This window comes from Ranitomeya variabilis, chromosome 5, assembly GCF_051348905.1.
Source record: "Ranitomeya variabilis isolate aRanVar5 chromosome 5, aRanVar5.hap1, whole genome shotgun sequence".
Lineage (NCBI taxonomy): Eukaryota > Metazoa > Chordata > Amphibia > Anura > Dendrobatidae > Ranitomeya > Ranitomeya variabilis.
This window is the reverse complement of record NC_135236.1, coordinates 459,749,104-459,893,282: the sequence shown is the minus strand read 5'-3', so window position 1 is coordinate 459,893,282 and position 144,179 is coordinate 459,749,104.

Here is a 144,179-nt window from a genome sequence, read left to right as displayed (position 1 = left end):
TTAATTTGCAGCTTTCCAGGGCACTGAGACTGGTGGAGTGCGCCTTTGGGATTCTGGTGGCAAAAGCTCAGTGAGGCTACAGTCAATGGAGTCATAACAGCCTGTGTTATTTTGCACAATTTTACCCACATACATGATTGTTCCACAGCTGATATTGGTGAACACCTGTTGAGCAATGTGATTAGGCCAACACCACATGGCCCTCCTCCGCGCCATCCCCTTTCTGGTCTTAAAGTTAGGGATGTAGTCACAAACTATTTTGTATCTTCTCATGGTGCCACTCCCTGGCAAGATTATGCAGTTGTGCATGTATGATTATTTTCCTTTTAAAATATATTCTAAGTTTAACAAAACAAAAAACAATTTGAATCTAAACTCTGTGTGTTGTATTTACTTAATTCACATATGGTTTGGAACATAGCATGTGTGTGTGATGTAAGAATGATTGGACCACAAACCTAATTAGGCTTTAAACGATAAATTTTAATTACCGCCAAAGCCTTTTTTTTGTCTATTTTGGCAAGCTTTTTTTTTTGTTTTCCTGCCAATCCAAGTTTGCTTATTTTTTTTAGATAACTTGAACATCATAACAAAGTGCTATGCTATGCAAAGCAACAGAAACAAATCACAGATTTTGGTAAGTAGGTGGTGGAGATGGGGGTAGGTCTGGGTCCTGGTCAGGTGGCCTTTGTTGGCCCAATTGTCCTTCACCCTGTGTGGATGATGTGTGGGCCGGAGGAAAATTCAGCCTTGATTCATGTGAGCCAGTTGGGTAATGGCCATAAGGAATCTGACCAAATCCCTCAGGTTGTGTAAAATATGGCCTGGAATCATATCCAACCCCAATATGGCCATGTCGTGCAAACCCAGGTTGGGACCAGCCTCCAGCACTGGGTCTGGACAAGTGGCCATATTGGGAAGGTTGATGGTAGTCTGGCATATGGTACTGAGGTTGCCATGGTGGGTTTGGTGTGGGTAGGGGTTGAGGTGTAGGCTCACGTGGAGGGGGTGCTTCAAATCTCTGTTGAGCATGCACCTGTTGACATCTTTGCAGCCGCAGGAGATTACGTGATGACATCTGCCAACTCTCAATAGACTCCATAAGCTCATATGGGTCATTTGGGGGGGTGCATGCATCAATAAGAATTTGAATGCACCCTCTCACACGGAACCTCACCTCACGCTCTATGGGACGTAAGTACCGGGCCAGGCTCCTCATAAAGCCCTCCTCACCATCATCCTCAGTAACTCTTGCAAGGTAGTTCAACACCCCAGCATCAACATTTCTCCTACTTTGGAGGAGCTCTCTTCTGCGATGAGCACGCTGTAACATCACTGCAGCCTGTGGTGAGCACTCTAGGGCAACAGTAGGGCTGCTGCTGTTGGCAGGATCATCCTGGCTTGCTTCTGCTGCTGATGCTGATGTTGTTGGTGGGGCATCATCTTGGCCAGGTGCTGCTGGAGCTGGATGGGTTGTAGACGAGGATCCTGGAGGGACTTTGCATGACGCATCTGAGGATGGACGAGCCACCTCTTCTCCTTCCCCAACTGGGTCTATGACCACCTCAGAATCCGGCCCTGTCGCCCTCTCAGTGAGGTTAGTCTGTGTTCTGTTATGAAAGTATGTAGGAAAAAAAAAACATAAATGTCTGACCATTATAAACATATGTGTAAAATGTGTAGTGAGGTTTGTACTTACAGTCTGCGGTCCATACTGGGATTCAAAAAAGTCAAGCGATCATAATATATGTATTTTATTTTTTTAGGAGGTGCGCCTGACCCACTCCTGTCACGCTGCTGCCTCTCCCTGCTACAGTTAAGTCCATATATATTTGGACAGAGACATTTTTCTAATTTTGGTTATAGACATTACCACAATTAATTTTAAACAAATCAATTCAGTTTCAGTTGAAGTTCTGACTTTCAGCTTTCATTTGAGGGTATCCACATTAAAATTGGATGAAGGGTTTAGGAGTTTCAGCTCCTTAACATGTGCCACCCTGTTATTAAAGGGACCAAAATTAATTGGACAATTGACTCCAAGGCTATTTCATGGACAGGTGTGGGCAATCCCTTCATTATGTCATTCTCAAATAAGCAGATAAAAGGCCTGGAGTTGATTTGAGGTGTGGTGCTTGCATTTGGAAGGTTTTGCTGTGAAGTTAACATGCGGTCAAAGGAGCTCTCCATGCAAGTGAAACCAGCCATCCTTAAGCTGTGAAAACAGAAAAAATCCATCCGAGAAATTGCTACAATATTAGGAGTGGCAAAATCTACAGTTTGGTACATCCTGAGAAAGAAAGAAAGCACTGGTGAACTCATCAATGCAAAAAGACCTGGGCGCCCACGGAAAACAACAGTGGAGGATGATCGCAGAATAATCTCCATGGTGAAGAGAAACCCCTTCACAACAGCCAACCAAGTGAACAACACTCTCCAGGAGGTAGACGTATCAATATCCAAATTTACCATAAAGAGAAGACTACATGAAAGTAAATACAGAGGGTTCACTGCACGGTGCAAGCCACTCATAAGCATCAAGAAGAAAAAGGCTAGAGTGGACTTTGCTAAAAACATCTAAAAAAAGCCAGCACAGTTCTGGTAGAACATTCTTTGGACAGAAGAAACCAAGATCAACCTCTACCAGAATGATGGAAAGAGAAAAGTATGTTGAAGGCGTGGTACAACTCATGATCCAAAGCATACCACATCATCTGTAAAACACGGCGAAGGCAGTGTGATGGCTTGGGCATGCATGGCTGCCAGTGGCACTGGGTCACTAGTATTTATTGATGATGTTACACAGGACAGAAGCAGCCGAATGAATTCTGAGGTATTCAGAGCCATACTGTGTGCTCAGATCCAGCCAAATGCAGCCAAACTGATTGGTCGTCGTTTCATACTACAGATGGACAATGACCCAAAACATAAAGCCAAAGCAACCCAGGAGTTTATTAAAGCAAAGAAGTGGAATATTCTTGAATGGCCAAGTCAGTCACCTGATCTCAAACCAAATGAGCATGCATTTCACTTGTTAAAGACTAAACTTCAGACAGAAAGGCCCACAAACAAACAGCAACTGAAAACCACCGCAGTGAGGGCCTGGCAAAGCATCAAATAGGAGGAAACACAGCGTCTGGTGATGTCCATGAATTCAAGACTTCAGGCAGTCATTGCCAACAAAGGGTTTTCAACCAAGTACTAGAAATGAACATTTTATTTAAAATTATTTAATCTGTCCAATTACTTTTGGTCCCTTTAAAAACAGGGTGGCACATGTTAGGGAGCTGAAACTCCTAAACCCTTCATCCGATTTTAATGTGGATACCCTCACATGAAAGCTGAAAGTCTGAACTTCAACTGCATCTGAATTGTTTTGTTTAAAATTCATTGTAGTAATGTCTATAACCAAAATTAGAAAAATGTTGTCTCTGTCCAAATATATATGGACTTAACTGTATAGTGATCGCGGATGCTCCGCCATCTTGTCATCACATCATCCACTGCAACAAAATAGAGTAAAATAATTTATTACACCATTATGCACAGTGGTCACACAAGGTGTAATTGAATACACAGATTTTAGTGTAGCCTAGGAAGCTGCATTTGTTTAATATCTTTAGAATTAGAATGTAAGGCCACAAGGACAGAGTCCGCTACCCTCTATACCAGTATGTATTTTTTCTGTTGAACACTGTAAGGGACATCTGTAAGAACCCAGTATTTAACCCGTTTCTCATGTACAGCACCATGGACTTAATGGTGTAAGATAAATTAATATATGAAATAAATATGAATTTGAGGATAAATACTTCAAAGGAGTTAGGTACTGCTGTTTCACATTAAAAACAATTTACACACATGAGTGTACTTACTTATTTGTCTCTGTGCCTCACGTGGCTGCTGGTCATAATGTGGGAATAGGGACCCACATATACTCCTCCATGCTGCCTCTTTTTGGGCCCTGTTGGCATAGTTGGGATCTCTCTGGTCCCAAATGACTGGCCTTTCTTGCACCAAAATAATTAGCATGTCCACATTGATGATGGTAGCCATGCTGATTCTCACTCCGTGGGGGCGTGCAGCAGACTTCCGGGTTCACTGTCTGGCTTTTTCAGCTAATTAGCATGTCTCAGCTTCCTGATTGAGGGCTTGGGATATTTCCTGGCACCTGCCAGATTGTAGCTTATTTCTCGCAAGTCACACGCATGGTCCGTATGCATTCCGTATTTTGCGCGCTCCCATAGACTTTCATTGGCGTATTTTTTGCGCAATGCGCTGACAAACGCAGCATGCTGCAATTTTCTACGCCCATACAATACCGTATATTACAGATGCGTAATATACGACTGATAGGAGCAGCCCCATAGACATTCATTGGGCGGTGTGTAATGCGTATTTTACGTCGTATTTTCGGTGCTCATATGCCCATAAAACTCGCTAGTCTGACGCCGGCCTAAGAGATCAAAAAAATCTACTCCACACTATGGAAGAGTGTATGGCTGAGAAATATAGCTAAGGAAAATGTTTCAGCGATTTTTCTGTGTGTTATACAGCACAAAAAAGGATCTCAAAGCATATAATACTTGATGGATCAAAATATATTCAATTTTTTCTGCCCCCTCAAAAACATCTGCAAATCTGCAACTATACATTTACCAACAGACTGCACAAGCCTAATCCCTGTCTACAGACTGGATTCTGTCCCTCTCCCTGCTCATACAAGTCTCTCCCTCGGCTAAATGCAGATTGTATGTGATACGAACAGCAAGGCAAATGATTAGCCCTTAGAAGGGCTGTTAGTATGATGGCTTAACTTCATCACTAGTATCAACATTACAGGCCTATGATTTGTTATACCATGCACACAGGCCTAGACAAGCACTCTTTCTCTCCAATACAAAGTGTCACAGAGCTGTACAATGGGGTCAGTGTGCCAAGATGGATAGCGCTTGTCCTTTTATAATCCTTAATGATGTCAAATGGCCAGCCAATCACAGTAATGCCACAACCAAGATGGCTATGGCATTACAGTGACTCATAGGTAATCCCTGCATGCTTCTTGGCTACGTAACAAGCGCCAAAGATGTGGGGCGGTGATTTGAGTTTTGCATCTAGCACTGCCCATTACTCACCGAGTAACGAGCACTTCCGAGCACTGTGATACTCGAGTGATAACCAAGAATCACCGAGCATGTTCACTCATAACTAGTTTGCAACGATAAGCCTATAATAAGCTAAAAATCAACAGAGAAGGTAAGGAGTGGGATCTACTCCATGTGTTTCAAGCCACCACTTCCCTCTAAAACCACTATCTTTAGTGCAGTGACATTTCTGTTTCTAAATGTATTTTTTTCATATGGCTGTATGTAACATAAAGATAATAGTTTTGACTAAGGTAGAATATTTACTGATTAAAAGGAATCTGTCACTAGGTTTATTTCCAGCTGCTCTTAGACCAGCATGATGAAGAGAAAGATGCCTTGATTCCAGTTGCTAAGTGTAGTTTTGAAAAAATCCCTTTTTAATTAGCAGGAGATTATTAATAGAGCACTAGTAAACCTCCTGCCATGTAGTTCTTCATATTAATAAGCTGTATATAACCTCCCCCAACCACTGATTGACAGCTTTCTTTGTACAATGTACATGGGCAGAAAGTTGTCAACCAGTGTTGTGGACTGAGTTATACAGGGCTCAGCATTCAGAGAACTAGTGGATTTGCATTACTGGAAGCAGTGAACTTAGCAAAATGTCTGCACCCTTACATTATACTGCTTTGAGATGCGATCACAAAAACCTCATGACAGATTCCCTTTAAGATGCTCAGAGTTGTTGTTGCCCCATATTTTTTGTTTTTTTATGGGTTACATGGTATGCATTGTGTAACCATGTAATAAATATATTGAGTAATTGACCTTATAGATTTACAAGAATTCCACTATTTATTTATATTATACCTGTATAACTTCCCGATGCCCTTTATTGAGAACTAATATGACCTATTAAAAAAAGAGTACAAATTTCAAAAAAACTGACCGTCACATCCAAACATAGACAAGGTGTGAACAGGTGCTTACCTAGAGTCACCAACTCATATACAATCAAATAAATAAGGCAGCACTCTGTAACGTAATAGCTCGCAAACAAGAAATATGAAAATTGAATTGCAGTACACACTGAAATATGAAAAATTTAGAAAGCTTAGCACATAAATTGACCAATTCACGTGTACCTGGAAGCCACGTTAAGGAGTTTCTCTTTTCCAGGTTCTAACAATGCCAATCCTCTCTTAGAATAAAGTCTTCATCTGTATGGGAACTTGTGAATCCTCTCTTAGACTAAAATCTGTATCTGTGTCGAGGGGTAGGGTCCTGGTGTAATTAAAAACACCTGAGGCTAAAAGGCGCAGTGTTCAGTCAGAAGGCTAATGAATACAAATTTCAAAAAACTGACCATCACATCCAAACATAGACTAGGTGTGAACAGGTGCTGAACATAGAGTCACCAACTCATATACAATTTTCATATTTAATGGTCGCAAGCTATGGCGTTACAGAGTGCTGCCTTATTTATTTGACTATTAAAAAAGACCACTGCTCAGTTTGGAAAACATAGCTCAGCAGCTAGACTCAAAGTATTTACTTCACCATCATGGGAGTAGCCTAAACAAAGGCTATAGTCCTTGTTGGACAAGCTTAGAACTCTGTAGAAGATAGAACAGATCATTGGTTTTAATTAGGATTGATCAATCAGTGAAATGCTCAAGTGCTTGGTACTTGACATGCTCGACTCGAGTAGCGAGCATAATGGAAGCGAATGGCAAACTCATGCATTTTTCTGGAGGATGGATAACTCTCTCTCCCTTTTCCTCTCTCCTCCTTCTCATCTGCCCATTCCTTTTCTCTCTCCCCTTTCCTTGTCTCTCCCTCTACTTCTTCCTCTCCCTCTCTTTCTCCTTCTCCCACTCTCCCTCTTGGTGCCAGGCTCAGACAATTCACTTATGAAGATCCGAGCACTTGAGCACCCAGCGATACTTGGCACTGCTCGCTACTCGATTAAGCACCTCCATGCTTGATTGAGTATCGTGCAATGCCGAGCATGCTATTCCATCTTGTGTTTTAATGTGGAAGGCAGTTAAGAGATACAATGATATTAGGATCCTGCTAATCTTGTAACAGTCCAAATTTTCATGGTAATGTAGGTTTTATTTGTTTTTGTTCACTTATTACACTTACTTTTTTTACTGTATTATTATTTTGTACGTATCATATGTGATTTTCCAACATTCCACAGAAATTGGGTTGGTTGATCAATTATAAAGATGTTAACTGTAGATGCTTCCATATGCCACATTTTAGTCAAGAATATTATTACTTTTTACTTTAGAATTACAAATTACTATTTTTCCTCCCAACTATAAAACATTTTAGCACCAGATACTGCATAGCCTGAAGCAAAGAAACAACTTGTAATGAATGTTTGAACACTTGGTTTGAGTTGTCACAAAATAGTATTTACAGATGTGGCATTTGAGACAGATGCATTGAGGTTTATCCTATTCCTGTGTCCCGATAATTAGCAATCTGAAATTGCTGCTCAGAAATGAACTGACCTTTGTAATACAATTGGCTGGTATGACAGACATGCAAGTACAGAAATCTAAAGTCTGACACAAACACTGCAATCTACAGCCTGTCTGCCTTACCTTTCCGACATCATGCTTTAATGCCATGAATTAGAGCCCTATGAGTGTCCTAAATCTTAAAATGATATAGTTTTATTCAATAAAGATTTAAAGTCAGCTTACTATATGCAAAATTGATTTAATTTGTTGATTTACACAATTTTATATGAAACATCTCAGAATCCACTTTACTAATCTTTTCACTGATACATTTGTGCTGTGGCACATGGGCATAAACTGTTTGCATAAAACCATGAAAAATCCAATTAAAAAAAGATCTTGATATGCTCCATCTGATTCTTTTCTATAGATCATTGCTTATAAAGGGAACCTGTCTGCAGTTTTGGCCGATATAAGAGACGGCCATCATATTTCAAGACTGATAAGCAGAATTCTATAATGCTGTATATAAGCCCCCAATCCGACCAGTAAGAGAAGAAAAATAACTTTTATTATACTCACCTGCGGGGCTGGGCAGTCCGAGGGGTGTCGCTCTTCAATAAGATTTCAATAAAATTATTTTTTTAATATGTATGTGGTGGTATATAAAGCTTTTTTTTGGTGTTATATTTTTGTTAGAATAAAAACATTAAAGCCATCTCACCATATCACCACATCCAGGGGACCATACTCGAGATAGTACTAAGCTAACCTCTAGTATTAAATCCTTACCATATGTCAATGTGAATAACGGCTGAGAACAACTGAGACCTGGTTAATGAACATTCAGCTATGGTGGCCTATATGAATGTAGCTCAAGGAAAAGGGAGGCTAAACCCTTATTTGCAAAGAGTGCAAAAAAATGTGAACAAAAACCTAAAGAGATGAACTGGAATATAAGTTCATGTGCATGCAGTGTGTAAACACATGCTCACACTGGACACTAAACAGACCAAACCCAAGACAAAAGGAAATAAGCAAACATCCTGCAGTAAACAAATAAACAGCAATACTGCATGCAAATAATAAAGGGTGCTTAGTTAAGGTAATTTTGATAAAAAAGTAAAAGCCATCCCACCACGTCAAGGTGACCCTATTAGGGACGGTCCCAACCTCTAGTATTAAAACCTTATCATATGTAATACTACTATACAGTACATAGTAAAACAGAATATATTTCTATTGATTATTTCATTGTTAACAATAACTGGTGCATTGGGAGATCACTAAGGGATATTTTAAAGAACAATGTAGGAGCTTTTTCACATTTGTTACCCCATAGATATGTGCACATATTCAGTATTTGCAACAACAAAAAATCTGCTGAAAAGACTACTGTTGGCAGGAAAAACGCAGCATAAAAACATGCCTTTTTGATGCATTTTTTACATGTTTTTGCAGCACATTACAGAGGGTAGGGATAGAGGTAGGCTCAGCTGTAGTGTGATAGTAAAACAAGTAGATTGTAATATAGTGCAGGGAGAAGTTTAGTATTTTACCGGAAAGTGCTATATTGGACATTCAATATAATTATACGCTATTTTAGTAATTCAGCATATATGATTGGATTTACTTTTAATTTTAACACTGTATGTTAAAACCCCATTCCTACAAAACAGTTTATTGTGTAAACCTTTGTAAATGTGTATGTAGTGTATATAAAGGACACCTCACTGCCCTTTCTTACCGAGTCAGTGCGTGTGTCCTGATTTGAGCAGATGGTGCCCAGAGAGTCCAGAGACGGCCACGGTGGAGAAGTGTGCTTCAGGTAAGAGGACCTGAAGCACGTCACCGTAAGGGGAGTGTATGGGGTGGAGACAAGCTCCAGACTCCGGAGACCGGAGCTCAGGCTAGAGAAGATCAGAGGGAGACCAGACAGGTGCGGGTAAACCAAGAGACGACGCAGTACAGACAGAAACAGAGACTGAAGTGGTCAATAACAATCCAGGGTCAGAAAGCTGGAGATAGCAGCGTGGTATCAGAAGGGAAAACACAAAGCGGAAGGTCAGGGACAAGCAGAGGTCAAAACCGAGAGACTTAGCAAGTACTGAATCGGGTAGCAAATTCAGAAACAGGAACGGATCGGGTCATGCACAAGCAATCACACACAGGCAGACAGTATCCACAGATACACGGGGATCAGGAATTCAGCCGAGGTCAAAAGTATCACTGACAATGGACAGAGCCCAAAAGAGGCTATTTAAAGCCCTCCCACCACCAGAGAGAGGCCAACAGCATTAACCCCTGAAGCACTAGACAAGAACTTCCATACAGACCATGACAGTGTAGAGTCAGTGCTGTAATATACTTAGTGATTACCATTTCCCCCAGTTTCCAGTGCCCTCTGGTCCTCTTATGGGTCACATGATTTTTACTCCAACTGCTGGATCACACTGGGGTCTATGATTGAGCTGGAGGTCACTTTTAATTTCGACTCACATATACCCCAGTGTGATCAGCGAGCCAGAATAGAAATCACACAACTCAGAAAAATAACCGGGAAAAGGGGAAGACAGCAATGACTAAGTATATGACAACACTACCACAACCCTATAGAGACGGTTACACAGGTTTACACATTAAAAAGTTTTGCGAGAGTGCTTCTTTACATGTGCTTTCAAGTTACCAAGGATAGGTGGCTCAGTGGTTAGCAGCATTGCTTTGCAGCACTGTGTTCAAATTCCACTAAAGACAACATCTAAAATTAATGAAGAGAATGTCTGGTAAAGACTTATGAATGCTTGCAAGCATAATTAATGAATAATATAACAGAAAAAAAAGTTATTTGAATATTAAATCTTCAGGGATAGCTAACATAACGGAATACAAAAACCGACCTTGCGGATACAGTTATTGGTAAAACAATCCCTTCTACAAAGAGTGCCCATTGCACTCCAACGGGGAGGGGGAGGGGCACAACTCCCACATACATATACACCTATAAACAACCAAGAGCATAATGCCCAAAAAAACTCATAGCTTGAACAGTTTCATATGAAACGTGTAAATTTTATTAACATAGTACAAAAACAAAAAGTAAAAAATCAAATAATGCCAGTACTGAGGATAAGGTAAATGACTAAAAGACACACCAACATGGAGAAACACATATTACACATTATAAAGGTGCCAACACAGACAATATATAAAGTAAATAATCTATTAAATACAGCACCAGCAGTGCATAGGTATATAGGGATTGGGGGGAAAAGATATAGTATATAATGGTTTTAGGCTATATAGCCAGTCACTCAAAAATATAGCTCTGCCATGTCCCTCCTACATCCACCCATATTGCAACATGCCCGTAAGGTGCTACATTAACTAACTGAGTAACTGAGTAACATATCATGTGTTGCGCTTACCCATGTGTGTAATCTCCCATTGACAGTGTCAGACAGAGAGCCCCGACGCGCGTTTGGCGTTCTGAGCTTCCTCAGGGGGCGTTGTGGATACTGATAAAAGAGGGTTTTATATATCAATAATACAGCTGCTGATGATTACCGCTCAAGTCATGCGGCGCATGAGGGCAGATCATCCCGCCGACGCCGCACTCCTTCCGGCCATCACAGCGATGTATAGCTAACATAATGGCAGCCATTGCAGTGAGGGAAACTATCATCCATCCCTATGAATGGTGGAAACCTGATCAGGGGGACTTCTTCTTTTACAGACACAGGCAGGCTAAAGGAAATTTATGACTTTCTAATCAACAGCAGAAAAGAAAAACTTTGTTTTGTGTCCCATAATAAGAGGCGTTATGGCAATAAAGAGGTTTTCTGGACTGATTTATTTTCTGCCCTTAGGCTTTCACAAGGGAAAAATGATAAAGTCAGACTACCCAGCCTCCTCAGGTCCATTATTGCCTCTGCCCCTGGTATTTGATGACAGGCTGAATCTCTGATATAAGGCTGCCTCACACCGCATATTTATCAGTGGACTCTGCTGTTCCTGCCATCTACATCACTATCACCATTGATCCAAGTGATTGGCTGCAGCAACCACTGGCATTGTAACCATGATATCACTCCTGCAACAATGACATGCAGTTATGTCATATGTCAATCTCTTACAGCAGAATTTAACAAAAGCCAGCAGGCTCCCCACTGGAGAATCATATTGCCAGATCAGTTTCACCATATAGTGAATGTGCTTGCACTTGGAATTGCACTCTTTTGCAATTTCAACACACTTGTTTCTTTTTTTCCCGCTTTCCAGTGCATCCCATGATAAAATGAACGGTACTGTTAAAAAGAACAACTCATCCTGCAAAAAAAACAAGCCCTCATACAGTAGAAAAAAAAATAAAAAAAAAATTATATATATATATATATATATATATATATATATATATATATATATATATATATATATATATATACAGTGCCTAAAAGTAGTATTCAACCCCCTGGAGATTTAGCAGGTTTAATAAGATGCAAATAAGTTAGAGCCTTCAAACTTCAAACAAGAGCAGGATTTATTAACAGATGCATAAATCTTACAAACCAAAAAGTTTTGTTGCTCAGTTAAATTTTTATAAATTTTAAACATAAAAGTATGGGTCAATTATTATTCAACCCCTAGGTTTAATATTTTGTGGAATCAGGCCTGATCAGGCCGGCACAGGTCTCTGGAGTTATCTTGGCCCACTCCTCCATGCAGATCTTCTCCAAGTTATCTAGGTTCTTTGGGTGTCTCATGTGGACTTTAATCTTGAGCTCCTTCCACAAGTTTTCAATTGGGTTAAGGTAAGGAGACTGATTAGGCCACTGCAACACCTTGATTTTTTGCCTCTTGAACCAGGCCTTGGTTTTCTTGGCTGTGTGCTTCGGGTCGTTGTCTTGTTGGAAGATGAAATGACGACCTATCTTAAGATCCTTGATGGAGGAGCGGAGGTTCTTGGCCAAAATCTCCAGGTAGGCCATGCTATCCATCTTCCCATGGATGCGGACCAGATGGCCAGGCCCCTTGGCTGAGAAACAGCCCCACAGCATGATGCTGCCACCACCATGCTTGACTGTAGTGATGGTATTCTTGGGGTCGTATGTAGTGCCATCCAGTCTCCAAACGTCACGTGTGTGGTTGGCACCAAAGATCTCGATCTTGGTCTCATCAGACCAGAGAACCTTGAACCAGTCAGTCTCAGAGTCCTCCAAGTGATCATGAGCAAACTGTAGACGAGCCTTGACATGACGCTTTGAAAGTAAAGGTACCTTACGGGCTCGTCTGGAACAGAGACCATTGCGGTGGAGTACGTTACTTATGGTATTGACTGAAACCAATGTCCCCACTGCCATGAGATCTTCCCGGAGCTCCTTCCTTGTTGTCCTTGACTCTTCGGACAAGCCTGGCCTCGGCACGGGAGGAAACTTTCAAAGGCTGTCCAGGCCGTGGAAGGCTAACAGTAGTTCCATAAGCCTTCCACTTCCGGATGATGCTCCCAACAGTGGAGACAGGTAGGCCCAACTCCTTGGAAAGGGTTTTGTACCCCTTGCCAGCCTTGTGACCCTCCACGATCTTGTCTCTGATGGCCTTGGAATGCTCCTTTGTCTTTCCCATGTTGACCATGTATGAGTGCTGTTCACAAGTTTGGGGAGGGTCTTAAATTGTCAGAAAAGGCTGGAAAAAGAGATAATTAATCCAAACATGTGAAGCTCATTGTTCTTTGTGCCTGAACTACTTCTTAATACTTTAGGGGAACCAAACAGAATTCTGGGGGATTGAGGGGTTGAATAATAAATGACCCTCTGAAAAAACTTTTCACAATTTAAAAAAAAAATAAACAAAGAAATAACATTCTTTTTTGCTGCAGTGCATTTCACACTTCCAGGCTGATCTACAGTCCAAATGTCACAATGCCATGTTAATTCCAAATGTGTAAACCTGCTAAATCTGCAGGGGGTTGAATACTACTTGTAGGCACTGTATATATATACTAGACTGTGGCCCGATTCTAACGCATCGGGTATTCTAGAATATGCATGTCCCCGTAGTATATGGACAATGATGATTCCAGAATTCGCGGCAGACTGTGCCGTCACTGATTGGTCAAGGCAACCTTTATGACATCATCGTCGCCATGGCAACAATTATGACATCTACGTCGATACTGTGCCTGTCGCTGATTGGTCGAGGCGAATTCGCGGCAGACTGTGCCCGTCGCTGATTGGTCGAGGCAACCTTTATGACATCATCGTCGCCATTCTGTGCCCGTCGCTGATTGGTCGAGGCCTGGTGGCCTCGACCAATCAGAGACGCGGGATTTCCAGGACAGACAGACAGACAGAAAAACCCTTAGACAATTATATATATAGATACCTTGGAAGAGGGGAAGGAAAAAACAAAAACAAAAAAAAAACCAGCGGAAAATCGCCTGGTCATGAAGGGGTTAACAGTGACAATGGTAGAGACCTCATTCTCACTTTTGTAATGGTAATCTTTCTCTTTATATGTCTTTAAACATAGCATTAGCTCAAGTATGTAAAGAGTACAGTATCTTTTATGATGCAGGTTACCATTTGTGTACACATCCCCATTGGAGTGTATCAATTGAAAGTAATTATTGTTTCTAAAATAAACCAAAATATAATACCTGAAATCTATGAAAACTTTTTTGACCTGTGTTAATCTTAGTAGATACAATTGTTAATACAAATTCCCGCAATACGCCATGAAGCATTACACTGTGTGATTCACACTTGTTCATCAACGAATAATTGCAAATAAATGATTGTGGGAGCTTCAGTGCTTAAAATGTCCCCAAGCAGCACAAATGAATGATTTTTCTTTCTATGAACAATACAATGGGATATGCAGGCATCTGATTAATTTCCATTTTACAGTAAAGCATTGATAGCAGATGACATGAATCACAGAACAAAAGTAATATCACCTACTAATACGGAGGAGTTTTGTGTGGAATTTAAATGTAGGCTTGTTCTTTTAGTAGACCACACATTTCTTTTATGTCCTTGAAATGAAAGACTGCATGCACTGTATCCACCGTATACATCATTAGAGCCTATGTCAGCTGGCTCTTATTAAAAGGGAATTTGTCAGCATAATATGTATATGCACTAGTGTTGAGCATTCCGATACTGCGAATATCGGGTATCGGCCGATATGTGCTGCATCGGAATTCCGATACCGAATTCCGATATTTTTGTGATATCGGAATCAGAAGTGTGCGGTTCGTATGGTTCCCAGGGTCTGGAGGAGAGGAGACTCTCCTTCAGGCCCTGGGATCCATATTCATGTAAAAAAAATAATAAAAATACAAAATATTGATATACTCACCCCTCCGGCGGACACTGGCTCTTAGCAGTGCCTCCGTTCCTAAGAATGCAGGGAGTGAAGGACCTTCGATGACGTCGCGGCTTGTAATTGGTCGCGTGAGCGGTCACATGAGCGGTCACGCGACCAATCACAAGCCGCGACGTCATCGAAGGTCCCTCACTCTGCATTCTTAGGAACGGAGGCAGACGCTTGGACCTGTGAGAGCCGGGGCCGTCGGAGGGGTGAGTAATCAATATTTTTTATTTTTATTCTTTATTTTATACATGAATATGGATCCCAGGGCCTGAAGGAGAGTTTCCTCTCCTTCAGACCCTGGGAACCATTCCGATATTTTGTGTCCCATTGATATGCATTGGTATCGGGTATCGGTATCGGCGATATCCGATATTTTTTGGATATCGGCCGATCCAATCCGATACCGATACCTTTGCATATCGGAAGGTATCGCTCAACACTAATATGCACATAAAGCTCTGTTTAAGACAAGTCCAGCAATACCATTACATGGCCAGTGCTTTCCTCCATTTCTGAGTAATTATTGTTTGAGTTGATATGTAAATGAATGAGGCTTTAGATATGAACCTCTGTGACTCCAGCTCTATTCCCTGCCCAATATCACCAACAAAGGCAAAGGAGCCTTCAGTCAAACAGGAGGAGGCAGTGCTGAGTGGACAATAGAGCTGGAGTGACAAAGGCTTCAGATCTATCATAGCCATTTGCATATAAATTCAAATGCTGATGTCATCATTCCTGAACTGACCTTTTTAATTAAGAGAAGAGTGGTTAGGCTCAGGCATGTAACTTTTCAAAATAACACTTGTTAGCTGCAGTGGCCAGAATGATCTCTAGTGCCCCCCAAATGAAGCGACTTTCTAGCAAAAGTCAGATCCGACCTCTGAAGTGTGTGGAATATGAGCAAGCAGGATCCTCTGTTGCCGGCGGCATGAGTTCATGGTCATGTGAGTGCAAGTATGTGATTTGCGTACTTCTGGCCACATTCCAACTAGACGTATCCAGCCTCACTCAATTTGCTTGTATTGAGTGAGGCCACGCATGTCTAGTTGGCACATGACTGCATGTATGCAAATCGTATACTTGCATTTGCATGCTCTCACCGCCGGCACAAGAGGATCCTGACAGCATGCAATACATTCACTGTAAGAGGTCAGAAGTCTGCAGTCACTTAGAGTGACTACTGACCTTCATCACAACCTTGGACAACCCCTTTAATGCTCCTAACATAAATAAAACCCCTTAACTTATCATACAGCACAATACTTTATTAACATAGCCATGTATCATGTAATCTTATAAGTTGTGGATTGTTAAATGTGTACAGGATCACAACTAGTGATGAGCGAGTATACTCGTTGCTCGGATTTTTCCAAGCATGCTTGGGTGATCTCCTAGTATTTGTTAGTGTTCGGAGATTAAGTTTTCATCGAGGCAGCTAATAGCTGTAAATCATTCAGCTGCCGTGATGAAAACTTAATCTCCGAACACTAACAAATACTTGGAGATCACGCGAGCAACGAGTATACTTGCTCATTACTAATCACAACCAATAACAGTGCATCACCAGAACCACCATCAGTACATGAATACATCACCAAGCTTAGTACAGCAATCAATGGCAATGTCAGTCAGGTCAACCCCATATACAATTGTATCACATGAACCTACAACAAGGTGGAACAGAGAGTTATTACTCACAGCTATCAGACTTTGGACCATATAGGAACCACAATACTGATGAGATGTAGACAGTATCACAAATAAACATTTACATCCTGGTTCCTTATAGATGACGTTGTCTTTGATAGGAGTCATTTTCTTTCTTTTCTTCTTAATCTTGTCCAGACACCATGATGATTACATTGGCAGCTTGGTCCCAGGAGCAGAATTAACGGCGCAGTCAAAAGGACAATGGGGAGGAAGTTCTTGGCACCCCTGCTCCTAGAAAACATCGCCAAAGTCAGACAGGTATTTAGGCAGAGACTGGGTGTCCACTCCTGCAAGCCCTGTGCCCAAACAGTGTTCTTGACAATACTCCCTCACTTTACCACCTCTAAAGTCTGCCAATCTACCAAAGGGTTGTGCAGAGTGAGACAAGGAAGTCCAAGAACTACAGGAGAGGGCAGATCCTGTAGCACACAACAGTCAATACCTTCTGAGTGCATGGCCTCTACCTGCAGATCTAACCCTCGGATGGGTTGAGTAAAATATACTCTTATCTCAAGGGTATGGAGTCGATGGCGATTATGGGTATAGGTCTGGATAGTGTATATGGTTTGAGGCCCTAGACCTGGAAGAACCTAGCGTTGATCAAGTTAAACCCCACCCCACTGTCCAGAATGGGAGAAACAACCACCTTATTTTGGTTCAGATGGATTTCAGCTGTGTACTACCCATGGAGGAGATATGTACACCCGGGTTGCTAACCTCCCCGAAACCCAGGCTCCTTAGTTTTCCGGCAGCTGTTCACAGTGAGATAGGTAAGATGTTGTCCTTTGTGGGATTAGAACCCAGGACTCCAGCGCTGCAAGGCTGCTGTGCTAGCCACTGCACCACTGTGCTGCCTAGTTTATATACTAGATGGGAGTGGCTAAATGTGCACAGCTGAGAACCTTAATGATCAAGGAGAACTCAACTGAGCAGATTAACCCCTGCACTGCTAAAATAAATTTACACCATTTAATAAGGAGGTGAAGTGCTTCTAATCAGTGCAGGAGTCACAGAAATCAGACACTGTGGTCTTCTGGCTCCTCTCTGTCACGGTAAACCCAGACCTGATGTTAGCGTCAGGCAGACCAGGCAGCTGCCTAGGGCCCCCGCTTCCCCATGGGCCCACCAGCCAGTGGCGTGCCACTAATAGCTGCACACCACACAGCCGCTATTGGGCCCATGGATCAGGGGGGCCCGCCTGCTGCCAGCACCGATTCCCCCACCGCTGCCGCATTGAACACAGTTCATAACAATGATGGAGGAGAAAGCGTCAGCTGATGCTCCCTCTCCCATCATTCTCCTCTGCCTCTGACACTGTGGGTGCACGATGACATCACTTCATCGCGCACCCGCTGTGTGCTGGGCCCAGGCAGTGCAGCATCTTCACATGTGATGGTGGCCGCCTGTGGCGGCTGCTGGCACCGGGAACAGGCAGCTCCAGAGCTGGCAGGTGGTGCATGGACCGAGTCACCCAGGAGGGGGATGAACATGGAGGTGTATGGACCGGCGGCAGTGAGGTGTGTCTGCTGCCTGTGTGTCACCATCGTCGGCCACCAGCATCATGGCCTCCTGTGACACCAGCCCTGTTTCCTCCATGCTCTCCCCTTGCTCCCTGCTCTCCCCTGCTCCATGTCCTCGTAGGTCCCCAGGTTCAGGTCATTGTGCTCCTCCGGGCCACCATACGTGCCTTGTCCCTCCTCCCCGGTTCCCCAATGCTCCCCATCTCCCATGCCCTTAGTCATCCTGCACTCCCATGCTTTTCCTGCCCCTTGTCCCCGTGTGACCCATCTGCCCTGCTCTCAAATCTCTCCTGCATCCCCTTGTCCCCCCGTCTCTCTTGTCCCCTTTCTCACCATGTGTCCCCATCTACCCTGTCCTCGTAATCCTTGTGCCCCCTTCTTCCCTGCTCCTATGTCTCCCTCCATCTTCCCCTGTCCCCTTGCAGCCCCGTCTCCCCATGGGTCCCTATCTACTCTGCCCTCGGAGTCCCCTTGTGTCCTCTTGTGCCTGTCTCCCTTGCCCCCTAGCCCCATTGTGCTCCTCACCCCTTCCTGCTAGTCCCCTTGTGCTTGTGTCATTTGTCCCCGTGTGTCCCCTTGTGTCAGTCTCCCTTACCCACTAGTCCCTATGTGTCCCCTTGTGTCAGTCTCCCTTGTGTCAGTCTCCCTTGTGCCTGTCTCCTTTGTCCCTTTGTGCCTGTGTCCCTTGTCCCCGTGTCCCCTTGTGTCAGTCTCCCTTGCCCACTAGTCCCCGTGTGTCCCCTTGTGTCAGTCTGCCTTGCCCACTAGTCTCCATGTGTCCCCTTGTGTCAGTCTCCCTTGCGCACTAGTCTCCGTGTGTCCCCTTGTGTCAGTCTCACTTGCCCACTAATCCCCATGTGTCACCTTGTGTCAGTCTCCCTTGCCCACTAGTCCCTGTGTGTCCCCTTGTGTCAGTCTCCCTTGTCCCCTTGTGTCAGTCTACCTTGCCCACTAGTCCCGTGTGTCCCCTTGTGTAAGTGTCCCTTGTCCCTTTGTGTCAGTCTCCCTTGTCCCCTTGTGTCAGTCTCCCTTGTCCCCTTGTCAGTCTCACTTGCCCATTAGTCCCCTTGTGTCCCCTTGTGTTAGTCTCCCTTGTCCCCTTGTGTCAGTCTACCTTGCCCACTAGTCCCGTGTGTCCCCTTGTGTCTGTGTCCCTTGTCCCTTTGTGTCAGTCTCCCTTGTCCCCTTGTGTCAGTCTCCCTTGTCCCTTTGTCAGTCTCACTTGCCCATTAGTCCCCGTGTGTCCCCTTGTGTCAGTCTCCCTTGCCCACTTGCCCCGTGTGTCCCCTTGTGTCTGTCTCCCTTGTCCCCTTGTGTCAGTCTCCCTTGTCCCCTTATGTCAGTTTCCCTTGCCCACTAGTTCCAGTACGTCCCCTTGTATCAGTCTCCCTTGCCCACTAGTCTCTATGTATCCCCTTGTGCCTGTCCACCTTGTCCCCTTGTGTCAGTCTCCCTTGCCCACTAGTCCCCGTGTGTCCACTTGTGTCAGTCTCCCTTGCCCACTAGTCCCCATGTGTTCCCTTGTCATTCTCCCTGGCCCACTAGTCTCCCTTGTCCCCTTGTGTCAGTCTCCCTTGCCCACTAGTCACCGTGTGTCTCCTTGTGCCCTTCACCCATGCCTCCTAGCCCCCGTATGTCCCCTTGTGCCTGTCTTCCTTGCTCCCTAGCCCCCCTGTGTCACCATTGTGTCTGTCTCCCCAAGACCCTTGTGTCCTTCTCCCCCTGCCCCCTAGTTACCATTTGCCCATGTCTTCCTCACTGCCCCTGTATGGAGGGGCTGCATTATATTCTATGGAGGTTACATTATATTGTATGGCAGGGCTGCATTTTACTTCTGTGGGGTGGCTGCATTATACTCTGTGGGGTGGCTGCATTATACTATATATGGGTTGCATTATACTGTATCGAGGACTATGGGGAATACATTATACTCTATGAAGAACTATGGGGTGCATTATACTATGGGGAGTGAATTGTACTACATGGATAAGTATGGCGGTGCATTACACTTTATGGAGCACTATTAGGAGTGCATTATACTATATGGAGCACTATGAGGACTGTATTATACTACATGGAGGACTGAGCAGTGTATTTTAATATATGGAGGACTATAATGAGAGTATTATACTATATGGAGGACTGAGGAGTGTGTTATACCAAATGAAGCACTATGAGGAGCGTATTATACTATATGGAGCACTATGAGGAGTGTATTATACTATATGGAGGACTGAGCAGTGTATTTTAATATATGGATGATTATAAGGAGTGTATAATACTATATGGAGGACCCAGGAGTGTATTATACTATATGAAGGACTATCAGGGGTGCATTATACTCTATGGAGCACTATGAGCAGTGTATTATACTATATGGAGGACTGAGGAGTGTATTATATTATATGGAGGACTGATGAGTGTATTATACCATATGGAGCACTATGAGAAGTGTATTAGGCTATATGATGCACTACGAGGAGTGTGTTATACTATATGGAAGACTGAGGAGTGTATTATACTTTATGGAGGACTGAGCAGTGTATTTTAATATATAGAGGACTATGAGTTGTGTATTACACTATATGGAGGACTGAGGAGTGTATTATACTATATGGAGGACTGAGGAGTAGGGTTCAGCGAACCGGATCAGACAAATTAAAAAATCGCCAACTTTTGGAAAAGTCGGGTTTCATGAAGCCCGACCCGATCCTAGTGTGGGACCGGCCATGAGGTCCGCGATCTGCACGCAAAAGTCACGTTTCGTATGACACTTTCAGCGCCATTTTTCAGCCAATGAAGGAGAACGCAGAGTGTGGGCAGAGTGATGACATAGGTCTCGGTCCCCACCATCTTAGAGAAGTGCATGACAGTGATTGGCTTGCTTTCTGCGGCATTACAGGGGTTATAAAGGGGCGTGCACGCCGACCGCCATCTTACTTCTGCCGATCTTAGCATAGGGAGAGGTTGCTGCAGCTTCATCAGAAGAAGGGATATAGTTAGGGAGGTATATTTTTGTGCATCAGCTCTGTAGCTTATTAGGCTGCCTTATAAGGCTCCCTGATAGCTGCATTACTGTTTGCACGCTGCTGTGCAAACCAACTGCTTTTTTAAAAGCAAAAATCCTGTTGCTCCTTTCTGCACAGTTATCTTGTTTATTTGTCCATACTTTTGTGTGCAACAGTCCTTTTAATTGCTGCCATACTTGTCCTGAGATCATTGTAGGGAGATTGAAATTGTACTACAGTCCTTGTATTTTTTCATATATCTTCCAGCCACTTTCTGCCACTTACATTATGTTGTTTTATACACTGGGCCTGAGTTTTGGTTCAGTCTCCAAAAAAAAAAAAGTGAGATTCAAATTCTCACAAAGTGGATATACTTCTGTCCTGTTAGTTTGTCGTATGTCAGCCAGCCACTTTCTGTCACATAGTTTGCATTGTTATATACACTGGGCCTGAGTTTTGGTTCAGTCTCCCCCCAAAAAAAGTGAGATTCAAATTCTCACAAAGTGGATATACTTCTGTCCTGTTAGTTTGTCGTATATCAGCCAGCCACTTTCTGCCACTTACATTGTGTTGTTTATGCACAGGGCCTGAGTTTTGGTTCAGTCTCCCCCCCAAAAAAGGGAGATTTAAATTCTCAACAAGTTAATATACACACCTTCTACCTTGTTTTACAGCAGGGCCGGACTGGCCATAGGGCACTTCTGGCAAATGCCAGAAGGGCCGGTGCCAGTGGTGGGCCGCTCAATCCGCCGCCCCCGCCGTCGCATTCAACTATACCGGCGTATAGACGCCGGTACAGTTGAATGCAATGATGGAGGAGAGAGCGTCTACAGACGCTCCTCTCCCATCATTCCCCGCTCTGCCTCTGACACTGCGGGTGCGCGATGATGTCATATGATCGCGCACCTGCTGTGTCCCGGGCAGACTGCAGCTGCTGAGACAGGAGCAGGAACCAGGAAGCAACGCTGGGCACGAGGAGAGGTGAGGAGAGTTTTTTTTTTTTCTGGACTGTGGGGCCATTCTCGGAGGAGGTGAGGGGAGGAAGGGAAGAGATGTGGGCTGTATATAGTTCTCTGTGGGCTGTGCTCTGTGCTGTATACTACTGTGGGCTGTATATAGTTCTCTGTGGGCTGTGCTCTGTGCTGTATACTGCTGTGGGCTGTATATAGTTCTCTGTGGGCTGTGCTCTGTGCTGTATACTGCTGTGGGCTGTATATAGTTCTCTGTGGGCTGTGCTCTGTGCTGTATACTGCTGTGGGCTGTATATAGTTCTCTGTGGGCTGTGCTCTGTGCTGTATACTGCTGTGGGCTGTATATAGTTCTCTGTGGGCTGTATATAGTTCTCTGTGGGCTGTGCTCTGTGCTGTATACTGCTGTGGGCTGTATATAGTTCTCTGTGGGCTGTATATAGTTCTCTGTGGGCTGTGCTCTGTGCTGTATACTGCTGTGGGCTGTATATAGTTCTCTGTGGGCTGTGCTCTGTGCTGTATACTGCTGTGGGCTGTATATAGTTCTCTGTGGGCTGTGCTCTGTGTTGTATACTGCTGTGGGCTGTATATAGTTCTCTGTGGGCTGTGCTCTGTGCTGTATACTGCTGTGGGCTGTATATAGTTCTCTGTGGGCTGTGCTCTGTGCTGTATACTGCTGTGGGCTGTATATAGCTCTCTGTGGGCTGTGCTCTGTGCTGTATACTACTGTGGGCTGTATATAGTTCTCTGTGGGCTGTGCTCTGTGCTGTATACTACTGTGGGCTGTATATAGTTCTCTGTGGGCTGTGCTCTGTGCTGTATACTACTGTGGGCTGTATATAGTCCTCTGTGGGCTGTGCTCTGTGCTGTATACTGCTGTGGGCTGTATATAGTTCTCTGTGGGCTGTATATAGTTCTCTGTGGGCTGTGCTCTGTGCTGTATACTGCTGTGGGCTGTATATAGTTCTCTGTGGGCTGTGCTCTGTGCTGTATACTGCTGTGGGCTGTATATAGTTCTCTGTGGGCTGTATATAGTTCTCTGTGGGCTGTGCTATGTGCTGTATACTGCTGTGGGCTGTATATAGTTCTCTGTGGGCTGTGCTCTGTGCTGTATACTGCTGTGGGCTGTATATAGTTCTCTGTGGGCTGTGCTCTGTGTTGTATACTGCTGTGGGCTGTATATAGTTCTCTGTGGGCTGTGCTCTGTGCTGTATACTGCTGTGGGCTGTATATAGTTCTCTGTGGGCTGTGCTCTGTGCTGTATACTGCTGTGGGCTGTATATAGTTCTCTGTGGGCTGTGCTCTGTGCTGTATACTGCTGTGGGCTGTATATAGCTCTCTGTGGGCTGTGCTCTGTGCTGTATACTGCTGTGGGCTGTATATAGTTCTCTGTGGGCTGTGCTCTGTGCTGTATACTGCTGTGGGCTGTATATAGTTCTCTGTGGGCTGTGCTCTGTGCTGTATACTGCTGTGGGCTGTATATAGTTCTCTGTGGGCTGTGCTCTGTGCTGTATACTACTGTGGGCTGTATATAGCTCTCTGTGGGCTGTGCTCTGTGCTGTATACTACTGTGGGCTGTATATAGTTATCTGTGGGCTGTGCTCTGTGCTGTATGCTACTGTGGGCTGTATATAGTTCTCTGTGGGCTGTGCTCTGTGCTGTATATAGTTCTCTGTGGGCTGTGCTCTGTGCTGTATACTACTGTGGGCTGTATATAGTTATCTGTGGGCTGTGCTCTGTGCTGTATGCTACTGTGGGCTGTATATAGTTCTCTGTGGGCTGTGCTCTGTGCTGTATATAGTTCTCTGTGGGCTGTGCTCTGTGCTGTATACTACTGTGGGCTGTATATAGTTCTCTGTGGGCTGTGCTCTGTGCTGTATACTACTGTGTGCTGTATATAGTTCTCTGTGGGCTGTGCTGTATATAGTACTCTGTGGGCTGTGCTGTATATAGTACTCTGTGGGCTGTGCTGTATATAGTACTCTGTGGGCTGTGCTGTGTATAGTACTCTGTGGGCTGTGCTGTGTATAGTACTCTGTGGGCTGTGCTGTATATAGTACTCTGTGGGCTGTGCTGTATATAGTACTCTCTGGGCTGTGCTGTATATAGTACTCTCTGGGCTGTGCTGTATATAGTACTCTCTGGGCTGTGCTTTATATAGTACTCTGGGCTGTGCTGTATATAGTACTCTGGGCTGTGCTTTATATAGTTCTCTGTGGGCTGTGCTGTATATAGTTCTCTGTGGGCTGTGCTGTATATAGTTCTCTGTGGGCTGTGCTGTATATATTACTTTGTGGGCTGTGCTGTATATATTACTTTGTGGGCTGTGCTGTATATATTACTCTGTGGGCTGTGCTGTATACTACTGTGTGGACTGTGCTGTATACTTCTACGTGGGCTGTGCTGTATACTACTGTGTGGTCTGTGCTGTATACTACTGTGTGGTCTGTGCTGAATACTGCTGTGTGGGCTGTGTTATCTACTACGCGAGCTGTGCTATAGTATGCAGGCTGTGCTCTATACTATGCGGTTTGTGCTATATAATATGCGGGCTTTGCTATATACTATGGGGAGTATATTATATTCTATGGGGGAGGCCATGTTATGTACTATGTGGCTGTGTTATATACTATTGTGGGGGTATATTATATTCTATGGGGGAGGCTGCGTTATATACTATGGGGGGCTGCATTATATTCTATGGGGGGCTACATTATATATTATGGGGAGGTGGGCTGTATTATATTCTATGGGGGTTACATACTCTGGGGTGGCTGCATTATACTCTGTGGGGTGGCTGCATTATACTCTGGGGTGGCTGCATTATACTCTGGGGTGGCTGCATTATACTCTGGGGTGGCTGCATTATACTATATGTGGGCTGCATTATACTATATGTGGGCTGCATTATACTGTATCGAGGACTATGGGGAATACGTTATACTATATGAAGAACTATGGGGTGCATTATACTATGGGAAGTGAATTGTACTACATGGATGACTGTGGCGGTGCATTATACTATATGGAGCACTATGAGGATTGTATTATGCTATATGGAGGACTATGAGGATTGTATTATGCTATATGGAGGACTATGAGGAGTGTATTATACTATGTGGAGGACTGAGCAGTGTATTTTAATATATGGAGGACTATAGGGAGTGTATTATACTATATGGAGGACTATGGAGCACATTATAATATATGGAGGACTATGGGGTGTATTTTACTAAACAAGTAAAATGCTGCATATTCGGATTGTTTTTGCTGGAACAAAAAGCCTTGTTGTCAGCAGCACATTGCCAGTGTAAACTGTAGATGTGCTGCTGAAAACATGATACTGTATGGTGATCTATTAGTGATCGTTCTGTCTCATCATTATTCCTCAGCTGGTGGAAAGAGGCCGGGAAACAAGCGTTGAACAACTTCAGTATTGTCGATCAAACTCGTTTAGCGGCCTGAACTCAGCGCACGTAAATACAACAGAAAGGCTTCTGTGTGATGTGCAATATGTTAGCATTTGGGGACCCATTTTAAACTTTGCCTAGGGCCCCACTTTGCCTAAAACCGGCCCTGCCTACAAGTGTACAAAGATATTATACAGTCACCATGTGACAAGTGGGCCTGTGTAACTTCAAATGCCAGGGCTGAATTTTAGTCCCAGTCCGGCCCTGTTTTACAGTACCATATAACGGTTGTTATTTTGGTTAGATTTTCCAAAAAATTAGGATGTCTGGTGGAAGAGCCCGTGGGCGGTCATTGCCAGCTGGTACTGATGGTGGTGGTGGTGGTGGTGGTGCATCTGGTGGTAGTGGGAAAAGCACAATAGCACCTAAGGCTGGAGGTGTTGAGCCAGCATCATCGTCTGGCTACACAAGGCCTCGAAGGCTCCCTTATCTGGGAGTAGGAAAAACGCTTTTAAAGTCAGAGCAGCAGGAAAAAATTTTGGCTTTCCTTGCTGACTCAGCCTCTAGCTCTTTCGCCTCCTCTTCAGAAAGTTCCAAATATAAAAGCAGCGAGTCATCAGTGGATGCTCCCGGTCAGGAACAAGACGATTCCTTGTGTCCTTCACCCAAACCAAAAGTGAAGGATGCGTCAGGCGACACTACAGGTTACTCCATGGAGCTCTTTACACATACCATGCCTGGGTTAGAAAGGGAAATTGTTAACTGCCCATTACAAGATGAATCGGACATGGAATGCATTGATGCACAGCCACAGCTAGATTATTATGCTGTTCCATTGACTCAGATCACTACATTGCCCTCGCAGTGTACTGAGCCAGAATCTGACCCTGATGAGACTATGGTGCCCCATCCCAAACGCTAAAGCACCTTACATGGTGACACAGAGAAAGGTGCACATGACATTGAAGAGGAGCTGATAGATGACCCAGTTGTTGACCCAGATTGGCAGCCATTGGGGGAAGAGGGTGCCGCTGCCAGTAGCTCAGAAGCGGAGGAAGATGATCCGCAGCAGCCATCTACATCGCAACAGCTGTCATCTGGCAGGCCCGTATCAGGCCAAAAACATTTGTCAAAAGCAAAAACAGTTTTAGGACAGCGTGGCCATCTGGTGAAAGTAGCACAGCGTGCAATGGCTGAAAAGGTATTCTATAGTAGGAAGAGTGTTGTGTGGCAATTTTTTAACCAAGATCCGAATGATCAGTGCAAAGTTATCTGTAAGAAATGCTCAAAGACCTTTAGCAGAGGGAATAATCTTCAAAATTTAAATACAACGTACATGCTTAGACATTTAACCAGCATGCACTTGCAAGCCTGGACTAACAACCAAACGTCCCGTACCGTTGGTGCACCTGCTCAGAATGAAGGTAGTCAGCAACGCTACATTGCTTCCCTCACTGTAAGCCCACCGGTTAGGACACCACCAGCAGCAAATGTGGAGGTATCGTCGCAAGGCCAAAGCAGTCAGGGAATCACAAGGTTATTGGTAGGAAACACTGTATGTAGGCCAACATCAAGAATACCATCACCAACCCTCTCTCAATCCGCCATGTCCACCACCACCACCACCGCTAGTTCCACCATATTATATAAAAAGGAGAAACAGGGAGCCTAGAGTACAAATGTACAAAAATAGTTTATTTTTAAAAATTAGGATATAAAGCAAGAACAAGATGATAGAGATACCACGACACCGGTGGGACCCTCTCCTATCCGCCTCCCTTCATTGTGGTAAGCATGGCACCTTTGTCCGCTATTGCGGTGTGGCGGGTCTTTACATAATTATACAGGGCACTGGCCCTTAGATTGTTTCCTTGTATAGCCACACAGCAGTGTTTTCACATTATGTGTTCTGTGCTTCCCATCCTCCCAGCACTCCGTACTATATTGGCACTCACCATTTCCATCTTTTATCTGTGCCCATTCACAGTTACTATATTCAGTGTTTTGGGGGGGCGGACAGGTAGAGTTGTTCCTTTTCTGTTCCCTTTTATGTGTTGTCGTGGTATCTCTGTCATCTTGTTCTTGCTTTATGTCCTAATTTTTAAAAATAAACTATTTTTGTACATTTGTACTCTAGGCTCCCTGTTTCTCCTTTTTATATAATGTTGCTGGAGCAATGAATTAAGCGCCCGGGTTATTATTAATTATCACACTTGTGTTTTTCTTTCCCCGGGTTAGGCTCATTATGGTTTCGGTTGTTTTGATATTACTAGTTCCACCATATGCAGCTCTCCAGTCCGCTCACCCTACAAGAAACTTTCGTTAGGAAAAGAAAGTACTCATCGTCTCATCTGCGTACACAGGGTTTGAACGCCCACATTGGTATACTAATGTCGTTAGAGATGATGCCCTACCGGTTGGTTGAAAGCGACGCTTTCAAAGACCTGATGGCCTACGCAGTACCACGCCATGACCTACCCAGTCGGCACTTCTTTGCGAGAAAAGCCATCCCAGCCCTCCAACAGCATGTCAAAGACCGCATTGTCCATGCACTGAGGCAATCAGTCAGTGGAAAGGTGCACCTCACAACACATGCATTGACCAGTAGGCATGGCCAGGGATGTTACGTGTCCATCACGGCGCACTGGGTTAATGTGGTGGATGCAGGGTCCACAGGGGATAGCCATAGTGGGACAGTTCTGCCTAGCCCACGGTCTAGGAAACAGTTGGCTGTCGGTGTTCGCCACCCCTCCTCCTCCTCCTCCGAAGCGAAAGCTCGTCCACAGAGCGCAGTCTCACGACCACTCCATCCGCAGCTGCCAGTGTTGCACATGAGGTGTCCCATTATGGAACAGCTAGTGGTAAGTGTCAGCAGGCTGTGTTAAAAATGAAATCGGCGGAAGTACTGGCCGAGTACTTGCAGCAACAAACTCAGTCATGGCTGGGCAGTGTACATCTTGAGGCATGCAAGGTAGTCAGTGATAACGGAAGGAATTTTATGGCTGCCATAGCCCTTTCAGAACTGAAACACATACCTTGACTGGCTCACACCTTGAACCTGGTGGTGCAGTGCTTCCTCAAAAATTATCCGGAGTTACCAGCCCTGCTCCTGAAGGTGCGAAGACTTTGCTCGCACATCCACCGGTCGCCCGTACACTCCAGCCATATGCTGAACCATCAGAGATCGCTGAATCTTCCCCAGCACCGCCTAATAATCGACGTTGCAACAAGGCGGAACTCCACACTGCACATGGTTCAGAGGCTGTGTGAACAGAGGCGTGCTGTAATTAATTTGTGGGAGGATACACATACACGGGCAGGCACTTGGATGGCAGACATGGAGTTGTCTGGTGTGCAGTAGTCGAAGCTACAAGACCTCTGTCAAGTCCTTCAGTGTTTTGAGGAATGCACACGGCTGGTAAGTGCAGACAACGTCATCATAAGCATGAGCATCCCACTAATGCTTCTGCTGATGCAAAGTTTGACGCACATTAAGGAGCAGGCATCTGCAGCCGAGGAGGAGGGAAGCCTTGATGACAGTCAGCCATTGTCTGCTCAGGGAACTCTCCTTGACGAGGTAGCGGATGAAGATGAGGAGGAGGAGGATGATGGGGATGAATATTTATGGGAGGAGGATGCTTCTCAAGGGGCAATAGAAACTGGTGGCACTGCAAGGTCAGGTACAGGGTTTTTGCGGGACACAAGTGATGTTGATTTGCAAGAAAGTGCTCCTCAACCCAGCACAAGCAGTGAATTGACACCTGGAACATTGGCCCACATGGCTGAGTATGCCTTGCGTATCCTAAAAAGGGACCCCCGCATTATCAAAATGATGACCGATGACGATTACTGGTTGGCCTGCCTCCTGGATCCACGATATAAAGGTAAATTACAAAATATCATGCCACATGAGAATCTTGAGCAAATATTGGCTACCAAACAAGCAACTCTTATAGACCGTTTGGTTCAGGCATCCCAGCACACAGCGGCGGTGATGGTTCTCACACGAGCCATAGGGGGCAACATGGCAGAGGTGTTAGAGGTGCACAAATCTGAAGTGGCGTTGGACAGAGGGGTTTTATGACCAGTTTGTGGAATGATTTCGCAATGACCGCTGACACGACAGGTACTGCTGTATCGATTCAAAGTGACAGGAGACAGCATTTCTCCAGTATGGCTACGAACTACTTTTCCTCCCTTATCGATGTTCTCCCTCACAGGTCATTCCCCTTTGATTACTGGGCATCTAAAATAGACACCTGGCCTGAATTGGCAGAATATGCATTACAGGAGCTCGCATGCCCTGCTGCTAGTGTGCTATCAGAAAGAGTCTTCAGTGCTGCTGGTTCAATACTGACCGAAAAAAGGACACGTCTGGCTACCCGAAATGTTGATGATCTAACCTTCATTAAAATGAACCAATCATGAATTTCAAATTATTTGGCCCCACCTTCCCCTGCTGACACGTAGCTTGTCTGAAAAATGTCTTGCTTTTGGCCTCCTCGTACTGACTTCTCCAATTCCTCCATTTGCAGCTGCTGAATGTCCACCATAGGTCATTTTTATACCTCCCTAAATGGGCTGACTCCCCCCACAGGGCCGTGGTCACCACCTGGCGCAAGCATTCGTGTGAGTGCCGTTTGCCTGGACAGGTGGGTGTGCCCACTCTTGGGCGACGGCACTAGCACAGGGTCCCTCATAGTACAATGACGTGTCTCTGACGATGGTGGTGCACAACCAACGTCAGACACACCATCGTAATATGAGAGGCCCTGTGCCAGTACCGCCGCCCACAAGAGTGTTCCCCCCAGCTCGAACAGTGCTCTACCACTTGCAATACTTACCTCTTCCTGCTCCACCACTGTGTAGTCTGTGCTGTTAAATCCTTCAATGGCACTGCCAATACAAATTTGTTGAAATGATAGATGATAGTTAAAATATACAGGGGCCCTGGCCTCCATTTAGACCAGTTAATACATTGCGCCTACTACCACTGTCTGCTACTGAGCAGAGGAGCCCACTCCTGTACCTAGCTATGCCACCTGTTTATTTATGAACATTATTTTGGCAGACATTTAGCCCACTTTATTGTTTGGGCCTACTAACTGTGTCTGCCACTCATTACAGTTGTCCTCCACTGAACAAAGCAATGCCGCCTGCTTAGTCCCGTTTCCAATTTTGAACTGCATTTAGGCTACTTTATTATTTGGGCCTATTAATTGTGTCTGCCACTCATTACAGTTGTCCTCCACTGAGCAAAGCAAAGCTGCCAGTTTAGTCCTGTTACCAATTTTGAACTGCATTTAGTCTACTTTATTATTTGGGCCTACTAACTGTGTCTGCCGTTCATTACAGTTGTCCTCCACTGAACAAAGCAATGCCGCCTGTTTAGTCCTGTTACCACATTTGAACTGCATTTAGCCCACTTTATTATTTGGGCCTGTAACTGTGTTTCCTCTTCATCCTGCCCATTGCCCAGCCACTGCTAGATGAGTCCGCTGGTATATTGACCCAGACCACTACATTCCCCTTGCACTCTACACAGCCAGAATCTGACCATGCTGAAAGTCAGGTTCCCCTTCCCACATACTATACCACCTTACACGGGGACAAAGAGGAAGGTGCAGATGAAAGTGCAGGTTCTTTCATCAGGTGGGGGGCATACTCGTTGGCGATGTCACTGGCACAGGGCCCCTCATAGTATGCAAAAGTGTCTCTGCCGGTGGGAGGCGCCACCCGCCGTCAAACACACCGCCGTACTATGAGGGGCCCTGTGCCAGTGCCAATGCCAACGAGTGGGGCCCCCCTGCTTGCTCAGGATCACAGCACTTGCAAAGTTGAAATACTTACCTCTCCCTGCTCCACCGCCGTGACATATTCCGCGTTTCCTGGGCCCATGAAAATCTTGAGCCAGCCCTACCCCCATCACAACTTTAGCCAAATGACCCCCAGTTTTCAATGCCTAACTATTATTATAAAGTAAATTAAGATTGACAAGCTTCAGTAATAAGAATTGATGTTTTTGGCCTTAAAATGGACACTGTAGGTGTTTTCCTGTCCTCCACTCACTGCCGACTTTGATTCCCCATTGACTTGCATTGGGTTTCGTGTTTCAGTCGTCCCCCGACTTTTTGCAATAATCGGCTGATTTCACCCGACCCGACTTTTGACAAAGTCGGGTTTCGTGAAACCCGACTCGATCCGAAAAAAGTAAAAGTCGCTCAAGTCTACTGAGGAGTGTATTATGCTATATGAAGCACTATGAGCAGTGCATTATACTATATGGGGGACTGAGCAGTAGAGAGCGACTTTTACTTTTTCAGGATCGAGTCGGGTTTCGCGAAACCCGACTTTGTCAAAAGTCGGTTCGGGCGAAATCGGCCGATCATTGCGAAAAGTCGGGGGCCGACTGAAACACGAAACCCTATGTAAGTCAATGGGGAATAAAAGTCGGCAGTGAGTGGAGGACAGGAAAACACCTACAGAGCCCATTTTAATGTCAAAAACATCAATTATTGTTACTTAAGCTTGTCAATCTTAATTAACCTTTTAATAATAGTTAGGTATTGAAAATTGGCTGTCATTTGGTTAAAGTTGTGGGGGGGGAGGGCTGGCTCAATTTTTTCTTGGGCCCAGGAAATGCAGAATATGTCACGGCGGTGGAGCGGGGAGAGGTAAGTATTTCAACTTTGCAAGTGCTGTGATCCTGAGCAAGCAGGGGGGGCACACTCGTTCGCATTGCCACAGGCACAGGGCCCCTCAAAGTACGGCGTTGTGTTTGACGGCGAGGGCGCCTCCCACCGGCAGTGACACTTTTGCGCACTATGACGGCCCCTGTGACAGTGACGTCGCCAACGAGTATGCCCCCCCACCTGATGAAGGAACCTGCACTTTCATCTGCACCTTCCTCTTTGTCCCCGTGTAAGGTGGTATAGTATGCGGGAAGGGGGACCTGACTTTCAGCAGGGTCAGATTCTGGCTGTGTAGAGTGCAAGGGGAATGTAGTGGTCTGGGTCAATGTACCAGCAGACCCATCAAGCAGTGGCTGGGTAATAGGCAGGATGAGGAGGAAACACAGATATAGTCCCAAAATAAAAAAGGAGGCTAAAAGCAGAAAAAAATTGGTAACAGGAGTAAACAGGCAGCATTGCTTTGTTCAGTGGAGGACAACAAGAAGCAGCAGCAGACACCGTTAGTAGGGCCCAACCAAACTAGTAGGCCAAATACAGTTTCAAATTCTCAATACAGGCCAAAAGCCTGTAGATTCAAACTCAGCTTTGTTTCTTTGAGGAAACCAAGAGGCAGCAGCAGACGTCACTAGGCCCAAACCAAGAACCAGGCCAAATGCAGTTTCATATTGTTGATATAGGCCGAAAGTCTGTAGATTCAAACTCAGCTTTGTTTCTTTGAGGAAACCAAGAGGCAGCAGCAGACGTCACTAGGCCCAAACCAAGAACCAGGCCAAATGCAGTTTCATATTGTTGATAGAGGCCGAAAGCCTGTAGATTCAAACTCAGCTTTGTTTCTTTGAGGAAACCAAGAGGCAGCAGCAGACGTCACTAGGCCCAAACCAAGAACCAGGCCAAATGCAGTTTCATATTGTTGATAAAGGCCGAAAGCCTGTAGATTCAAACTCAGCTTTGTTTCTTTGAGGAAACCAAGAGGCAGCAGCAGACGTCACTAGGCCCAAACCAAGAACCAGGCTAAATGCAGTTTCATATTGTTGATACAGGCCGAAAGCCTGTAGATTCAAACTCAGTTTTGTTTCTTTGAGGAAACCAAGAGGCAGCAGCAGACGTCACTAGGCCCAAACCAAGAACCAGGCCAAATGCAGTTTCATATTGTTGATAGAGGCCGAAAGCCTGGAGATTCAAACTCAGCTTTGTTTCTTTGAGGAAACCAAGAGGCAGCAGCAGGCGTCACTAGGCCCAAACCAAGAACCAGGCCAAATGCAGTTTCATATTGTTGATAAAGGCCGAAAGCCTGTAGATTCAAACTCAGCTTTGTTTCTTTGAGGAAACCAAGAGGCAGCAGCAGACGTCACTAGGCCCAAACCAAGAACCAGGCTAAATGCAGTTTCATATTGTTGATACAGGCCGAAAGCCTGTAGATTCAAACTCAGCTTTGTTTCTTTGAGGAAACCAAGAGGCAGCAGCAGACGTCACTAGGCCCAAACCAAGAACCAGGCCAAATGCAGTTTCATATTGTTGATAGAGGCCGAAAGCCTGTAGATTCAAACTCAGCTTTGTTTCTTTGAGGAAGCCAAGAGGCAGCATCAGACGTCACTAGGCCCAAACCAAGAACCAGGCCAAATGCAGTTTCATATTGTTGATAGAGGCCGAAAGCCTGTAGATTCAAACTCAGCTTTGTTTCTTTGAGGAAACCAAGAGTCAGCAGCAGACGTCACTAGGCCAAAACCAAGAACCAGGCCAAATGCAGTTTCATATTGTTGATAGAGGCCGAAAGCCTGGAGATTCAAACTCAGCTTTGTTTAGTAGAGGTAGAGTGGGCGCACCCACCTGTCCAGGCAAACGGCACTTGCACGGGTGCTTGCGCCAAGTTGTGACCACGGTCCTGTGGGGGGAGTCAGCCCATTTAGGGAGGTATAAAAATGGCCTATGGTGGACATTCAGTAGCGGCAAATGGAGGAATTGGCAAAGTCAGTAAGAGGAGGGCAAAAGCGAGCGAGATTTATCACCCAAGCTACGTGTCAGCAGGGAAAGGTGGGGCAAAAGAATTGGCAATCCATGATTGGTTCATTTTAATGAAGGTTAGATCATCTACATTTTGGGTAGCCAGTAGTGTTGAGCGATACCGTCCGATACTTGAAAGTATCGGTATCGGAAAGTATCGGCCGATACCGGCAAAATATCGGATCCAATCCGATACCGATACCCGATACCAATACAAGTCAATGGGACGAAAATATCGGAATTAAAAGAAACCCTTTATACACTTGTAGGTTCATTCTACATGAAGGAAAACAACTAAGAATAATGTAGGATGTATTGGGGGACGTGGCGGAGATATTAAAGGCACAGAGGTTTAGCCCAATGTAATAGAATAGCAGGATTTTGCGTTTTTTTTTATGACGTTCGGCGTTAGAAAGAATTTGACTATGTTAATTTTTTTTTTAATGTCAGATATTGATGTTTCACTGCTTCCACGCCCTTCACCTTTTTTTTTACTTCTCCCACGCTTTCTTCTTAATTATCCTCATCATCAGCTTCTTTGACATCAACTTCTTCACCTTATTCATCTTCTTCTTCATCTTCTACCTATTATTTTTTGGGTTACATTGTTCATATTGTTTTTAGTTTACTATTATCTTCATCATATTCTACTTCTTCATCATATTCTTATTTGTGACAGGCATTCCCGTAGTTGTTATCTATAAAAGTTTGAAGATTACACCTTCCGTTCTGCCTGTCACAAAACAGTTACATTTGTCCGCGTTCAGTTTGGCCTGCAGCATCAGGCTTTATCCAGGGGCACCACGAGGAGGAACGGACTCACCCCCATACACTGCTTAGTCTTCTTCTGCTTATAATTTACATAATATTTTTTGCTCTGATATTTTGTGTTATGCTTAATGTCCTTCTGCTCTTTGTTCTGCAGCCTCTTGTTCTTCTGCTTCTCGGTCTTCCAGGTCGTCGTCGTCTCCAGGGTCGTCGTCTCCGGGGTCGTCGTCATCGGGGTGGTCTCCGGGGTCGTCGTCATCGGGGTGGTCTTCAGGGTCATCGTCTCCAGGGTCGTCGTCATCACGGTGGTTGTCGTCTCTGGTGTCGTCGTCATCTTAGGGGTGGTCTTCCGGGTCATCGTGTTTAGTCTCTTGAACTTGGAAATGTAGCAGAAGGTACAAGAAGGCTGAGAAAATGCCGAGAACCAGCTGATGGAACTGGAACTCGGATGGCTACCCGAAGGTCCAAGAGCCAATGGAACTACCGAGGACCAGCTGACGTTACTGGAACCCGGTTACTAAGCAGGAGGTACCTGTGCTGAAAGCACTACCAAGGACCACCTGACGTTGGTGGAACTCAGATACCCAGAGGGAGGCACCTAAGCCAAAGGCTCTGCCCGGAACCAGCTGACGGTACTGGAACCAGGATGGGGAGCAGAAGGTACAAGAGCAAAAGACACTGCCGAGAACCAGCTGACGGTGCTGGAACCCGGATGGGTAGCCGAAGGTCCAAGAGCCAATGGAACTACCGAGGACCAGCTGACGTTACTGGAACCCGGTTACTAAGCAGGAGGTACCCGTGCCTGAAAGCACTACCAAGGACCACCTGACGTTGGTGGAACTCGGATACCAAAGGGAGGCACCTAAGCCAAAGGCTCTGCCCGGAACCAGCTGACGGTACTGGAACCAGGATGGGGAGCAGAAGGTCCAAGAGCAAGTGTCTGCGTGGCTTTTGCAGGACACGTTGCCGGCTGCACAGCAGGGGAACAGCTGGCGGTGCTGGACCCCACTGACACATTGGCTGGTGTTTTTCTCTGTGCAGCTAGCACATCTGGGCCCCAACTGGCGGTTTGTTAGAGCCCAGGGTCAGCAGGAGGAGGAGGAGCAGGAGCAGGGGGAGGGGAGTGTAGGCCGAAGCCTGCACTGGCGGCAGCTTTGGGTCTGTTGTGTCTGCGTGGCGGTCGCAGGACACGTTGCCGGCTACACAGCAGGGGAACAGCTGGCGGTGCTGGACCCCACTGACACATTGGCGAGGTGTTTGGCTCTGTGCAGCCAGCACTTCCGGACAGCAACTAGCGGTGTTGGAGCCCGGGCTCTGCAGGGGGAGCAGAGTGTAGGCCGAAGCCTACTTGAACCAATTTCAAAGGTAACCTTTAACCCCCCCTCAGGGGTTAGAAAGTAGAAGAGCCACAGCTTATGCAGCAGTAGTGCTGCACAAGTCAAAGGTTGCTCTTTTAATTTCGCTCCTTGCACACGCTGAATGAAACACGTATAACATTTAGCCCTTTATACAGTCAAACTGTGTTGGAGGCGCGAGTTCCCTTTGTAATGAGACGCAGCACAGATGTCAAGAATCCCACCTTGGTGCTGGGTGCAGCCTCCTGAGCGTTGTTATTTGCTGTACAGGAGTCTGCGCTGTCGTGTTATCCCCTGGCCTAGCGCTGTTAGCGCTGCCCATCTTCTGACATCATTTAATGTCGGCCGGTGCGGTTCGCGATGACCATGAATCCCAGCCCCGCAGTGTCTTAACATTGTAAAAACACTGCGGGGCTGGGATTCAGGGCCTGGCGCAGCACATATGTTGGCCTCTCACACTCGGGTCCTTACACCCGCTTCAGACTGTGCGGCGTCATCTGATCCCTTATCGCATGCCACGGCCATGAAGCCGCACAGTCCGAAGAAGGCGGAAGGAGAGGAGGGACAGGCGAACTGATGCACTGATCCTGCCCATCAATCACACCCTCGCAGTCCCAATAAATAAGACACCGAGGGGCGTTGTGTGGGTCAGGGCGGCCGCAGAGGCGCAGCCAGCCAAACAATGATGCCAGAAGACGGGCAGCGCTACCAAGGGGGTTGCAGCGTGTCATTACAAAGGAAAGTCACACCACCGGGACGGTTAAATGGTCACACAGAGGACACATTGCAGACGTGTTTTCAGTTCCACATGTGCGAGGAGAATACGTTTCTGAGCCACCTTGCACACATGCAGCATTACCGCTGTACAAGGTGGCTGGATAACGTAAAAACGCCTGGGGGAGGGGGGACAGGTTCCCTTCAATTTCAGTTCTTGTGTCTGCGTGGCTTTTGCAGGACACGTTGCCGGCTGCACAGCAGGGGAACAGCTGGCGGTGCTGGACCCCACTGACACATTGGCTGGTGTTTTTCTCTGTGCAGCTAGCACATCTGGGCCCCAACTGGCGGTTTGTTAGAGCCCAGGGTCAGCAGGAGGAGGAGGAGCAGGAGCAGGGGGAGGGGAGTGTAGGCCGAAGCCTGCACTGGCGGCAGCTTTGGGTCTGTTGTGTCTGCGTGGCGGTCGCAGGACACGTTGCCGGCTACACAGCAGGGGAACAGCTGGCGGTGCTGGACCCCACTGACACATTGGCGAGGTGTTTGGCTCTGTGCAGCCAGCACTTCCGGACAGCAACTAGCGGTGTTGGAGCCCGGGCTCTGCAGGGGGAGCAGAGTGTAGGCCGAAGCCTACTTGAACCAATTTCAAAGGTAACCTTTAACCCCCCCTCAGGGGTTAGAAAGTAGAAGAGCCACAGCTTATGCAGCAGTAGTGCTGCACAAGTCAAAGGTTGCTCTTTTAATTTCGCTCCTTGCACACGCTGAATGAAACACGTATAACATTTAGCCCTTTATACAGTCAAACTGTGTTGGAGGCGCGAGTTCCTTTTGTAATGAGACGCAGCACAGATGTCAAGAATCCCACCTTGGTGCTGGGTGCAGCCTCCTGAGCGTTGTTATTTGCTGTACAGGAGTCTGCGCTGTCGTGTTATCCCCTGGCCTAGCGCTGTTAGTGCTGCCCATCTTCTGACATCATTTAATGTCGGCCGGTGCGGTTCGCGATGACCATGAATCCCAGCCCCGCAGTGTCTTAACATTGTAAAAACACTGCGGGGCTGGGATTCAGGGCCTGGCGCAGCACATATGTTGGCCTCTCACACTCGGGTCCTTACACCCGCTTCAGACTGTGCGGCGTCATCTGATCCCTTATCGCATGCCACGGCCATGAAGCCGCACAGTCCGAAGAAGGCGGAAGGAGAGGAGGGACAGGCGAACTGATGCACTGATCCTGCCCATCAATCACACCCTCGCAGTCCCAATAAATAAGACACCGAGGGGCGTTGTGTGGGTCAGGGCGGCCGCAGAGGCGCAGCCAGCCAAACAATGATGCCAGAAGACGGGCAGCGCTACCAAGGGGGTTGCAGCGTGTCATTACAAAGGAAAGTCACACCACCGGGACGGTTAAATGGTCACACAGAGGACACATTGCAGACGTGTTTTCAGTTCCACATGTGCGAGGAGAATACGTTTCTGAGCCACCTTGCACACATGCAGCATTACCGCTGTACAAGGTGGCTGGATAACGTAAAAACGCCTGGGGGAGGGGGGACAGGTTCCCTTCAATTTCAGTTCTTGTGTCTGCGTGGCTTTTGCAGGACACGTTGCCGGCTGCACAGCAGGGGAACAGCTGGCGGTGCTGGACCCCACTGACACATTGGCTGGTGTTTTTCTCTGTGCAGCTAGCACATCTGGGCCCCAACTGGCGGTTTGTTAGAGCCCAGGGTCAGCAGGAGGAGGAGGAGCAGGAGCAGGGGGAGGGGAGTGTAGGCCGAAGCCTGCACTGGCGGCAGCTTTGGGTCTGTTGTGTCTGCGTGGCGGTCGCAGGACACGTTGCCGGCTACACAGCAGGGGAACAGCTGGCGGTGCTGGACCCCACTGACACATTGGCGAGGTGTTTGGCTCTGTGCAGCCAGCACTTCCGGACAGCAACTAGCGGTGTTGGAGCCCGGGCTCTGCAGGGGGAGCAGAGTGTAGGCCGAAGCCTACTTGAACCAATTTCAAAGGTAACCTTTAACCCCCCCTCAGGGGTTAGAAAGTAGAAGAGCCACAGCTTATGCAGCAGTAGTGCTGCACAAGTCAAAGGTTGCTCTTTTAATTTCGCTCCTTGCACACGCTGAATGAAACACGTATAACATTTAGCCCTTTATACAGTCAAACTGTGTTGGAGGCGCGAGTTCCCTTTGTAATGAGACGCAGCACAGATGTCAAGAATCCCACCTTGGTGCTGGGTGCAGCCTCCTGAGCGTTGTTATTTGCTGTACAGGAGTCTGCGCTGTCGTGTTATCCCCTGGCCTAGCGCTGTTAGCGCTGCCCATCTTCTGACATCATTTAATGTCGGCCGGTGCGGTTCGCGATGACCATGAATCCCAGCCCCGCAGTGTCTTAACATTGTAAAAACACTGCGGGGCTGGGATTCAGGGCCTGGCGCAGCACATATGTTGGCCTCTCACACTCGGGTCCTTACACCCGCTTCAGACTGTGCGGCGTCATCTGATCCCTTATCGCATGCCACGGCCTTGAAGCCGCACAGTCCGAAGAAGGCGGAAGGAGAGGAGGGACAGGCGAACTGATGCACTGATCCTGCCCATCAATCACACCCTCGCAGTCCCAATAAATAAGACACCGAGGGGCGTTGTGTGGGTCAGGGCGGCCGCAGAGGCGCAGCCAGCCAAACAATGATGCCAGAAGACGGGCAGCGCTACCAAGGGGGTTGCAGCGTGTCATTACAAAGGAAAGTCACACCACCGGGACGGTTAAATGGTCACACAGAGGACACATTGCAGACGTGTTTTCAGTTCCACATGTGCGAGGAGAATACGTTTCTGAGCCACCTTGCACACATGCAGCATTACCGCTGTACAAGGTGGCTGGATAACGTAAAAACGCCTGGGGGAGGGGGGACAGGTTCCCTTCAATTTCAGTTCTTGTGTCTGCGTGGCTTTTGCAGGACACGTTGCCGGCTGCACAGCAGGGGAACAGCTGGCGGTGCTGGACCCCACTGACACATTGGCTGGTGTTTTTCTCTGTGCAGCTAGCACATCTGGGCCCCAACTGGCGGTTTGTTAGAGCCCAGGGTCAGCAGGAGGAGGAGGAGCAGGAGCAGGGGGAGGGGAGTGTAGGCCGAAGCCTGCACTGGCGGCAGCTTTGGGTCTGTTGTGTCTGCGTGGCGGTCGCAGGACACGTTGCCGGCTACACAGCAGGGGAACAGCTGGCGGTGCTGGACCCCACTGACACATTGGCGAGGTGTTTGGCTCTGTGCAGCCAGCACTTCCGGACAGCAACTAGCGGTGTTGGAGCCCGGGCTCTGCAGGGGGAGCAGAGTGTAGGCCGAAGCCTACTTGAACCAATTTCAAAGGTAACCTTTAACCCCCCCTCAGGGGTTAGAAAGTAGAAGAGCCACAGCTTATGCAGCAGTAGTGCTGCACAAGTCAAAGGTTGCTCTTTTAATTTCGCTCCTTGCACACGCTGAATGAAACACGTATAACATTTAGCCCTTTATACAGTCAAACTGTGTTGGAGGCGCGAGTTCCCTTTGTAATGAGACGCAGCACAGATGTCAAGAATCCCACCTTGGTGCTGGGTGCAGCCTCCTGAGCGTTGTTATTTGCTGTACAGGAGTCTGCGCTGTCGTGTTATCCCCTGGCCTAGCGCTGTTAGCGCTGCCCATCTTCTGACATCATTTAATGTCGGCCGGTGCGGTTCGCGATGACCATGAATCCCAGCCCCGCAGTGTCTTAACATTGTAAAAACACTGCGGGGCTGGGATTCAGGGCCTGGCGCAGCACATATGTTGGCCTCTCACACTCGGGTCCTTACACCCGCTTCAGACTGTGCGGCGTCATCTGATCCCTTATCGCATGCCACGGCCATGAAGCCGCACAGTCCGAAGAAGGCGGAAGGAGAGGAGGGACAGGCGAACTGATGCACTGATCCTGCCCATCAATCACACCCTCGCAGTCCCAATAAATAAGACACCGAGGGGCGTTGTGTGGGTCAGGGCGGCCGCAGAGGCGCAGCCAGCCAAACAATGATGCCAGAAGACGGGCAGCGCTACCAAGGGGGTTGCAGCGTGTCATTACAAAGGAAAGTCACACCACCGGGATGGTTAAATGGTCACACAGAGGACACATTGCAGACGTGTTTTCAGTTCCACATGTGCGAGGAGAATACGTTTCTGAGCCACCTTGCACACATGCAGCATTACCGCTGTACAAGGTGGCTGGATAACGTAAAAACGCCTGGGGGAGGGGGGACAGGTTCCCTTCAATTTCAGTTCTTGTGTCTGCGTGGCTTTTGCAGGACACGATGCCGGCTGCACAGCAGGGGAACAGCTGGCGGTGCTGAACCCCACTGACACATTGGCTGGTGTTTTTCTCTGTGCAGCTAGCAGTACCGGGCCACAACTGGCGGTGTTAGAGCCCAGGGTCAGCAGGAGGAGCAGGGGGAGCGGAGTGTAGGCCGAAGCCTGCACTCGAGCAAGTTGAAAGGAAACCTTTAACCCCCCCCCCCCCCCCCAGGCGTTTGTAGCTGAAAGAGCCATTGTGTACAGCACTAATGCTGGAAAAGGTAAACTTAGCTCTTTTAATTATGGTCCTTGCACATGCGGAACCTAACAGTTATGAAATGTGTCCCCTCACAGCGTAAAACCGTCCGGTAGGTGGAACTTTCCTTTGTCGTGTGACGCAGCACAGCCATCATTTTTACCCCCTTGGCGCCGTGCGCCGCCTCCTCAGCGTTGTTTGAATCTGTCCCGGAGCCTGCGCTGTTAGGTTAGCCCTTGGCCATGCACACATTTTGCGCTGCCCGTCTTCTGACATCATTTGGTGTCAGGCTGGCTGCGCCTGTGCGGGTGCGCTGGCCGAGATCCCGCCTCGCAGTGTCGTCTAATGTAATCCCACCGCGGGCCTGTGATCCGTGCCCGTGCGCAGTGCATATCCTCGCCTCTCACTCCCCTCCCTACGGCTTTTTCAGACTGTGCGGTGTCACGGCCGTGGCATGCTATTAGGGACCAGCTGACATCGCACAGTCTGAAGAAGCCGTAGGGAGGGGAGTGAGAGGCGAGGATATGCACTGCGCACGGACACGGATCACAGGCCCGCGGTGGGATTACATTAGACGACACTGCGAGGCGGGATCTCGGCCAGCGCACCCGCACAGGCGCAGCCAGCCTGACACCAAATGATGTCAGAAGACGGGCAGCGCAAAATGTGTGCATGGCCAAGGGCTAACCTAACAGCGCAGGCTCCGGGACAGATTCAAACAACGCTGAGGAGGCGGCGCACGGCGCCAAGGGGGTAAAAATGATGGCTGTGCTGCGTCACACGACAAAGGAAAGTTCCACCTACCGGACGGTTTTACGCTGTGATGGGACACATTTCATAACTGTTAGGTTCCGCATGTGCAAGGAGCACCACGAAAAGAGGCACTTTTTCCCTTTGCATCATTACTGCTGCACAAGGTGGCTCCTTCAGTAACAAACGCCTGGGGGGGGGGGGGGACAGGTTCCCTTAAAGTAAACTTGTTGTGACTGCGTGGCGGTCGCAGTACACGTTGCCGTATACACAGCAGGGGAACAGCTGGCGGTGCTGAACCCCACTAACACATTGGCGAGGTGTTTGGCTCTGTGCGTACAGCACTTCTGGACGGCAACTGGCGGTGTTGGAGCCCAGGGACAGGTGGAGGAGGAGGAGGTTGGAGGAGGTAGGAGGGATTGCCACACACACAGCAGGGGAACAGCTGACGTTACTGAACCCCAATAACAGAGGAGGGACTGTTGACTGTGCGTACAGCACTTCTGGACGGCAACTGGCGGTGTTGGAGCCCAGGGACAGGTGGAGGAGGAGGAGGTTGGAGGAGGTTGGAGGAGGTAGGAGGGATTGCCACACACACAGCAGGGGAACAGCTGACGTTACTGAACCCCAATAACAGAGGAGCGACTGTTGACTGTGCGTACAGCACTTCTGGATGGCAACTGGCGGTGTTGGAGCCCAGGGACAGGTGGAGGAGGAGGAGGTTGGAGGAGGTAGGAGGGATTGCCACACACACAGCAGGGGAACAGCTGACGTTACTGAACCCCAATAACAGAGGAGGGACTGTTGACTGTGCGTACAGCACTTCTGGACGGCAACTGGCGGTGTTGGAGCCCAGGGACAGGTGGAGGAGGAGGAGGTTGGAGGAGGTAGGAGGGATTGCCACACACACAGCAGGGGAACAGCTGACGTTACTGAACCCCAATAACAGAGGAGCGACTGTTGACTGTGCGTACAGCACTTCTGGACGGCAACTGGCGGTGTTGGAGCCCAGGGACAGGTGGAGGAGGAGGAGGTTGGAGGAGGTAGGAGGGATTGCCACACACACAGCAGGGGAACAGCTGACGTTACTGAACCCCAATAACAGAGGAGGGACTGTTGACTGTGCGTACAGCACTTCTGGACGGCAACTGGCGGTGTTGGAGCCCAGGGACAGGTGGAGGAGGAGGAGGTTGGAGGAGGTAGGAGGGATTGCCACACACACAGCAGGGGAACAGCTGACGTTACTGAACCCCAATAACAGAGGAGGGACTGTTGACTGTGCGTACAGCACTTCTGGACGGCAACTGGCGGTGTTGGAGCCCAGGGACAGGTGGAGGAGGAGGAGGTTGGAGGAGGTAGGAGGGATTGCCACACACACAGCAGGGGAACAGCTGACGTTACTGAACCCCAATAACAGAGGAGGGACTGTTGACTGTGCGTACAGCACTTCTGGACGGCAACTGGCGGTGTTGGAGCCCAGGGACAGGTGGAGGAGGAGGAGGTTGGAGGAGGTTGGAGGAGGTAGGAGGGATTGCCACACACACAGCAGGGGAACAGCTGACGTTACTGAACCCCAATAACAGAGGAGCGACTGTTGACTGTGCGTACAGCACTTCTGGACGGCAACTGGCGGTGTTGGAGCCCAGGGACAGGTGGAGGAGGAGGAGGTTGGAGGAGGTAGGAGGGATTGCCACACACACAGCAGGGGAACAGCTGACGTTACTGAACCCCAATAACAGAGGAGCGACTGTTGACTGTGCGTACAGCACTTCTGGACGGCAACTGGCGGTGTTGGAGCCCAGGGACAGGTGGAAAAGCAGAGGAACACAATGTAGGCCGAAGCCTGAGAAAGTCGAAAGGGAACCTTTAACCCCCCCCCAAGGCGTTTGTAGCTGAAAGAGCCAGCTTGTGCAGCACAAAAGATGCAAAAAGAAAAGGTGGCTCTTTTCATTATGCTCCTTGCAAACACAGAACTAAACACTTATAAAATGTGTCCCCTGCAACCGTAAAACCGTCCCGGAGGTGGGACTTTCCTTCGTAATGTGACGCAGCACAGCCGTCATTCCTACCCCCCCGGCGCCGCGCACCGGCTCCTCAGCGTTGTTTTATTCCGTCCCGGAGCCTGCGCTGTTATGTTATCCCGTGGCCAGGCACACTTAGCGCTGCCCGTCTTCTGGCATCATTTGGTGTCAGGATGGCTGCGCCTGTGCGGCCGCGCTGGCAGAGAGCCCGCCTCGCAGTGTCTTCTGATTTAATCCCACTGGGGGCCTGGGATCCATGGACATGCGCAGTGCATATCCTCGCCTCTCACTCCCCTCCCTACGGCTTCTTAAGACTGTGCGGTGTCACGGCCGTGGCATGCTATTAGGGACCAGCTGACACCGAACAGTCTGAAGAAGCCATAGGGAAATGAGTGAGAGGTGGAGGTTCAGATATGCACTGCGCATGTCCATGGATCCCAGGCCCCCAGTGGGATTAAATCAGAAGACACTGCGAGGCAGGCTCTCTGCCAGCGCGGCCGCACAGGCGCAGCCATCCTGACACCAAATGATGCCAGAAGATGGGCAGCGCTAAGTGTGCCTGGCCACGGGATAACATAACAGCGCAGGCTCCGGGACGGAATAAAACAACGCTGAGGAGCCGGTGCGCGGCGCCGGGGGGGTAGGAATGACGGCTGTGCTGCGTCACATTACGAAGGAAAGTCCCACCTCCGGGACGGTTTTACGGTTGCAGGGGACACATTTTATAAGTGTTAAGTTCTGCGTGTGCAAGGAGCTAAACAAAAATAGCTACCTTTTCCTTGTGCAGCATTACTGCTGCACAAGGTGGCTCTTTCAGTAACAAACGCCTTGGGGGGGGGGGGGACAGATTCCCTTACATTTCAGTTGTTGTGTCAGCGTGGCGGTCGCATGACACATTGCCGGCTACACAGCTGGGGATCAGCTGACGTTACTGAAACCCAATAACACTGGGTCGTATGTTTTGACTGTGCAGACGGCACTTCTGAGCCTCAACTGGCGGTGTTGGAGCACAGGAATTTAAGTTCAGGTGGTAGAAAGATGAACACAACAGGAGACCTGGATAACGTATACAGTGACCTAATTATTTAATCAGGAGGAGGAGTGGCAAATTCCTGCGAGATCCAGGCCTTGTTCATTTTCAGGAAAGTAAGCCGGTCAACGTTATCGGAGGATAGTCGCATGCGACGGTCAGTTAGTACACCACCTGCAGCACTAAAGACACGTTCCGATAATACACTGGCCGCAGGGCAAGACAGCACCTCCAATGCATACTGGCTTAGCTCTGGCCATGTATCCAGCTTTGAGACCCAAAACTTGAAAGGGGAAGAGCCGTCTGGGAGTACAGCAAGAGGGCAAGACATGTAGTCTGTCACCATCTGACGGAACCGTTGCCTCCTGCTGACTGGAGCCGTCTGTGATGGTGTAGACTTTTGTGGGGGGCACAGAAAACTTTGCCACAGTTGGGCCATACTGGTCTTGCCTTGGGCAGAGGCACTGCTTCTGCTCCCTCTTTGTGCAGAGCCTCCACCACTGCCTGGACGCACTGAGCTGCTTTGGAATGCACTAGCAGCACTTCTCTCAGTTGGAATGGAGAAGATGATGGAATTGACCAGTGTGTCTTGGTACTCCCGCATTTTTCGCTCACGGTTCAACGGTGTGATGAGGCTTTCTACGTTGTCCCGGTAGCGAGGATCGAGGAGGGTGAACACCCAATAATCAGACATGTTGAGAATGTGGGCGATGCGGCGGTCGTTTCTCAGGCACTGCAGCATGTAATCCACCATGTGCTGCAGACTGCCAACTGCCCAAGAAACGCTGTCCCCTGCTGGAGGCGTGATCTCTGCCCGCTCGTCATCACCCCACCCTCGCTGTACACACTGAGTACTGGACAATTCGGTAACTCCCTCCTCTGGACGGATGTCTTCCTCCTCCATTGACTCCTCCTCATCCTCCTCACAAACTGTCCCCTGCCTAAGCGTTTGTGAGGAACCACGTGGCGCTGACTGTCCAGAAGATGATGGAAATGGTGAATCCTCATCCTCCACCTCTTCCACAACATCATCCCTTAGCGCTTGCAGTGATTTTTCAAGCAGGCAGATAAGGGGGACAGTCATGCTGACTAGTGCATCATCTGCACTCGCCATCCGCGTGGAATAATCAAAGGGACGCAAAACCTGGCAGACGTCATTCATAGTGGCCCACTCTGTGGTTGTGAAGTCTGTACGGCGCTGACTGCGACTTTTTTGCGCCTGAAGCAGCTGGTACTCCATTACAGCTTGCTGCTGCTCACACAACCGCTCCAACATATGTAACGTGGAATTCCACCTGGTAGGTAGGTCACATATGATGCGATGTTCCGGCAGGCGGTGTCGGCGCTGCAGAGCCGCAATGCGCGCTTTTGCCGTGCTGGAACGCCGCAAGTGAGCACACTCTAGGCGGACCTTGTGCAGCAGTGCATCAAGATCCGGATAGTCCCTCAAAAAGCTCTGCACGACCAAATTGAGCACATGTGCCAGACATGGGATGTGAGTGAGGTTGCCGAGGCCCAGAGCTGCCACCAGATTTCGGCCATTATCACACACTACCATGCCTGGCTGGAGATTCGCTGGCACAAACCACACATCGCTCTCCTGCTTGATGGCATTCCAGAGCTCCTGCGCTGTGTGGCTACGATTCCCCAAAAAAATTAATTTCAAGACGGCCTGTTGACGTTTGGCCACGGCTGTGCTCATGTCGGTCGTAACAGGTACACGTTCATCACGGGTCCATGTGGAGGTGGACTGTGACGGCTCCTGCAGCGATGATTCTGAGGAACTGGTGTAAGAGGAGGAGTCAATGCGTACAGAATGGATTCCTGCAATCCTTGGAGTGGGCAGGACACGTCCTGCGCCACTCGCACGGTCTGTACCCGGCTCAACGACATTAACCCAATGGGCAGTGAGGGAAAGGTATCGCCCCTGTCCATGTTGACTGGTCCACGCATCGGTGGTGAGGTGGACTTTGCTACTGACGGCGTTCAGTAGCGCGTGTTTTATGTGTCCCTCCACATGCTTGTGCAGGGCAGGGACGGCTTGCCTGCTGAAGTAAAAGCGGCTGGGCACATTGTACTGTGGGACTGCCAATGACATCAAGTCACGGAAGCTGTCAGTCTCCACCAGCCTGAATGACAGCATTTCCAGTGAAAGAAGTTTGGCAATGCCTGCAGTCAGAGCCTGTGCTCGTGGGTGGTTTGACGAGAAAGGCCGCCTTTTCTCCCATGCCTGTACTACCGATGGCTGTAGACTGGGCTGGGAGTGTGTGGATGACTGGGAAAGTGGTGCTGCGGGTGGAATTACAGCGGGTCTCTGGACAACAGGGCCAGAGGTTCTTCCACGGCGATCCTGGGAGGAAGCCGAACCAGCTGCGTGTGAGCTAGAGGAAGAGGCAACACGAGCTGAAGAGGTGGTAGCTGCCGCTGTTGGTTGGCCTACCTCTTCAGTGTGTTTTTCTAACAACGCCGGGTGCCTGGTGCGCACATGTTTCCACATGTTGGAGGTATTGAGGCTGCTGACATTTCGACCTCTTTTGACTTTGTGATGACACACGTTGCATCTGACATAGCAAATGTCATCTGCAACTGTGTCAAAAAAGGACCAGGCACTGCAAGTCTTGGGAGCGCCCTTTTTGGCTTTTGGAAGAGACATGCTCCTAATGGGTGCCAAAGCGGAGGCTGCAGGATCCGCAGTCTTCCCCCTCCCTCTCCCTCTTTGGGCCGTACGGGGAATCTCTTCCTCAGAGCTGCTCCCACCACCTTCCTGTCCCTCACGCCAAGATGGGTCGAGGACCTCATCATCTACACTACCCTCTGCCCCCAACTGCTCCTCCTGGGTAGTCTCAGCAGCAGAGCACGCACCAGTAAGTGGCACCTGAGTGTCATCATCAGCTGATGCGGCCTGCGATGTGGTGACCGGAGCCACTGGCCCACCCGCCTCTTCAGAGGAAGACAGAAAAAGCTGTTGGGCATCACTGCACCCTGCCTCTTCTTCCATTTCTCCAATGCTGCTTGGCTGGCCCCCTGTTTCCAAGCCAAGAGATTCAGAGAACAGAAGTAGAGACGGCTCCTGTCCTGGGCTCTCTGTCTGCCTGGGCAATTTGGCAGGTGGTGAAGAGACAGATGGCTGCTCTCCAGTGCTCTGTGTCTGAGAGGATGTGGCACTAATGGAAGTTGATGCATTAGCTGCCATCCATCCGACAACGGCTTCAATTTGGTCTTCACGCAGCAGCGGTGTACGGCGCTCTGACACAAAGCTGCGCATGAACGACTGTTGCCTGGTGAAAGTGGGTGCTGATGAGTCACCGGTGCCCGCAGCAGGCACAGAATCCCCACGTCCCCTCCCTGCTCCGCGCCCACGCCCACGTGCCTTACTCACTGCCTTCTTCATCTTGGTTGACTGATAAAGATAAGCAGAAAAGTACTAACGGATTTGTGTGCTTATTCCTGAGCAACTCCTCCTAACAGGTATAAGAAACACTAATTTTCTAAAGTGTGGACTAGACTTTAATATGAGCTAATGTGGCCTACACAAATGTAAAGTGGTGTAACTGGTGTGTTTGGTGAACTTTATTATTTATTTCTTTTTTGGGGGCTGAACTGACAACAGATAGAGCTGCAGTCACACAGAGACCGTGCAGACAGACGTAAACGGCGCTGCAAGGCCCAAAAACCCTCCTCTACTTTATCCTATGTAGTGTTTTTCCACAAATTAGCTGGAGACGGGTGGAAAGACACTAATAGGATTTTTTTAAATTAATTAGCAGCAGACTACACTACTTGAAAAAAAATTAAAATTGATTTGGCGGTATGACGCAGTGAACAACCCTGAGCTGGAGACAACCAGGCTACGGCTGCTCACAGACTACAGGGCGAGCTGCAGTCACACGGAGACCGTGCAGACAGCCGTAAACGGCGCTGCAAGGCCCAAAAACCCTCCTCTACTTTATCCTATGTAGTGTTTTTCCACAAATTAGCTGGAGACGGGTGGAAAGACACTAATAGGATTTTTTTTAATTAATTAGCAGCAGACTACACTACTTGAAAAAAAATTAAAATTGATTTGGCGGTATGACGCAGTGAACAACCCTGAGCTGCAGACAACCAGGCTACGGCTGCTCACAGACTACAGGGCGAGCTGCAGTCACACGGAGACCGTGCAGACAGCCGTAAACGGCGCTGCAAGGCCCAAAAACCCTCCTCTACTTTATCCTATGTAGTGTTTTTCCACAAATTAGCTGGAGACGGGTGGAAAGACACTAATAGGATTTTTTTTAATTAATTAGCAGCAGACTACACTACTTGAAAAAAAATTAAAATTGATTTGGCGGTATGACGCAGTGAACAACCCTGAGCTGCAGACAACCAGGCTACGGCTGCTCACAGACTACAGGGCGAGCTGCAGTCACACGGAGACCGTGCAGACAGCCGTAAACGGCGCTGCAAGGCCCAAAAACCCTCCTCTACTTTATCCTATGTAGTGTTTTTCCACAAATTAGCTGGAGACGGGTGGAAAGACACTAATAGGATTTTTTTTAATAAATTAGCAGCAGACTACACTACTTGAAAAAAAAAAAAAAAAAAAAAAAAAACAGTATGAGGCAATGAACCACCCTCCCTGAACTGAATACAACCAGCTATGGATGGCCTATGTGGCTGCACTCAGACTAGAGAGTGGGCTGCACTCACACACACACACACACAGACCTTGCAGATCGCTGTGAAAACAGCGCTACAAGGCAAAAGCAAGGTGACTAGTAGGTGAACACAGCGGTTGCTAAATTAGCCTTTGGAAAGCACAAAGAAGCAAATCGCTATCTCTAAACTGTCCCTCAGTCAGCAAACAGCGTCCTGTCACTAACTGAATTCACAGCAGAGTGATCGCAAAATGGCGCCAGCGACTTTTAAACTGCATCATGACATCATTTCAGCAGCCAATCACAGCCTTGCCAGTACTTTCATGCCCTCCATGCTAAACAGGATGTGCCCACACTTGGAATCATTCTCATTGGCTGAATTTCTGAATTTTGAATCTTGGAACTTCCGATTCCGGTATCCGATACGCGGCAAGTATCGGAATACCGGTATCGGAATTCCGATACCGCAAGTATCGGCCGATACCCGATACTTGCGGTATCGGAATGCTCAACACTAGTAGCCAGACGTGTCCTTTTTTCTGTCAGTATTGAACCAGCAGCACTGAAGGCTCTTTCTGAAAGCACACTGGCAGCAGGGCAAGCGAGCTCCTGTAATGCATATTCTGCCAACTCGGGCCAGGTGTGTAGTTTAGATGCCCAGTAATCAAAGGGGAATGACCTGTGAGGGAGAACATTGATAAGGGATGAAAAATAGTTTGTAACCATACTGGACAAATGCTGTCTCCTGTCACTTTGAATAGATGCAGCAGTCCCTGTTGTGTCAGCGGTCATTGAAAAATCACTCCACAACCTTGTCATAAAACCCCTCTGTCCAACGCCACTTCGGATTTTGGCACCTCTAGCACCTCTGTCATGTTGCCCCTACGGCAAGTGTGAGGACCATCACCGCCTCTGTGTGCTGGGAATGCCTGAACCAAACGGTCTACAAGAGTTGCTTGTTTGGTAGCCAATATTTGCTCAAGGTTCTCATGTGGCACGATGTTTTGCATTTTCCCTTTATATCGTGGATCCATGAGGCAGGCCAACCAGTAATCGTCATCGGTCATCATTTTGACAATGCGGGGGTCCCTTTTTAGAATAGCAAGGCATACTCAGCCATGTGGGCCAATGTTCCTGGTGTCAATTCACTGTTCCTGCTGGGTTGAGGAGCACTTTCTTGGAAATCCACATCACAAGTGTCCCGCAAGGAACCTGTACCTGACCTTGCAACGCCACCAGTTTCAAGTGGCCCCTGAGAAGCATCCTCCTCCCATACATAGTCATCCCCATCATCCTCCTCCTCATCCTCTTCAACCGCCACCTCGTCCTGGACATTTCCCTGACCAGACAATGGCTGACTGTCATCAAGGATTCCCTCCTCCTTGGCTGCAGACGCCAGCTCCTTGATGTGCGTCAAACTTTGCATCAGCAGACGCATAAGTGGGATGCTCATGCTTATGATGGCGTCGTCTGCACTTGCCAGCCGTGTGCATTCCTCAAAACGCTGAAGGACTTGACAGAGGTCTTGTAGCTTGGACCACTGCACACCAGACAACTCCATGTTTGCCATCCAACTGCCTGCCCGTCTATGCGTATCCTCCCACAAATACATGACAGCACGCCTCTGTTCACACAGCCTCTGAAGCATATGCAGTGTGGAGTTCCACCTTGTTGCAACGTCGATAATTAGGCGGTGCTGTGGAAGATTGAGCGATCGCTGATGGTTCAGCATACGGCTGGAGTGTACGGGTGACCGGCAGATGTGCGAGCAAAGTCTTCGCACCTTCAGGAGCAGGGCTGGTAACTCCGGATAATTTTTAAGAAAGCACTGCACCACCAGGTTCAAAGTGTGAGCCAGGCAAGGTATGTGTTTGAGTTGTGAAAGGGCTATGGCAGCCATAAAATTCCTTCCATTATCACTGACTACCTTGCCTGCCTCAAGATGTACACTGCCCAGCCATGACTGAGTTTCTTGCTGCAAGAACTCGGCCAGAACTTCCGCGGTGTGTCTATTGTCGCCCAAACACTTCATTTCAAACACGGCCTGCTGACGCTTCCCACTAGCTGTTCCGTAATGGGACACCTCGTGTGCAACACTGGCAGCTGCGGATGGAGTGGTCGTGCGACAGCGCTCTGTGGACGAGCTTTCGCTTCTGGAGGAAGAGGAGGAGGAGGTGGGGTGGCGAACGTCTACAGCCAACTGTTTCCTAGACCGAGGGCTAGGCAGAACTGTCCCACTATTGCTGTCCCCTGTGGACCCTGCATCCACGACATTAACCCAGTGCGCCGTGATGGACACGTAACGTCCCTGGCCATGCCTACTGGTCCATGCATCTGTTGTGAGGTGCACCTTCCCACTGACAGACTGCCTCAGTGCATGGACAATGCAGTCTTTGACATGCTGGTGGAGGGCTGGGATGGCTTTTCTCGCAAAGAAGTGGCGACTAGGTAGGTCATAGCGTGGTACTGCGTAGGCCATCAGGGCTTTGAAAGCGTCGCTTTCAACCAACCAGTAGGGCATCATCTCTAATGAGATAAGTCTGGCAATGTGGGCGTTCAAACCCTGTGTACGCGGATGACAGGATGAGTACTTTCGTTTCCTAACAAGAGTCTCTTCTAGGGTGAGCTGGACTGGAGAGCTGCCTATGGTGGAACTAGCGGTGGTGGTGGTGGTTGTGGACATGGCAGATTGAGAGTGAGTTGGTGATGTTGGCCTACATACGGTGCTTCCTACCAATAACCTTCTGACTCCCTGACTGCTTTGGCCTAGCGACGATCCCTCCACATTTGCTGCTGCTGGTGTCCTAACTGGTGGGCTTACAGTGAGGGAAGCAATGTTGCGGTGCTGACTACCTTCATTCAGACCTGGTGCACCAACGGTTCGGGACGTTAGGTAGTTAGTCCAGGCTTGCAAGTGCATGCTGTTCAAATGTCTACGCATGCACGTTGTATTTAAATTGTTAAGAATCTTCCCTCTGCTAAAGGTCTTTGAGCATTTTTTACAGATCACTTTTGACTGATCATTAGGATCTTGGTCAAAAAAATGCCACACTGCACTCTTCCTACTATGGAATTCCTTTTCAGGCATTGCACGCTGTGCAACTTTCACAGGATGGCCACACTGTCCTAAAACTGGTTTTGTCAAATGTTTTTTGCCTGAGACGGGCCTGCCAGATGACAGCTGTTGCGATGTTGTTATGATCCGGTAACCTTGGAGCCGCATGAGAGACTTTCTCAGGAGTAGGTGGTACCTGTACTGACCGCAAACCCTAAACTAACACCGCAAATAGAAGTAGCCGTGGGATGTACCTAACACGTCCTAGACACCTCGACACAGCCGGAGGACTAAATACCCCTATAGATGGAAATGGGAATTCTATCTTGCCTCAGATCAGAACCCCAAAGGATAGGCAGCCCCCCACAAATATTGACTGTGAGTATAAGAGGAAAGACACACGCAGGCAGAAAAACAGGATTTAGCAAAAGAGGCACTTCTAGCTAAATAGAAAAGGATAGCACAGAATTCTAAGCGGTCAGTATTAAAATCCTAAAAATATCCACAGCAGATAATACAAATATTCTACATCTAACTAAAGACATAGAAAGTATATCTGCATCTCCTGAGAATCCAGCATGACTGAAAAATCCAAACAAAGTCTAAGCTGGACAAAAACACAATGAATTGCACTGAATTGCAAAGCACACTGCATGTGTGCACAGAGACAAAAAACCAGACACTTATCTTAGCTGAATTGGCAGCGGGGCATGAGGAACCAGAGAGATGCAATCCCTACAAAAACAATGGACAACTGGCAAGGACTCATGGATCCTGCACAGCTAAATATCTAATAGAGCTGCAATCAGCAGAAACACCTGCCCTGGATTACAACCCCAAGACAACTGCACTACCACCAACAACCACCGGAGGGAGCCCAAGAGCAGAATTCACAACAGATGTAGATTGGTGCTGCTGCGGATAACCCTCCTCCGCTTCTGAGCTAGTGGCAGCGCCACCCTCTTCCCCCAATGGCTGCCAATCTGGGTCAACAACTGGGTCATCTATCACCTCCTCCTCCTCAATGTCATGTGCACCTTCCTCAGTGTCACCGTGTAAGGTGCTATAGCGTTCGGGACAGGGCACCATAGTCTCATCAGGGTCAGATTCTGGCTCAGCAAACTGCGAGGGCAATGTAGTGATCTGACTCAATGGAACAGCATCATAATCTAGCTGTGGCTGTGCATCAGTGCACTCCATGTCCGATTCTTCTTGTAATGGGCAGGGTACAATTTCCCTTTCTAACCCAGGCACGGTATGTGTAAAGAGTTCCATGGAGTAACCTGTTGTGTCGCCTGACGCATCCTTCACTTTTGGTTTGGGAGAAGGACACAAGGAAACGTCTTGTTCCTGACCGGGAGCATCCACTGACGACTGGCTGCTGTGACATTTTGAACTTTGGGAAGAGGAGGCCAAAGAGCTAGAGGCTGAGTCAGCAAGGAAAGCCAAAACTTTTTCCTGCTGCTCCGGCTTTAAAAGCTGTTTTCCTACTCCCAGGTAAGGGAGCCTTCGAGGCCTTGTGTAGCCAGACAATGACGCAGGCTCAACACCCCCAGCCTTAGGTGCTACTGTGCTTTTGCCACTACCACAAGATGCAGCACCACCATCAGTACCAGCTGACAACCCCTGCCCACGCCCTCTTCCACCAGACTTCCTCATTTTGGGGGGGGAGACACAGAACCCCAACTCTGGCCCTGTGGTATAACAGTAAACTATGAACGTGGCAGAAAGTGGCTGCCTGATATATACGACACACTAGCAGTACAGCAGAATATACACTGTGTGCGAATTTTATTCTCCCTTTTTTTGGGGGGGAGACACAGAACCACAACTCTGGCCCTGTGGTATAACAGTAAACTATGAACGCGGCAGAAAGTAGCTGCCCTATATATACGACACACTAGCAGTACAGCAGAATATACACTGTGTGCGAATTTTATTCTCCCTTTTTTTGGGGGGGAGACACAGAACCACAACTCTGGCCCAGTGGTATAACACAACACTATGAACGTGCCAGAAAGTGGCTGGAATTATTATTTAAGAAAAAAAAAAAAAAAATAGGAAGCTCCCTACAATGAGCTCAGGACAAGTATGGCAGCAATAAAAAGGACTGCTGAACACAAAAATGTGGACAAATAAACAAGATAGGTAACTGTGCAGAAAGGAGCAACAGGAATTTTGCTTTTAAAAAAGCAGTTGGTTTGCACAGCACCGTGCACACAGCTATGCAGCTGCTGCACTACAATACGACCTCCACTGTCCCTGCACAAAAAGGTGGTGTGGGACAGTGAAAATTGCTCCAGCACAAGCAGTTTGGGGGTTTATACTTCCTCCCTAACTCTGTCCCTGCTTCTGACTAACTGCAGCAACACCTCTCCCTATGCTCAGATCCGCAGAAGTAAGATGGTGGTCGGCGTGCACGCCCCTTTATAGCCCCTGTGACGCCGCAGACAGCAAGCCAATCACTGCCATGCCCTTCTCTAAGATGGTGGGGACTGAGACCTATGTCATCACGCCGCCCACACTCTGCGTCCTCCTTCATTGGATGAAAAACGTCGGTGACAGCGTCATATGAAACGCAACTGTGGCGCTCTGATCGTGTACCGCATGGCCGATCCCACACTAGGATCGGTTCGGGTTTCATGAAACCCGACTTTGTCTAAAAGTCGCCGATTTATGAAAATGACCGATCCGTTTCGCTCAACCCTACTGAGCAGTGTATTATATGATATGGAGACTGCGGAGTGTATTATACTATATGGAGCACTATGAGGAGTGTATTATGCCATATAGAGCACTACAAGAAGTGTATTATACTATATGGAAGACTGAGCAGTGTATTTTACTATATGGAGGACTCTGAGGAGTGTATTATACTATATGGAGGACTGTGAGGAGTGTATTATACTATATGGAGGACTGAAGAATGTATTATACTATATGGAGGACTGAGGAGTGTATTATACTATATGGGGCACTACGAGGAGTGTATTATGCTACATGAAGCTCTATGAGTAGGGTATTGTACTATATGGAGGACTGAGGAGTGTATTATACTATATAGAGAACTGAGGAGTATATTACACTATATGGAGGACTTAGGAGTGTATAATATTATATGGAGAACTGAGGGGTGCATAATACTATATGGAGGACTATGAGGAATGTATTATGCTATATGGAGGATTATTGGGAGAGTATTAAACTATATGGAGGACTATGGGGAGTGTATTATACTATATGGAGGACTATGGGGAGTGTAAAATACTATATGGAGGTCTATGGGGCACATTACATTATATGGAGGACTATGGGGTGTACATGTTACAATATGGAGGACTGTGGTGCACATTATACTATGTGGAGGACTGTGGGGTGTATTATAAAAAACTACTTTTTGTGCCTGTCTCCCTTGCCCCGTAGTCCCATTGTGCTCCTTATAAAAAACAAGTAAAATGCTGCATATGCAAGTGATTGGATTGTTTATGCCTGAACAAAAATCCTTTATCTCAGCAGCACATCGCCGGTGTAAACTGTAGATGTGCTGCTGATAACATGATACTGTCTGGGGACAGATTGATCTAATAATGATCATTCTGTTCCCATCATTCCTTCTCAGTTGGTGTAAAGAGGCCGGGAAACAAGTGTTGAATGACTTCAATATTGTCGATCACGCTCGCTTAGGGGCCTGAACTCAACGCATGTAAATACAACAGAAATGCTTCTGTGTGATGTGCAATATGTCAGCATTTAGGGCCCCATTTTAAACTTTTGCTTAGGGCTCCATTTTGCCTAAAACCGGCCCTGGGTAAACCCTTAACAACTGCATTATGCAGTTTATGCAATTCTAACTATGAGAAATTGGCCAATTTTATTGCACCTTGTACATTAATAAAATTTGTCAGATTTTAGGTGTGTGCATCAATATTGTATTTCTCTTTATTTTCTGTGTTGCTGTTGCTTGTTGTTATCACACACAGATTCTGTCAGTGAGAAAAATCACTTATCTGCAATGCCTCATTGAATATGATTGGCCGAAGCACTGTCTGCATTTTACATAGACAGCCCTCGGACCGAAAAAATATGGTCTTGTGATCAAGCCCTTATATCGGAAATATCTGAGTATATAGTGGTGAAAAGTGACGTAACCTTTTTCTAAGTTTGACCGGTTCAATTTTCCTTTTTGCAGTTTAGTTTTTCCTACTTAACCCCTTAACCCCCAAGGGTGGTGTGCATGTTAATGACCGGGCCAATTTTTACAATTCTGACCACTGTCCATATATGAGGTTATACCTTTGGAACGCTTCAACAGATCCCGGTGATTCTGACAATGTTTTCTCGTGACATATTGTACTTCACGTTAGTGGTAAAATTTCCCTGACATTACTTGGGTTTATTTGTGAAAAAAACGGAATTTGGGGGAAAATTTTGCAATTTTCCAACTTTAAATTTTCATGCCTTTAAATCACAAAGATATGTTACACAAAATCCTTAATAAGTAACATTTCCCACGTGTCTACTTTACATCAGCACAATTTTGGAACCAAATTTTTTTTTTGTTAGGGAGTTATAAGGGTTAAAATTTGACCAGCAATTTCTCATTTTTACAACACCATTTTTCTTAGGGACCACATCACATTTGAAGTCACTTTGAGGGGTCTATATGACAAAAAATGCCCATGTGTGACACCATTCTAAAAACTGCACCCCTCAAGGAGCTCAAAATCACATTCAAGAGGTTTATTAACCCTTCAGGTGTTTCACAGGAAATTTTGGAATGTTTAAATAAAATTGAACATTTAACTTATTTTCACAAAAAATTTACTTCTGATCCAATTTGTTTTATTTTACCAAGGGTAACAGGAGAAATTGGACCCCAAATGTTGTTGAAAATCTGTCCTGAGTATGCAGATACCCCATATGTGGGGGAGAACCACTGTTTGGGCGCATGGCAGAGCTCGGAAGGGAAGGAGCGCCTTTTGACTTTTCAATGCAAAATTGGTTGGAATTGAGAAAGGATGCCATGTTGCGTTTGGAGAGCCTCTGATGTGCCTAAACAGTGAAACCCCCCACAAGTGACACCATTTTGGAAAGTAGATTCCCTAAGGAACATATCTAGTTGTGTGTTGAACACTTTGAACCCCCAAGTGCTTCACAGAAGTTTATAATATAGAGCCGTAAAAATAAAAAATCATATTTTTTCACAAAAAAGATATTTTCGCCCCCAATTTTTTATTTTCCCAAGAGTAACAAGAGAAATTGGACACCTAAAGTTGTTCTCCAATTTGTCCTGAGTATGCTGGTACCCCATATGTGGGGCTTAACCACTGTTTGGGCGCACGGCAGAGCTCGGAAGGGAAGGAGCGCCATTTTGGAATGCAGACTTTGATAGAATTGTCTGCGGGCGTTATGTTGCGTTTGCAGCCCCCTAATGTACCTAAACCTAACAGTTGTTGTGCAATTTGTCCTGAGCACGCTGATATCCCATATGTGAGGGTAAACCACTGTTTGTGTGCATGGCAGAGCTCGGAAGGGAAGGAGCGCCATTTGACTTTTCAATGCAAAATTGATTGGAATTGAGATAGGACACCATGTCGCGTTTGGAGAGCCCCTGATGTGTCTAAACAGTGGAAACCCCCCACAAGTGACACCTTTTTGGAAAGTAGACCCCCTAAGGAACTTATCTAGATGTGTTGTGAGAACTTTAAACCCCAAAGTGTTTCAATACAGTTTATAACGCAGAGCCATGAAAATATAAAAAAAAATTTTTTCACAAAAATGATTTTTAGCCCCCACTTTATTGTATTTTCCCAAGGGTAACAGGAGAAATTGGACCCCAGAAGTTGTTGTCCAATTTGTCCTGAGAACGCTGATACCCCATATGTGGGGGGAACCACCGTTTGGGCGTATGAGCTCAGAAGGGATGCAGCACTGTTTGGAATGCAGACTTAGATGGAACGGTCTGCGGGCGTCACGTTGCATTCGCAGAGCCCCTGATGTACCTAAACAGCAGAAACCACCCACAAGTGACCCAATATTTGAAACTAGACCCCTCAAAGAACTTATCTAGATATGTTGTGAGAACTTTGAACCCCCAAGTGTTTCACTACAGTTTATGACGCAGAGCCGTGAAAATAAAAAACTTTTTTTTTACACAAAAATGATTTTTTAGCCCCTAATTTTGTATTTTCCCAAGGGTAACAGGAGAAATTGGACCCTAAAAGTTGTTGATTAATTTGTCCTGAGTACGCTGATACACCATATGTGGGGGGAACCACCATTTGGGTGCATGGCAGTGTTATGGAAATTTAGTTTGGATAAATCTATCCCTGTGTGTGCTGCGGCCGTTCCCAATAAGACTGAGTATTTTGAGCACTCATCAAAAATGAGACTGTACACCATGGTGACAGAAGAACATTCCACCAATACTGATGGTTTATTGTACATACATTGTTTTATAATTGCATATAGAAAGGGGGTGGTTAGGGGTGGTTAGTTAATTACCATATTGTCAAGCTCTTCTGTTATTGGTTATCTAAATATATATGGAATATTGTGATTAATGCACATATGAATGCTGAATAAGCAACTAAAGCATAGCTGTCTCCTTTTTCTGCATCTAGGACAAAGTTGAGACATTTGATCATCACTTAGTACATCTGGTGCTGTTCCGCTTTTGCCTGGAAAGCCCCAAACAGTCTGTCTGGCTTATATCAGTTTATGTCAGCCATTTCAAGCAATTGATTATAGTGTATATATTAGCTGTGAGTATATATGAGTTTATATGCAAGTGAGATCTATATGAAATATATAAATATTTCCATCACAATCCACCCTTAGATATCACTTACCCTAATCCTAACCTCCTGTCCCAAAGCGCTGCAACTCTTTTGTGCTGCCGGTGAGCTGATGCATACCTAGCACATACACCCCACTCCATACAGAGTTTCGCAAATGGGCGGTCAGGAGATCTGTCCCTAACGGGGGTTCATGGCATTGTCATTATAGTCTCTTAGTCATCAGCATGTGTAGTTAGCAGTGTGTATTCTTTATTAGATAGGTCATCTATTGGGTCAGGCAGGGCATCCACAACATCATTCTGGCTTGGGTGTATCTTCTGGTAAGGGAGCTTTCTTGCAGTGCGATGCGTGGATCCAAGTGGGTCTTCCCTCCAGTTTCACAGAGGTTGGTGTCATCAACAGCACTTGGAAAGGACCATCAAATCTGGGATCGAGTCGTGTTCTCCTTACAAACTTTTTCACCAACACCCAGTCTCCTGGCTTCAAGGAGTGTGTACCGGATACTGAATCTGGATCTGGCAATGAAGAAAAAACTTGAGAATGGATATTAGCAAGTTTCTTGGTGAGTTCAATTACATAAGCAGACAAAGTATCATACTGCATAGTCATCTGCTGAGGGAAGAATACCCCTAATCTGGGACTAGACTCAAACTAAATTTCATACTGTGACAGCTTTTCTGGGCCTCTGGGAGTGTGCTGTACACTAAATAGTACGATCGGGAGTGTCTCATGTCATGGTTTGTTTGTCTCTTGGGCAACTTTCAACATCCTGCTCTTAAGTGTCCCATTTAGTCTTTCCACTTTTCTGCTACTCTGAGGGTGGTAGGGAGTGTGTAGGCCTAAGTCTGACCCTACTGCTGACCAGATCTCCTGTGTGAGGTTTGCTGTGAATGCAGGTCCCTGATCACTCTCTATCACTTCTGGAACCCCATATCTGCACACTATCTCTGAGAGTAGCTTCTTTGCAGTAGTCTTCGCTGACTGGTTTCTTACTGGGAAAGCTTCTGGCCATGCTGAGAACACGTCCACGACCACAAGGGCGTATTCAAAACCTCCACTTGGTGGCATCTGGATGTGGTTGATCTGGATCCTCCAGAAGGGGTACAGTGGTCTGGCAAGATGGTGTGTGGGAACTTTCTCCATTCTTCCAGGGTTGCATTTTCCGCAGGTCAAACAGCTGCTAGTGAATTTGGCTGTTAGGATGGAGATCCCTGGAGCGAACCAGTAAGCACCTATCAGATCATTCATCTGTGTCTTTGATCTGTGTGTGGGCCCATGTGACCATTGAACCACAATAGGATACATGCTTTAGGGTAAACAGGGTTTGTAGTCCATTGAGTATACCCTTCCTTCTTGATGTGTTGCCCCCTTCCGCATCCAGCTTTCCTTCTCCTCCTTTGGAGCTTGCTCCTGCAACTTCTTAAACAGGTCCCAAGACATCATCTTGTCTGGTGTCTTGTCCTCAGTTACCATGTAGTAGCCGTCCGGCTCTACGACCTCTCCCACTTCTCCATATTGTCTTCCTTTGGCTGCTTCTATGGCTGCCATATCCACCATATTGTTGCCCCGTGCCTCTACTGTGTTCAGTTTTCCATGCGCTTTGACTTTTAGTACTGCCACCAATTTTGGAAGTTGGAGTGCATCCAGCAGGTCCCTAATGGCTCCATGATGATTCACGGTTGTTCCACTTGCTGTGATGAAGTCCGTTGCAGCCCAGATGGGTCCAAAGTTGTGTGCTATGCCATGCGAGTACCTTGAATCGGTATATATGTTTGCAGTTTTACCTTCTGCAATCTGGCAGGCCTTCGTCAGCGCTATCAGTTTTGCTTCCTGGGCTGACAGGCTAGGCAGCAGACTTCTGGACCACAGGATTTCTTAATTGCTGGTCACTGCACATCCTGTGTGGAATCTTCCTTCATCATCTGCCATCTACGTAGAGGATCAACTCTGGGTTGGTCAGTGGCTCATCTGCCACATTGGGTAGTCCTGCTGTTTCCTGTTGCATTATGCTGAAGCAATCATGGTCATCAGTCCAGAGCAAATCCAGATCCTTGTGAAAGGTATCACACAGATTTTGATCTGAAAGGTCTGTATCTGCATCCCCTTGGGAGTGGGAGTAGAGTGGCCGGGTTGAGGACTGTGCATCTGAAGATGGTGAAATTGTCAGGCAAGAATAGAGAGCACTGGAGACAAAGATGTCTGGCGGTGGAGAGATGTTTCAGCTGGGTTTGGTTGAGGATTGCTGAGGTGTCATGCGGAGCCAGGATTTCCAGTGGATGTCCAAGAATGATGTCAGCGGTCTTGTCCAGGAGGGTGTGTGCTGCAAATACTGCTCTCATGCAGGAGGGGGCTCCCCTTGCAACTGGATCCAGGTGAGCTGAAAAGTAGCCTAGAGGTCTCTGCTTTCCCCCATAAATCTGCGTCAGAACTCCAGTAGCATAACCTTCTTTTTCCATGAGGTAGAGACGGAATGGCTTCACATAGTCAGGTAGGCCTAGAGCTGGCGCTGAGACTACAGAGTCTTTTAACTTCTTGAACAAGCTGAAGGCTGCATCTGACAGGAGGAACGGGGTTGCATTGACACAATCGTACAGAGGCTACATTAGGACTGAGGCATGAGGGATCCAGGTCCTGCAATACAAAACTAGACCAAGGAAGGCCTGTAGCATCTTTGGAGTTGTTGGAGGAGCCATCTTCTCCACTGTGGTCTTCCGGTCATCTGTCAGGTGTTTCGTCTGATGAGCAATACAGTGTCCCAGGAACATAACTCGTGTCAGACACCACTGGACTTTGTTCTTTGAGACCTTGCAGTGCTGTTCCGCCAGGTAGAGTAGGAGAGACACAGAATGGGCTGTACATGTATTAAGGTCAACTGCACAAAGGAGAACATCCACGTATTGTAGAGGAGTGACCTCTGCATGTTCTGTAATCCAGTTGGCAAGGATGGAGGACATTGCTTTGGTGAACTGTGAAGGGCTGCTCTGGGCCCCATCGGGCATCACTTTCCATGTGTACTGTGCTCCCTGGTGCGTGAAGGTGAACAGGTACTGGTTGTCTGGGTGAAGGGGAGCCCTGAAGAAAGCTTTGGACAGATCGACCACTGTGAATACTGTTGCTGTGGCCGGCACATTTGAGAGCAGAGTGTGTGGATTTGGCACAATTGTGGTTTCAAATACCGTAGCTTCATTCACAGCCCTCAGGTCATGCACCATTCTGAACTTGGCTGGCTCTCCTTTCACAGTCTTTTTCTTGACCGAGAAAAGTGAGGTATTGCAAGGTGATGTGAAAGGAATAATGACTCCTATTTTCAGGTAGACCTTCAGTTGGTCAGAGACAGCTTGTCTCTGGGCGATAGACAGGGGATACTGGGTCTTACGAGGAGTCGGGGTACCTGGCTTGAGTGACACCCGTACTGGGGCAGCTTGAAGTTTTCCCATGTCATGGGGTCCCTTAGACCATAGACTTTCTGGTACAATGTCCAGTACCTCCTTGGGTAGGCCTCCATCGGTTGTTTGAGGTTCTTGTAGGGCCGCCAGCATGATTTATTCTTCTTGGGTCAGGGGTGAAGAAAGTGTCATGGTCCCATCTTCCTGGAACACTATGGTCGCCTTCAGCTTTTGCAGTAGGTCCGCTCCCATCAGGTTGGGTCGACAGGTCCTTGACACAACGAATTGGGACAGAATAGAGTGTCCTGGCTGAGTCCACATGCTCAGAGGCTTTGTAAGCTGGGAATGTCTGACTTGACCATCAATCCCCACACAAGACACAGAAGATTCTGATAGGCAGGTGGGATCGGGGAGTTCCACATGTCTCATCACACTTCTGGCTGCACCCGTGTCCACAAGAAAAGATCTTACAACCCCAACCACTTTCAGGGTAATTTGAGGCATTTGTCGCACCGGTGGCAATTTGCATGTCAGGAGCGTGGTGTCTTGTGGACCTGGCTTGCCCCTGTCCTATAGGTGGAGCTCTTACTTCTTCCTTGACCTGCTTCTCTGGGCCAACCCTTGGGTTGCGTGGGTGCTCTGCACTGGTTCCGGAAATGGCCAATCTTGCCACAGTTGTAACACTTGACACTTCTGTCTTTGTAGGGTGGTTGCGCTTCCAGGTCAGTGGTCACCATAAGGGGGCTGTCTTCCACACTTCTAGTTAGGACTCAGTCCCTTTGGCTACTATGAGCAGGGTGCACATTGCTATTGACCTGTACTCAGGTCTGGCCACTATAAGTGGCTTCCTGATTAGCTCCCTTAGTCCATGCACAAAGGCCTGTGCCAACATTTGCCTGTGTATTTGGTCATGAATGGCGAAGTCCAATTTTTGGAAAACTTGCATTACTCTGTCTTGAAACTTCTCTACAAACTCTGTCTTGTCTTGACTCATGTCATGTAAGCTGAGGGCTTGTCCTGCCAATCTGCCTTTGGTCCACTCTCTGAGCTGTTCAATTAGCTGTGGCCCTAACTCCCAGGCATGTACATCTAATTCTGCCGGAAGCTTGAAATGTTCCTTCATGATTGACCAGAATGTATCGCCTGCTTTTATTTCCATTACGGCCCAGAGAACATTCCAGGTGGCTGCATATGTCCGCTGGTTCTGCTGCATTCTTCTGTAAAATGGCATGGGGTGTATCTATGGGTCTTGCAGATTATTCAGAATGCTGACTTGGGGTGAAGTGCGGTGCCTCTATCTGCCCCTGCTTTCTTGGTGCATGTGGGTTTCTTTTCCTAGTACTAGGCAGCATGTATGACATTCCCTCTTCATCTTCATCAGAGGAATAGTTGTGATAGCTTGTACTGGAGTCATGCACTGGCTGATATTTGGACTTAGAAGTTGCCTTTTTGTGTGAGTATGTCTCCCACCTTGCTGAAGCTGTGGTGGATTATAGATCCTTGTTGGTGTGAATGTTGGCAGCTCTGACCAGTGCTGAAGTTGTACCTTATTAGCAGATGGTGATGTTTGCCCTCCCCCCTCTGCACCAGAAAGGTGTGTAAAAGGAGATAGCTGTGGCAGAGAAGAAAGAGGAGGAGGAGTGAGGTGTGGAGAAGAAAGAGAAGGAGAAGGAGTGAGGTGTGGTGAAGAAAGAGAAGGAGGAGGAGAGAGGTGTGGTAAAGGAGGAGCAGGAGGAGATAGGTGTGGCAGAGAAGGGGGAAGAGGAGAAGAGAGGTGTAGAGGAGAGAGAAGGAGGAGATAAGAGGTGTGGCAAAGGAGGAGGAGGAGTGGAAGAGAGAGAGAGAAAGAGGAGATATAAATGAAGAAGGAGGAGAGGGGAGTGAAAGAGGAGGGGAAGGAGGATAGAGTTCCTCCCCTTTTGTGCAGCCTGAGAGGCATGGTTGGAACAATGATGCCTTCTCCCTGTAGGGATGGACGGGGTGCACCACATGCTGTGCAAGTCTCCCTATACAATGGATTCTGCTGAGAGCAGACTGCACATGTCCAATATCTCCCATCCCCGTATGGAACTATTGCAAAACAATGGGGAGACAAAAAGCGCAATAGGGTCTTATCCACGTTACATAGAGGAGAATATACACCAAATTTGCTCACCTGGTTAGGATGAGATTAGAGCATGTAGATAGCGGCTGCTGCAGATCCACAGGTCTTCACCGACCAGAGAAATTAATGTCTTCAAAAGGAGATTTGTAGTTAAATTTCCGCGCTGCCGCTAAGATGAATTTCAGTAGAGTATAGTTGATTCACAGTGGTTTTATTCAACGCGTTTCAGGGGTCTCATGCCCCCTTCATCAGGAAAGGTATTTCCTGATGAAGGGGGCATGAGACCCCTGAAACGCGTTGAATAAAACCACTGTGAATCAACTATACTCTACTGAAATTCATCTTAGCGGCAGCGCGGAAATTTAACTACAAATCTCCTTTTGAAGACATTAATATCCCCGTATGGGGGAGGCGCTGATGGCTTAACACCTTTTCCCATCTTGTACACATAAAAATCACTTCCTGGATTGTTCACATATCTTTCAGTGCTTCCTAAACGATGTAGCTCTGCTGCTACCTTAAACCATGCATTTGCAGCGGGCAGCAAGTTAGCATCCACTAGTTTCCCTTTCTTTCTTTCCAAAACATCATGCCATTCTGCAGCTTGAAGTCTGCCATTCTTATGAATCCCACATACTTTCATGAGCTGCCTGTAATTTTTCACATATTTAACACCTTCTTGTCCTGCCACTATCTGGGGGGCTGTTTTCTCATCAGAAAGTAAGAGACCCTCCTGCAGTTTGGCCACCTTATTCCCCATGGCAAAAACAAAAGCGAAAAACAAACAAAAAAAGGAAAAACAGCAACAAAAAACTTCAAAAAGGTTGGTATAAAAAACAAAAACTTCAAAAAAAAAGTTGGTACAAAAAAGACAAACTTAAAAGTTTGGTACAGAAGGAAAAACTTCACAAAGTAAAAAGTTGAAACAGCTCCAAACATTTCTGTCTGTGCTCAGACGCAGTCAGACACACACACTTCCCCTTTCTTATGCTGGTGTATCCAAACTCACTGAAGTCATGTATCTAAAAACACGTATCTTACAGCAATAGTCATAGATACCACTCAGTTTCACTTCCTCAAAATTCCTACACTGTAGCTAACACTTATCTCATAATGGAAAAACAGGAAACAGAACAAAAACAGATGTGACAGTGTGATTTACAAGGGATATTTCCCTGCTAACAGCTAAAGGAGAAGTGTGGACAAGAGAAAAAAACCTTTCTTTTGCAACTTTATGCATTTAAAGCAACAGCACGTGACATGAACAAGAACAAATAAACAGATGTCAAGGAGAAATCGATGCCCTCTTTATTATTTTGTGACACGTGCAGGCCATCCTGGTAACAGACAACTGTCAATCACACTGAGCATGCAAATGCTAAGGCCACCTGCGTGACAGGTGGGGATCCTACCACCTTCTGCTCCGGTCATCCTGAGTGGCTCGCCGGCTATGGGAATCTGTGGTAGCCCTCTAAGTTATCACCATCTGAGCCTGGACACCTGGGACTACCTGTCCCTCCTATGCAAGGGGATCTGTGATAACTTATCGAGCAATTTGACTTCCTGTCATCTGTTTCCCAGCAACCACAAACAAAACAGTCACTGTTCCAACTATCTCCAGAATCTACACAGACATAAAACACATACACGGCACACAGCAGACACCTTGGCTTATATCCCAGGGTTTGGATACGGGTGTGGACTTTTTACACTACCTGGGAATGCGGTGGTGACCACACCTGTCCGGCAAAAAGTATAGGCTTGGACTGGGCACAGGGGACATTCATGTAAGACGACAAGATTTTCTTACCTTACTCTGATAGAGCTGCAGTCTGTGTCTGTGAGCCAAGGACACGGCCGGCACCCTCGTCCTTCTGGTCAACAAGGTCCCCGTGCATTTCGTCCGCTGCCCCACATTGGGCACCAGATGTTATGGAAATTTAATTTGGATAAATCTATCCCTGTGTGTCCTGTGGCCGTTCCCAATAAGACTGAGTATTTTGAGCACTCATCAAGAATGAGACTTTACACCATGGTGACAGAAGAACATTCCACCAATACTGATGGTTTATTGTACATACATGGTTTTATAATTGCATATAGAAAGGGGGTGGTTAGGGGTGGTTAATTAATTACCATATTGTCAAGCTCCTCTGTTATTGGTTATCTAAATATATGGAATATTGTGATTAATGCACATATGAATGCTGATTAAGCAACTAAAGCAAAGCTGTCTCCTTTTTCTGCATCTAGGACAAAGTTGAGACATCTGATCATCACTTAGTACATCTGGTGCTGTTCTGCTTTTGCCTGGAAAGCCCCAAACAGTCTGTCTGGCTTATATCAGTTTATGTCAGCCATTTCAAGCAATTGATTATAGTGTATATATTAGCTGTAAGTATATATGAGTTTATATGCAAGTAAGATCTATATGACATATAAAAATATTTCCATCACAGCAGAGCTCGGAAGGGAAGTAGCACCGTTTGGAATGCAGACTTAGATTGAATGGCCTGCGGGCGTCACGTTGCATTTGCAGAGCCCTTGATGTACCTAAACAGTAGAAACACCCCACAAGTGACCTCATATTGGAAATTAAACCCCCCCAAGGAACTTATCTAGATGTGTTGTGAGAACTTTGAACCCCAAGTGTTTCACTACAGGTTATAACGCAGAGCCGAGAAAATACAAAATATTTTTTTCCCATAAAAATGATTTTTTAGCCCCCAAATTTTTATTTTCCCAAGGGTAACAAGAGAAATTTAACTCCAAAAGTTGTCCAATTTGTCCTGAGTACGCTGATACCTCATATGTTGGAGTTCACCCCTGTTTAGGTGTACGGGAGAGCTCGGAAGGAAAGGAGCACTGTTTCACTTTTTCAACGCAGAATTGGCTAGAATTGAGATCGGATGCCATGTGTCATTTGGAGAGCCCCTGATGTGCCTAAACAGTGGAAACCCCCCAATTCTAACTCCAACCCTAACCCTAACCCACTGCTATCCTTAATCCCAACCATAACCCTAACCACACCCCTAACCCAAACATGCCCCTAACCCTAATCCCAACCCTAACCACACCCCTAACTCCAGCACACCCCTATCCCTAATCCCAACCATAACCCTAACCACACCCCTAACCCTGACACACCCCTAACCCTAATCCCAACTCTAATCCCAACCGTAAATGTAATCCAAACAATAATTTTAGCCCCAACCCTAACCCTAACTTTAGCCCCAACCCTAACCCTAACTTTAGCCCTAACCCTAACTGTAGCCCTAACCCTAACTTTAGCCCTAACCCTATCCCTAATGGGAAAATAGAAATAAATACATGTTTTTATTTTATTATTTTTCCCTAACTGAGGGGTGATAAAGGGGGTTTGATTTACTATTTATAGCGGGTTTTTATATCAGATTTTTATGTATGCCTGCTGTCACACACTAAAAGACGCTTTTTATTGCAAAAAATATTTTTTGCGTTATCACATTTTGAGAGCTATAATTTTTCCATATTTTGGTCCAGAGTCATGTGAGGTCTTGTTTTTTGTGGGACGAGTTGACATTTTTATTTGTACCATTTTCGGGCACATTACATTTTTTGATCGCTTTTTATTCTGATTTTTGTTAGGCAGAATAAACAAAATCCAGCAATTCATGAATTTCTTTTGGGGGAGCGTTTATACTGTTCAGCGTTTGGTAAAATTGATAAAGCAGTTTTATTCTTCGGGTCAGTACGATAACAGCGATACTTAATTTATATCATTTTTTTAATGCTTTGGAGCTTTTATACAATGAAAACAATTTTATAGAAAAAATAATTATTTTTGCATCGCTTTATTCTGAGGGTTATAACTTTTTTATACCTTTTTTATCACTGATGATGCTGTAGGGTGGCTCAATTTTTGCAGGACAAGATGCCGTTTTCAGCTGTACCATGTTTATTTATATCCATCTTTTTGATCGTGTTATTCCACTTTTTGTTCTGCGGTATGATGATAAAGCATTGTTTTTTGCCTGTTTTTTTTTTTTTTACGGTGTTTACTGAAGGGGTTAACTAGTGGGACAGTTTTATAGGCCGGGTCGTTACGGACACGGCAATACTAAATATGTATACTTTTATTGTTTTGTTTATTTATTTATATAAAGAAATGTATTTATTTAGGATTTTTTTTTTTTTTATGCATGTTAATTTTTTTTTTTTACTTTATAACATTGCCCCCCAGGGGGAGACATGACTATATATTGTCAGATCATTGATCTGACACTTTGCAAAGCACTGTGTCAGATCAACGAACTGACAGGCAGTGCAAGAGGCTTGCAGGCCTGAAGGACCCGGAAAGCCTCCCACAGCCATCTTGGATCCAGGGCCTGCAGGAAGGAGGACGGAGGAGATGCTCGGAACAACGTGATCACATCGCGTTGTTCCGAGGGTCTCAGTGAAGCACACAGGGAGCCCCCTCCCAGCGCGATGTTTCCCTATGCCACCGGAATGCTGCGATCATGCGATCATGTTTGATCGCAGTGTTCTGGGGGTTAATGTGCCGAGAGCGGTCCCTGACCGCTCCTGGCACATAATGCCGGATGTCAGCTGTGATAATCAGCTGACACTCGGCCACGATCAGTCACGCTCCCCCCGTGAGCGCGGTTGATCACCTATGACGTACTATCCCATCCCTGGGAATTAAGTCCCAGGTTACCTTGATGGGATAGTACGTCAGATGGCAGAAAGGGGTTAACATCCAAGAGCCATAACTGATTTTATTTATTTGCCTGTATAACTATATGGGGTTTGTTGTTTGCTAGATGAGTTTTAGTTTTGTGTAACTCCACCATTTACTTCATTATATAATGTACTGAAAAATAAGAAAAAAATATCCAAGTGGAGTGAAATGATGAAAAAAAATCAATTTTGCCATTGTTTTGGGGGTTTGTTACGATTAGTTTTCAGACCTGACAACATAACTCTCCAACTCAGCGCACAAATAAATCTTACTACATTTCAAAAGGTTATAACTTTGTATAAAGAAAAAGTATGTTACCATTTTCTAAAGCCCGTGACTTTTATATTTTTTTTTTGTTATTGGAGCTGCATGAGATCCTGTTTTTTTGTGTGGGTGATGAAAAACAAAAAAAGGTTAAAAAAGTAGTTACATATCTACAGGTGGTAACTACAATATGAGCGATGACTGCATGATCAAATAAAATATCAAAGCTGCATACATCCTGATTTTATGTTCCCTTTTATTTAAAATACTACAAAAGCATAGAAACGGAGGAGAGTAGATCTTTGTTATTGTAACAACATGAAATATATTGTAGATAGAGTCTTAGATGTTAACAATGGATGCTAATGGGGCAAGGATTACAATTCATTAATACTACTTCTAATACTATAGGGCTAAATAGTTCCATATTGTCAAAAGTATGATACACTCTACACCACCATCACGTGATACTTACCATCTACATCAAAGCTTCTCCATCTCTACTGCTTTTGTATTAAACTGAAACTATCAGCTCTTTGATGCATGCCTGCAGTTAGCTCGGGGTATGAATAATTTACTTCAACACAAAGTATATGAAGGTTGACTGAAAATGAATTAACTAGGTCAAAACTCTTTCTTTTTTTCAATAAAGATTTTCATTAATGTATTTTACAGAAAACATATCTTTAAAGGGAACCTGTCACCCCGTTTTTTCAAGATGAGATAAAAATAGCGTTAAATAGGGGCAGAGCTGTGCTTTACATTAGTGTCTTTGTGTGCCTTTATTCCCCACCTATGCTGCCGAAATACCTTTGTAAAGTCGCCGTTTTGGGCTGTCACTCACGCTGGTCTGGTCCTATGGGCGTGGTGACAGCGCTGTTTCTTCCCTCAGATCTTGCTCATCTTTACGTTGGTGGCGTAGTGGTGTGCGCATGTCCAACGGGCGAATCCACTGCGCAGCTGAAGGAAAACAGCGCGATCTGCGCTATTCAGCGGTGTATCGGTGGGCGCGGCCATCTGCAAACTCGGCTTCAGGAAAATGCCGCGATCTCCATCTGCGCACGCGCGGCATCGCGTGGCCATTTTCCTGAAGCCCCGGGAAGCCGAGCACTACCATCTGCGCACGCGCGGCCTCAGGAAGATGGCCGCGCCCACCGATAATCCGCTGAATAGCCCAGATCGCGCTCCTTTCCTTTAACTGCGCAGTGGATTCGCCTGTTGGGCATACGCACACCACTACGCCACCAACGAAAAGATGAGCAGGATCTGGGGGAGAAACAGCGATGTCACCACGCCCATATGACCAGACCAGCGTGAGTGACAGCTCAAAACAGCGACTTTACAAAGGTATTTCGGCAGCATAGGTGGGGAATAAAGGCACAAAAAATACACTAATGTAAAGCACAGCTCTGCCCCTATTTAACGCTATTTTTATCTCATCTTGAAAAAACGGGGTGACAGGTTCCCTTTAAATGTAATCATATGCAATAAGATTCCTCTTGTGACAGTAAGAGTATGTGTCCACATTCAGGATTGCATCAGGATTTGCTCAGGATTTGACGCAGGTAAAATCTGCACCAAATCTGCACCTGAGGTCACTGGCATGTCACCTGCATTTTTTATGTGTTTTTACATGCGTTTTTCATGTGTTTTTCTTCATGAGGATTTGTGTGTGCATTTGTAAGCTAAATAAAGATATATAAAAAAAAGAATTGTTACGTCATTTCTTGTCTAACCTCTTCATTTACATACTCCATTGAAGAATAATGTTTACACACACAGCTAGATAGATAGATAGATACGATAGATATCTATCTATCTATCGTATCTATCTATCTTTCATATCCATCTATCGTATCTATCTATCTATCTATCATATCCATCTATCGTATCTATCTATCTATCGTATTTATCTATGGTATTTATCTATGTATCGATATATCTATTATCTACTGATATATCTATCTATAAATATATCTATTTATAGATGAGATATATCGATAGATATATTAATAGATAGATAATAGATAAATAGATAATAGATTAATAGATAGATAGATAGATAGATAGATAGATAGATAGATAGATAGATAGATAGATAGATAGATACAATAGATAGATAGATAGATAGATAGATAGATAGATAGATAGATAGATAGATAGATGGAAACGATAGATAGATAGATAGATAGATAGATAGATAGATAGATAGATAGATAGATAGATAGATGGATACGATAGATACGATAGATAGATAGATACAAAAGATAGATATGAAAGATGGATCACACAAGCGAGAAACTCGGACGAGCCTCGCGTCTTAATATCCGGCACTGTCGCCGGCACTCGGGAGCGGAGTGTGCGGCTGCATGTGTTTTTATGCAGCTGAGCGCTCTGGTCCCGAGTGCCCGCAGCAGTGCAGAGTATTTACCCCGGCCTTAAATGCAATATGTTTAATTTAAAAAATTCAAATTGAAAAAAAAAATGGCGTGGGCTCCCGCGCAATTTTCTGCACCAAAGAGGGAAAGCCAGCGCCTGGGGGACTGATGTTTGTAGCCTGAGAAGGGGTTAATACCCATGGAGCTTCCCAGGCTATGAATATCAGCCCGCAGCTGTCTGCGTAGCCTTTACTGGCTATAAATATAGGGGGACCCCCCAAAAAATGACATGGGTCCCCCTATATTATATAGCCAGAAAGGCTACGCAGACAGCTGTGGGCTGATATTCATAGCCTAGAGAGGGGCCATGGGTATGTGCCCCCCCAGCTACAAATACCAGCCCCCAGCCGCCCCAGAAATGGCGCATCTGTAAGATGCGCCAATTCCGGCACTTAACCCCTCTCTTCCCACTCCCCTGTAGCGGTGGGATATGGGGTAATAAGGGGTTAATGTCACCTTGCTAATATAAGGTGACATTAAGCCCGGTTAATAATGGAGAGGCGTCAATAAGGCGCCTATCCATTACTAATCCTATTGTAAAGAAAGTGTAAAAAAAAATAAAGACACAGCCAGAAAAAAGTGTTTTATTATTCTTAATTTAATCATACTTACCATACTTGAGCGCCTGCAAAAAAAGTAAAAATAATAAACCAACCGTAAACCTACTTTCCGCCATAGTACAATTAATAACGAACATCCCACGACGATCTCTCCTATAGAACAGTGACATCGGGTGATGTCACGGCTCTATAGGCCCTCCAGTGACACACTGACAGGGGACAATGGCTCCTGCAGTGTATCACTAAGGTTACCTTAGTTCAGAGTCTCACTTTATGGCAAAGCTGTGTGGGAATTTTCCCACACAGCAGTGTCACAAGTGAGACTAGGGACTATTTTCTCACAGGGGTGGAGGAATACATTGTGGGGAATACATTGTGGAAGGATACCTTCCATCATTGTACTCCTGGAGCCCCTGGAGAGCGGTCACATCAGCTGATGTGGCTGCTCTCAACAGGAGATCGTCGTGGGACACTCGTTTTAATTAGATATCTGCAGATCAGGGAGTCTATTTTTTTATTATTTTATTGTTTGTTACAGGTGACAATGGCTTCGGGGATCAAGGTGACAAGGTGATGGTGAGTATGTACTCTGTTTAATGTACGCTATGTCTATATGTATGTATTGTATGTACTGTATGTATGTACTGCATGTTATTAATGTTGCATGTTCTGTATGTATGTACAGTATGTTGTATGTTGTATGTAGCATGTTGCATGTCGTATGTTGCATGCCGCATGTGGTATGTCGCATGTTGCATGTTGTATGTCGCATGTGGTATGTCGCATGTTGCACGTCACATACAGCATGTTGCATGTCACATGACGCATGTGACATGTTGCATGTCGTATGTTGCACATCACATGTCGCACGTCACATGTTGCATGTTGCATGTCGCATGGTGTATGTCGCATGTCGCATGTTGCATGTCACATGTTGTATGTTGCATGTTGCATGTTGTATGTCGTATGTTGCATGTCGCATGTTGCATGTCGCATGTCGTATGTCTCATGTCTCATGTTGTATGTTTCATGTTGCATGTTGCATGTTGTATGTCGCATGTTGCATGGCGCATGTTGTATGTTGCATGTCGCATGTTGTATGTTGCATGTCGCATGTTGTATGTTGCATGTCGCATGTTGTATGTCGCATGTCGTATGTCGCATGTCACATGTTGTATGTCGCATGTTGCATGGCGCATGTTGTATGTTGCATGTCGCATGTTGTATATTGCATGTCGCATGTTGTATGTTGCATGTCGCATGGTGTATGTCGCATGTCGCATGCCACATGTTGTATGTTGCATGTTGTATGTGGCATGTCACATGTTGTATGTGGCATGTTGTATGTCGCATGTCGCATGTTGTATGTCGTATGGTGTATGTTGTATGGTGTATGTTGTATGGTGTATGTTGTGTGTTGTATGTGCACGCAGTGTAGATGAGTCCGGCTCTGCTACATCTGGATGCCTGACATCCAGATGTTGCAGAGCCTGTAGATGATCACCGGAGATAACTCTCCAGCGATCACCTACACTGCAGAGTTCTCACAATCAGCTGATCAGCTGACTAGTGACCGGAAATAACTCCCGGTCACGTGCACAGCAGTTCTCGTGATAAGAGGGATTTCCGGCAGTGGGACAGGTGAGCCGGCAGACATGCATAGTAAGCTGCGGGTACGCAGTTTCTACGCATGTGACTAAACATTAGATGCGGTTTTACCACATCTAATGATTGTCTATGGTAAATTTACGGTGCCGCGATGGAGCATCACCGCATTGTAAACAGACATGTGTTCTGTGTTCTGAAAAGACGCGCCGCATGTCCGTTTACGCGGGTCTGCCGCCTGAATGTTTTACCGCATAGTGGGGACAAGATATCATGAAATCCCCTCCACTATGCTGTAACATCTGGACGCTGCGGGTTTGATGCTGCGGCTCTACGCAGCGTCAATTATGCAGCATTTCCTGAACGTGGAAACATACCCTAAGAGTATGTGCACACGTTGCAGATTTGTCTGCAGAATTTTCTGCACAGAATCTGCATCTCTTGGCAGAAAATGCAGGTAATAATCCGCCCATTTTTGCTGCATTTTTTGCTGCGGATTTTCATGCAGATTTGTCTGCGTTTTTGTAACCTAAATAAAGATCTATTATTTAACAAAAAAAAGAATTGTGATGTCATTTCTTTGTCCAACCTCTTATTTTACATACTCCATTGAAGAATAATGTTTACACAGACAGACAGATAGATAGATAGATAGATAGATAGATAGATAGATAGATAGATAGATAGATAGATATTGTGTCACGCTCGCGCCCAGACTGGTTGGCGCGGGCATCTGGGGGTGTGGCCCCACTGTGCCACAGACCAGACTATCCTGGAAGGGGCATAACTAAGTAGCTTCCTTGGTATTCGCTAGAGCCTCTGATGGTGAGGTCAGACTTGTGCAGCAGGAAGCTACCAGGTACCACTCCAGGGTGGTGTCTGGCTGTGGCTGCTGATCCCAACGGAGGAACGGAACATAAACAGGCAAGCGGGCACGGCTGGCACTCTGGCAGACAGGCGGGCATGGCTGGGACACAGGCAGGCAGATGGGTACAGAGACACTGGCAGGAATGGCTGATACTCTGGCAGGTGGGCACGGCTGATGCTCTGGCAGGACAGGCGGACAGAACTAGTACACTGGCAGGACTGGTAGGGACCTGTATATAGGCAGATATATGAAAACAGGTAGGAACCTGTTCAGACAGGAGGACTTACGAATAGGCAGAGAAAGACCGCAAGGAGTGGAGAAAAGCAGAAGCACAGGAGGAGGAGCCAAGAGGAAGAGGCGGAGTCAAGTACAGAACACCGGGGGCGGAGCCAAGAGCAGGAGGCGGAGCCAAATGAATAAACGCAGGAGGCAGAGCCAAGAGTAGGAGACGGAGCCAAGTACAGAAACGCTGGAGGCGGAGCCAAGAGCAGGAGGCAGAGCCAAGTACAGAAACGCAGGAGGTGGAGCCAAGAGCAGGAGATGGAGCCAAGTACAGAAACACAGGAGCTGTAGCCAAGAGCAGGAGACAGAGCAAAGTACAGAAATGCAGGAGACGGAGCAAAGAGCGGGAGGCGGAGGCAAGTACAGAAACGCAGGAGACGGAGCCAAGAGCAGGAGAGTCAGGTGGAATCGCAAGGAGCAGACCCGCAGAGCGGAGTCACAGAGTGCAGAGACAAGAGCAGAGCAAGCCAAGACACAGAGTGCAGAGCCGAGAGCAGAGCAAGACACAGAGTGCAGTGCAAAGTAAGACACAGAGTGCAGAGCCGAAAGCAGAGCACAGCAAGACACAGAGTGCAGAGACAAGAGCAGAGCAAGCCAAGACACAGAGTGCAGAGCCGAGAGCAGAGCAAGACACAGAGTGCAGTGCAAAGTAAGACAGAGAGTGCAGAGCAAAGAGCAGAGCAAAGCAAGACACAGAGTGCAGAGCGGAGCAAAGCAAAACACAGGGTGCAGAGCCAAGAGCAGAGCAAAGCAAGACACAAAGTGCAAAGCGGGGCAAAGCAAAACACAGGGTGCAGAGCTGATAGCAGAGCAAGACACAGAGTGCAGAGCCAAGAGCAGAGCAAAGCAAGATACAGGGTGCAGAGCCAAGAGCAGAGCAAAGCAAGACACAGAGTGCAGAGCGGAGCAAAGCAAAACACAGGGTGCAGAGCCAAGAGCAGAGCAAGACACAGAGTGCAGAGCCAAGAGCAGAGCAAAGCAAGATACAGGGTGCAGAGCCAAGAGCAGAGCAAAGCAAGACACAGAGTGCAAAGCGGAGCAAAGCACAACACAGGGTGCAGAGCCGAGAGCAGAGCAAAACAAGACACAGAGTGCATACCGGAGTCCAGAGCAAAGCAAAACACAGGGTGCAGAGCCAAGAGCAGAGAAGAGCAAGACACAGAGTGCAGAGCGGAGCAAAGCAAAACACAGGGTGCAGAGCCAAGAGCAGAGTAAGACACAGAGTTCAGAGCCAAGAGCAGAGCAAAGCAAGATACAGGGTGCAGAGCCAAGAGCAGAGCAAAGCAAGACAGAGTGCAGAGCCAAGAGCAGAGCAAGACACAGAGTGCAGAGCAAACCAAGACAGGGATATAAATGGACATAGGAACAGGACTAGACTAACACAGAGTCAGGAATGGGACAAGGCACAGAGACACGGACACAGGCCAGGGTACGACGCCCCACTGGGTGGCGGACACAGGCCAGGGTGCAAAGCTTCACTGGGTGGCTACACAAGGACACAGGCCAGGGTACGAAGCCCCACTGGGTGGCTACACAAGGACACAAGCCAGGGCACGAAGCCCCACTGGGTGGCAAACACATGACACAGGCCAGGGTACAACGCCCCACTGGGTGGCGGACACAAGAGTCACAGAGACAAGACCTGGCACCTCAGCAGCTAAGAACTGACTGAGGGAGTAAGTTGCACAGGCCCCCACCAATGGGTGGGGAAGTCTGAAATACAGGAAGCCTCATGGCAATGGGCCGGGGACACTTAGCAAGGTGCACACAGTCTCAATAAGACACAGGAACTGCTGGAACTGCCCCCCTGTGCACACAGACAGAGCATGCACAGAGCTAGCAGCAGACATGAGGCACACAGCATGAAGCTGGCAGCAGAAAGAACTCAGAGCATGGACCAGAGAAGTGAGTGAGTTTGTGTGAAAAGCAGGTGGGGGATGGGAGGCCATGCAGTGATGCCAGTAGGGTTGTTACATACTGTAGATGATACATAGATAGATAATACCAAGGCTGATGTTTAGTAATGAACCTAATAAAATGGTACATAAATAGTTTAATAAAGACACACACAAAATCTGCATGCAATATCTTTAATTTAAAATAAAATGGAAAAAATGGCGTGCGTTTCTGCACAATTTTCTGCACCAGAGAGGGAAAGCTGACAGCTGGGGGCAGATAATTCTAGCCTGGAAAGGGGTTAAAAACCATGGAGCTTCCCAAGCTATGAATGTCAGCCCGCAGCTGTATATTTAGCCTTTATTTGCTATTAGAAAAGGGGGTGTGGGGTCCCCCTATAATTAATAGCCAGAAAAGGCTTTGCAAACAGCTGGGGGCAGATATTCAAAGCCTAGAGAGGGGCCATGTATATTGGCCCCCGGCTACAAATGCCAGCCGCCAGCCGCCCCAGAAATGATGCTTCAGTAAGATACGCCAATTCTGGCACTTAGCCTCTCTCTTCCCACTGCCCTGTAGCGGTGGCATATGGGGTAATAGGGGGTTAATGTCACCTTTGATTGTAAGGTGACATTAAGCCTGGTTAGTAATGGAGAGGCGTCAATAAGACACCTATCCATTACTAATCCTATAGTAGTGAAAGAGTTAAATAAAGACACAGAAAGAAGAAAGTATTCTAATATTCTTAATTTCACCATACTTACAACCACGTATAATTCTCTGTAGCCATCGATCACCTGCAAAAAATTAAAAATAATAAACCAACAGTATACTCCCTAGTCCAACGCAGTCCATTTAATAACGAGTGTCCCACGATGATCTCCTCTATACAGCTGTGACATCAAGAGATGTGACCACTGTATAGGGCCTCCCGAAACACACTGACAGGAGACAATGGCTCCAGCAGTGTTATCACTGAGGGTTCAATGGCCTCTCACTTTACGGCACTTCTGCACAAGAATTTTCCCACGCAGTGGTGCCGCAAGTGACAGTGATACAGTGCAGAAGGACACCTTTTGTCATTGCATCCCAGAGCCCCTGGAAAGTGGTCGCATAAGCTGATGTGGCAGCTCTCCACTGGAGATCGTTGTGGAACACTCGTTATTAAATGGATTGCATCGGATCAGGGAGTATATTGTTGGTTTATTATTTTTTAAATTTTTTACAAGTGGTCGAGGGCTTCGGGGACTAGGTGACTGGTGAGTATGTACTGTGTGTTGTAAGAACTGTATGTCTATATGTATGTACTGTATGTCTATATGCATGCACTGTATGTTGTATGTACTATATGTCTATATGCATGTACTGTATATGTGTGTTTTTTTGTTTGTTTTTTTACACTTGAACACAGTAACTGGATGATGGGACTACTACTGTCCCATAATCTGGCTAGCTGTCACTGTAGCAGGCATAGCCAGATGGGACTAGTAGTCCAATCGAACGATGCCTGTCTACACACAGCCCCGCACACACACATACAGCCCCGCACACCCACGCACACACACACAGATACACACTAACACCCGCACACACACACACAGCCTGCACATCTTCTCCGCACACACACTGTGATGCAGTGATCCCTGTTACAGGTAGGGGGCAACTGCATGGTCTTCCCAGAATAAGCATGGAGGCATATTGAGGCAATAGGAATGCATGGCAATCATAAGAATTAATGAGACGGTGAGACACCTATCCATTACTAATCCTATAGTAGTGAAAGAGTTAAATAAAGACACAGAAAGAAGAAAGTATTCTAATATTCTTAATTTCACCATACTTACAACCACGTATAATTCTCTGTAGCCATCGATCACCTGCAAAAAATTAAAAATAATAAACCAACAGTATACTCCCTAGTCCAACGCAGTCCATTTAATAACGAGTGTCCCACGATGATCTCCTCTATACAGCTGTGACATCAAGAGATGTGACCACTGTATAGGGCCTCCCGAAACACACTGACAGGAGACAATGGCTCCAGCAGTGTTATCACTGAGGGTTCAATGGCCTCTCACTTTACGGCACTTCTGCACAAGAATTTTCCCACGCAGTGGTGCCGCAAGTGACAGTGATACAGTGCAGAAGGACACCTTTTGTCATTGCATCCCAGAGCCCCTGGAAAGTGGTCGCATAAGCTGATGTGGCAGCTCTCCACTGGAGATCGTTGTGGAACACTCGTTATTAAATGGATTGCATCGGATCAGGGAGTATATTGTTGGTTTATTATTTTTTAAATTTTTTACAAGTGGTCGAGGGCTTCGGGGACTAGGTGACTGGTGAGTATGTACTGTGTGTTGTAAGAACTGTATGTCTATATGTATGTACTGTATGTCTATATGCATGCACTGTATGTTGTATGTACTATATGTCTATATGCATGTACTGTATATGTGTGTTTTTTTGTTTGTTTTTTTACACTTGAACACAGTAACTGGATGATGGGACTACTACTGTCCCATAATCTGGCTAGCTGTCACTGTAGCAGGCATAGCCAGATGGGACTAGTAGTCCAATCGAACGATGCCTGTCTACACACAGCCCCGCACACACACATACAGCCCCGCACACCCACGCACACACACACAGATACACACTAACACCCGCACACACACACACAGCCTGCACATCTTCTCCGCACACACACTGTGATGCAGTGATCCCTGTTACAGGTAGGGGGCAACTGCATGGTCTTCCCAGAATAAGCATGGAGGCATATTGAGGCAATAGGAATGCATGGCAATCATAAGAATTAATGAGACGGTGAGACAAAGTCTGGCATTATTGTGAATGGCCGGTATGTGGGTCGCAGAGGAAGATACTCTGCACTGTCAGCTTAAAGCAATGTTGTTGTTCTAGGACCTGTAGTCCCACAATTATAGTTGTTGGTATAATTATTAAGGGAGGCTGGCAGGGCTAGTTATGAGAGATGGGCGGGTTGGACTAGCCACACCCACACCACCACCCATCTATGGGAGTGGTTACAAATATATAATGTGACTGAGGTCTGGTCAAATGATCTCTGAGTGTTGACGTGAATGGTCTGTGCTGTAGGTCCTGGAGAGCTATCTCCCTGATAGGACGTGGTGGGGATTTGGACCTGGTGGCCTGGGTGTTGGACGAACGTCCTGAATAGCACCTGGACAGGCCACATGTGTCATGTTCCCAATGGCAGGAAATTTGTAAACATAACACGGGCAAAACCAGGACGAGCTCTAGGGTGATGGAACCTGAGCTGACCGCGACCCTGAACCTCAACACTCAACTAACAGTAGCCGGGGAACGTTCCTGCGGGGACTCTAGACGTCTCGTGCCAGCCGGAGATCTAGCTTCCCCTATCAGAAGAATCACAGACCTATCTTGCCTCCAGAGAAATATTCCCACAGAAATAGCAGCCCCCCACATATAATGACGGTGAAATGAGAGGAAGGCACAAACGTAGTTATGAAAACAGATTCAGCAAAATGAGGCCCGCTTAAGCTAGATAGCAGAGGATACAAAAGGTGAACTGCGCGGTCAGCTTAAAAACCCTTCAAAATACCATCCTGAAATTACTTGAACTCATGTGCCAACTCATGGTACGTGAGTGGTAATTTCAGCCCACTAGAGCAACCAGCAGCAGAGAATTACATATCTGCAAGCTGGACTAAAAACATGAAAGCAAACATGAAACAGGGAAATCCAGACTTAGCTTGTCTTGAAGACTTTAGGAGCAGGAAACAAAGGTAACAGAGACACACTGATACATTGATAGCCGGCAAGGGAATGACAGGAAAGCCAGGTTAAATAGGAAACACCCAGCCTCTGATGGACAGGTGGAAACCAGAGACCGCAACCCACCAAAGTCACCCAGTACCAGTTGTAACCACCAGAGGGAGCCCAAAAACAGAATCCACAACACACATGCCTGTGTGTTGGACGGTCCCAGGTCCTAGATTGAGAAGGGCGTTGTCTGAGTAGTAGACAACCCCTTTAACTTCGGTCCGCACATATGTCCGCATGTCAAGAGATGAGCCCACAATATACCCATCAGATGTCGGTTGTGTTACACGAATTATACAATTATAGTAATTATTAATTATACACAAACCTTATTAAATTTGTTAACCCATACAATAAATGCCGAAAAAGGAAAAAAATCTAAATGCGAAATATGCCATTTTTGGTCACTTCACAACTCAAAAACTACAATGAAAAACAAATATCATATGAACCTCAAGTTAGCATCAATAAAAAGGACAGCCCATGCAAAAAACAAGACCTCATGTTATTTTTTTTACAAATTTACGAATTTTCTTTCTCCGCTTAATTAAAAAAAGTGTATAACTTTGGTAGATAATCAAACTGACTTGGTAAAACATCTTACCAGGTAATTTTTACCAATGAAAGGGTAAAAACGAAACCCAAAATAAAATGGCAAATTTTTCATGATTTCACCGTATTTGGTGTAACTCAAAAGTACAACTTGTCCTGCAAAAATCAAGCTTTGATATGACTATGGTGACGGAAAGCTAAAATTGTTATGACTTACAAAAGATGGTGGGGACAAAAGTGCAAATATGAAAATTGACTTTAGCAGGAAGTGATTAAATAACGAAGTGTTAGAAAATAAGCCAGTCATAAATAGTTAATAGAAAAGACTGCACTGAAGATGAATCACCGTGGACATAAAATATGTACTGTAATTCTTTATTAAGAATATTTTCCCCCATTAAAGAGGTTTTCTTATCATTCATCTTCAGCTCCCAACCTCACAACTTCCTGTCTCCAGGGGGAAGTGCAATAATTGACAGTTCAGCTGAGTCGCTAATCCAAAATGTGCGCTTTGCCTCTGCAGTTTCAGAGAGGCATAGACACGCTGAAGCTGGTCAGATTGCAGGATTGGGCAAGCTACAAGTCAGCACTTGCAAGCTCTCTGCTCCTTACCGAGGATATCGGCCACCTCGGATAGGATGCACCAATGTCCTGTAACAAGCTGTAAAATATAAATTAAAAAATCCATCCATTATTTGAGATATCATTTTTCACAAGCAGTAAATGATACAGTTGTGTGTTCTTACAAGCATTTTGCAATTTTAACTGCTTATGAACATGAGAAAACCCTGTTAAGGCTTTATTCACACATACCTTTTCTCGCAGAAGTCCTATCTTTTTTTTCATTGACTTCACACAGACATTTCCTGTGTTACACATCCAAATAAAAAGTGAAGACATCTTTTTTGTTACGATTTGTAGACCACATGCACGCAATTAAATAATGATGCATGTGCTGCATTTTAGGACGAGTTCAAAGAGCCTATAAAAATGATCTGATTTTCATTTGTATTGTCCATGTGCTATCTCATGTGTCCGTATTTTATCTCTGGCTGACATCCATGTGATATCCATGTGCCTTTTGTGTGTCCATATTTTATTTCAGTGTGGGATTCATATTTACACATAAACAGTTTAGAATGTGCATGTACACTTACAGTTTTACAGTTTCATGTGTTACTGGATCTGTATGGGATCTTTTCTTTTTTTCATGTTCATATCATTTAATGGGGGAATCTAATCCACAATATGGAAGATGTGGTGATTTTTTTTTCTGACACTTACTCAGTCTGTGTGAAAAAAACTGTCATCCAAATAGCCGAATTTTAAATACTTTTAAATACTTACTATATCACAAGTGAGATACACAGTACCAGTCTCAAATAATCACAGTACCCATAAAAATATTGACTCTGATGCTGAATTTTCTTACAAAAGGAGGATCTGAGTCATTACTAGTGTTGAGCGATACCTTCCGATATTTGAAAGTATCAGTATCGGATTGGATCGGCCAATATCCAAAAAATATCGGATATCGCCGATACCGATACCCGATACCAATACAAGTCAATGGGACACAAATATCGGAAGTGATCCTGGATGGTTCCCAGGGTCTGAAGGAGAGGAAACTCTCCTTCAGGCCCTGGGATCCATATTCATGTAAAAAATAAAGAATAAAAATAAAAAATATGGATATACTCACCCCTCTGACTTCTTAGGAACGGAGGCTGCCGGTTGCACCGCTGAGGTCCAGGGTCCGTCCGAGGGGTGAGTATATCCATATTTTTTATTTTTATTCTTTATTTTTTACATGAATATGGATCCTAGGGCCTGAAGGAGAGTCTCCTCTCCTCCAGACCCTGGGAACCATACGCACCGCACACGCCTGGGAACTTATAGGAACTTCCGATTCCGATATCACAAAAATATCGGAACTCGGTATCGGAATTCCGATACAGCGAATATCGGCCGATACCCGATATTTGCAGTATCGGAATGCTCAACACTAGTCATTACATACTACAATATACAATTTTATTTGTAGAAAAATATTTTTTTAAGAATATAATATACACAAAATGATTAAAATATTTTTGTATATATGGGTACACAAAGTTTCAGATCCAAAAAGGTGACAAGTAAGTAGTGGCCGGAGGCTATGGCTAGGATTATATAGTAAATAAACGAAATACCAGTATATTATAGTATCAACGTGATTAAGAAAATAGCAACATGGTAGAACAAAGATTCAAGTTAGGCAATCTACTGTATAATCCTGATAAGATATCTTAACTAATCATGCTGCTATAGAAACCTATAAGGTCCAGTCATAGTATCATTCTGGTAACCGTTTATATAGTAGAATTGTTAGTGAAAAATCAAAGGGTTAATTATCCATTTTGTGATAACTCCTGCCAAGACTGCGGCCACATACCCCAAACCATTCTGGTGTCCACTGATTGGGACCAGGTCCTTTTGTCTGCCTTTATTCACACACTGAGGTCAACTTTAACACAGGGTAAGGTTTTTAATATTAGACAGTGTAGGACTGTCCCGATCAGAGTCACCTTGTCACGGTGGGATGGCTTTTATGCTGTTTTTGATCAAAAACAGTATTACTAAGAACTCTGTGTTATTTAAATGCACTTTTGCTTTTAACTTATTTAGTAACAGCAGGGTTTTTGCTTATTTTGTTTCTTCTACAGTACATGTTTTATGGCCAATGTGAGCATGCATTAATGTGCTGCATGTATACCAACTCAAACCAAGCTCACTTTTTGTGTGTTTTTTCTTTGTATTTTTGCATTTTGTGCAAGCTAGGGTGTGGCCTCGCTTTCCTGGGCTGGAAATTACATTTAAAGTCTTCCCCTTACTGGTGTCCACTAGTTGGGACCAGGTCCTTTTGTCTGCCCTAATTCACACACTGAGGTCAACTTTGACACAGGGTAAGATTTTCAATAAAAGTGTAGGACCTCCCGATCAGAGTCACCTTGTCGCGGTGGGAAGACTTTTATGCTATTTTAAATCATTTTAAATGCACTTTTGCTTTTTAGTTATTTCGTGAAAGCAGGGTTTTTGCTTATTTTGCTTCTTGTATGTTTTTAATAATGTCAATTCTTGCACCATATTTCACCTGTGCTAATGGGGAAAAATATGTAACAAAAGCATGGCAAAAATGTGGAAAAAAAATAAATGTATTTTATGTACCGTAACTTTTTTCATGCCTACACATTAGGATATGCAGCAGAATTTTCTCCAGCAAATCCTGAACATGTGCACATAGCCTTAGTCCCTGTCCTGTGTCCCACCCCATTCTTAAAAGTACTTGATAGCATCAAAATGAATTTGGAAGTCCATGACAGCATCTTCTCCCACCTTTCAATTCATTATAAAGGGTCCTATGCTCATTATCGCCTCCTCTCTCAATCCCCAATAAATTTTAAGTCCCCAATAGCATCACAATGAATTGCAAGATGGAAGAGGACACTATCAGGAGCTTAGCACCCTCCTCCACCAACCAAATCATTTTACATCCATATCTAACATCCTCCTCTTTCAGTTCGTAAGTCCATTATAAGTCCCCCTTCCTCCCATCCCAATCCCTCACATCCTTCATTGTCCTCCCCCATGCATCCCATCATTGACCGTTCCCCCACCTCCATCATTGCCCTCTCCACCACCCCATCATTGTCTTCTCCACCACCCCATCATTGCCTTCTCCCCTACCTCAATCATTGCCCTCCCCACCACCCCATCATTGCGCTTTCCAACACCTCCATCATTGCCCTCTCCATCATCCAAAACATTGCCCTCTCCACCACCTCAATAATTGTCCTTCCCATCATTGCCTTGTCCACCACCTCCATCATTACCCTCTCCACCACCTCCATCATTGTTCTCCCCTCCATCCCATCATTGTCCTCTCCACCACCTACATCATAGCCTTCTTCCCCACCACCACATCATTGCCATTTCCACCACCTCTATCATTGCTTTCACCCCACTACCCCATCACTGCCCTTTCCACCACTTATATCATTGCTTTCTCCCCCACTACCCCATCATTGTACTCTCTATCACCTCCATCATTGCCTTCTCCCCACCACCTCCATCATCACCTCCATCATTGCCCTTTCTACCACCTCTATCATGCTTTCTCCCCAGCATACTTATCACTGCCCTCTCCATCACCTACACACATACACACACAAAGCACCACTCACCTCTCCGCACGTCACACACACACAGCACCACTCACCTCTCTGCACAGTCCGCAGTAGCCCCACATACACACATACATACACAGAGCACCACTCACCTCTCTGCATGTTCACCGGCAGCCGTAGCATCTTTGTCGCTGGCAGCTTTCTCACCAGTGGGGGCAGGAAGCGGGAAAAATCCCTGCAGCTCCGCTTCACTGCCATTTTCTCCTGTTGGCAGCGGAGCTGCAGGGATCATTCCCTGCCTACCACATATGAGGGCAATCTGGCTAGGGTCCTCCCAGAGCCTCGGGGGGCCAGATAAAGAGGCCAGATTGCCCTCTGTGTTAGCCGCACTGCTGGACCCTTTTCCACCTCCAGGCCCCGATGCAGTATTGATCTAAGTTTATCACTAATATTAGGAACAATATGTCATGAAAAAACTATCAGAATCACTAGGATTTGTTGAAGCGTTCCAGAGTTATTACCTACCTCATAAAGTGGCAAGTGAAAACAGGCTCGGGGCTGAAGGGGTTAAAGAGATGGTCTCAAAATAAAAATAACCAAATTAAAAATGTCTCTTCCCTGTACAGCTCAACAAGTCCAGATTATATATTCACATGATGCCATATAACACCACTAATCAAAGACTTCTTTGCTTTTTCCAAATGTATACTGTGATATGTAATGACACACAATAACCAGAATACCCAGTATCAGTGTATTGAAAGAGCTGCTATGTAGTGAGATTTGAGACTCAGAAACCTCTAGTTTAGTTATCAAAGACTTTTGCTTCAAATCATTCTCAAGAGGATATCACAGCTAAAATCTTCTGTTCCATCATTCTCTTAGAGAAGATCAGTCAGGTTTCCTGATGGGTCTGTTTAGCACTGTATTTATTCCAATTGTTCATTTCATAATAATATTGTATTATGTTTTGTAAAAACTGAGTTTTGATGTTTCTACTATTCTTCCTAAAATGTGTAAGTAAATTGACACCTGGATATTACCAGTTAGGATAATGTTCCTAAACAGTCTGACACTGACCAATCAGTGCTGCCAGTATCAGCCGGAATAGGGATGCATCTGACAAAGAAAACTTTAACACACAGTAGTAAATTTTCTTATAAGTATACAGAAGGAATAAGAGCGAAATGGCACAACATGGAGCAACTACAAATGATGATCCAGAATTGTTATATAATAAGGAATGAAAGAAGTTACTAAAACACTCACTAGGAGTGGTAACATTTCCTCAAAGTAACAATTGTGGGATATTAGTTTTAAAAGGGTTCTCTAGGAATAGAAAAAAATAAATAACTAAAGAACTATAATAATAATAATAATTAAATACCTACATATCTTTACTTAGCTTGTCACACTGACTTTGTCTAGAATGAGTTTTATTATACAATAATACTGACAGGCAAAAGGGTAACAATGTTTTATAGACAATCATATTGGATATGTCACACATAAATTTGAGGAGCAGCCATGAAGAAGATTTTACATGAAACAAGAAACAGCATCAACCAGCACATTGGCTAAGAAAATTGCAAAACTGCATCATGTGAGTGCCATGACAGTTGGAAGAATACGAAACGCAGTCCGTCTATCCATTCAAAAGCCAAGAGGTGGACGTACAGGCAAAATATCAGAGTTAACATATATTTTAAAAATATATATCAGAAAATTGTGACATGTATTTGTAATTGTGTCAATAATTTGTAGGACCACCTTTCACTGCAATTACTGCTGCAAGTCTTTTGGGGTATGTCCATTCATCTTTGCAAAATAGACCTAGCACATCGATTCTGACCTTCTTTCCTGGCACTGTTGAATAAAAGCATCTTCACAGCATGAGGCTGCCACCACCATTTTTGACAGTAGGGATGGTGTTTTCTGAGAGATGAGCATTGTTAGTTTTCCTCCATAATAGAATTTTGCAGTTAACCCAAAAAGTTCTATTTTGTTTTGGAAAACAGTTTGATATACAGGTCATAAACCATGGCAGGACTGAGTGGAGCAGCAAGACGCAAGTTAGTGATATTGCATCATTAGAGTCTCTCTCAGGCAAAGAATTCAAAGCAGACTAGGAGTTCAAGATGTGGTATTCCAGCTTTTTGAAGAAGCGCCAAGAAATGGGCAACTTTTCACCATAAATACTTATTTCAACAGAAGAAAGATACATCACACACACTTCCCTATGAAATCAGAAAATGTCCAGCTGTGCCATCAACTCATAAATGCCAGAAAACAATGAGAACAAGCAACATTCATCTGCTGGGAGAAACCAGAAATGGTTTTCAGAAAGAATTTCACCCAAAAGGTTATAACTTCCACATGGAAAAAAGGCGAAGTCATTCAATTACGCAGAAAAACATAGGAACTGGAGTTCAGAAAATGGGAAAAAGTGCTTGTAAAGAAACCAGATTGTATCTTAATTTCCCAGACAACCATGTTTTTGCAAAACCAAAAGAGCTGGCTTTTTGTCTGTATATTGGCTTGTGAATTCAAGTGTTTATGTCTGGTGGGTCAAGAAGACAGACTTGCCAACTGATATACTATCTAACATACTGTGTAAGTCTGTAATAGTGACTGTACATTGAGTGTGTCAAGATTTGTTTATTGATGTGTGCTTATAGGCTAATAGTGCTACTTAATCCCATCACCATTGTTTACCTTATCTTGATGCTGGACTGAAAGACACGGGGTAATTCTAAAAATAGCTTACATGCCTTGGGTATAAAAAGACTCAGAGATCACATCCTGGGAGACTGAAGTAACAGAGCTACCAGCCAGACATTCTGCAAACCACCCAACAAACAAGAGAAAGGACTGCAGTAAATTCATCATGGCACCATCACGAGGGACACTGATCTATGATTCTATAGGAAACAACCTAGGGGTTTTCGGCTCTGGTTGGAAGGAAACAGATCTGATCCAGTGACCATCTCTGAACCATGGATATGTTTGGAGAAAGCCAGGTTTGGGACCCGCTGGTCGCCTGGTTCCATGGAGATGGTCAGATAAGCAAGGTGGTGACTCTCGTATCAACTGGCTTTGGACCTTGTATGGACTCTATGGACAGTTCTTGGTCATCTCCCTATGCTTGTCAATACTTCTTCTCTGTGCGTGCATCCACAGATGGAGTAGCAACCCTGGGAGCTCTGATATCGTGTCAACTGGCTTTGGGCCTTGTATGGATTCTATGGACAGTTCTTGGTCAACTCCCTATGCCTGTCGTTACCTTTTCTCTGTGCGTGCATCCACAGATGGAATAGCGACCCTGGGAGCTCTGACATAATGTCATACTGGAAATACGTGGAGACGCAGTGATCTTTTATATGCGCCCATGTGACCTTGGGAGCTCTGACATCATGTCATACTGGAAATACATGGAGAAGCAGTGATCTTTTATATGCGCCCATGTGACCCTGGGAGCTCTGACATCATGTCATACTGGAAATATGTGGAGACACAGTGATCTTTTATATGCGCCCATCTAACCAAGCAATTCCAGCCATGGGGGGGATTGTTCTGTTTGCTATTGTGTGCTGTGGTTCAATAAAGTATTTCCACACTGTTTTACCTTAACCCTGTGTTGTCTGTGTAGTGTATTGCCCACTGGGAGATAGAGCGGGCGTTCAATGGTATAAGCCGTGGTCCATGCAGTCTTGCTAAAGACAGCCGGGCCAGCGGACGAGAGCACCCACTGACCCCGTTTCTCCACAGTGCTATTAACGGATGAGTCAACAGAAGTCAGTTTAATCATGAGAGGGTTGGAAAACAGTCCAATAATAAGTGTCTGCAGGATACTGTGAAGTATGGTGTAAGTGAAACACGCGCCAGGGCCTAGGTGTACTCGGTACCAGGTCTGGTACTTTAAGGGATGTGTCATGGCGGCGGTGACCCAGTCTGTGGCCCTGGGCGCTCATGTTAAGGGAAAAGTCTTTAAGGGGGTTTGTGAAATAATAAAATGTTTGTGACGCCACCTGTGGTATTCGGTCAGGGATGACCGACGCTGCTTAAAGGGGTCCACTGGGGTGATGTTATGGTAGCTGGGATGTTATAGCTTCCCACAGGTGAAGCTGGGTCTCCCGGTGTGAATGGCGAAGATGGTGTGGTACCAGAAATAAACAGAGGACTCAATGTTGCAGTCTCTTTACCTTTTTACTGTAGAGTTCAGGCAGCCGCAAGTCAGGGTACTGATTCACAGGTACTGCTATGGTCCGGCCAGCTTGGAAGCGAACTTGGAATCCCCCTAACCAGGTGGGGTTGAAAGCCTTCCTTCTAGTGCTGTGTTGCAGTCCCTTGAAGCCTTAAGCCTCTCAAAAGGTCCTCACGTTCTCTCTGTCCCTCTTTATGTTGGACATTAACCCGCATGATAGGTAACGCAAGCCTTTTTACAGGATCTCTATCACGGCATGGGCTCTATGAGTTACTGTGCCTTCAGGTTTTTATGGTGGACAGGTGACTTGCAATCTGCTGTCCGCTGGTTTCTGCCGGGGGGTCAAGAGTTACCCCTACAATCTCGGTCTTTCGGCTATCAGTATCTGCGCTTCAGCATGGAGGAAGGTCAGTCGCAGACTCCGCCTAGTTCTTCACTCTCCTGTGCTTCTTTTAATCCTTCTGTAATAATTATAGGGGATAATTCAGGAGACTCTTTGCGCGGATCAAGACAACAGGACACAGTTTTATAAGTGGTAAAGTTTATATTATCACACGGTGATTCAAGCAGGTGCAGAGAGAAACTCAAGTCCACAACACTTGGTGCAAATAATAAACGCAGCTTAGCAGTCAATAGGAAACTTCAGAGGTAGATGCAAACAAACAGAAAGTCTATGAAGCACAGTTATACTTGAGGAAACTTGACACGAGTAGATCCTTGACTTAGTCCAGACACAGATAGATATGAATTAGGCAGTTCAAATCATATCTTAGCTCAACAAGGGAGGCCTGGTTAATAGTCTCAGGTTTTGCAGAGCAGAAACAGCTTACATGTCCAGCAAATGCAGATGGAAGTAACACGAGCAGCAGATGAAGGAGGATTACTGAACACTGGTGTATGCAGCAGGAACTCAGAGCAGAGTGGCAGGATCTCCAACACAGGTTCACAGGAGCAGGTGCAGGTGCAAGGCCAGGGAGTAATCAGGAGCTGGATGCAAAGCAGAATAATCTAGCACAGACTGAAGGCTGGGGAGGAGTTTTATAGCAGGAAGACAAGTGCACATGAGACCAAAGACGCCATGTTGGAAAAGGGCAGTAATGCACAAAAGGTAAAAAATGTTCAGAGTCCTGACATTACTCCCTCCTTAGAAGCGGCCTCAGTACGATCCTGGACCTGGTTTCTCAGGGAATCTCTGATGAAAACGAGAAATCTTCTGTTGGGCATTGATGTTTTCCACAGGTTCCCAAGAGTCTTCCTAAGGAGGATATCCCTGCCATCTTATCAGATATTGGAGGCGATTCCTGTGAATCCTGGAATCAATAATTTCCTCCACCACGAATTGTTCTTGCCCATCAATCACCACAGGCTGCGGAGGTGGCACAACACATCCCTGGAAGGTATTAGGAGCTACAGGCTTTAGTAAAGATACATGAAAAACTGGGTGTACCTTCATTGTCCTAGGTAGCTTCAGCCGGCATGCCACAGAGCTCACAATACCGTTGATCTTGAAAGTGCCAATGAATTTCTGTCCAAGTTTTTGTGAAGGGTCATTTAACTTCAGATTCTTAGTTGCTAACCACACGGAATCTCCTACCTTGAACATGGGTGCAGGTTTACGGAATCTATCAGCCGATCTCTTATAACGTTCTTGAGCCGTGGTCAGGGATTCCTTCAGAACCTCCAGATTTTGTCTCATCACAGTCAGCCTTTTCTCCACTGCTGGAACCGGAGAATTAATTGGAGACCTAGGTAAAATGCACGGATGATAACCCAGATTGGCAAAGAAAGGTGTAAATTTAGTGGAGGCGCTCTGAGAATTATTATATGAAAATTCGGCTAATGGCAACAACTCCAACCAATCATCCTGGAGATGGCTGACATAGCATCTTAGATATTGTTCCAGTGTCTGGTTGGTACGCTCAGTCTGACCATTTGTCTGGGGATGGTAAGCAGAAGAGAGACAGACATTAATATTGAGTGCAGAGCAAAACCCCTTCCAGAATCTTGAAGTGAACTGTACTCCACGGTCAGAGATGATCTCATCTGGCACCCCATGCAACCGAAAGACATTCTGTATAACCAAGTTCACTGTATCTTTAGCAGAGGGGAGGCCGGTGCATGGAACAAAATGAGCAGCTTTAGTCAGGCGATCAACTACCACCATGATTGTATTCATGCCCCCCGATGTAGGCAGCTCCACAATAAAGTCCATTGATATAGACCCCCAAGGGCGGGATGGAACAGGTAATGGTTGTAGAAGACCCGTAGGTGCCACATGAGGAGTATTGTAATGGGCACATACCTCACAAGAGAGAACATAGTCCTTGGTATCCTTCAGGCAAGTTGGCCACCAGAAGAATCGGCTCAGGAACTCTTGTGTCTTCTGTACCCCCCTGTGACCAGCCAACTTGGAGTCATGTACCAACTTGAGGACCTGCAGACGGACGACCTCCGGGACGTAGATACGTCGATCTCTGAACCACATGCCACCCTTAAAGACAAGATTAATATCCACAGGTGGGTTGGCCAGAAATACATCACCTTCATAGGCCTCCCTGCACTCCTTCCACAAGTCCTGATCGTGGATAACTCCAATGAAATTGGCATCAGATAGAATGGTCTTGGACGGGGCTCCAGGTATGGAATCCGCAGCATGGATTCGGGATAAAGCATCAGCCTTCCCATTACGAGAACCTGGACGGTACGAGATAACAAAGTTAAATTGATTTAAGAATAAGTTCCAACGAGCCTGACGAGGAGAAAGACATCTAGCGGATCTAAGGAACTCTAGATTGCGATGGTCAGTTAGCACTATGATCTGTTGTGCAGCTCCTTGCAGATGATGCCTCCATTCTTTGAAAGCCGCAATAATAGCCAGCAATTCCTTGTCTCCCACGTCGTAATTCTTCTCTGCTGTGGTTAGTCTACGGGAAAAGAAAGCACAAGGATGTAGCAGACCCTTCTCTCCAGTTCTTTGGGAGAGAATAGCCCCCAAAGCATTATCAGAAGCGTCCACCTCCACAATGAAAGGATGTGTTGGATCTGGGTGTATCAACAGCGGTGCTGATGTGAAACAGATCTTCAGCTGATCAAAAGCTTCTTGATCCTGTGATGACCACTTAAATGGCTTTTCCTTCTTTGTCAAGCAAGTAATGGGACGGCCAATATCAGAAAAAATTTGAATGAAGCATCTGTAGAAATTTGCAAAACCAATAAAACGTTGGACCTCCTTAACGTTCTTGGGTGCCGGCCAGTCCAGGATAGCCTGAATCTTACCAGATTCCATGTTCAGCCCCTGGGGAGAGATGATATAACCCTAGAACTGTATCTCAGAATGATGAAACTCGCATTTCTCTGGCTTGATATACAGTTGGTTCTCTTTCAGACGTCTTAAAACAGTTTTGACATGTTCTTCATGTTCCTGTAGAGAGTCAGAAAAGATTAGTATATCGTCCAAATAGATCACCACAAACTGGTCCAACAAATCTCTGAAGATGTCATTAACAAGGTGTTGAAATGCTGCAGGGGCGTTACAAAGCCCGAAGGGCATCACAAGAGATTCAAAGTGTCCATACCGGCATCTGAATGCTGTCATCCACTCATCCCCTGGACGAATACGCACCAAATTATAAGCCCCACGAAGATCCAGCTTAGAGAACACCTTAGCGTGGCAGACTCTTTCCAGTAATTCAGGAATCAGAGGCAAAGGGTAATGGTTTCGTACGGTTACCTTATTGAGTTCCCGATAGGAAACACAGGGCCTCAGGGTCCCATCCTTCTTTTTTAAAAAAAAAAATGGGTGCCCCTGCTGGTGAGGAAGAAGGACGTATGAAGCCTTTGGCCAGATTTTCATCAATATACTCCTTTAAGGCTTGAAGCTCAGGTGCCACCAAAGGGTATTCGTGACCAAAAGGAATATCTGCCTCAGGAAGCAACTCAATGGAACAGTCATAATGCCTGTGTGGAGGAAGTTGATCTGCATTCTTCTTGTCACAGAGGTCAGAGAACTCTTTATATGCTGGAGGTAAAGAAGATACCTGTACATGTGGTTCCGTAGCCGTGGACTCAGGGACAGCTTCTGTTAACGCTCAGTTGCTCCTTGTTGGAAAGATAATCTCCTTTGTCTCCCAGTTGATAATTGGGTTCTGAGAACGCAACCAAGGAATGCCTAAAATCACAGGAAAATGAGGAGAAGAAATTAGCAAGAATGAAAGTTGCTCCTGATGATTAGGCTCCAACAAAATTTCAAGGGGTACGGTCTCCTGATCCACAGGCCCAGAGATCAAAGGTGACCCATCCACTGTTTCCATGGTAATTGGAGAGGCTCATCATAGCTGAACTGGAAATCTACTTTCCTGAACACAGGATCTTAATAGGGAGAGAACAGTGAGAGTTCTTTTCCTTCAGCTCCTTGGGGGGTGAAGTCATAGAAAGTGAATGGAATACAGCGTTTAAAGGCAGGCTACATTCAGAGATGTCAGATTCATCATCACAGTTGTCATACTCCCCTAATGCAGCTAGCACCTTGTTAGGCCGTCTAGGACACTTAAGACAATTGATCAAAAGGTGGTCAGACTGGCCGCAGTAGAAACATAGACTTTCACGAAGGCGATGCTCCCAGCGCTCATTGATCTCGCGTCTCTGAATGGAATCAATTTGCATGGGCACCTCCTCCACTTCCCGAGATGTTTTACCTGCAGGCTCTTTGGAAGGAAGGGAAAAGTTAGAAATACGGTTATATGCAGCAAATTTCTCCTGTCTACGATCAGTAATGCGAATGTCTATGCGCACACAATGCTGTATAAATGTCTCTAGTTCTTGTGGTGACTCTGAACGAGCTAGTTCATCTTTTATAATACTAGACAGACCCCTTTTAAAAATAGGCAATTGTGCATAACTGTCCCAATCGGTATCTACCGCCAATCTCCTGAATTCAGTGGCATACTCAATAACAGAATGTTTAGCCTGGCGTAAAGACAACAAAGCAGATTCAGCGGTTGCACGGCGATTAGGGTCATCAAACATTAATGCTATAGTGGCCAAGAAATCATCCAAGTCATTTAACCGTGGGTCACGAGACTCAATCATCGGATTCGCCCAGGCGAGCGCTCGTGAGGTCAGTAGCATTATTACACACAATACTTTGGATCTATCAGTAGGAAAATGGTCAGCATGCACATCAAAATATAGCATACATTGATTCACAAAGCCACGAAATTTGTCGCGATCACCATTAAATCTGAATGGGGCAACATAGGTGGGCTAGCTGGTGGCGGTTGCCCAGAGGGTAAAGTCACTTGTGCAGCTATTTGCGTGCTTATGTCCTGAAAAGCCCATCCATACTGGGACTCTATGCCAGCAAGTTTGTTTTCCTGGGCTGCCATGCGATTGCTTAAGTCCTGCAAAGTTTTTCCAAACACTTGTTGATTGTGTTCAAAGCTTCCAAACTTCTTTTGCAGACCTTCCACATCTTTCTGCAGTGATCTAATTATGGAAAACACCTGCTCTAATCTGCTCTCTGCAGTTATTGTTCCAGCAGTCTCCTTTTTTTTTTATGGCTAGATTATCCTGTAATAATTATAGGGGATAATTCAGGAGACTCTTTGCGTGGAACAAGACAACAGGACACAGTTTTATAAGTGGTAAAGTTTATATTATCACACGGTGATTCAAGCAGGTGCAGAGAGAAACTCAAGTCCACAACACTTGGTGCAAATAATAAACGCAGCTTAGCAGCCAATAGGAAACTTCAGAGGTAGATGCAAGCAAACAGAAAGTCTATGAAGCACAGTTATACTTGAGGAAACTTGACATGAATAGATCCTTGACTTAGTCCAGACACAGATAGATATGCAATAGGCAGTTCAAATCATATCTTAGCTCAACCAGGGAGGCCTAGTTAATAGTCTCAGGTTTTGCAGAGCAGAAACAGCTTACATGTCCAGCAAATGCAGATGGAAGTAACACGAGTAGCAGATGAAGGAGGATTACTGAACACTGGTGTATGCAGCAGGAACTCAGAGCAGAGTGGCAGGATCTCCAACACAGGTTCACAGGAGCAGGTGCAAGGCCAGGGAGTAATCAGGAGCTGGATGCAAAGCAGAATAATCTAGCACAGACTGAAGGCTGGGGTGGAGTTTTATAGCAGGAAGACAAGTGCACATGAGACCAAAGATGCCATGTTGGAAAAGGGCAGTAATGCACAAAAGGTAAAAAATGTTCAGAGTCCTGACACCTTCACGCTCTCTACAAACTGTTCCTTTCATTTCTTTCCTTTCCAGGAGCTGCAGCACCTCACATGGCTGCATGGCCTCTCCTTTCCTCTCTTTCTTCTGTCCTTCTGACAGACTGACTGACTTCTCCCCAGACCATAATGTGTATATATATCTAGGGAAGCTCCTCTGAAGCCGGGTTTAGAGCTCCCCCTTCTGGCCTGGAGTCAGAACATGTTGCATGTGTGAATACCTGTTAAAGGGATCCTTCCTTGCTTCCAAGCATGGCATCACCCTCCCCGTGAGGAAAGCAATGCCACTGTAACAACCAGGAACCTGGGGTGTTACCCTCCCCCCATTAAATCCAGTACTCCCAGACTGGCAAAACAAAAACAACAATAAATTGGTTAAAGACATGTGCAAAACATTTTTGAAATATGCATACAACAGGTTATAAAAACTTTTGCTTCCCGTTATGGGAGGCAGTCTTCTTTAAACTTTAATACAGGGTAGTTTCAAAAATAGAACTTTCTATGACACTAAATATTAAATATTAAATATGAAATGACGATCACCCTTTACGAGTATACTATCTTTAGCAACATCAAATTCTAACACTTTCTCTAGTAAAGTACAACGAAGTCAAGACATTTTCGGGAAGTGAGGTAGTGCAACCTTTAAAAGTGCAAAACAGTATTCAAGTAATTCAACATCATATCAGTAAGAGTTTCAGTTTCATCAAATTGTGAGACTTTTCTCACCAACAACCCATTCTAAACCCCCAACGTAGTCCTTTGGCGGTCTACAAGGCACAACATCCAGACCTTGTCTTCGGCCACGCCAAACGGTTTTTCTTCAGGTCACTTTAAGACAAAACAACTTTTTAAGGCAAACATTAAAAAACAGCTTCTTCAATGGTTCCATGTAAAACCAGTACAAAGCACCTTAAGAAGTGCTAACTATTTATATGACAGTTTGTGGACCATTCACTGTCCATGGACTCAGTGTCTCTTTAAACATTTAAACAAATGAACCTTTTAAACAGAAACCTTGCCAGGTTAGGCGAACTTTAACTGTTCACAGTAATATTTTCCATCTATACTAATTTTGATGTTTCCATGGTAGCACCTGAACGCTACTCTCTTTCATCCTGGGATCTAGTCTTATTCCTGGGGTAATGAAAATCTGACCCGTTCCTACAGTGCGGGTCTGAGAGCTCCTGCACTGTGTTTCCACATCAGTTTGTGTAGCCCGTGAGCACACTGCATCCTGCATTTTTGCTGTTTGAGGCACTGGCTTTAACTCTGTAGGCATTGGGGCTGCACTACTTGCAGGTGACTTAGGTCTTATTGTTTTTGGTGCAACCTACTTGTCAGGACTGGCAGCGGTTGGTTTGCATTTTCTAACATTCAGTGCGTACCAGACTTTTTCACCACAGTGATGGGTGTAGATCACACGATCCCCTGGGTAGAGATCCCTATCCGGGTGTCCCTCCAGCAGGTGAGATTCAACATCATCACGTCAGGTGACAAAAACCTCTGCCAACAGTCCAGGCTCTATAAGGAAACCCCAATCTTTTTGAAGGTGAAAGGACACTATAACACCCTGTCTCCATGGGCCCCTGTTGTGGATTCTGTTTTTGGGCTCCCTCTGGTGGTTACAACTGGTACTGGGTGACTTTGGTGGGTTGCGGTCTCTTTTTTCCACCTGTCCATCAGTGGCTGGGTGTTTCCTATTTAACCTGGCTTTCCTGTCATTCCCTTGCCGGCTATCAATGTATCAGTGTGTGTCTCTGTTACCTGCTCCTAGGCCTTCAAGACAAGCTAAGTCTGTATTTCCCTGTTTCATGATTGCTTTCATGTTTTTTAGTCCAGCTTGCAGATATGTAATTCTCTGCTGCTGGTTGCTCTAGTGGGCTGAAGTTACCACTCATGTACCATGAGTTGGCACATGAGTTCAAGTAATTTCAGGATGGTATTTTGAAGGGTTTTTCAGCTGACCGCGCAGTTCACCTTTTGTATCCTCTGCTATCTAGCTTAAGCAGGCCTCATTTTGCTGAATCTGTTTTCATAACTACGTTTGTGCCTTCCTCTCATTTCACCGTCATTATATGTGGGAGGCTGCTATCTCTGTGGGAATATTTCTCTGGAGGCAAGTGAGGTCTGTTATTCTTCTGATAGGGGAAGCTAGATCTCCGGCTGGCGCGAGACGTCTAGGGGCCCCCCAGGAATGTCCCCCGGCTACTGTTAGTTGAGTGTTGAGGTTCAGGATCGCGGTCAGCTCAGGTTCCATCACCCTAGAGCTCGTCCTGTTTTTGCCCATGTTACGTTGACAAATTCCCTGCCATTGGGAAACATGACAGTATAGCCGGCCCACAAAGTGTTAATTGTTTGGGCTGAAGCAGGAGAAAAAGAAGTGTTGAAGGGAAACTTTTTTTTTTTTCCCTCAGAGTTTTGCTGCCTAGCCCTTAATTGCTGTCTAGCTGCTTCTTACCTCCTCTTAACCCTTGAATGGCTCTGACCTTAGCTGTTTAACATGGATGTCCACAGTTTGGCTTCCAGCCTGAATAATCTCGCTGCAAAAGTTCAAAATATACAGGATTTTGTTGTTCACACTCCTATGTCTGAACCTAGAATTCCTATTCCAGAGTTTTTTTCTGGAGATAGATCTACCTTCCTGAATTTCAGGAACAATTGCAAATTGTTTCTTTCTTTGAAATCTCGCTCCTCTGGAGACCCTGCTCAGCAGGTCAAGATTGTAATATCTTTCCTGCGGGGCGACCCTCAGAATTGGGCATTTGCATTGGCACCAGGGGATCCTGCATTGCTCAGTGTGGATGCGTTTTTTCTGGCACTGGGATTGCTCTATGAGGAACCTAACCTGGAGATTCAGGCTGAAAAGGCTTTATTGGCCCTCTCTCAGGGGCATGATGAAGCGGAAGTATATTGTCAAAAATTTCGGAAATGGTCGGTGCTTACTCAGTGGAATGAGTGCGCCCTGGCTGCAAACTTCAGAGATGGTCTTTCTGAGGCCATTAAGGATATTATGGTGGGGTTCCCTGCGCCTACAGGTCTGAATGAGTCTATGACTATGGCCATTCAGATTGATCGGCGTTTACGGGAGCGCAAACCTGTGCACCAGTTGGCGGTGTCTTCTGAACAGGCACCTGAGACTATGCAATGTGATAGAATTCAGTCCAGAAGTGAACGGCAAAATTATAGGCGGAAAAATGGATTGTGTTTTTATTGTGGTGATTCAGCTCATGTTATATCAGCATGCTCTAAACGCACAAAAAAGGTTGATAAATCTTTTGCCATTAGTACTCTGCAGTCTAAGTTTATTTTGTCTGTAACTCTGATTTGTTCACTGTCATCCATTTCCGTCGATGCCTATGTGGATTCGGGCGCTGCCCTGAGTCTTATGGATTGGTCATTTGCCAAACGCTGCGGTTTTAGTCTGGAGCCTCTGGAAGTTTCTATTCCTTTGAAGGGAATTGACTCTACACCATTGGCTATGAATAAACCGCAGTACTGGACACAAGTGATCATGCGCATGACTCCCGTTCATCAGGAGGTGATTCGCTTCCTTGTACTGTATAATTTACATGATGTACTAGTGCTTGGTCTGCCATGGTTACAAACTCATAATCCAGTCCTGGATTGGAAAACAATGTCTGTGTTAAGCTGGGGATGTCAGGGGGTTCATGATGATGCACCTCTGATTTCAATCGCTTCATCTACTCCTTCTGAGGTCCCTGCGTTTTTGTCTGACTATCGGGATGTTTTTGAGGAGCCTAAGCTCAATTCGCTCCCTCCTCATAGGGAATGTGACTGTGCTATAGAATTAATTCCTGGCAGTAAGTTCCCTAAGGGTCGTTTATTTAATCTGTCAGTGCCAGAGCATACTGCTATGTGGAATTATATTAAGGAGTCCTTGGAAAAGGGACATATTCGTCCATCTTCGTCCCCTCTGGGAGCAGGTTTTTTTTTCGTGGCTAAAAAAGATGGTTCCCTGAGGCCTTGTATAGATTATCACCTTCTGAATAAGATTACAGTCAAATATCAGTATCCATTGCCATTATTGACTGATTTGACTAAAAAGGGTGCTGATGTTGCTAATTGGTCTCCTGCGGCTGTGGAGGCCTTTCAGGAACTTAAGCGCCGGTTTTCTTCTGCTCCTGTGTTATGTCAACCAGATGTTTCACTTCCTTTTCAGGTTGAGGTTGATGCTTCCGAGATTGGTGCGGGGGCGGTTTTGTCACAGAGAAGTTCCGATGGCTCGGTGATGAAGCCATGTGCGTTCTTTTCTAGAAAATTCTCGCCCGCCGAGCGCAATTATGATGTGGGTAATCGGGAGCTTTTGGCCATGAAGTGGGCATTTGAGGAGTGGCGTCATTGGCTTGAGGGTGCTAGACATCGTGTGGTGGTCTTGACTGATCACAAAAATCTGATTTACCTTGAGTCTGCCAGGCGTTTGAATCCTAGACAGGCTCGTTGGTCGTTGTTTTTTTCTCGTTTCAATTTTGTGGTTTCATACCTGCCAGGTTCAAAGAATGTGAAGGCAGATGCTCTTTCCAGGAGTTTTGTGCCTGACTCTGCTGGAGACTCTGGGCCTACTGGCATCCTTAGGGATGGGGTAATATTGTCCGCCGTCTCCCCAGACTTGCGACGTGCATTGCAGGAGTTTCAGGCGGATAAACCTGATCGTGTCCACCAGAAAGACTGTTTGTTCCAGATGATTGGACCAGTAGAGTCATCTCCGAGGTCCATTCTTCTGTGTTGGCTGGTCATCCTGGAATATTTGGTACTAGAGACTTGGTGGCCAGGTCTTTTTGGTGGCCTTCCTTGTCAAGGGATGTGCGCACCTTTGTGCAGTCTTGTGAAGTGTGTGCTCGGGCTAAGCCTTGCTGTTCTCGGGCCAGTGGGTTGTTGTTATCCTTGCCTATCCCGAAGAGGCCTTGGATGCACATTTCCATGGATTTTATTTCAGATCTCCCTGTCTCACAGAAAATGTCCGTTATCTGGGTTCTGTGTGACCGCTTTTCTAAGATGGTTCATTTGGTACCCTTGCCTAAGTTGCCTTCCTCCTCTGAGTTGGTCCCTTTGTTTTTTCAGAACGTGGTTCGTTTGCATGGGATTCTGGAGAATATCGTTTCGGACAGGGGATCCCAGTTTGTGTCTAGATTTTGGCAGACGTTTTGTGCTAAGATGGGCATTAATTTGTCTTTCTCGTCTGCATTCCATCCTCAGACGAATGGCCAGACGGAGCGAACTAATCAGACCTTGGAAACTTATTTAAGGTGTTTTGTTTCTGCTGATCAAGATGACTGGGTTGCCTTTTTGCCACTGGCCGAATTTGCCCTTAATAATCGGGCTAGTTCTGCTACTTTGGTTTCTCCTTTCTTTTGTAATTCGGGGTTTCATCCTCGTTTTTCCTCTGGTCAGGTGGAGCCTTCGGATTGTCCTGGAGTGGACGTGGTGGTGGATAGGCTACATCAGATTTGGAATCAGGTGGTGGACAATTTGAAGTTGTCTCAGGAGAAGGCTCAGCAGTTTGCTAATCGTCGTCGCCGCGTGGGTCCCCGACTTCGTGTTGGGGACTTGGTGTGGTTGTCTTCTCGTTTTGTCCCTATGAAGGTCTCTTCTCCCAAGTTTAAGCCTCGGTTCATCGGTCCTTATAAGATCTTGGAGATTCTTAACCCTGTATCTTTTCGTTTGGATCTCCCAGCATCGTTTGCTATTCATGATGTGTTCCATCGGTCGTTATTGCGGAGGTATGAGGTGCCCGTTGTTCCTTCGGTTGAGCCTCCTGCTCCGGTGCTGGTGGAGGGAGAATTGGAGTATGTTGTTGAGAAGATCTTGGATTCTCGTGTTTCCAGACGTAAACTCCAGTATTTGGTTAAGTGGAAGGGTTATGGTCAGGAGGATAATTCCTGGGTGGTCGCCTCTGATGTTCATGCGACTGATTTGGTCCGCGCCTTCCATAGAGCTCATCCTGATCGCCCTGGGGGTTCTCGTGAGGGTTCGGTGACCCCTCCTCAAGGGGGGGGTACTGTTGTGGATTCTGTTTTTGGGCTCCCTCTGGTGGTTACAACTGGTACTGGGTGACTTTGGTGGGTTTCGGTCTCTGGTTTCCACCTGTCCATCAGTGGCTGGGTGTTTCCTATTTAACCTGGCTTTCCTGTCATTCCCTTGCCGGCTATCAATGTATCAGTGTGTGTCTCTGTTACCTGCTCCTAGGCCTTCAAGACAAGCTAAGTCTGTATTTCCCTGTTTCATGATTGCTTTCATGTTTTTTAGTCCAGCTTGCAGATATGTAATTCTCTGCTGCTGGTTGCTCTAGTGGGCTGAAATTACCACTCATGTACCATGAGTTGGCACATGAGTTCAAGTAATTTCAGGATGGTATTTTGAAGGGTTTTTCAGCTGACCGCGCAGTTCACCTTTTGTGTTATGGTTCTCAATGGCAAGAGAACATAGCCCAGCAAACATAAGAACTAGTTCTTGGAAGGATGGAAACTAAACTGACCATGAACTAAACCTGCCGCACAACTAACAGTAGCCGGGTAGCGTAGCCTGCGTTTTATCCCTAGACGCCCAGCGCCGGCCGGAGGACTAACTAATCCTGGCAGAGGAAAATATAGTCCTGGCTCACCTCTAGAGAAATTTCCCCGAAAGGCAGACAGAGGCCCCCACAAATATTGGCGGTGATTTTAGATGAAATGACAAACGTAGTATGAAAATAGGTTTAGCAAAATTGAGGTCCGCTTACTAGATAGCAGGAAGACAGAAAGGGCACTTTCATGGTCAGCTGAAAACCCTATCAAAACACCATCCTGAAATTACTTTAAGACTCTAGTATTAACTCATAACATCAGAGTGGCAATTTCAGATCACAAGAGCTTTCCAGACACAGAAACGAAACTACAGCTGTGAACTGGAACAAAATGCAAAAACAAACAAGGACTAAAGTCCAACTTAGCTGGGAGTTGTCTAGCAGCAGGAACATGCACAGAAAGGCTTCTGATTACAATGTTGACCGGCATGGAAGTGACAGAGGAGCAAGGCTAAATAGCGACTCCCACATCCTGATGGAAACAGGTGAACAGAGAGGATGATGCACACCAGTTCAATTCCACCAGTGGCCACCGGGGGAGCCCAAAATCCAATTTCACAACAGTACCCCCCCCTCAAGGAGGGGGCACCGAACCCTCACCAGAACCACCAGGGCGATCAGGATGAGCCCTATGAAAGGCACGGACCAAATCGGAGGCATGAACATCAGAGGCAGTCACCCAAGAATTATCCTCCTGACCGTATCCCTTCCATTTGACCAGATACTGGAGTTTCCGTCTGGAAACACGGGAGTCCAAGATTTTTTCCACAACGTACTCCAACTCGCCCTCAACCAACACCGGAGCAGGAGGCTCAACGGAAGGCACAACCGGTACCTCATACCTGCGCAATAATGACCGATGAAAAACATTATGAATAGAAAAAGATGCAGGGAGGTCCAAACGGAAGGACACAGGGTTAAGAATCTCCAATATCTTGTACGGGCCGATGAACCGAGGCTTAAACTTGGGAGAAGAAACCCTCATAGGGACAAAACGAGAAGACAACCACACCAAGTCCCCAACACAAAGCCGAGGACCAACCCGACGCCGGCGGTTGGCAAAAAGCTGAGTCTTCTCCTGGGACAACTTCAAATTGTCCACTACCTGCCCCCAAATCTGATGTAACCTCTCCACCACAGCATCCACTCCAGGACAATCCGAAGATTCCACCTGACCAGAAGAAAATCGAGGATGAAACCCCGAATTACAGAAAAAGGGAGACACCAAGGTGGCAGAGCTGGCCCGATTATTGAGGGCAAACTCCGCTAAAGGCAAAAAAGCAACCCAATCATCCTGATCTGCAGACACAAAACACCTCAAATATGTCTCCAAGGTCTGATTCGTCCGCTCGGTCTGGCCATTAGTCTGAGGATGGAAAGCAGACGAGAAAGACAAATCTATGCCCATCCTAGCACAGAATGCTCGCCAAAATCTAGACACGAATTGGGTACCTCTGTCAGAAACGATATTCTCCGGAATACCATGCAAACGGACCACATTTTGAAAAAACAGAGGAACCAACTCAGAAGAAGAAGGCAACTTAGGCAGGGGAACCAAATGGACCATCTTAGAGAAACGATCACACACCACCCAGATGACAGACATCTTCTGAGAAACAGGAAGATCCGAAATAAAATCCATCGAGATGTGCGTCCAGGGCCTCTTCGGGATAGGCAAGGGCAACAACAATCCACTAGCCCGAGAACAACAAGGCTTGGCCCGAGCACAAACGTCACAAGACTGCACAAAGCCTCGCACATCTCGAGACAGGGAAGGCCACCAGAAGGACCTTGCCACCAAATCCCTGGTACCAAAGATTCCAGGATGACCTGCCAACGCAGAAGAATGAACCTCAGAAATGACTTTACTGGTCCAATCATCAGGAACAAACAGTCTACCAGGTGGGCAACGATCAGGTCTATCCGCCTGAAACTCCTGCAAGGCCCGCCGCAGGTCTGGAGAAACGGCAGACAATATCACTCCATCCTTAAGGATACCTGTAGGTTCAGAATTACCAGGGGAGTCAGGCTCAAAACTCCTAGAAAGGGCATCCGCCTTAACATTCTTAGAACCCGGCAGGTAGGACACCACAAAATTAAACCGAGAGAAAAACAACGACCAGCGCGCCTGTCTAGGATTCAGGCGTCTGGCGGACTCAAGATAAATTAGATTTTTGTGGTCAGTCAATACCACCACCTGATGTCTAGCCCCCTCAAGCCAATGACGCCACTCCTCAAAAGCCCACTTCATGGCCAAAAGCTCCCGATTCCCAACATCATAATTCCGCTCGGCGGGCGAAAATTTACGCGAGAAAAAAGCACAAGGTCTCATCACGGAGCAATCGGAACTTCTCTGCGACAAAACCGCCCCAGCTCCGATTTCAGAAGCGTCGACCTCAACCTGAAAAGGAAGAGCAACATCAGGCTGACGCAACACAGGGGCGGAAGAAAAGCGGCGCTTAAGCTCCCGAAAGGCCTCCACAGCAGCAGGGGACCAATCAGCAACATCAGCACCCTTCTTAGTCAAATCAGTCAATGGTTTAACAACATCAGAAAAACCAGCAATAAATCGACGATAAAAGTTAGCAAAGCCCAAAAATTTCTGAAGACTCTTAAGAGAAGAGGGTTGCGTCCAATCACAAATAGCCTGAACCTTGACAGGATCCATCTCGATGGAAGAGGGGGAAAAAATATATCCCAAAAAGGAAATCTTTTGAACCCCAAAAACGCACTTAGAACCCTTCACACACAAGGAATTAGACCGCAAAACCTGAAAAACCCTCCTGACCTGCTGGACATGAGAGTCCCAGTCATCCGAAAAAATCAAAATATCATCCAGATACACAATCATAAATTTATCCAAATAATCACGGAAAATGTCATGCATAAAGGACTGAAAGACTGAAGGGGCATTTGAAAGACCAAAAGGCATCACCAAATACTCAAAGTGGCCCTCGGGCGTATTAAATGCGGTTTTCCACTCATCCCCCTGCTTAATTCGCACCAAATTATACGCCCCACGGAGATCTATCTTAGAGAACCACTTGGCCCCCTTTATGCGAGCAAACAAATCAGTCAGCAGTGGCAACGGATATTGATATTTAACCGTAATTTTATTCAAAAGCCGATAATCAATGCACGGCCTCAAAGAGCCATCTTTCTTAGCCACAAAGAAAAAACCGGCTCCTAAGGGAGATGACGAAGGACGAATATGTCCCTTTTCCAAGGACTCCTTTATATATTCTCGCATAGCAGCATGTTCAGGCACAGACAGATTAAATAAACGACCCTTAGGGTATTTACTACCCGGAATCAAATCTATGGCACAATCGCACTCCCGGTGCGGAGGTAATGAACCAAGCTTAGGTTCTTCAAAAACGTCACGATATTCAGTCAAGAATTCAGGAATCTCAGAGGGAATAGATGATGAAATGGAAACCACAGGTACGTCCCCATGCGTCCCCTTACATCCCCAGCTTAACACAGACATAGCTTTCCAGTCAAGGACTGGGTTATGAGATTGCAGCCATGGCAATCCAAGCACCAACACATCATGTAGGTTATACAGCACAAGAAAGCGAATAATCTCCTGGTGATCCGGATTAATCCGCATAGTTACTTGTGTCCAGTATTGTGGTTTATTGCTAGCCAATGGGGTGGAGTCAATCCCCTTCAGGGGTATAGGAGTTTCAAGAGGCTCCAAATCATACCCACAGCGTTTGGCAAAGGACCAATCCATAAGACTCAAAGCGGCGCCAGAGTCGACATAGGCATCCGCGGTAATAGATGATAAAGAACAAATCAGGGTCACAGATAGAATAAACTTAGACTGTAAAGTGCCAATTGAAACAGACTTATCAAGCTTCTTAGTACGCTTAGAGCATGCTGATATAACATGAGTTGAATCACCGCAATAGAAGCATAACCCATTTTTTCGTCTAAAATTCTGCCGTTCACTTCTGGACAGAATTCTATCACATTGCATATTCTCTGGCGTCTTCTCAGTAGACACCGCCAAATGGTGCACAGGTTTGCGCTCCCGCAGACGCCTATCGATCTGGATAGCCATTGTCATGGACTCATTCAGACCCGCAGGCACAGGGAACCCCACCATAACATCCTTAATGGCATCAGAGAGACCCTCTCTGAAATTCGCCGCCAGGGCGCACTCATTCCACTGAGTAAGCACAGCCCATTTACGGAATTTCTGGCAGTATATTTCAGCTTCGTCTTGCCCCTGAGATAGGGACATCAAGGCCTTTTCCGCCTGAAGTTCTAACTGAGGTTCCTCATAAAGCAACCCCAAGGCCAGAAAAAACGCATCCACATTGAGCAACGCAGGATCCCCTGGAGCCAATGCAAAAGCCCAATCCTGAGGGTCGCCCCGGATCAAGGAAATCACAATCCTGACCTGCTGAGCAGGATCTCCAGCAGAGCGAGATTTCAGGGACAAAAACAACTTGCAATTATTTTTGAAATTTTGAAAGCAAGATCTATTCCCCGAGAAAAATTCAGGCAAAGGAATTCTAGGTTCAGATATAGGAACATGAACAACAAAATCTTGTAAATTTTGAACTTTCGTGGTGAGATTATTCAAACCTGCAGCTAAACTCTGAATATCCATTTTAAACAGGTGAACACAGAGCCATTCCAGGATTAGAAGGAGAGAGAGAGAGAAAGGCTGCAATATAGGCAGACTTGCAAGAGATTCAATTACAAGCACACTCAGAACTGAAGGAAAAAAAAAAAAAAAAAAATCTTCAGCAGACTTCTCTTTTCTCTCCTTTCTCTGTCAATTAATTTAACCCTTTGTGGCCGGTCAAACTGTTATGGTTCTCAATGGCAAGAGAACATAGCCCAGCAAACATAAGAACTAGCTCTTGGAAGGATGGAAACTAAACTGACCATGAACTAAACCTGCCGCACAACTAACAGTAGCCGGGTAGCGTAGCCTGCGTTTTATCCCTAGACGCCCAGCGCCGGCCGGAGGACTAACTAATCCTGGCAGAGGAAAATATAGTCCTGGCTCACCTCTAGAGAAATTTCCCCGAAAGGCAGACAGAGGCCCCCACAAATATTGGCGGTGATTTTAGATGAAATGACAAACGTAGTATGAAAATAGGTTTAGCAAAATTGAGGTCCGCTTACTAGATAGCAGGAAGACAGAAAGGGCACTTTCATGGTCAGCTGAAAACCCTATCAAAACACCATCCTGAAATTACTTTAAGACTCTAGTATTAACTCATAACATCAGAGTGGCAATTTCAGATCACAAGAGCTTTCCAGACACAGAAACGAAACTACAGCTGTGAACTGGAACAAAATGCAAAAACAAACAAGGACTAAAGTCCAACTTAGCTGGGAGTTGTCTAGCAGCAGGAACATGCACAGAAAGGCTTCTGATTACAATGTTGACCGGCATGGAAGTGACAGAGGAGCAAGGCTAAATAGCGACTCCCACATCCTGATGGAAACAGGTGAACAGAGAGGATGATGCACACCAGTTCAATTCCACCAGTGGCCACCGGGGGAGCCCAAAATCCAATTTCACAACACTTTTGTATCCTCTGCTATCTAGCTTAAGCGGGCCTCATTTTGCTGAATCTGTTTTCATAACTACGTTTGTGCCTTCCTCTCATTTCACCGTCATTATATGTGGGAGGCTGCTATCTCTGTGGGAATATTTCTCTGGAGGCAAGTGAGGTCTGTTATTCTTCTGATAGGGGAAGCTAGATCTCCGGCTGGCGCGAGACGTCTAGGGGCCCCCCAGGAACGTCCCCCGGCTACTGTTAGTTGAGTGTTGAGGTTCAGGATCGCGGTCAGCTCAGGTTCCATCACCCTAGAGCTCGTCCTGTTTTTGCCCGTGTTACGTTGACAAATTCCCTGCCATTGGGAAACATGACAGGCCCCGGTCTGATCGTTTGGCCTTATGGGCCTGAGCTTTTGCCCTCAGATTCCGCTCCTCTATGGCCCTACGTCGGGCATCATTCTCCTCATCTCTCTTTTTCCACTTTAACTTTAAGTGCTGACTATCCTCCCAGATGATTACTTCTATATGGGACCTTTCTGGTTGGGCCTCCCCAGGGAACCCGATCAGTTCTGTCCTCGGATTGTCCCACTGGAATACTACCCCTTCTCCACTCACCTTCAGTAGTGTGCCTATGGGATTCAGTGGAGCTCTCACGTGCCCCTCCATACCAGATACCTGATGCCAGGCAACATTGTAATGATCCCAGCCAGGTCGTGGGGCTGGTGGTGTTGGGAGTGGGCCTACCAGTGTCTCTTCGGTCTGCAGAGCGGAGCTGTCGGTGGTGGTGGTAAAATCAGTCACTGGAGCGGGGTCAGTAGCTGGGGCAGGAGCAGTCGCTGGAGAGGGGTCGGTCACCGGGTCATACTCCATACCTGCTTCAGATGTGATTCCTCTGGAGTCGGTCTGATCTGCTGCTGAGGCAGTGGATGCTGATCGCTGGACAGACCGTGGCTCCTCCAGCACAGTCTTTCTGTGCAGGGTCACCTTCCACTTCTTTACTGCGGTCAGCTCCGTGCTCAGGAGCTGGCAGCTCAGCTACTCCACTTGCGCTCCCAGGAATTCCAGATCCTCAAGCGGCGGTAGGTCCGGGTCTTCCTCCCATCGTCCGGGACAGTCCTCGGCTGCCTCTCTACCCTCCGGTTGGCCATCTTTTCCTCTGGGTCCACGGCTGCACACACGTGCTTTTCCTGCTCTGTTCTCCATGGGTGGGCCTTCTTCTTCTTCTGGTTCCCGCCATAACAAATCAGGAGGCGGACCTCCCTTGCCGATGGACATGTCCTTGTGGTATACCAACACTTGAAGGGGGCGTTCATGTCTTTCGCACCACACAGCTAGTCTCCACCCACGATGGCACACTTTTCTTCTCCTGCGCTTCTCATGGCGCTGTAATGGCGACGGTTTGGGCGGCAATTAGCAATTCAATGTTCTCACAACTAAGCACAGTCTCTTAGGTGCACAAAACCCAGTTTGCTATGTCGGTCCATCCTGTTCGTGACACCAAAATGAAGTGCCCGCCAGGGCCTAGGAGTACTCGGTATCGGGTACGGTACTTAAAGGGATGTGTCATGGCGGCGGTGACCCGGTCCGTGGCCCTGGGCGCCCATGTTAAGGGAAAAGTCTTTAAGGGGGTTTGTGAAATAATAAAATGTTTGTGACGCCACCTGTGGTATTCGGTCAGGGACGACCGACGATGCTTATAGGGGTCCACTGAGGTGATGTAATAGCAGCTGGGATGGTATAGCTTCCCACAGGTGAAGCTGGATCCCCAGGGCTCCTGGTGTGATTGGCAAAAATAGTGTGGTGCCAGAAATAAACAGAGGACTCAAGGTTGCAGTCTCTTTACCTTTTTACTGTAGAGTTCAGGCAGCCGCAGTCCAGGGTAAGGGATCACAGGTACTGGTATGGTCTGGCCGGCTTGGAAGTGAATTGGGAATGCCCCTATCAGATGTTGTTGGAAGCCTTCCTTCTAGCGCTGTGTTGCAATCCCTTGCTGCCTTAAGCCTCTCACAAGGTCCTCACGTTCTCTCTGTCCCCCTTTAGGTAGGACAGTAAGAAGCATGTCAGGGAACTCAAGCCTTTTTACATGATCTCTATCACGACCCGGGCTCTAAGCGTTACTATGCCTTAGGTGTTTATGGTGGACAGATGACTTGCAATATGCTGTCTGTTATGGTTCTCAATGGCAAGAGAACATAGCCCAGCAAACATTAGAACTAGCTCTTGGAAGGATGGAACTAAACTGACCATGAACTAAACCTGCCGCACAACTAACAGTAGCCGGGTAGCGTAGCCTGCGTTTTATCCCTAGACGCCCAGCGCCGGCCGGAGGACTAACTAATCCTGGCAGAGGAAAATATAGTCCTGGCTCACCTCTAGAGAAATTTCCCCGAAAGGCAGACAGAGGCCCCCACAAATATTGGCGGTGATTTTAGATGAAATGACAAACGTAGTATGAAAATAGGTTTAGCAAAATTGAGGTCCGCTTACTAGATAGCAGGAAGACAGAAAGGGCACTTTCATGGTCAGCTGAAAACCCTATCAAAACACATCCTGAAATTACTTTAAGACTCTAGTATTAACTCATAACATCAGAGTGGCAATTTCAGATCACAAGAGCTTTCCAGACACAGAAACGAAACTACAGCTGTGAACTGGAACAAAATGCAAAAACAAACAAGGACTAAAGTCCAACTTAGCTGGGAGTTGTCTAGCAGCAGGAACATGCACAGAAAGGCTTCTGATTACAATGTTGACCGGCATGGAAGTGACAGAGGAGCAAGGCTAAATAGCGACTCCCACATCCTGATGGAAACAGGTGAACAGAGAGGATGATGCACACCAGTTCAATTCCACCAGTGGCCACCGGGGGAGCCCAAAATCCAATTTCACAACAGTACCCCCCCCTCAAGGAGGGGGCACCGAACCCTCACCAGAACCACCAGGGCGATCAGGATGAGCCCTATGAAAGGCACGGACCAAATCGGAGGCATGAACATCAGAGGCAGTCACCCAAGAATTATCCTCCTGACCGTATCCCTTCCATTTGACCAGATACTGGAGTTTCCGTCTGGAAACACAGGAGTCCAAGATTTTTTCCACAACGTACTCCAACTCGCCCTCAACCAACACCGGAGCAGGAGGCTCAACGGAAGGCACAACCGGTACCTCATACCTGCGCAATAATGACCGATGAAAAACATTATGAATAGAAAAAGATGCAGGGAGGTCCAAACGGAAGGACACAGGGTTAAGAATCTCCAATATCTTGTACGGGCCGATGAACCGAGGCTTAAACTTGGGAGAAGAAACCCTCATAGGGACAAAACGAGAAGACAACCACACCAAGTCCCCAACACAAAGCCGAGGACCAACCCGACGCCGGCGGTTGGCAAAAAGCTGAGTCTTCTCCTGGGACAACTTCAAATTGTCCACTACCTGCCCCCAAATCTGATGCAACCTCTCCACCACAGCATCCACTCCAGGACAATCCGAAGATTCCACCTGACCAGAAGAAAATCGAGGATGAAACCCCGAATTACAGAAAAAGGGAGACACCAAGGTGGCAGAGCTGGCCCGATTATTGAGGGCAAACTCCGCTAAAGGCAAAAAAGCAACCCAATCATCCTGATCTGCAGACACAAAACACCTCAAATATGTCTCCAAGGTCTGATTCGTCCGCTCGGTCTGGCCATTAGTCTGAGGATGGAAAGCAGACGAGAAAGACAAATCTATGCCCATCCTAGCACAGAATGCTCGCCAAAATCTAGACACGAATTGGGTACCTCTGTCAGAAACGATATTCTCCGGAATACCATGCAAACGGACCACATTTTGAAAAAACAGAGGAACCAACTCGGAAGAAGAAGGCAACTTAGGCAGGGGAACCAAATGGACCATCTTAGAGAAACGATCACACACCACCCAGATGACAGACATCTTCTGAGAAACAGGAAGATCCGAAATAAAATCCATCGAGATGTGCGTCCAGGGCCTCTTCGGGATAGGCAAGGGCAACAACAATCCACTAGCCCGAGAACAACAAGGCTTGGCCCGAGCACAAACGTCACAAGACTGCACAAAGCCTCGCACATCTCGAGACAGGGAAGGCCACCAGAAGGACCTTGCCACCAAATCCCTGGTACCAAAGATTCCAGGATGACCTGCCAACGCAGAAGAATGAACCTCAGAAATGACTTTACTGGTCCAATCATCAGGAACAAACAGTCTACCAGGTGGGCAACGATCAGGTCTATCCGCCTGAAACTCCTGCAAGGCCCGCCGCAGGTCTGGAGAAACGGCAGACAATATCACTCCAAACTTAAGGATACCTGTAGGTTCAGAATTACCAGGGGAGTCAGGCTCAAAACTCCTAGAAAGGGCATCCGCCTTAACATTCTTAGAACCCGGCAGGTAGGACACCACAAAATTAAACCGAGAGAAAAACAACGACCAGCGCGCCTGTCTAGGATTCAGGCGTCTGGCGGACTCAAGATAAATTAGATTTTTGTGGTCAGTCAATACCACCACCTGATGTCTAGCCCCCTCAAGCCAATGACGCCACTCCTCAAAAGCCCACTTCATGGCCAAAAGCTCCCGATTCCCAACATCATAATTCCGCTCGGCGGGCGAAAATTTACGCGAGAAAAAAGCACAAGGTCTCATCACGGAGCAATCGGAACTTCTCTGCGACAAAACCGCCCCAGCTCCGATTTCAGAAGCGTCGACCTCAACCTGAAAAGGAAGAGCAACATCAGGCTGACGCAACACAGGGGCGGAAGAAAAGCGGCGCTTAAGCTCCCGAAAGGCCTCCACAGCAGCAGGGGACCAATCAGCAACATCAGCACCCTTCTTAGTCAAATCAGTCAATGGTTTAACAACATCAGAAAAACCAGCAATAAATCGACGATAAAAGTTAGCAAAGCCCAAAAATTTCTGAAGACTCTTAAGAGAAGAGGGTTGCGTCCAATCACAAATAGCCTGAACCTTGACAGGATCCATCTCGATGGAAGAGGGGGAAAAAATATATCCCAAAAAGGAAATCTTTTGAACCCCAAAAACGCACTTAGAACCCTTCACACACAAGGAATTAGACCGCAAAACCTGAAAAACCCTCCTGACCTGCTGGACATGAGAGTCCCAGTCATCCGAAAAAATCAAAATATCATCCAGATACACAATCATAAATTTATCCAAATAATCACGGAAAATGTCATGCATAAAGGACTGAAAGACTGAAGGGGCATTTGAAAGACCAAAAGGCATCACCAAATACTCAAAGTGGCCCTCGGGCGTATTAAATGCGGTTTTCCACTCATCCCCCTGCTTAATTCGCACCAAATTATACGCCCCACGGAGATCTATCTTAGAGAACCACTTGGCCCCCTTTATGCGAGCAAACAAATCAGTCAGCAGTGGCAACGGATATTGATATTTAACCGTAATTTTATTCAAAAGCCGATAATCAATGCACGGCCTCAAAGAGCCATCTTTCTTAGCCACAAAGAAAAAACCGGCTCCTAAGGGAGATGACGAAGGACGAATATGTCCCTTTTCCAAGGACTCCTTTATATATTCTCGCATAGCAGCATGTTCAGGCACAGACAGATTAAATAAACGACCCTTAGGGTATTTACTACCCGGAATCAAATCTATGGCACAATCGCACTCCCGGTGCGGAGGTAATGAACCAAGCTTAGGTTCTTCAAAAACGTCACGATATTCAGTCAAGAATTCAGGAATCTCAGAGGGAATAGATGATGAAATGGAAACCACAGGTACGTCCCCATGCGTCCCCTTACATCCCCAGCTTAACACAGACATAGCTTTCCAGTCAAGGACTGGGTTATGAGATTGCAGCCATGGCAATCCAAGCACCAACACATCATGTAGGTTATACAGCACAAGAAAGCGAATAATCTCCTGGTGATCCGGATTAATCCGCATAGTTACTTGTGTCCAGTATTGTGGTTTATTGCTAGCCAATGGGGTGGAGTCAATCCCCTTCAGGGGTATAGGAGTTTCAAGAGGCTCCAAATCATACCCACAGCGTTTGGCAAAGGACCAATCCATAAGACTCAAAGCGGCGCCAGAGTCGACATAGGCATCCGCGGTAATAGATGATAAAGAACAAATCAGGGTCACAGATAGAATAAACTTAGACTGTAAAGTGCCAATTGAAACAGACTTATCAAGCTTCTTAGTACGCTTAGAGCATGCTGATATAACATGAGTTGAATCACCGCAATAGAAGCATAACCCATTTTTTCGTCTAAAATTCTGCCGTTCACTTCTGGACAGAATTCTATCACATTGCATATTCTCTGGCGTCTTCTCAGTAGACACCGCCAAATGGTGCACAGGTTTGCGCTCCCGCAGACGCCTATCGATCTGGATAGCCATTGTCATGGACTCATTCAGACCCGCAGGCACAGGGAACCCCACCATAACATCCTTAATGGCATCAGAGAGACCCTCTCTGAAATTCGCCGCCAGGGCGCACTCATTCCACTGAGTAAGCACAGCCCATTTACGGAATTTCTGGCAGTATATTTCAGCTTCGTCTTGCCCCTGAGATAGGGACATCAAGGCCTTTTCCGCCTGAAGTTCTAACTGAGGTTCCTCATTAAGCAACCCCAAGGCCAGAAAAAACGCATCCACATTGAGCAACGCAGGATCCCCTGGAGCCAATGCAAAAGCCCAATCCTGAGGGTCGCCCCGGATCAAGGAAATCACAATCCTGACCTGCTGAGCAGGATCTCCAGCAGAGCGAGATTTCAGGGACAAAAACAACTTGCAATTATTTTTGAAATTTTGAAAGCAAGATCTATTCCCCGAGAAAAATTCAGGCAAAGGAATTCTAGGTTCAGATATAGGAACATGAACAACAAAATCTTGTAAATTTTGAACTTTCGTGGTGAGATTATTCAAACCTGCAGCTAAACTCTGATTATCCATTTTAAACAGGTGAACACAGAGCCATTCCAGGATTAGAAGGAGAGAGAGAGAGAAAGGCTGCAATATAGGCAGACTAGCAAGAGATTCAATTACAAGCACACTCAGAACTGAAAAAAAAAAAAAAAAAAATCTTCTGCAGACTTCTCCTTTCTCTCCTTTCTCTGTCAATTAATTTAACCCTTTTTGGCCGGTCAAACTGTTATGGTTCTCAATGGCAAGAGAACATAGCCCAGCAAACATTAGAACTAGCTGTTGGAAGGATGGAACTAAACTGACCATGAACTAAACCTGCCGCACAACTAACAGTAGCTGGGTAGCGTAGCCTGCGTTTTATCCCTAGACGCCCAGCGCCGGCCGGAGGACTAACTAATCCTGGCAGAGGAAAATATAGTCCTGGCTCACCTCTAGAGAAATTTCCCCGAAAGGCAGACAGAGGCCCCCACAAATATTGGCGGTGATTTTAGATGAAATGACAAACGTAGTATGAAAATAGGTTTAGCAAAATTGAGGTCCGCTTACTAGATAGCAGGAAGACAGAAAGGGCACTTTCATGGTCAGCTGAAAACCCTATCAAAACACATCCTGAAATTACTTTAAGACTCTAGTATTAACTCATAACATCAGAGTGGCAATTTCAGATCACAAGAGCTTTCCAGACACAGAAACGAAACTACAGCTGTGAACTGGAACAAAATGCAAAAACAAACAAGGACTAAAGTCCAACTTAGCTGGGAGTTGTCTAGCAGCAGGAACATGCACAGAAAGGCTTCTGATTACAATGTTGACCGGCATGGAAGTGACAGAGGAGCAAGGCTAAATAGCGACTCCCACATCCTGATGGAAACAGGTGAACAGAGAGGATGATGCACACCAGTTCAATTCCACCAGTGGCCACCGGGGGAGCCCAAAATCCAATTTCACAACAGCTGTCCACCGGTTTCTGCCGTGGGGCATAAAGTTAGCCCCACAACCTCGGTCTTCCGGCTACCGGTATCTGCGCTTCAGCGTGGAGGAAGCTCAGTCGCAGCTTCCCCCTAGCTCTTCACTCTCCTGTGCTTCTTTTCCTCCTTCATGCTCTCTACAAACTGTTCCTTTCCAGGAGCTGCAGCACCTCACGTGGCTGCACAGCCCCTCCTTTCTTCTCTCTCTTCTGTCCCTCTGACAGACTGACTCCTCCCTCAGACCAGAATATACTGTATATATATATATATATATATATGTATATGTATATATATAGGGAAGCTCCCCTGAAACCAGGTTCAGACCCCTTCGGGCCTGGAGTCACAACATGTTGCATGTGCGTGAATACCTGTAAAAGGGATCCTTCCTTCCTTCCAAGCATGGCATCACTCTCCCAGTGAGGAAAGCAATGCCACTGTAACAGCCAGGAACCTGGGGTGTTGCATAAGTCCCTTGCAAATTTAAAGCTGCTTTTCTGCACGTTGGGGATGGATATTTGGTCAGGTTTAATAGTATTATCAATTGTGAGTGTCACAAACCACCGCCCACTCAATGCACACATACATCAGAAGTTAATGTGAAGGAGGACTCTGCTTCTCACACTCATTCGTCCACTTGTAAGCAGGTTGCGGGATGCAATGACGCAAGGGAGGCAGAGGAAGGGTTAAAGGGCCACTGTCATGATCTCAATGGCAAGAGAACATAGCATAAGCATATATAGGAACTAGCTCTTGGAAGATGGGAACTGAGCTGACCATGAACTAAACCTAACGCACAACTAGCAGTGGCCGGGTAGCATGCCTACGTTGATTCTAGATGCCCAGCACCAGCCGGAGGACTAAATAATGCTAGCAGAGGAAAATATCAGTCCTAGCTCACCTCTAGAGAAATACCCCGAAAGGAGACAGAGGCCCCCCACATGTATTGGCGGTGAATTAAGATGAAATAACAAACGTAGTATGAAAATAGGTTTAGCAAATTTGAGGTCCACTTACTACATAGCAGAAGACAGAAAGGACACTTTCATGGTCAGCTGAAAACCCTATCAAAACACCATCCAGAAATTACTTTAAAACTCTGGCATTAACTCATAACACCAGAGTGGCAATTCCTGTTCACAAGAGCTTTCCAGACACAGTAACGAAACTACAGCTGTGAACTGGAACAAAAATGCAAAAACAAACATGGACAAGAGTCCAACTTATCTAGTAGTTGTCTAGGAGCAGGAACAAGCACAGAGAGGCTTCTGATAACATTGTTGACCGGCAAGCAACTAACAGAGCAGCAAGGTATATATAGCGACTCCCACATCTTGATGGGAACAGGTGAACAGAGAAGATGAAAACACCAGTTCAATTCCACCAGTAGCCACCGGGGGAGCCCAGAATCCAAATTCACAACAGTACCCCCCCCTCAAGGAGGGGGCACCGAACCCTCACCAGAACCACCAGGGCGATCAGGATGGGCCCTATGAAAGGCACGAACCAGATCAGAGGCATGAACATCAGATGCATTCACCCAAGAATTATCCTCCTGGCCGTATCCCTTCCACTTGACCAGATACTGGAGTCTCCGTCTGGAAACACGAGAGTCTAAGATTTTCTCCACAACGTACTCCAACTCACCCTCAACCAACACCGGAGCAGGAGGCTCAACGGAAGGCACAACCGGTACCTCATACCTGCGCAATAATGACCGATGAAAAACGTTATGAATAGAAAAGGATGCAGGGAGGTCCAAACGGAAGGAAACAGGGTTAAGAATCTCCAATATCTTATACGGGCCGATGAACCGAGGCTTAAACTTAGGAGAAGAGACCCTCATAGGGACAAAACGAGAAGACAACCACACCAAATCCCCAACACAAAGCCGAGGACCAACACGACGGTGGCGGTTGGCAAAAAGCTGAGTCTTCTCCTGGGACAACCTCAAATTGTCCACCACCTGCCCCCAGATCTGATGCAATCTCTCCACCACAGCATCCACTCCAGGACAATCCGAAGATTCCACCTGACCAGAGGAAAATCGAGGATGAAACCCCGAATTACAGAAAAACGGGGACACCAAAGTGGCAGAGCTGGCCCGATTATTGAGAGCGAACTCTGCCAATGGCAAAAAAGCAACCCAATCATCCTGGTCAGCAGACACAAAACACCTCAGATATGTCTCCAGGGTCTGATTAGTCCGCTCAGTCTGGCCATTCGTCTGAGGATGGAAAGCGGACGAAAAAGATAAATCTATGCCCATCCTAGCACAGAATGCCCGCCAAAATCTAGACACGAATTGGGTCCCTCTGTCAGAAATGATATTCTCAGGAATACCATGCAAACGAACAACATTTTGAAAAAACAGAGGAACCAACTCGGAAGAAGAAGGCAACTTGGGCAGAGGAACCAAATGGACCATCTTAGAGAAACGGTCACACACCACCCAGATGACAGACATCTTCTGAGAAACAGGCAGATCTGAAATAAAATCCATCGAGATGTGCGTCCAAGGCCTCTTAGGAATAGGCAAGGGCAACAATAATCCACTAGCCCGAGAGCAACAAGGCTTGGCCCGAGCACAAACGTCACAAGACTGCACAAAGCCTCGCACATCTCGTGACAGGGAAGGCCACCAGAAGGACCTTGCCACCAAATCCCTGGTACCAAAAATGCCAGGATGACCTGCCAACGCAGAAGAATGAACCTCAGAGATGACTCTACTGGTCCAATCATCAGGAACAAACAGTTTATCAGGTGGGCAACGATCCGGTCTATCTGCCTGAAACTCCTGCAAGGCCCGCCGCAGGTCTGGAGAAACGGCTGACAATACCACTCCATCCTTAAGGATACCTGTGGGCTCAGAGTTACCAGGCGAGTCAGGCTCAAAACTCCTAGAAAGGGCATCCGCCTTAACATTCTTAGAACCCGGTAGGTATGACACCACAAAATTAAACCGAGAGAAAAATAATGACCAGCGCGCCTGTCTAGGATTCAGGCGCCTGGCGGTCTCAAGATAAATCAAGTTTTTGTGGTCAGTCAATACCACCACCTGATGTCTGGCCCCCTCAAGCCAATGGCGCCACTCCTCAAAAGCCCACTTCATGGCCAAAAGCTCCCGATTCCCAACATCATAATTCCGCTCAGCGGGCGAAAATTTACGGGAAAAGAAGGCACAAGGCCTCATCACGGAGCAGTCAGAACTTTTCTGCGACAACACTGCCCCAGCTCCGATCTCAGAAGCGTCGACCTCAACCTGAAAAGGTAGAGCAACATCAGGCTGACGCAACACAGGGGCAGAGGAAAAACGGCGCTTAAGCTCCCGAAAGGCCTCCACAGCGTCAGGGGACCAATCAGCAACATCAGCACCCTTCTTAGTCAAATCGGTCAATGGCTTAGCAATATCCGAAAAACCAGCAATAAATCGACGATAAAAGTTAGCAAAGCCCAAAAATTTCTGAAGACTCTTAAGAGAAGAGGGCTGCGTCCAATCACAAATAGCCTGAACCTTGACAGGATCCATTTCAATGGAAGAGGGAGAAAAAATATATCCCAAAAAGGAAATCTTCTGTACCCCAAAAACACACTTGGAACCCTTCACACACAAAGAATTAGACCGCAAAACCTGGAAAACCCTCCTGACTTGCTGGACATGAGAGTCCCAGTCATCCGAAAAAATCAGAATATCATCCAGATACACAATCATAAACTTATCCAAATAATCGCGAAAAATATCATGCATAAAGGACTGGAAAACTGACGGAGCATTTGAAAGACCAAAAGGCATCACTAAATACTCAAAGTGGCCCTCGGGCGTATTAAATGCGGTTTTCCACTCATCCCCCTGCCTGATTCGCACCAAATTATACGCCCCACGAAGGTCAATCTTAGAGAACCACTTGGCCCCCTTTATGCGAGCAAACAAATCAGTCAGCAACGGCAATGGGTATTGATATTTTACAGTGATTTTATTCAAAAGCCGATAATCGATACATGGTCTCAAAGAGCCGTCTTTTTTTGACACAAAGAAAAAACCGGCTCCTAAGGGAGATGACGATGGACGAATATGTCCCTTTTCCAAGGACTCCTTTATATATTCTCGCATAGCAGCATGTTCAGGCACAGACAGATTAAATAAACGACCCTTTGGGTATTTACTACCCGGGATTAAATCTATGGCACAATCGCACTCTCGGTGCGGAGGTAATGAACCAAGCTTGGATTCTTCAAAGACGTCACGATAGTCAGACAGGAACTCAGGAATTTCAGAGGGAATAGATGATGAAATGGAAACCACAGGTACATCCCCATGAGCCCCCCTACATCCCCAGCTCAACACAGACATAGCTCTCCAGTCGAGGACTGGGTTGTGAGATTGCAGCCAAGGCAATCCTAGCACCAAATCATCATGTAGATTATACAGCACCAGAAAGCGAACAATCTCCTGGTGATCCGGATTAATACGCATAGTTACTTGTGTCCAGTATTGTGGTTTATTATTAGCCAATGGGGTGGAGTCAATCCCCTTCAGAGGAATAAGAGTCTCCAAAGGCTCTAAATCATACCCACAGCGTTTGGCAAAGGACCAATCCATAAGACTCAAAGCGGCGCCAGAGTCGACATAGGCGTCCGTGGTAATAGATGACAAAGAGCAAATCAGGGTCACAGATAGAATAAACTTAGATGGTAAGGTGCAAATGGAAACAGATTTATCAAGCTTTTTAGTGCGCTTAGAGCATGCTGATATAACATGAGTAGAATCACCACAATAGAAACACAACCCATTTTTCCATCTAAAATTCTGCCGCTCGCTTCGGGACAGAATTCTATCACACTGCATACTCTCTGGCGACTTCTCAGTGGACACCGCCAGATGGTGCACTGGTTTGCGCTCCCGCAAACGCCTATCGATCTGAATAGCCATTGTCATGGACTCATTCAGACCCGCAGGCACAGGGAACCCCACCATAACATCCTTAATGGCATCAGAGAGACCCTCTCTGAAAGTCGCCGCCAGGGCGCACTCATTCCACTGAGTAAGCACAGACCATTTACGGAATCTTTGGCAGTAAATTTCCGCTTCATCTTGCCCCTGAGATAGGGACATCAAAGTTTTTTCTGCCTGAAGCTCCAAATGAGGTTCGTCATAAAGCAACCCCAAGGCCAGAAAAAACGCATCCACATTGAGCAACGCAGGATCCCCTGGTGTCAATGAAAAAGCCCAGTCTTGAGGGTCGCCCCGGAGCAAGGAAATCACAATCCTAACCTGCTGTGCAGGGTCTCCGGCAGAGCGAGATTTCAGGGACAAAAATAATTTGCAATTATTTCGAAAATTCTGAAACCCAGATCTATTCCCCGAGAAAAATTCCGGCAAAGGAATTCTCGGCTCAGATACAGGTGCATGACAAACAAAATCTTGCAAATATTGTACCTTCGTGGCGAGATTATTCAAACCTGCAGTTACACTCTGAAGATCCATTACAAACAGGTGGACACAGAGCCATTCAAAGATTAGAAGGAGAGAAAAAAAAAAAAAAAAATTTCAGCAGACTACTTATTTCTCTCCTTTCTCAGCCAAGGATTTTAACCCTTTAGTGGGCCGGTCAAACTGTCATGATCTCAATGGCAAGAGAACATAGCATAAGCATATATAGGAACTAGCTCTTGGAAGATGGGAACTGAGCTGACCATGAACTAAACCTAACGCACAACTAGCAGTGGCCGGGTAGCATGCCTACGTTGATTCTAGATGCCCAGCACCAGCCGGAGGACTAAATAATGCTAGCAGAGGAAAATATCAGTCCTAGCTCACCTCTAGAGAAATACCCCGAAAGGAGACAGAGGCCCCCCACATGTATTGGCGGTGAATTAAGATGAAATAACAAACGTAGTATGAAAATAGGTTTAGCAAATTTGAGGTCCACTTACTACATAGCAGAAGACAGAAAGGACACTTTCATGGTCAGCTGAAAACCCTATCAAAACACCATCCAGAAATTACTTTAAAACTCTGGCATTAACTCATAACACCAGAGTGGCAATTCCTGTTCACAAGAGCTTTCCAGACACAGTAACGAAACTACAGCTGTGAACTGGAACAAAAATGCAAAAACAAACATGGACAAGAGTCCAACTTATCTAGTAGTTGTCTAGGAGCAGGAACAAGCACAGAGAGGCTTCTGATAACATTGTTGACCGGCAAGCAACTAACAGAGCAGCAAGGTATATATAGCGACTCCCACATCTTGATGGGAACAGGTGAACAGAGAAGATGAAAACACCAGTTCAATTCCACCAGTAGCCACCGGGGGAGCCCAGAATCCAAATTCACAACAGGCCACTGTCACCCCCTCCAGCCGTTATAAACTAAAAGAGCCACCTTGTGCAGCAGTAATGCTGCAGTCTAACAAGGTGGCTCTTTTAGTTTTTGATTCAGTTATTCCCTCAATAAAGCGTTTTAAAATTTGCCCTAAATACCTGTCCTTAGACCTGGAGGCGGTCCGAAGCCTCCTCTGTGAATCTCCCAACGGCCGTCACTCATCTCTTCTGGGGATATGGTCGCCGCCCCCTTCGCGCTGTTTCTTCTTAAATCCGGCGCCTGCGCTGTGCGTGCCTGCCTGGGACAGGCGCAGTCTTCATCATAGGTCAGATGCAGGGTGCCTGACTGCGCCTGTGCGGGCAGTGCGGCCACCCTGTTGCTGAATCCCCGCCCCGCACTGTTATTCATTATGCACAGTGCGGGGCTGGGGTTCCTGGGCATGCGCACTGCGCTGTTCAGACGCTCCCCCGGTCCCCCGCCTTCCAGCGTTGCCATAATATACAGGTTTCCTTGCCAGCATTTGGAATGAAGCAGCCGCAAATAACAACGCTGGAAGGCGGGGGAGCGTCTGAGCTGGGGGAGCGTCTGAACAGCGCAGTGCGCATGCCCAGGAATACCAGCCCCGCACTGTGCATAATGAATAACACAGTGCAGGGCGGGGATTCAGCAACAGGGTGGCCGCACTGCCCGCACAGGCGCAGTCAGGCACCCTGCATCTGACCTATGACGGACACTGAAGACTGCGCCTGCCCCAGGCAGGCACGCACAGCGCAGGCGCCGGATTTAAGAAGAAACAGCGCGAAGGGGGCGGCGACCACATCCCCAGAAGAGAAGAGTGACGGCCGTTGGGAGATTCACAGAGGAGGCTTCGGACCGCCTCCAGGTCTAAGGACAGGTATTTAGGGCAAATTTTAAAACGCTTTATTGAGGGAATAACTGAATCAAAAACTAAAAGAGCCACCTTGTTAGACTGCAGCATTACTGCTGCACAAGGTGGCTCTTTTAGTTTATAACGGCTGGAGGGGGTGACAGTGGCCCTTTAATAAATTATATGTAAAACAAGAGGGGATTATAGGGAGAGAAATGGGAAGCGCAGACTTCTGAGTGTAGTAGTTAGTTTCCAAAGGTGTGTACTCAGTGTGAATCCACTCACCTTTTTGGTGTCTTGATATACTGTGTATAGATCCAATCCATGGATCACTCCATTCCTCTTTCCACTCAGTTTGCTGCAAAGATCTGGGAACTGATGAGCGCACTGAACAGTGCTTTCATAGGCGATAACACTTTGTGAATGTTTTTCCCAGCAATATGCGCTCCTGAAGGATGAGGATGGAACTCGATATTCTGATTCAAAGATGATTTTTATTTCGAACTAAAATACAACCGGTTTCAACTTCTTAGAGTCTTCCTCAGGTATAATGTCATGCATAACTTAATAAATTAACAATTTAATTGGAACAATAGACTAACTCCTCACAGGGAGAAAACAGTTAAATTGACAAGGAGAAATTGCAATGTAACAACAGTCCAGTAATCAAACTTATCGTGTCTTTAAGGTCCTCAGCCGCAGGTGATCCGTTGGGGGTTGCAGTACCTGCAATGGCTGATGGAGACTCCTGAGAAGGGGTCCCATAGATTACGGTCCAACTTCTGGTGGCAGCGATCAGTCACTGGTTTTACCCACTGAGCCCCTAGTCCATAAGCCTTTGCAGCTAAAGCAAAGAGAGCTTGAAAAATCTCGGTGTCAAACGGGGGCTGTGTGCTCTGGCCAGCTGAGGGGATTGCATCTTCATGTCTTGCAGCCGTCTTTCGTTTCCCTGCGTGAGCGCAGTCGCTTTCAGCCAAGCGCATGGTGCTCTCCAGTCTCACCATCCTGCCCAAGTCTCCAGGAGAAGTTGGCTGCAGCACGTCGCGGCACTGATGCTCGAAGTGCGGAGCGCACGGCTCACCCTGCCGCACTCTCCCAATGGCGGAAAACTAACTCCCGCTTCATGAGCTTTCGGCTCTGCTTCCGGTTCAAACACGCCCCCTCGTCCTGAATCATGGGGCCTGTCCTGTCCCCTATTTCTTCCCCTGGGCAACATGGGACGCAGCCTCAACAGTTCCAGATCCGGCTCAATATAGGTACCCGAAGCTCGGTTGGCCTCCTTACACTCCTCCTATCCTTTAGCTTGCCATTCCACGGCTGAGAGTTCCTTCATCAGACGTTCACACTCCTGCATTTCTTGAACAATTCACTGCCAAATTTGACTGATCTTGTTCATAACGAGTGGGAGGTATTTCAGCCGTTGCCTGCTCAGTATGGCGTGGTTCAGGTTGAGTGGTGGTGCTAGGTTGAAGGGTGGACAATGGGGGCTTGTCTGGGTCCAATGAATCAGCCATCTCTGAGGTTTCAGGCCTAGGCACTTCTCTTGGACTGATGGGTGGTGGACTATCCGAGCTTGAGAATGATGCAAGTGGCTCTTCCTCATCACAATCGGGAACCGTGGGAGTGAGCATTTCAGTGGGGCTTGACCCTCTCTCCTCATCTCCAGGGTCCCAAGACAGACAAGGACGCAACATGCTATGGTGAGCTATTTGGATAGGCTCCCCCTCTTTCACCCAATATGAGGTCTATTCCCATCAATGTTCTAACTTGCCCTGAGGAGGCTTGTCTCGGACCAGCACTCGATCTCCTGCCTTAAGAGCTGTCCCTCGAAGGGGTGGTGCTTCATGTTGCTGGAGTTCCAGAAGCTTTGTCTGCAACAGTTGATGAAGCGTCTGCAGCCGATGTCAATGTTATCGGACCCAGGAAGACACCACATCTGTGAGTGGTCTTCTTCTGGATCCAATTCCAGCTCTGTGATCTCCCTTTCCTTTCTGCCCGAACAGCAGGGTATACAGAATGTATTCAGTTGTACTGTGCACTCGGTTGTTGTACACCCAGACCAATTCAGCTATGTACTAAGGCCATCGTACCTTCCGATCTTCCTCCAATGTTCTAAACATGTGAATTAGTGTCCGTTTGAAGCGTTCACATGCTCCATTACCCTAAGGGTGATAAGGCGTCATCCTCGACTTTTCAATCTGGTACAGATGATGTAACTCCTCCATCACTTGGCCTTGAAAACACACACCTTGGTCAGAATGAATCCTCTTCGGGCAACCGTACACTCAGATGAAGTCTCGACTGATAGCCTGAGCAGCGGACTCGGCAGTCTAATTCCAGGTCGGAATCACCACAGCAAACTTGGTAAAGTGGTCGGTCATTACCAGACAATGTTCATGCCGGAGACGAGCTGGACCCATGGTCAAGTAGTCGATCATCAATAGCTCAAAGGGGGCAGAAGTCAAGATGGTCTGTGTGGGAGCTCTCTGTTCTGGGGGTTTAGCCAGTTTGCAGCACTGACATTGATAACAGGCCACCTCTACTGTTGTCTTCAATCGGGGGTGATATACCAGCTTTTGTAACCATTGGAACTTCTTCTCTGGACCAAAGTGAGCCCCTCTAACTTGGGCCTCCATGGCCACTATGCCAGTCATCTTCTCTGGGAGCACCACTTGTCAGGTGATCCCCAACTCCCTGTCAGTATTCCGGGTTTTCCAAGTAACCTTGTGAATAGTGTTGAGCATTCCGATACCGCAAGTATCGGGTATCGGCCGATACTTGCGGGTATCGGAATTCCGATACCGAGATCCGATACTTTTGTGGTATCGGGTATCGGTATCGAAACAACATTAATGTAAAAATGTGTAAAAGAGAGAATTAAAATAAAAAATATTGCTATACTCACCTCTCCGACGCAGCCTGCACCTTACCGAGGGAAGCGGCAGCGTTCTTTGTTTAAAATTCGCGCTTTTCTTTCCTTTACGTGAAGTCCCGGCTTGTGATTGGTTGCGTCGCAGTCACATGGGCGACGCAACCAATCACAGCAAGCCGTGACGTAATTTCAGGTCCTTAAGGATTTTAAAATTATGTCCCGGCTTTGTGATTGGTTGTGTCGCAGTCACATGGGCGACGCAACCAATCACAGCAAGCCGTGATGTAATTTCAGGCCCTTAAGGATTTTAAAATTACGTCCCGGCTTTGTGATTGGTTGCGTCGCAGTCACATGGGCGACGCAACCAATCACAGCAAGCCGTGACGTAATTTCAGGTCCTTAAGGATTTTAAAATTACGTCCCGGCTTTGTGATTGGTTGCGTCGCAGTCACATGGGCGACGCAACCAATCACAGCAAGCCGTGACGTAATTTCAGGCCCTTAAGGATTTTAAAATTACGTCCCGGCTTTGTGATTGGTTGCGTCGCAGTCACATGGGCGACGCAACCAATCACAAGCCGTGACGTCACGGGAGGCTGGACACGCTCGCATTTTAAAATGCGCGCTTGTCCAGCCTCCCGTGACGTCCCGGCTTGTGATTGGTTGCATCGCGGTCAACCAATCACAAGCCGGGAGGCTGGACACATGCGCATTTTAAAATGGCTTCCCGGCTTGTGATTGGTTGACAGCGACGCAACCAATCACAAGCCGGGACGTCACGGGAGGCTGGACTCGCGCGCATTTTAAAATGCGCGCGTGTCCAGCCTCCCGGCTTGTGATTGGTTGACAGCGACGCAACCAATCACAAGCCGGGACGTCACGGGAGGCTGGACTCGCGCGCATTTTAAAATGCGCGCGTGTCCAGCCTCCCGGCTTGTGATTGGTTGACAGCGACGCAACCAATCACAAGCCGGGACGTCACGGGAGGCTGGACTCGCGCGCATTTTAAAATGCGCGCGTGTCCAGCCTCCCGTGACGTCACGGCTTGTGATTGGTTGCGTCGCCCATGTGACTGCGACGCAACCAATCACAAAGCCGGGACGTAATTTTAAAATCCTTAAGGACCTGAAATTACGTCACGGCTTGCTGTGATTGGTTGCGTCGCCCATGTGACTGCGACGCAACCAATCACAAAGCCGGAGCGTAATTTTAAAATACTGAATGACCTGAAATTACGTCACGGCTTGCTGTGATTGGTTGCGTTGCGGTCACATGGGCGGCACGCGACCAATCACAAGCCGGGACTTCACGTAAGGAAAGAAAAGCGCGAATTTTAAGCAAACAACGCTGCCGGTTCCCTCGCTGAGGTCCAGGCTGCGTCGGAGAGGTGAGTATAGCAATATTTTTTATTTTAATTCTTTATTTTACACATTAATATGGTTCCCAGGGCCTGAAGGAGAGTTTCCTCTCCTTCAGACCCTGGGAACCATCAGGAATACCGTCCGATACTTGAGTCCCATTGACTTGTATTGGTATCGGGTATCGGTATCGGATTGGATCCGATACTTTGCCGGTATCGGCCGATACTTTCCGATACCGATACTTTCAAGTATCGGACGGTATCGCTCAACACTACTTGTGAATGATTTTGCCCTTTGTTAAGAAGGAGTTTGCTGTTTTTGTCTGCCCTACTTCCTGTTTGTTTGTTTAAAACCCGGCTCAGGTGTCAGCCTCTTTGCTGGAGTATTCTGCTTCCGTTTCCTGTTCAGCTCAGCTGCTTGTTCTACTGTGCTTCTACCCGTGGCTCTGGACATTCTCTGCCTATGTAAGCTACACTCTCAGTCTGTTGGCTTTGGAACTTAACCCTTGGTTCACTCCTTCTGGTAAGAACTCTGTTTTTGAACTGTGTTTTGGAACTATGTTGCTGGACTGTGTTTTTGTTACTTAATCCTTCATTTACTCCCCCCGGTGGGAGCTACTGGAATTTACACCGGTATAATACTTTAATGTGAACTTGTTCTGGACTTACCCGTGTTTATGCCACAACTGAGATCAACTTGAGAACTTGTTTCTGGACTTACCCGTGTTCATGCCACACCTGGGATTAACCTGAGGACTTGTTCTGGACTTCCCTGTGTTTATTACATACCTGGATTTGACTCTTTCTGCACCAACAGTGTTTGGATCTGCACCACGTCACCTGTCACACTCACCTTGCCGAGGACTTTGCCCTAAGAACTCTTCCGATTTGCTGTATATGGTTAAGGGACTTGTTTCATTACTGGTTATCAGTATATTGTTTTGGGTGTTATTGCTGTGGTACAAATACACTATTTGCACTAAAGAAACCCGTCTCTGTCTGTTCATTGCCCCACGCTACCAGAATCCTAGAGTTCCTACAATGGTATTACACTCCCATACCAACTGCACTTTTCTATATAGCAAGCCATCTTATAATTGGAGCCTCTCCCACTGTCTAAGAATCTGCTGTGGGACAGAGTGCCTCTTTCACTCTGGCTGGGGAGACCCCTCAAAGTCACCCACTGTCTCAATCGGGCAATTTCCCCATCTTACTGTTGGAGCCGCACTCTGTCATCTTGAGGTTGTCCCAGTATTTGTTCTCCAGACACCTATCCGATCTGTCCCTACATCGCCGCCATCGTCCTGGCGACATCCTGGAAGCCAGGAATCTCTTCCGCCTCCAATTCTTCATCTAAGTCGCTTCCCGGCCTTTCATTAGTCACTCGGGACAGAGCATCAGCATGTGTATTCTTGGCTCAATTCCGATATGTGATCTTGTACTGATACTTTGCCATGTGGGCCACCCATCGCTGCTCCAGGACCCCCAGTTTCTAGGTGGGTCAGGGGATTGCTATCGGTGCGCACCAAGACTTCGGACCCGACAAGTATTCAGAAAATTTTTGGGTCATTGCCCACATTAACGCCAGCAATTCCAGCTTGAAGGAACTGCAATTGTCCGGGTTCCGTTCCGAGTCGTAGAGGGGCCGGTTCGCACAGGTAATCGCTCATTTTTTCCTGCATTTGCAATACCTCATCCACGAGACCATGGAGATTTCCATCGGTAGAATGAAGGGTTTGGAAAAGCCTGCATAGGCGAATATTGGAGCCTCAGTGAATGCCATCTTCAAGGCTTGGAAGGCTTCCTCTTGGCTATCTCCCCAATGAATGGTCCGATTCTTTGCACCACCTTTCCATAATTGCAGCGGATCAGAGATGCAAGTGAAATTCTTCACAAACCTTCGGTAGTACCCTGTAAGCCCCAGGAAGGCCTGAATGTCCTTTAATGTCTTTGGGGTGAGCTGGTCTTGGACTGCGGCTATCTTCTCACATGCAGATCTCACCCAGTCAGCAGAGACGATATATCCCAGGTATTCGATTTGCTTACGGAAGAGGCGACATTTTTGGGGTTTCACTTTCAGGCCACACTACTGCAGTCGACTCAACACTTGCTCCAGCCGCCGAAGGTGGTCTTCAAAAGTGGCTGCGTAGACAATGATATCATCCAGATAGATGAGTGTAGCTTCAAAGTTCAGATCTCCCAAGCATCTCACCATCAATCGCTGAAATGTTCCAGGGGTGTTAGTCAGGCCAAAGGGCATCCGATTGAATTCAAATATGTATGTTCTCCCCGTGTTTGCGAGGGTTTCCTCTGGGTACTCCGGTTTCCTCCCACACTATGAAGACATACTGATAGGGAATTTAGATTGTCAGCCCCATCAGGGACAGTGATGATAATGTGTGCAAACTATAAAGCGCTGCGGAATATGTTAGCGCTATATAAAAATAAAGCATTATTATTATAAATAGTCCCATAGGCAGTATGAACGCTGTCTTCGGCTGATCGTGCTCAGCCATGGGCACCTGCCAGTATCCGCTGGCCAGATCCAGGGATGAGAAATACCTTGCCTTCCCCAAGGTGGACAACGACTCCTGAATTCTAGGCAGGGGGTAGTAATCCCGCACTTTTCAAGGAAAGTTTTCACTTACTTTTAGTGGCAACTTCTACTGTTCATAATGAAATACACACTATCACATTTTAAAAGTACAGAAGTATTAAAAAGATACACCAGTGATTATGCTAGCCCTTTAGTCACTAGCACACTGCCATTATGTTAGAACAATTTCAAATATAATAGCATACAAGTATTCTTCAAACAAATTAATTTTAAGTATCACATATAATGGTATAATTTTCAGTCTTAAAAGAGCATGAACCAATGCCTAATTAAAGCTCTTTCTAGCTACTAGATCCACATATCAATTTTCACAGTCATTTGTAACATTAAAGTAAAAAATTTAATTATATCAATCTGACCTTGGAACGTTACCAGACTACGCCTTTGTCTCTTCCTTCTGTTTATGACATTCCCTCCTGGCTGTTGACCTTGGACTTCTTCACTATTCTGTCTCATGGCTTGGCTATGAGAAGTGACTCAGTGTCACATTACATCTGGCCAATACAGTTTTCTTTTTCACAAGAATGGAGCTTGTTCATATGCTCTGTGACCAGGTTATTAATTCGACACAGATGATTCAGGATCTTGCTAAGGAATGCCAGAGTCAAAGATCATGAACCTGGCACAGGGAAGTCGCACAGCTGAGGGCTACTGTACCGAGTTACTGCAGTGGTCCACTGAAGTTCTCTGGAAAGATGCAGCTCTCAGGTGCCAGTTCCACAAAGGCTGTTCCGAAACCATTAAGGATGCTGTGGTCCCTCATGATGCCCCTTGTTCTCTGGCAGAGGCCATGACCCAGGCCATATGAATGGACCACAGAATCTGTGGGAGACGTGATGAGCAGCAGGCTGCCCAGTATACTTCCCCGGAGCAGGTCTGTTTACCGGAGGTGTAGTGATTGGAGGTTAGAGTTGCCAGTCTTCATGTTGTGGAGAAAAGACATAGACAAAATATCGGAATCTGTACTGTGGGGTTACTGCTACATGGAAAGCCATTATGAGACTTTATTGGTGGCCGTCCATGCATAATGATATTAAAAATTTTGTATCTGAAGTTTGCGCGTGTGCTAAAGTCTGTCATAGCCAGACAGAGAATTGGCTCCATTGCCAAGTCCAGAAAGACCATGGACTCATTTGTCCATAAATTTAATCACAGATTTTCCTTTATCTAGTGGGAAAACTGCTATCTGGGTGGTAGTTGACCAATTCAGCAAACAAGCTCATATTGCTCCTTTGTCAGGATTACCTAATACAGAGACACTCTCCAGGTTATTTATTTCTCATTTTGTAAGGTTACATTGGATCCTTCTTAACATGGCATCTGATAGGGGAGTACACTTTGACTCTAAATTATGGAGTGGTCAGACTGAGGTGACAAATCAATCTTTGGAACAAATTTTAAGGTGTTTTGTGGCAGCTTGGCAGGAGGACTGGTCTTCATTTTTACCTCTTGCTGAGTTTGCTATTAACAGTCAAATAAATCTATCTACTGGAACCTCACCATTTTTCTGTTATTCTGGTTTTCATCCCCATTTTGCTGAATTTTCTAGGATTACTTCTGAATAGTGATGCGTGATCACTAAAATGCTTGGGTGGTCATTGCTCGACACGAGCAGATTGGTATACTCGGGTACTTGGCCAGAACAACGAGCCCAATGTAAGTCTATGGGAGACCCGAATTTTTTTTCCAAGATCCCCCGGGGGTCCTTTTAAGGTCTAAAAATGTCTGAAAATGATGGAAACACTGCTCAAATGACACAGGAACATCATGGGGATAGCCCCTGGAAGCATTCCTGACTCATAGTTTACAGCTTTAAACATTTTTTTCCGAGATTCATGCCATTTTTTCCGGTGCCACAAAAAACACATAAAAACTAAATCAAAACGGATTTTGCAGGGAAATATGTTAAGTTACAGCCTTTGCAGGTTAATGACTTGCCTGTAAGGCTAAATAATTAACCTCAGACCGAAAATTTCCTCCCCCACTTAGGCTTAGTTCAGACGCAAGGAGAAACCAACCACCTAAAGCTAGGATACCAATCCCAGAAAAAGGAAACCAAAGCAGGGAATATGTATAATTATATATAAATCTTTATTGATGGTGATACAATTAGTTTAAAAAGTGCACATGTTGGATAAAATAATTGAAATAAAATACCCAAACAAATATATATAATAGCCAATGGGCCTACGGTGTACCATAAGTAATAAAACAATTGTATAGTAATATCATGTATATGTCTCCCAATTAAACGTATAAAACGTGAAAATAATTAAAAATTAAAAAAATATAAATTAACCCATAATAGGGTAAAAAAGAGAAAGTGCCAATAGTGAAAAAAGTGCAATCGTGCAATATGAATCACTCGCAAATCTATCAAGTGCACTACACATAAAAAACAATAAAGTGGCCAATATGAAATGTGGAGGACATATACCTTATGGAGTCACCGTATCCAACAAAGCGCATCCCGACGCGCATTTCGGATACAAGATCCTTCGTCAGGGATCCCCCTGACGAAGGATCTTGTATCCGAAACGCGCGTCGGGGTGCGCTTTGTTGGATACGGTGACTCCATAAGGTATATGTCCTCCACATTTCATATTGGCCACTTTATTGTTTTTTATGTGTAGTGCACTTGATAGATTTGCGAGTGATTCATATTGCACGATTGCACTTTTTTCACTATTGGCACTTTCTCTTTTTTACCCTATTATGGGTTAATTTATATTTTTTTAATTTTTAATTATTTTCACGTTTTATACGTTTAATTGGGAGACATATACATGATATTACTATACAATTGTTTTATTACTTATGGTACACCGTAGGCCCATTGGCTATTATATATATTTGTTTGGGTATTTTATTTCAATTATTTTATCCAACATGTGCACTTTTTAAACTAATTGTATCACCATCAATAAAGATTTATATATAATTATACATATTCCCTGCTTTGGTTTCCTTTTTCTGGGATTGGTATCCTAGCTTTAGGTGGTTGGTTTCTCCTTATGGCATGAGTGGTTCCCACTCACTTTTTGTTGCTATCACTAGGGTCACTATAAATTATTAATAATTAAGTCTAATTATTAATTAATATTTCTTTTACCCCCGTTGTGGTCGCAATTTTCTTAGTTCAGACGCAGCATTTTTGAAGCGTTTTTCAACTTTAACATTGCTTTCAACCATTACAAATGCATTCACTGGGAAATGTCATTGTAACATTTAACAACCCTAGCTGGCCATGTGGTGTGTGACACATAAGCAGACCCATCCTGTTTCATTTATGAAGGAGGGACTCTTAAAGTCACAAAGCATATTATTACTGGTGCATCAGGAGGCATTAATCTTTTAAAGGGCCATTATTAAACAGTGGATCTCCTAAACTGTTGTAGCCTATGCTGTGAGTGGATGGGCTACCAAGAATTACGATGCACCATAATAACCCTTTCATAAGATGTCCAGGAGGGCCTCCTGAAAAATTTTGCATTGAATGCAAGGCCTGTCCTGCTACCAATTCATATGCACCACAATACGCATTTGAACCCACATACTGGATGGGCCCATGCAAATCCACTTCACAATATGCATTTTGTACTCCCGTACTCCTTTGTTTTACACATTGGCAGCAAGGCCAGCCCTGCTGCATATTCAGTCATATGCACCCCATTATGGCTTTGAACCCACATACTGGATGGGCCCATGAAAATCCACTTGTATTTCTTAATGGTATGATGGTTCCCTTTTTGCAGAATTATTTACAGGAGAATTTGGCAATTTTATTTGCCATGTTTTTAACACTAAGGTTCAGATACTGCTTTAAATAAGGCTAATACTTGCAATACAATGCAATTTTATTGCAAACTACAAAATTCAAGGAATAGTGTGATTGCGTACACTTTTGTATATGTTAACATACAAAGGTTAATAAGTACATATAAGGATTAAATACATCTAGTGATTATGTATATATAAGGATTAACTACATACAGTATACTTAATCATCCACAAGAGGTTTTTAAACATTATCTATCAGGAATATCAGAGAAGCAACACCCAGACAGAGAACCTCTGGGAGTTTACCTATATTGCATGGGCATCCCCAATTATTCAGGTATCAGCACACTGTACATGTACAGGTACCCCAGTTTTGGCATCTGTCTTAGTCATGTTTCTCTGATTTTATATAGTGATTTACACTATGTAGTAACTCTAGTTTCACCCAGCCCTTCAAGTGGCCAGCTTTCAAGGTTGTATGAAACTGATATCATGGAGTCATCAGATGATGGGCCATAAACCCCTAAAAAATAAAAGCCACAAGATTTAGATCAAACCACCACAGGCAGAGTTTCAATAAACCTTAATGTTTTACAATGACAAGCAGCAAACATATAGAGGCTTAGAACTGTTTTTGAAGTGAAAAAACAAACATTTCTCAAGATTGTGTCACTATAAACATTGTCTGTCACATCAGTAAATGTTTTACAAGAAATGCTGCTATGTGATTGTCTGAATGCATTTGGTATACAGTATTTTAATCTGGATTCCAAATCGCCATTTGTATATTCGCCATTTGTACATTTGAGGCAGCCAAAGTTATGGCTCTCAAGGAGAGAAACTAATATAGTCGACAAATAAATATTTGGAATGAACTACTGAGCTAAACTAACAGCATTGCTTTATCAAATTTATATGAAGTGTATTATGTCCAATGTGAGCAACCAGTCAACACGAAAAGGAGATTTTCAAGTGAGCTCTTTAAGGTACACAAATGTTATGAAGTCTTTGCCAACAAGGGTGTGGTTTCACCAATGGGGAGTACCTTTTTTAAAAATACACTATTGCCATCACAGCCCCCCTTGCTCAAAATTCTGTGGCCTATAAAAGTACAGAACACGTTCACCAAGGTCATGTCGTCGGAAATAAGGAAGAGACATTGCAGGAAACAGAGTTAAGAAGTAGGCCCAATGTAGGCGTGTGGGTCTCTGAGACTTGTAATGGAGGGCATGAGCTGACAAACAAATCCCCAATGTGGGGTCCTTTTTTGTACTAAATAAAATAGTGCCATCATAGCGTACAGAGCACGTTCACCTTGGTCATCTAGTGGCAGTTAAAGGACACATTGCAGGAGACAGAGTTAAGAAGTAGGGAGCTGACAAACAATTCCCCAATGGGGGGTCCTTTTTTAATAAATAAACTAGTGCCATCAGAACCCCCTTGCCCAAAATTCAGTCGCCTATAACAGTACAGAGCACTAATGTTGAGCATTCCGATACCGCAAGTATCGGGTATCGGCCGATACTTGCGGTATCGGAATTCCGATACCGAGTTCTGATACTTTTGTGGTATCGGGAATCGGTATCGGATCCATATTACTGTGTAAAATAAAGAATTAAAATAAAAAATATTGATATACTCACCTCTCCGGAGGCCCCTGGACATCACCGCTGGTAACCGGCAGCCTTCTTTGCTTAAAATGAGCGCGTTTAGGGCCTTCCATGATGTCACAGCTTCTGATTGGTCACGTGCCGCTCATGTGACTGCCACGCGACCAATCACAAGCCGTGACGTCATTCTCAGGCCCTAAACTCCTCATTCTAGGAATTTAGGACCTGAGAATGACGTCGCGGCTTGTGATTGGTCGCGTGGCGGTCACATGAGCGGCACGCGACCAATCAGAAGCCGTGACGTCATTTTAAGCAAAGAAGGCTGCCGGTTACCAGCGGTGATGTCCAGGGGCCTCCGGAGAGGTGAGTATATCAATATTTTTTATTTTAATTCTTTATTTTACACATTAATATGGATCCCAGGGCCTGAAGGAGAATTTCCTCTCCTTCAGACCCTGGGAACCATCAGGATACCTTCCGATACTTGGTGTCCCATTGACTTGTATTGACTTGGTCATCTAGTTGCAGTTAAAAGACACATTGCAAGAGACAAAGTTAAGAAGTAGGGAGCTGACAAACAATTCCCCAATGGGGGGTCCTTTTTTTAATAAAAAAAATAGTGGTATCACAGCCCCCTTGTCAAAAATTCTCCGGCCTATAACAGTACAGAGCCCGTTCACCCTGGTCACCTAGTGGTTCTGGATGATGAGGATGAGGATAAGGAGGAGGATAAGAACAAACAGACCAAATTTGTAAGCGTATACCCATGTGTGGTTGTGAAGAGGTGCATGAGAATACACCTCCCCAAAACAGAATGTATTTGAGGTTGTTTTCGCTGTTTTCACTTGTTGGTGTAAAGAAGTCTTTCCCAATCCAGCCCTTGTTCATTTTTATAAGAGTCAGCCTGTCAACATTTTAAGTTCTGTTATAATTCCACCAGTGGCACTAAAAACCTGCTTTAACAGAACGATAGCAGCAGGGCACGCCAGGATCTCCAAGGCGTAGAGAGCCAGTTCATGCCACAAGTCCAGCTTGAATACCCAATAATTAAAAGGCACAGAGGAATCATGGAGGACGTTTGTACAATCTGCAAGGTACTCCCTCACATGGGAATTTTCAAAGTTATTCCGCTACAAGGGCCCTCTGGTACTGCAACATTTTAGTACACCTCTCTGCCTCTGGCAGAAGAGATTGAAAGCTCTCCTTGTAGCGTGGGTCTAGAAGTGTCACCAACCAGTAATGAGTGTCACCCAAAATTTTTATAATGTGAGGGTCATGTGAAACGCAGCGCAACATAAAGTCAGCCATGCGTGCCAGACTCCTAACAGGCAAGACTTCTGTGTCCTCACCAACAGGATGGCTGACCATGCTGTCCTCCTCCTCCTCCTCCTCATACTCCTCCTCCCTGTCCTCAGGCCATCCACGCTGAACAAACGGTATGACAGCTGTGCTTATAGTACTGCCTATAGCGCATGAAAGTAGCCCCTGTTCTTTCTTCTCCTCCTCCTTATTGCCTACCAATCCACGTTGAGAAGACATGAGGCTGGGCTGAGTGTAATCCCCCTGTATGGTTCCTTTCTCCATACCCTCATGCTCTGCCTGCAATGCATCCTCTTTAATTGTGAGCAGAGAAGTTTTCAGAATGCTGAGAAGCGGGATGGTGACGCTAATTATGGCGTCATCGCCGCTCACCATCTTGGTGCAGTCCTCAAAGTTTTGGAGGATAGTACATATGTCTGACATCCATGTCCACTCCTGAAGTCTTATGAGTGGAGTCTAAACTGAATATCGATGGCCTTGTTGATGTTGGTAGTCAACAACTGCCCTCTTCGGCTCACAAATCCTTTCCAACATATGCAGCGTAGAGTTCCAGCTCATGGGGACATCACACCCCAGTTGGTGAGGTAGAAGCTGCAAACGCTGCTGAAGCACGGCAAGGGTGGCTGAAGCTGTAGCTGACTTTCTAAAATGGGGAGACATACGGCGTACTTTCACTAACAGATCCAGCAGCTCCAGGTAGCTTTTCAGAAAACGTTGAACCACGAGGTTAAGAACATGGGCCAAGCAAGGTACGTGTGTGACCTCACCTTGCCTCAGAGCTGCCACAAGGTTACGGCCATTGTCACACACGATCATGCCTGGCTGTAGGTTCAGCAGTGTCATCCAAACATTTGACTGCTCTTTCAGCGCTGTCCACAACTCTTCTGCATTGTGCGGTTTATCACCTATGCAGATTAGCTTCAGCACAGCCTGTTGCCGCATGGCTGAGGCAGTGCTGCAGTTCTTCCAGCTTCTGACTGATGTGTTGATTTCAGAGATGGAGGATGAAGAGAAGGAGGAGGTGCAGGAGCTGTAGACGGTGGGGGAAACCCTGATTGATGTAGGGCCTGCAATCCTCAGTGTGGGGAGGATGTGTTCCATCCCGAGGTCCGACTGGGTCCCGGCTTCCACTATGTTAACCCAGTGTGCCATCAGTGAGATGTACCGTCCCTGCCCACAAGCACTTGTCCACGTGTCCGTGGTTAGGTGGACTTTCCCTGTAACAGCATTGTTGAGGGCACGGGTAATGTTGTGGGACACATGCTGGTGTAATGCCGGTATGGCACACCGGGAGAAATAGTGGCAACTGGGGACCTAGTACCTTGGGACGGCCGCCACCATCAGGTTGCGGAAAGCTTCCATCTCAACGAGCCTAAAAGGCAACATTTCTAGCGCAAGCAGAGGAGAAATATTAGAATTTAGGACTGTGGCCTGTGGGGCATTGGCTGGGTATTTCCGCTTGTGTTCCAAAGACTGGGGTATAGAGAACTGAAGTCTGTGTTGGGACAAGAACATGGACGGGCTTGATGATGGTGCTGCTTGACTGTGGGCAACAACAGGTACAGAGCTAGAGGCATCTTCACATGCATGGTGTACTGGAGATTGGCTTCTACACAAAACAGTGGAAGAAGCAGTGGTGTGACCAGCAGACAGTGGTCCTGGAGCCTGGGGATCAGCCCACAAAGTTGGGTGCTTTGCTGCCATGTGCCTGATCATGCTGGTGGTGGTCAGGCTGGTTGTTTTGCTACCCTTGCTTATGCAGGCATGGCAGGTGCTGCAAATGGCCTGTTTGGGGTTATCGGCAGTCTTTAAAAAATAACCAGACTCGGAAACATCTAACAGTTGGAATGGCAACTTCCCTCATGTTGGTGTTACGGGGAACGGATGCACACCTTCTGTCTGTGGCCACCACATTGCTTCTTCCAGCCTGTTGGGGTGATATGCCTCCTTCCCCATGTGTGCTGCTGCCCTCACTCTGCATGTCCTCCTGCCAGGTTGGGTCAGTCACATAGTCATCCACCACCTCGTCTTCCACATCCACACCCTGCTCCTCCTCCTGACTTTCTGGCAATTGTGTCTCATCATAGTACACCTCTTCTTACACTTTCCCACTATCGATTTCGTGTGACTGGGGCTGGTTAAAGCTTTGGGCATCTTTACATGTGATCCCATCTGTCACCACTTCCAGTTGACCAGCCGAGAGTCTGGAATCTTGAAATAGAAAACTGAACAGCTCTTCAGAGTGTCCAAGTGTGGGATCAGTTGTCTCAGGGCACTCGGCATGGTGAGAGGAAGGAGAATCAGGGTGAGGAATATCCGGGCCACACTCAAGGTTACTCAGACTTGACCATGTGGAAGACATGGTGGTGGTGGCTAAGTGACTGGAAGCATTATCTGCTATCTAACCAACAACCGTTTCACACTGCTCTGGCTTCAATAGTGGTGTGCTGCAGTCCCCTAGGAACTGGGACAGGAAGGTTGAGAGAGAAGATGTGGGTCTTTGCTGTGGCCCACTTTCACCTTGGCCACAGCCTCATCCTCTGCATGCACCATCAGCATCACGTCCACTTCCCTGTCCCTTGCTCCTTGTCTTGCCATTTTAAGTGGACTACTGCACTATTTCAAAAACTCAACACAAATGTATTTATTAGGAGTGAAATAATATCTGATCAGTATGCCTGCAAATCTACGATTTTTCAAACACAAACACCAGGCAGGCCTCAGCCTGACATAACAGACTGTATTCAATTTTTGGGGGCTTTCGTTTTAATTTAATTTATGCAAAATAGTGCTGTATATAAGTAGAGTATCAGACAGCAAAAACAGTGGCAAAAGGGTCTACAATGTCAAAACTTGGAGCACGCAGATATATTAGGTCTGTTGTTGTGAATCCGCTTTTTGGGCTCCCCTGGTGGTTGCTGGTGGTACTGGTGACTTGTGTGTGCTTTGCTGTCTCAGTTCACCTGCTCCCATCAGTGTTTGGGAGTTTCCTATTTAGCCTTGCTCTCCAGTCATTTCCTTGCCGGTCATCATTGTAACCAGAGCCTTCGGTTGCATGTTCCTGCTACTAGTCTGCTGATCAGCTAAGTGGACTTTGTCCTTTTGTTTTGTATCTTTTGTCCAGTTTGCAGTTTTTGTTATTCTCTGTAGCTGGAAGCTCTTGCGGGCTGAAATTGCCACTCCTGTGTCATGAGTTGACACAGGAATCTTAAAGTAATTTCAGGATGGTTTTTTGAAAGGGTTTTCAGTTGACCGTGAAGTCCTCTTTTGTATCCTTCTGCTATCTAGTAAGTGGACCTCTCTTTGCTAAATCTACTTTCATACTGTGTATGTCTTTTCCTCTTAACTCACCGTTATTACATGTGGGGGGCTGCTATCATCTTTTGGGGTATTTTCCTAGAGGTAAGCCAGGTCTGTTCCTTCCTCTACCAGGCGTAGTTAGTCCTCCGGCTGGCGCGTGGCATTTAGGAAGTCGTAGGTATGCTCCCTGGCTACTATTAGTTGTGTGGTAGATTTAGCTCACGGTCAGCTCGAGATTCCATCTCCCAGAGCTCGTCCGTTATTTTTGCGTTCTGATGTTTCCCTGCCATTGGGAATCATGACAGTCTGTCATGGAAATACCACACTGACAAAAATGTGGCCTTTTTATTTTTTTTATGCAAAATAGTGCTGTATATAATTAGAGTAACAGACAGCAAAAACAGTGGAAAACCGGCCTAAAATGCCCAAACTTGGAGCACGCAGATATATGAGGCCTGTCACGGAAATACCACAGTGCCGAAAATGTGGCCTGTATTTTTTGTAATGCAAAATAGTGCTGTATATCAGTGGAGTAACAGACAGCAAAAAAAAGTGGTAAACCGGTGTACAATGCCCAAACTTAGAGCACGCAGATATATGAGGCTTGTCACGGAAATACCACACTGCCAAATATGTGGCCTGTTTTTTTTTAAATGCAAAATAGTGCTGTATATAATTAGAGTAACAGACAGCCTACAATTAGAGATGAGCCACCTCCCTAGTGTTCGGGTTCGGTTCGGTTCGTCGAACAGGGACGTGTTCGACGATCTGTTCGTCGAACATTCGACGAACACCGATGAACCCCATTGAAACCAATGGCAGGCAAACACAAACACATACAAACACATGGAAAACACATAGAAAACACCTTAAAAGGTGTCTAAAAGCTGACAAACTGCTCAGAAGACACAACAAACACATGGAAAAGTCACAACTACATATAGTCATGCGAAAAGAAAAGATGTGGAGGAGTAAAAGGAGGAGGAGACACAGATATAGGCATGTCATGCCCTTCTAAAATCAAGAAAGGCTGGAGTAAAAATCTAAACTTACTCTACCAACACCCAGACGTCTTGACAAAAAAAATTAAAAAGAAATATCTTTAGGTAGAATGGCGGTGGGTCCATTCAGAACACTTTCCTAAGAAGACGTAGTGGTACCCCCATTGGGAGTTGTGCCAAAAAATGAACCCAATACATTCAGACTAATCCACCATTTGTCATATCCAAGGGGCAGGTCAATAAACGACAACATCGACACGGAACCAAGTACAGTACTATGTACTGTACCTCCTTTGACGAGGCAATCAGGCGGGTCAAGAAGTTGGTAAGGGGCACCCTAATGGCCAAAACAGACATTTAGGGGGCTTTCCAGTTACGACCTGTGCCTCCGAATAGTGTCCTCCCATTGGGCTGCTTCTCTGAAGGAGCATACTACATAGATCGCTGTTTGCCCATGGGGTGCTCCATATCCTGCTCACTATTTGAGGCATTTAGTTGCTTCCTCGAATGTGTCGTCATGGACGTTTGTAAGGCGGCACATATTATCCATTACCTCGACGACTTCTTATGCCTGGGCCCAAAAGATTCGCCACAGTGTGAAAACACGCAGTAGTCCACCTGTGAGAAGGAGAGAGCTGGAGGGAGAGTGGACACCCCAGAGCCGAGGGGTTAGATTGAGAAAGAAAGAAGGCGGTGTATGTAACTTGCTTCATGGGTGGGGTACTCTGCTGAGTTGCAGAAATTGCTACTAGGCCCAAAAGGATTTCCTGGGCCAGAAGCAGTTACAAAATAGTAGTTAGGTAAACAGGCGGTGTAGCTTGCTTCATGGGTGGGGTACGCTGCTGAGTAGCACCAAATTCTACTAAGCCCAAAAGGATTTCCTGGGCCAGATGCCGTTAAAAATAGTACTTAGGTAAACAGGCGGTGTAGCTTGCTTCATGGGTGGGGTACGCTTCTGAGTAGCACTAAATTCTACTAGGCCCAAAAGGATTTCCTGGGCTAGATGCCATTACAAAATAGTAGTTAGGTAAACAGGCGGTGTAGCTTGCTTCATGGGTGAAGTACGCTGCTGAGTAGCACCAAATTCTACTAGGTCCAAAAGGATTTCCTGGGCCAGATGCCATTAAAAATAGTAGTTAGGTAAACAAGCGGTGTAGCTTGCTTCATGGGTGAAGTACGCTGCAGAGTAGCACCAAATTCTACTAGGTCCAAAAGGATTTCCTGGGCCAGATGCCCTTAAAAATAGTAGTTAGGCAAACAGGCGGTGTAGCTTGCTTCATGGGTGGGATACGCTGCTGAGTAGCACCAAATTCTACTAGGCCCAAAAGGATTTCCTGGGCTAGATGCCGTTACAAAATAGTAGTTAGGTAAACAGGCGGCGTAGCTTGCTTCATGGGTGGGGTACGCTGCTGAGTAGCACCAAATTCTAGTAAGCCCAAAAGGATTTCCTGGGCTAGATGCCGTTACAAAATAGTAGTTAAGTAAACAGGCGGTGTAGCTTGCTTCATGGGTGAAGTACGCTGCTGAGTAGCACCAAATTCTACTATGTCCAAAAGGATTTCTTGGGTCAGATGCCATTAAAAATAATAGTTAGGTAAACAGGCGGTGTAGCTTGCTTCATGGGTGGGGTACGCTGCTGAAAAGCACCAAATTCTACTAGGCCCAAAAGGATTTCCTGAGCCAGATGCCGTTAAAAATAGTACTTAGGTAAACAGGCGGTGTAGCTTGCTTCATGGGTGGGGTACGCTGATGAGTAGCACTAAATTCTACTAGGCCCAAAAGCATTTCCTGGGCTAGATGCCGTTACAAAATAGTAGTTAGGTAAACAGGTGGTGTAGCTTGCTTCATGGGTGGGGTATGCTGCTGAGTAGCATTAAATTCTACTAGGCCCAAAAGGATTTCCTGGGCTAGATGTTAAAAAATAGTACTTAGGTAAACAGGCGGTGTTAGCTTGCTTCATGGGTGGGGTACGCTGCTGAGTAGCACCAAATTCTACTAGGCCCAAAAGGATTTCCTGGGCCAGATGCCATTAAAAATAGTACTTAGGTAAACAGGCAGTGTAGCTTGCTTCATGGGTGGGGTACGCTGCTGAGTAGCACTAA